We start from the raw sequence: 105035 nt of genomic DNA, 5'->3' as shown, positions 1-105035 counted from the left end.
GAGGAATGATGGATGCAGGAAGTGTGTGTGTGGGGGGGGTATAGTTTGCAGAACTTCCTGCAGCTGGGGGAGAAATCTCAGTATGGGTCTGAACCAGCCCCGAATACCGTGCAAGGGAAGAGGAAGTCCCGTCCTCCCTAGCCCAGCCAGGACTAGCAGCTGAGCCTGGTGCAGGGTAGGAGCCACCTGCCAGGTCTTCTCCAATTCTGCCCTCTACCCCACAGAGATTTAGCTCTCTGCTGGTTCCCTTGGGTGCCCAAAAAATACACTGGGGAAGGTCATGTGACTGCTCTTGTGGCTTCCCTATCAGAAAGTCATTTTTCTGCAAGGAAGCAAAGAAATTTGTGGGGACATAAATTCTGCACATGCGCAGTGGTGCAGAATTCCCCCAGGAGTAACGTTACACCAGTTTATACAGTACAGGCCTGTTAGTGTGGCCATAATAAATGACTACATTAATAAATATTGCTAGAACAGTGAGCTGCAACCTTTAATCTTGCTGTGCTTCAGACCTCTAGTGTAGGAGGGACCTGATACAGCATGGTTAAGGTTCTGTAATGTGGATAGGACCTTGACATGTTTTAACTGTGGCCCTGTACCATGTTACATCAATATAGAATAGTTATTGCAGTCAGTATAGGCATGCCCTAAATCATGTTAGTCAAAACCATGTTACAGATTTCCCTTGGTAAGGTTCAGACATGGTGCTAACTCGGTGTGTGGACACACACCATTCTGCCCACCTCCAAATCGTGGCAAGTTGCTTCAAAGTGTTAGCGTAGACAGGGCTTTTGTTCCCAAGGAAACATGGACTGCTGCCTTGTTAAAATTAGACTGCAAGTCTGACATTTAGTTGAATCATTGCACTCTTCCTTTAGTGAATAAAAAAGAGTCACTTTACTATTGCTTGAGGGAGTATAGTTCACTTTAGTGCAAACTGTTTCCGCCAACATATGGATTATAGCCATAACCCCAGGAACTTGGTACTCAGTGCAAGTTATTGTTTTCCTGAGGGCAAGGGAGGTAGGGGAGAATCCAGGTCCTGGTTAATAGAAGTGAATGCACCTTTGCTTGCAAGCTACTATTGTTATATATGCTATTAGAACGGAAAGCCGAATGCTTTCTTGTTAGAGTATGAGATCTTACCAGAACAATCTGCTTGGTTTGGTAATTAAAACTGTGCTTTCCTTGAATTAAAGCAATACTTTTGCCTAACTAAATCTTGTAGACAAGTTAGTATGGGATTAAAGAATTATGCCTAGATGCTTAAAGCATTGCTGTCTCCATGACACTCAGGATCTTACCCTGCAAGAGGCTGGGAAGCACCCTCAAATCCCATTGACTTCAGTAGGAACTTGGGTTGTGCAGCACCTCATGGGACTGGACTCAAACTTTGTGTTCATTAATAACCCAGTGTGGGTCTCTGGAGCCGTTTTCTAAAGTTGTTGTTTTGGAGGAATTTAAGGGATTCTAGGCAGCCTTGCCTCCTCAGGAGTAAATCCTTTCCCCTTCCTCCCCCCGATCACTTCAGAGAAGGGTCTCCCTAGAGCTTCTTCAGAGTAGCAGTGGGTGGAAGTGACTAGAGGCAATGAAGATCATGCAAAGAGAAGCCAGTTGTGAGGCAGGCAGGCAAGCAATCATTTAAAGCCCTTAATAGCCAGCCTCAGTGGGTGAGTCAAGGTCAAACACACCTTAGTCATGCAGTATTGGACAAGCCACACTCCCAAAGGGAGGAATATTTGGCTTCTCTGACTCCAGAAGAGAGAGGAACTGGCCTCTGACAGCCCTCTTTTCTCAGACAGGTCAAAATAGAGAGATAGAATAGCCAGCAGTGGCCCTGTCTACAGCTGGAATAAAGGAACTGAGAGATCAAAGCTCAGGTGGCCAGTTAGCAGCAGCGTATTATCGCCTAGGCCAACAAGGCCTAGGCCTGGGGCGGCAAACTTGAGCACCCACGGAGAAGCTCCCCTGCTCCAGCTCACCTCCTCTGCAAGCCTGCCACCACATCCTGTTTCTCTCCCCTCCCTCTCACTGCTTGCGCCGTGAAACAGCTGTTTGGTGGGGGAGGAGGGGGAACGCGGTGCGCTGGGGGAAGAGGTGGGGCCGGGGCGGGGATTTGGGGAAGGGATCCAATAGGGGCAGGGAGGGGGTGGAGTTGGGGCAGGACTTTGGGGAAGGGATTGGAATGAGGGCAGGGAAAGGGTGGAGTTGGGGCGGAGCGACAATTATTTCAGGGCCTAGGGGTGGCAAAATCATTAATCCGCCACTGCCAGTTAGTGCAGGTTTCTCAGTGAGTACTTGTCTCCAGTCCTGCCCAAGGTGGGTAGAAATCGAGGGGGCTGTTCCAGGCCTCTCCGTGGGTGTCTCCCCCTGCATTACTACAGGACTTTTTGGGTTCTTGAGTGTGTTCCCCCTTTCTTCCACATCTGGCTAACTGTTGGGGCAGGGAGACTCTGACACAGCTGTTGAATGTCTGGGATTCTTGCTGCTATGAGGAAGCCCTAAGGGCCTCTTTTAGAGATGACCATAGCAGAGAGTGCACTTTATCCCTGAGCGGAGAGGGCACTACCAGTCTCCTTGATCCCCCCTTTTAAAATAGAACCGTATTGGGCTTTGTAAAAAAGGGAGGATCAGGGCAAAAGTGACTTCAGCAAGACTGGGACTGAAAAACAGGAAAGATCCCAGCCCTTTACTTTGAGTATTTATTTGAGCCCCATGCCTCTGAAGGAGGCAGTTTCAGGCTCAGTTGCCCATGAGGAAAGCAATCAAAGATGCACAGTGTAAATGCAGATAGGTTTAGAAATTGCAGTAGCATACCTCTCCATGCAATGAAACATCCCTCCTCACAGTGAAAGTGTTAAAATACTTCTGTACACTTAGCCCCTTTCATCTTCACAGTGTTGCACACATATATACTAATAGGATGTGTTGATTATTCCAAAGAGGAGACCTGTTTTCTCTTCGTTGCTGGAGTGAGTCAGCGTTTATATTAATCACAATCACAATCACAGAATCATAGGACTGGAAGGGACCTCAGGAGGTCATCTAGTCTAGTGTCCAGCACTCATGGCAGGACTGAGTATTGTCAGACCATCCTTGACATGTTTTTGTCTAGTGTGCTCTTAAAAATCTCCAATGATGGAGATTCCACAACCTCCCTGGGCAATTTATTCCAGTGCTTAACCACCCTGACAGTTAGGAATTTTTTCCTACTGTCCAACCTAAATCTCCCTTGCTGCAATTTAAGCCCATTGCTTCTTGTCCTATCCTCAGAGGTTAAGAAGAACAATTTTTCTCCCTCCTCCTTGTAACAACCTTTTATGTACTTGAAAACTGTTATGTTCCCTCTCAGTCTTTTCTTCTCCAGAGTAAACAAATCAAGTTTTTTCAATCTTCCCTCATAGATCATGTTCTCTAGACCTTTAATCATTTTTGTTGCTCTTCTCTGGACTTTCTCCAATCTGTCCACCTTTTTCCTGAATTGTGGCACCCAGAACTGGACACAATACTCCAGTTAAGGCCTAATCAGTGCAGAGTAGAGCGGAAGTATTACTTCTCGTGTCTTGCTTACTCATATTTAGCTTGTGGTCCACTATGAGCCCCAGATCCCTTTCTGCAGTACTCTTTCCTAGGCAGTCATTTCCTATTTTGTATGTGTGCAACTGATTGTTCCTTCTTAAGTGGAATACTTTTGCATTTGTCCTTATTGAATTTCACGCTATTTACTTCAAAGATATTCATCCGATTTACTTTGCACTGCTATTGTACATTTTGTCCAAGAATTGTAAAGCACTTTACAAACATTATTAGCTTCATGAGCTTCAGAATGTACCTGTGAAGTAGGCAGGGAGATAGATATGAATCACTTCATCCACCACTAAATTGCATTCACTTCTGAGAGGGTGGAAGTGGGAAAAGAGCAGCAGCTGTGTAAAAACTCATTGCAGCACTACACAACATTTTAGGCCACACAGTAAGGTATACTGTACCCAGCTGGAATAGCAGTGGGAACAAGGGTAGGCAAGTGAATTAAAATTTGGCCAGGACTTCAGAGTTAATACCTGACTCTCATTAAAAGTGCTGCGGGGTCTCTCATAACCACCTGTGCTGGGGACCTTGGTTTTACATTTCACCCAAAAGACAGCATCTCCAGAAGTACAGTGGTCCTGATTTGGCCACTATGCAAAGTAAGATTCATGGGGCCCCCTCAAATACCCCTCTCCACCTGTGACCTTTTCAGGTGCCACACCCTCATGACCTCCCCTCAGCAATGAGTGAATGCACAGTCTATTAGAGTATGTACAAGCTACAAACACTGAGTTAAAAAGGAGGAAAAGATCTCTAGCACCACTCCTTTCAAGTACTAATGTCAGAGCATAAAAGGAAGAGAGGATGCGCATGGAGGAAAAGCTACAAAGCATTGAAAAAGCTGATGTTCCAGACTTGGTACAGTGCAATCAGAGCCCATGGACTCAAAGAGCTCTCTGTGACCTCATAAACTTAAGCCCACCACCACAAGGCCCCCAGTAATGTGCTAGGGGACATGTTTGGTAATGACGCAGGGGGAACAGTTACACAGATTGAATCATAGCACCACCTAGGTCTTCCTTGGAGCTCACCTAGCCAAGTACTGGCCCCTCCCAGCCCTGTTTAGCTTATGAGAGCTGACAGGAGCAGAGCACAAGGTGGTACAGCTGCAGGCCATAGTAAATGCACTTTATTAAGTACCGTGCTAATTTGCCTGAGTCAGGGCCTAATTGCAAGAATAATCTAGCTTTCTTTATTCATCCAATCATAATGAATATGGTGGCACTTTCATCTTAATTAAATTGTCCTTTTCATATGTTTCATTTCCCCTTTAAAAAGTCACAGCTATGGTGGTAACACACGATCCAGCCCACACATCTGCAGCCACAAACTGGCCCTCAATTAACACAGGTGATTCATTATGAATGCCCAAAATACAAAGGGTCATCGTGATCTCTGGGGAAACCCTACTAACTTAAATGATAAATATGGTCCATACTCTTTTTGAAAAGGCCTTTCTATATGTTTTGTGTAGTGCACACAAAATTTATTTAGAATAAAAGATCTTAAACAGCTGAGGCATGATGCTTAAATTTTAAAAAAAGAGCATGTGACAAATGTGACTCCCAAGAATCCGGGTCTTTTGAGGTGCAGACAGTTAATTTATACATATAAATTCCCCCATGTGGATCAAGAGATAAATAACCCTAATTAAGCCAGACTCACTGAAGTCCCATTAACATCTATTGGGTTGCACAAGAAAACAAGCTGCACAGAAATAGGTCCATAAGCATTATATTTAAAATTAACACGGGAAAGGAATAAAATAGCTTTAAAAATGTTCATTTGGAATCCTTGCTTTACTGTAGTGTTGCACTACATTAGGTATTGGTACTGTATTTATACATAATGCACATATGAACAACCCCAAAGACTGCACAAGGCTCTGGTTTTCAGCAGTGTGCACACATAGAGATAAATGGAGCTGCACTTTCTCATCGCAGCTCCGCATTTGGTCCATACAGCTTTGTTATAATTGTCATTCTTTTCTGAATTCCAGTGTTCTCTTTGACTTGTGGTGCTGTATATTTTATAAAACGTATGCACATTTATGTTATTCAATGAAATATAATGATGCTACACTGGATATATTGCTTTGTTAGGGCACACTTTTCCATGTCATCATTCAAATTAAAATAACTATGCTATTCAGCTTTCTTTTGCTATTTTTATAGTTCAGGGGTTATTTGCTGTCCTCCTCTGTAGGTTTGTTTCCACATGTAATAGCAGTGTACAGTTTGTATATGAATAAGCTTAAACTGTTACAGAATACAATAAGTGATTTTCTAGGTCCTGTTTTTCGTAACACCATTCTGCTCCAGCTAGTTCCTTATACCTTCAGTATTTTTCAAGCATCTGGAGATGAGTTAGGAACTCCACAAAACTAGTAAAGGCAGTGTTCCCACCCTGAAGAGCATGCAGACTAAATTCAGCATGACAAACCAAGGGCCTGATCAAAAGACCATCGAAAGACTCCCATGGACTTTAATATCTTTTGGATTAGGTCTCAAAGGAGGGAGAGGAAAGAAAAATAAATGTGAAATAAGCTCACACTGCTACTCCATAAGTCATATACAACACAGGTGCTGACTTTCCATTGTGCCGGGGGAGCAGTGCTCAACCTCAGCTCTGCCCCAGGCCCTGCCCCCACTCCACCCTCTCCCCGCCCCTTCACACCCTCACAAAATCCCTATCCTGCTTCTTCCCACCCTGTTCTGCCCCCTTCCCTGAGCGCAACATCCTTGCTCCTCCTCCCTCCCCCCCGCCAGCCTCCTGCATGCCGCAAAACAGCTGATTGTGGCAGGCGGGAGTGCAGGAAGGGAGGGGAAAGCTCTGATTGGCAGGGCCCGCCAGTGGGTAGGAGGCACTGGGAGAAGGGGAAGGTGCTGATGGGGCTGCCGGTGCATGCTCAGCACCCACCATTTTTTCCCCGTGGGTGCTCAGGGCTGGAGCACTCATCGACTCGGCACCTATGGTAGACACATCTCGATGGTTCTGCTCCTTTTTTTAATAAATGAAACAAAGTTTTGCACTGATCCCTCCCATTTCAATTCAAAGAAATGCCTACACTCTCTTGCTATGCATACTATTGTATTCAGTTGATTTTGAACCTAATAAAAGACAGTCTAAATTGCCTTTGCGTGCGATGCCCCAGGCTTTTTATCCTATTACAGCAGTTTTCTATTGGAATGAATTGTGTTTTGTAGAGATTGCACGCAGCCTTATCAAATATTTCTACAGGAGCAGTGAAATAAAGAAGACTTAAGAAGCTCAAGACATTTAGTTTATCCCAGAAAAAGTTAAGAGGTGACTTATTAAAGGTTTATAAGTACCCACATAGGGAGAAGATGTCTGACAACAGAGGGCTAGTTAATTTAGCAGACAAGGGCATAACAAAATCCAATGGCTGGAAACTGAAACTAGACAAATTCAGACTAGAAATAAGGTGTTAACCATTGGAATAATTTACCTTGGGAAGTGGTAGATTCTTCATCGCTTGAAATCTTTCAATTAAGATTAGATTTTTTTCTAAAAGATATGCTCTAACTCAACTAGATGTTATAGGCATGATGCAGAAATCACTTGGTGACATTCAATGGCTTGTATTATACAGGAGGTAAGACTAGATGATCACAGTGATCTCTTCTGGCCTTAAAATCTATTGACTCAATAGCAGTTTCTGATTTGCCAATCTAAAGAATTAAAGAGACCATCTCCCCCATAAAATTGGTAGAAAAAACGTGAGTCCAGTCATAGTGTGAGAGCGCTGTTAGATCAGGAAAGAGCAGGGAAAACATCTACTTGTCAAAGCACATCCTTTCCATCGTGCTCCCATGGACTGGGAGCAAACTGAAGGGATGCCTGGAGTTATTAGCCATTCACAGGTATTGGCATGGGTTCAGTTTGAATTTCCTCAAATGTTCAGTGCTTGTGAACTGTGTCAGTTTGACAGCACTTCAGACTTTATCCACAGAATATGTACAATATGGGCAGCAGAAGCGCAGAATTTCCTTAGTCAAACCCTGATGAAGCTGTGAAAAATTATACTACTACTTCCACTACACTGCTTTTCTATAGTGCTTTTCTTTTGAGAATCCCACAGACAGGGGTGGCTTCAGGCACCAGCGCAGCAAGCACGTGCCTGGGGCAGCAAGCCGCGGGGGCGGCAGGCCAGTTGCCATGACGGTGGGAATTAAGAGGCCTTTGATAGCATTTCTGCGGGAGGTCCGCCAGTTCCGCGAATTCGGTGGAGAGTGCGGAAGGAGCAGGACCATCAGATCACCCGCAGGAAATGCCGCCAAATCGGCATCACCTGTGGCCGTGTCACCAAAGACTGCCTGATTGCCGTGCTTGGGGCGGCAAAAAACAGAGCTGCCCCTGTATAGACTACACAGCTTTTAGCGACACCATCCTGTCACTAGAAGTCAGGCAGTGTAAATGCTGTTTGTCGGGACTTTTGCCAACAAAATACTTCCACCCCCTATGAGTGGGGTTCGCATTGTCGAGAGCGCTCCTGCCAATAACGAGCCGTTTACCACTTGCCCTGGCAAAACTATTGTCTTTCGTGGGTGGGAGTGGGGGCTTTTTTAAGCACCCGTGAACGACAAAAATTTTGTCATTCAATTGGCAGTGTAGACAAATCCTCAGTCACTACTAGACAATGGTTCCCACCCACATTTTACTACGGCTGATCCCGTTTCAGTGACCTCAGTGACAGACACAGATAAGACCTGATTAAAAATTACAACAGCGCCTGCAATCGTTAGATGAGAAAATAAGGGCAGTACACAGGTGGTGAAACAGCTACAGAAATGTGCAGAGGCAGATATGGTGATAAAAAACACATTGTAGCATTAGATGCACCAGCAGAAGGAATTTGTCCCCAACTCGCAACATGGCTTCATGGTGCTTAAAGTTGCACAACTATAATACTGTACTTTTGAGTCAGGAGATTCTAACATCAGGATGAGGACAGGGAGGGCTCCTTCCCTACACAGGACTTGCTGGATCCGTTCTGATCGTGTGAAGTTGAAAATAGCTCCAACTGCATTTTGTTGGACACTAGGATCATAGGAGTTGGCAAGTGCCAGCAAGGGTATAACTCCCGCTGAGCCGATGGCCTCTCGGTTGGACTCTCTAACTCCTGGGTGCAGGCGATGGGGCAACAGACAGACTGCGGTTCGCTGCAGGGCACGTGCCACAGCTCAAGCCCAGCCACACGAGGAGTGTGAGGCGAAGAGGGCCGGGCAGCAGTGGGAGAGGCGTGCACCACATGATCCCTCAACATCCACAAGTCATGCTCGTGCTAGTTCCTCCGGGAACCAGTGACCCAACCAATGGGAGCTGCACCTGTGGGTGGGAGGCAGGGCAGCATGCGGCCCCCCCAGGCTACCCCTAAGGCCAGGAGCCATACATGCCAGTTGCTTCCCATCCAGAGAACTGTGTGACGTGGTGCACCAGCACTGGGCAAATGGTTTATACATTTCTGCACAGGCTGAGGCAAACTAGGGAGGTGAAGGTATTTCAGTGCCTAAATGTATTCGCCCAGATCCTCAGAGGTATTTAGGTACCTTTGAGGATTTGGTCCATTATGTCTTCTTATACAATCAGGTGATTGCTAGCAGCATCAAGCATATAACAGGCTCTCTCTCTTCTATAATATATGGCTTGTTGCTTCCAGCTAGGAACTTGGATGCTAATAGTACTTGACTCAAGTATTAAGTACACTGAGGAAAGAGTAACAAAAGGTGTAACCCTTCCATATAGATGATGAAGGTTAACACAGACAAGACTACAAAAAAAATGTGTACAGAACTAACTAGCAAACACCAATTTTCTCAGGACTGGCAGCACTATTCTGATTAAATCTGAAAATCAGCTTTGGAACATGCTGTACCTGTTTGGATTTACTGAGTAGGAGGTGGGTGTGACATTAGTTGAAACCTACTAATTCACTTGTTGCATCTTGTCTGTAATTGCAAGATCTCCAGGGAGAGAACATGTCTTCCCGTCTGTTTGTACGAGCCCAGCACAATGTTGTCCCCAGTTCCTACTGAGGCCTTTGGGTGTTGTTGCAATACAAATCATAAATGGTAATAATAATAAATTACTGGAAAACCAGAAATTTTATTGACATTGTTACACAGATCTCAGGGGTGCTGGACCATTTTTTATAGGGAGAGTGCTGAGAGCCATTGAACCAAACTTTAAACCCTGTATATAATGGAAACCCCTTCAAGTCAGGGGTGCTGCAGCACCCCCTGCACCGCTAGCTCAGGACCTATGACAGATCAGTGTGAAATGATTATGTACTGCCTTTCCAGCTGTGGATGCAGATCTTCTTTAGCTGATTCCACTTTTGAAACTTCAGGGAAGCAGTTGTGGTTTTTGTGGGTACTGTAGACTCAGTTATGTATCTGTATAGACCAAGCCACAAGGGGGAAGGAAAGGAGATACACAGCCCAAGAGGCAGCACCTAGACACATTATGTCTTTGCAAAGTATAATGCTGCCTGGGCTCTGGAAGGAGCTTGCTGGGTGGTGGGACTTGTTAAATTTTTTCAACAAGGGTAGACAACTTTCCTCGCAGCATAGCTATGCCTGCACACAGTGGAGACTGGGCCCTGGTCCCACCCAGCACCGTAACAAAGGCGAAGCGAGTGAGGGACTTGCCTCAGGTGTGCAAAGTGGAGGGGCACAGCTTTACCGCAGTCGGCGGCGCTTCAGTGGCAGTTCTATCACCGACACTTCTTCAGCGGCAAATCCCTAAGTTCCTCTCGGCAGGAAGGACCTGCCATCAAATTGCCGCTGCCACTTCATTCATTCTCCGAGGGCAATTTGGCGGTGGGTCCTTCTCTCCGAGAGGGACTCAGAGACTTGCCGCCGAAGAATGAATGAAGCAGCAGTGGCAATGCGGCGGCAGGCCCTTCCCTCTGACAGGGACTCAGGGACCCGCCGCCGAAGAGCCTGGAGCCGGTCCTTGTCTCAGGTGCAAAAATTCCTTGTTACGGCTCTGGTCCCACCCCCTCTTTGGTCACACGAGTCCCCTCTGGGCCAGTAATACTGTTGATAAGATGGGGGGCTTGTACTTTAGCATTTATAAACAGCAATTCATCTTTTCACCAACAGATGGTGATGGTTAGTCAGGTTACCAAGCTTTTGGTTCATTTTGTTGTAGGGGTATCATTTATAAATGTTTGCACAAGACAGCAGTTGCTGTATGAACCATAAACTATGAGTGTCTGTGTGGATGTGTCTCACTCTCTGTTTATTCAGTCTGTTTCCTTAGAATCAGATTACAAACACATTAGCAGATTGGATACTCCTTCTTCCCAAACCGGGGATTACAACATGGATCAGGCCACTATGACCTCAACAGTTTGCACATGAGCTTGTTTCACCTATGCAAACAAAAGTATGTGGGCCAGTGAAATCAACAGGGTTACACTAAGAATTAATTTGGTAGCACATAATTTCAGCTACTTCGTTTCAGAAGATAGTGTTAAAACATATTGTTTGTATTAACATAGCATTGATCCATCTTGCACAGGGTTAAGATTAAAATATTAAAAAATGTAAAAAGTCTGTCCAAAGGAGTGTTTTTGAAACTATTTAGCAGTTTGTAATGTACAGCATATAATTTACACTAACTTGCAGATTTACAGAATAAATGCATTAGCAAGACACCTAATATAATTTATACAGAATTTTTCACCCTGAAGGGTCTCAAATCACTTTACAAATTTAGCAAACCAATATACAAAGTATACAACGGGCAGATTCTAGACTCAGCTAAAGTAAAAAAAAAATTCTAAATCATGGACAGGTTGGTTACTGGTGAGCAGATGGAGTCAAGTAATCCTCCTCAATTAAAATAGAGTCTAGTGCTGGCTATATCTAAACTCAGGCTGTTTTCCTGTAGGTTTGCTGCTCTTTTCAGGACATGCCTCTACTTGAAAAAAATGTCATAAAACATGCGGGACAAGATATGTACCCTGGGAAAATGGCTACTATGCATTTTGGATTGCAAAATGAGTCATGTTTTATTTGTAACGCTTGGATAGGATACTCTGAATCACTTATCTGTGTCTCTCACTGGCTAGCCTCTCGGTAAGCTGACTGCAGTCTTGTGATGCTCATGAATTGGCAAATTCAGACCATTCACCACGACGTCCATCTGAAAAATGTCCATCTGTGTCCCACAAAAGGAAGAAGCAGCATTTTAAATGCTCTAATTAATAAAAAAGATGTCCAAGCCTTAAAATATTATGAACTAATGAAATTCCACCATCAGTTCATGATAAACTCAGCACTTTTCTGCAGCTTCTAGGGAGGCAATGCTGGAAACACTTACACAGATGAGCAGATCCGTAAAGTCAATGAGACTACTCACATGCATAAATTTAAGCACATACAAAAGCTTTTGCAGCATCAGGGCTTACCATAACACTTTCAGGTCAGATAAAAACTCTTATGCTGTCACAATGAGAATAACTGAGATTGCGAAAAGAGACATAGGATCTGTTAAAGCAATGCTTACATTTTTAAGGAGGGATTTAATGATAACCTCCTAGTATTCAGGGTGACAAAGTGGGTGGGGTAATATCTTTTATTGGACCAAATTCTGTTGGTGAGTCAAGCTTTCAAGCTACACAGAGCTCTTCTTCAGTTGAGTCTAGGAGGGTACTCAGAGGGTATGTCTATACTGGGATAAAAGCCCTGTGGCACGGCTATGGCTGGCCCAGGTCAACTGACTCAGGCCAGCAGGGCTTCGGCTGTGGTGATAAAAATTGCTGTGTAGAAGTTTGAGCTTGGGCTGGAGCCAGCGTTCTGAGACCTTCCACCCTTGCAGGGTCCCAGAGTTCAGGCTCCAGCGAAAGCCTAAACATCTACACAGCTATTTCAGCTCTGGAGCCCCAGCCTCTGGAGTCCAAGTCAGCTGGCCTGGGGGCAGCTGTGAGTTTTTTCTCCCCTTATAAACATATCCCAGGCCTGCACAACATACGGATGTGGCCCACATGGGCTTGCTATGCAGCCTGCAGGGGAGGGGGTGTAGGCAAGCCAACAGCTGGCTGGCAGGTGGGTGAGGTGATGAGGGGGCCAGTGGTAGGGTGGAGAGTGAGGGAGACAGCGGCAGGAGGTGGGGGCAGCGGCAGAAGGTAAGAGGCCAGGCAAGTGAGCTGGCAGCAGTGGGGTGGGGGGGCTGAGGAGGCAAGCGGGTGCGCAGCGGCAGGGGGTGAGTAGTTGAGCTGGGGAGGGGGGAAGAGGAGGCGGGCAATGGTGGTGGGGCAATTGGCAGAGGGAAATGGCAGAATGCCCCCAACGGTCCCAAAAGTTCAAGTAACTGCCCCAGGGTGGTAAAGAAAACTGGGTCATTAAGGCTTGACAGTCTCTGGGGGGGAATCACTGCTAATCCCAGGACCAGACAGGCTGCTGTGTTTGTATCAGGGGTTCTTCAACTTTTTCATAGTGTGGAAAACTGGTTAATGCAGGGACTACCTCATGGGTTCATGTACCTGTCATCACTGCAGCAACTGCTTCCATGGAAAAGCCACCTTAGGAGGATGTTTAAATGTATATTTAGCTTCTTTCTATCTCGCAGTCAGAAGAAGATGGCCCCATGTGCACACATCCAGCTCTATGGACTCAATCCCACCACACTTTGGGAACCTGTGCAGCCAAGTCTGTCCCCAGCAGTGCAAAGACAAAGTGAGGACAGGATCAAATCAAATGTCCATCCCCGTGTTGGAGAAGAGAGAACTATGACATACTGCACATAATCCAAACCACTTCATTAGCTGAAGAATTAAGCTGTGTAAATTTTAGAGGAGCCCAGTTAAAAGCCCATCAACAAATCTCACTTACAAATACTTGACAGCTTCACTAAAAACTCAAAGGCAGGACAGCCTAGAAACGAACAGTTCAAGGATCCAACCCCACAGCCATATCATTCTTCCCCGTTCCTCACCACCCCACCTGCCCTGCCCCCAAGAATCCTAGTTCATCCCACCTGATCCAGGCCCCCACCTCTTCCTCTGCAGAGCAGCCCTTGCCACAGAGCCAGGACTCTGGAGGGCACTTTAAATAATTTACAGAGTCAATGTTATAAACATGACACAGGTCTTTGTGATTCCCCCAGCTCTCCCCCAGTAACACTCAGAAGCTCCCGTCCGACTCAGCCAGACACCTGGTGTTTGGGGCCAAGCGATTTTAGGGGTAGGAAGCTAGGAAAATGTTCAGAAAGGGAATGATGGATATTTGTGAAATATCTTAATTGCAAAACCCCTTTTCTGAAGGTTACTAAACTCCCAGACAAATCCCACTTGGCCTAGGAGATCTCAGAGGATCTGGTAATTTTTTGGAGAAGTTACACGGAAGTTAAAAATGGATCTTAGTTGTAGGTTAGGATCAGTCTGAACTATGGAGTGGCTACCACTGTCCCACTACATCGAGGTGAGCAAGCAGCACTGGGCCTGATCTGGTCTGGCTCCCATCCCCTCTTCAAGGGTTGCAGCTGTCTGGAGGTGCTTGCCTTCCTCATTCACACCTCATTCATTCAATGGGGCAATCGATTACAAAGTGGGGAAAGGTCTTATTCTACTTCTAACAAAAAGATATTTTTCTTTTACCTTAATTATACTACCTCAGGGGCCCGCTGTAACATATTACCAAGGTTCAATACAAAGTCATATAAAAGTAAAAATGCATAATGCAGAGATTTATCTACATGTAAGCGGGGGAATGGTCCCGCTATTGTGGGGAACTTTCCTGGCTTCTGCACTACCCCAGTGAAGTGGGCTGGCGAAAGGATCTGAGTTCTCGCTCCCACTTCCTTTACCTAGGGGCCTCCCTGCCCTTGAGGACTCCCCTTCCACTCTCCTGCCTGGCAGAGTCCTCGCAACCCCAGCAAGGCTGGGCCCAGGATTCTTGGGGGGCTCAACTCCCAACCCTGCTGTGGTCACCCAGGACAGGGGCTAGGGTGTCCCCACTCCGGGGTACTCTCTTTGCACTGCGCACCTCCCTGACCCACTGATCACATCATACAATTTAAAGCAAATACAAGTTATTTAATTAACAATTAATTTTAAAAAAGAATAAGGAAAAATGGAAAAGGTTAAAGGAAAACACATCTCCCTGCTCTGTGGCAGAGAACATTACAAACAGTCTCTCTGGAATGTCAGGGCAGTTCACAGTCTGTTCCTTGTAGGTCCCAGGCTTCCTTCTCAGGCCCTGGCTGTGCTGCAGGGATACTGCAGGTTGGATACTTGCTCTGGCACTGGCCACACACTCTCTCAGGCTCTCGGTGGCAGGACCCTTCTCCCCAGTGTCACCCCCGCTCTGCCAGGGTTATGATCCCCCTCCAAGTCTGGCCTGCAGAGCCTCTTGGCTGAGGCATCTCCCTGTGCTGAGCCCACTTCCCAGGGTCCCCCTCGCTCTCCCCAGCTGCTCACCGCACCCAGCTCCAGACTGCTCCAGCCCCAGCTCCACACTGCCTCAGCACGGCTGCTACTGCTGCTCTGCCTTCAGCTCTCTGGGCTGCTTCTCTGGCCTCCCTGGCTCCAGTTGCTACAGCTCTGCTCTGCAGGCTGCTTCTGTGACTCTCTCAGCTCTCACCTGCTTCCCGGGTTGTTTGTCTGGCCCCTCTGGCTCTGGTTGCTGCAGCTCCCCTCCCAGGGCAGGTCTCTCTCTCTCTGGGCTGTGCTCTGGCTTTTTGGGCTGCAGCTCTGCTCCTAGCAGCTTAGCTTGGGCCCCTACTCTCTCCTTAGCTCGGCCCCACTCCATCTGACTCAGACAATTCCAGCTCACAGGGAGGATGGGATCCCCTTGGTCTCCTGACTCCTTGATTAGCATGCTTGTCCTGTCATTCAGGCTGATCTGGAGCATTGGCCTCTCCACATTGGTCCTGGAGACTGTCAATCTCAGGCTCCCAGATTCCCATCGACCCCTCCCCTTTTAGTGCTGGGAGCTAGCAACCAAACACTCCCACTGAATGTTAGTAACGGGGCAACAGTCCCCTTACATACAACTGCATTGATTGACTGCTGTGTGCAGTAATATAGTGACCCCTGGGTCTCTGAGTGAGGCTTTATACTTGGGGGGGTGAAGGGGCAAGCGGCAAGTGGGAGATGAGCGGGTGGGCAAGGAGCAGGTGGGCAAAGAGGCAAGCAGTGAGCCAGCAGGGGTTCTAGGGGTGGGCATGGGGGTTTCTGGCAGGGGAGGGAGGAGGTGAAAGGAGGCGAGTCATGGGTGGGGGACTGACTAGGAGGGACGCAGCAAGCCATCGGTGGGGGTTAGAGGGTGAAGAGGGGTCTGATGATGGGGCTGAGCCAGGAGGGTGTGGGTCCTATTTTACTGCTGTGATCTGGTCATCCTATGCACTCCGTTTCTTTCTCCCTCTACACTACAGGCTTCCACACACTGTCAGTGCCTTCCTAGTGTGCAATACATACAATTGTTTGCTTTAATTGAAAAATTCTTAATAAAGTATCACCCCCCCAACCTTCCTTTTTGGCCCACAGCTGTTTTGGTGGGGCAGTGCTGGGGAAGGAGGGTTTGTTTCCATGGGGCGGGCGGCGCTGGGTGTGCGTGTGTGTTGTGTTTCAGGAGGTGGGGGGGTTGTGTTTTGGAGGTGCTGAGGTGTTTCAGCCCTCAGCTGTTTTCTTTGGAGTAATATGGCCCTCCCAGTTTTACGAGTTGTGCAGGCCTGACATATCCAGTGTCACAGCTAAATACAAGGTGCAACAGATTGTTTAGCATAAGTAGTTAACACATATTGTATGAGACCATTTACAGTGAAGTGGACCATTACCACCACTGTAGTCATAAATTAAAAAAAGGGGGTTACAGATTGTTGTAATAAACTTAAATCCAGGGTCTTTATTAAAATCATGATTTTTAGTGTCTAGCAGATATGAATTTAAGCTCTCACGTTCATCTTTTGAGTGTTGTACAGGTTTCTGTTGAGGACGAGGACTGAGAAGTTAGATTTAGAGTGACAGTATTCAGTTCATAAATTAAAGGCAAGTCTACACTACAAATTTGCAGCTGTTTGCAGAACTCTCCCGTTGGCTTACTTCCACAAAACGTGGCAGCTATGTTGGCAGCAGAAGCTCTCTCGTTGGCACACCGCTGCCTACATGGGGAGTTAACGTCGGTGTAACTATGTCACTCAGGAGTGTGGATTTTTCACACCCCTGAATGACAGTTATACCAAAGTATGTAGTATAGCCCAAGCCTACGTCTGGTCTCACAAATCAGGCAATCAGTACAGAGCAGCCCACAGTGCAACATTTGGATCCAAAGAACCCTAAAGCTCAGGGGGGATTAACTCTGAGATTTTGAGCTGGCCATTGCAGGGCCCAACCACAAGACTGGGATCTGCATTTACCCGCATCTCACGGGTGTCTGGGTTTATGGCTATGTTCCAGGCCCTCCCTTGGAAACTGCTTAACCTACCACAAAAGCTCTGCTCCTGCCACGGGGCTAAGAGGCATATTTTTAACAAGCTGCCACCATCCAAACCCCAGGGGATGTCAGGGACCCCGCTGTGGCAAGCGCAGCACCTAGAGTGACCAGATGTCCCGATTTTATAGGGACAGTCCTGATTTTTGGGACCTTTTTCTTATATAGGCTCCTATTACCCCCCGCCCCCCCCTCCTGATTTTTCATATTTGTCCTCTCAGCACCCTATCACCAGCTGGGCAAGCTCTCCTCCCCTCGCCTGCCAACAGGCCCGAGGCCTCTCCCTGGGTAGCCCCTGCCTCGCGCTGCGCGTGAGAGGCCCCGCAAGGTGATCAGCGGCCAGTCCCGCCTGGCCTGGGGCCCCGTCCCGCCTGGCCTGGGTCCCCACACCCCACTGCTCTACCAGGCCCCGGCTCCCGCCCCCCAGCAGCAGCACGCGCACGCGCGCCGGGTGATTGAGCAGCACTGGGCGGGGAGAGGCCGCGGCGCCGCGCCCGGAGGTGGCGTGACAGGCCGCGGCGCCTCCCCCAGCGCTGGAAAAGGCGGAGGCGCGGCCCGGCTCGGGAGTGGGAGGAGGAGCCGCGGCGGTTGCTGCGGAGGCAGGCAGAAGCCGAGACGCTGTCGCTTCCAGCCACTCGCAGGGAGCCTCGCGGCGCCCGGCACCGCCCAGCGCGGGGAGGAGCCGCCCGGCTGCCCTCTGACGAGCTCCGGGAGCAGCAGGCAGCAGCGGTCTCCGCGCCCCCAGGAGAGACGCCCCGCCGGGCCGGCATGAGGAGCGAGCAGCGCAGCCCCAGGTGGGGCCTCTGCAGCCTGAGCCTGCTCGCCTGGCTGCTGGTGCTGCCCCCGGTGCAGGTGAGCGAGGGGCCTCCCCGGCCGGGGCTGCTCCTTCCCGCTGGGGCGACCCCTTGGGCGGCGCGGCCCAGGGCTCCGGGTCCCCTCTGCGATGGGTCCCGTCCTCTGCTGTAGTCTAGCCGGCATCATACTCCGAGGCGGAGCCAGGGGCTGGGAAGGGCCCCAGGGTGGAAGCGGTTGGACCTGGGTAGGGTGACTAGACCATACATGTGAAAAATCGGGACAGGGGTTGGGGTAATAGGAACCTATATAAGAAAAAGACCCCAAAATCGGGACTGTCCCGATAACATTGGGACATCTGGTCACACTAGATGTGGGCCAGGTGGGGCTGTTGTGCCTCTGCTTTCGTGACACCCCCCGACACACACCCCATCGTCCCGTAACCAGCTGAGCCTGCGGTTGTGGTTCTCCTGGGTTTTCTGCTCCCACGTGCAGCTCTCTGCCCTGTGGAAATCCACATGGGCCCCGCTGGGTGGTAGAGAAGTGACAGTAATTGTTGTTCCTTGGACAACTACAGGGCTCCCCTGCAGTTTCAATGAGTGGTGCTGGGCCACATGTTGATGGAATGTGGCTCACGTTAGGCAGGAGACACGACTTCACTTGGGATGAGAGACTTTCATCTGAGCTCTTGTTGGAGCAAATTATTTCTTTTCTTCTCCCAGCCCCTCAAAAATCTGCATGTCTGCAAACGCAGATCTGATGACTGAACTAGTTTTTTGTAAAAAAATCATTTTTATTTAAAAGGCATTGCCAAATTAAAAGTTGACACTTTTGTTCCCCTGCTAATTTTTTGTGGTTTTATAGTCATGTTTTCCCTCCCTTGCTAAGAGTTTCTCTTGTTGCTGAGTGGAAGTCTCACAACAGGGGAAGCTGATTCTCCATACTAGGAGAACACCGAAACTGACTATGCTCCAAGCTTGCCCTGCAAACATTTATGCACTATTAGTCCTATTGATTTAATTGGACTTGACTGCTGCTTTAATGTTTTAGGCTCTTGTTCTGCAGAAACTTTATACCCACCCCCATCTGACTCCTCCCACTTTCTGCCTCTTGACTGCCACTCTCAGAACCTCTCACCCATCCAACCCCCCCTCATCCCCTGACCACCCCCTGGGATGCCACCCCCATCCAACCCGTCCCCTGACTGCCCTGACCCCTATCCACACCCCCACATCCTGACAGGCCCCCCGTGACCCCACCTCCATCCAACCCCCTGTCCCCCTTGAACCTTTGCCCCATCCAACTGCCCCCCGTCCCCTGACTGCCCCCCAGGACTCCTGGCCTCCTTATCATGCCGCTCAGAGTAGCATATCTGGAGCCGCGCCTCCCGGCCAGAGCCAAACACGCTGCTGCGCTGCCCAGAGAGTTGCCTGCGCGGCGGTGTGGCTGCAGGGGAGGGGCCGGGAACTAGCTGCCCAGCCAGGAGCTATGAGGCTGGGCAGGATGGTTCTGCGGGCTGTAGTTTGCTCTCCTCTGTACTAGCACTTAGTATATAATACAGGGGTTCTTAAACTTCATTGCACTGTGACTGCCTTCTGACAACAAAAATTACTATGTGGCTCCAGAAGGGAGGACTGAAGCCTGAGCCCTGCCACCCCAGGTTGGGGGTGAGGGCCAGGGAAAAGCCAAAGCCCAACCCCACCACTTCAGCCCAAGGCAGGGGGCTTGTAACCCAAGCTACACTGCCCCAGGCTGAAGCCAGCCCTGGTGACTCCCATTAAAACAGGGTCATGATCCTCTTTGGAGTCACAGCCCACAGTTTGAGAACCACTGTAATCATATATAATATCTAGCACTTCTCATAAGTAGATTTCAAAGTGCTTCACAGTTATTTATATATTTATCCTCAACATACCTGTGAGGTAGGGAAGTATCTTAATTTTTACTGAGGCACAGACAGGCTAAGTGACTTGCCTGAGGTCACACAAGAAGTATGTGGTGGAGCAGGGTATTGACCCTCTAGATCTTCTAGGTCCTAAGCTATTGCCCTAAACATTGGACCATCCTTTCTCTCTTGATGTATGTGGTTATATCAGTGGGTCTCAAACTGTTTTCTGGAGACCCCTTTCACATCACAAGCCTCTGAGTGCGACCCCCCACCAATAAATTAAACATACTTTTTCATATATTTAACACCATTATAAATGCGGGAGGCAAAGCAGGGTTTGGGATGGAGGTTGACAGCTCACGACCCCCCATGTAATGACCTCACGACCCCCTGAGGGGTCCCGACTCCCAGTTTGAGAACCTTTTGGTTTATATTTATCTCTTGATAATTCATTCTACCAATGTAAAACTTATATATGGGGGTCCACTGTGAACTTAAACTGAACAATCTCTTGGGCAGCCTGAGGCAAACCTGGGCAGGGGTACAGTGTAATTAAGTTCAGAATAATATCTCAGTGTAAATGGTGCATACAAATATACTGTTTTACAATTAAGGGCTCTTTCATTTTTATAATAAAAAAGGATATGATCATTCACATCTTGTAATGTGTCATGGTACAGATGTAGGTTAGAGATCCTCTATGAAACACAGCACAAATTCTGTAAGATGAAGCTTTAAACAATGCAAGAAAAAAATTTTTAATGGCCTCTGTAACCTAAGATTCTTGGGAGTCAAGCCATCACGACTGCGGGTTAATGGACCACGGGTTAAGAGGGCCGTGCTGAAATATCTTAAAATATCTATATTGTAGATACATGTATAATTATCTAGGATTACATATGTATTCATAGTGTCTCCCAAGTACTGCAGGCCTGTCTGCTAACAGCGCTTTGCAAGAATATAAATTCAAATGTGTAATCTAATAAAAACATGATCATTACTACACAGGGTGAAAGTAACTCAGGACATTTACTGGGACGGGGCGGCTTGGCCTCTGGAAGGGGCAGGGCCTCTGGCGGAAGTGGCAGGGCTAGTGGTCAGCATCCCCCAGCCAGCCCTTCCAGGCTGTCTGGTCTGCACTGCCCGGGGTTCCCATGGCAATTTAAAGGGCCTGGGAATTCTCCCCCTCCCCCCGCCCCCTTCTGCGGCGACAGCCCAGCGCTGCCATGGCAAACAACAATCCTTAAAGCGCTACCATGGCCCTACCCTTTTTGCCTCCCCTGTCAGTGGCCCTGCTGGTGTTTAACACTCAAGATTCATTAACACGCTTTACAGGCATTTGCTGTGTAGTGCTACAGATTTGCTCACTAACTCACTGACATTGAAATGAACACAAAGTGCAGAGCGGAAACGTGTTGTATGTCTTTACCGCTGATGAGGGGGTGGGGGGGAAGAGAAGGGGCAGCAACATTTAAGTGCTGTCATGGCAGCACTTTAAGGACAAGTCCTTTGCTATGGCAGCGCTTTGAGGATGCTTAAAGCGTTGCCACAGCAAAGGACCATCCTTAAAGTGCTGCCACAGCAGCGCTTTAACATTGCTACCCCTTCTCTTCCCCCCTTCTCTTCCCCCCCCCCCCATCAGCGGTAAAGACATACAACATGTTTCCGCTCTGCACTTTGTGTTGATTTCAATGTCAGTGAGTTAGTGAGCAAATCTGTAGCACTACACAGCAAATGCCTGTAAAGCGTGTTAATGAATCTTGAGTTAAATACGTAGCACTGGGAGGCATGGCGGTACTGCGTGTTAAGTGGGTTTGCGCATAAACGGGTCTGTAGTGTATATTATTTCACTTCTAAACTAACTTAGGGTAGGTCTTTAAAATGCTGCAGTGACACAGCTGCACCACTGAGGCACTTAAGTGAAGGCATTTCTATGCCAATGACAGGGAGAAGTTAAGCCACCTCCATGAGAAGTAGTACCTGTGTTGGGGGGAGAACCCCTCCCATTGACGCAGTGCTGTCTGCACGTGGGATAGATCGGTATAACTGTGTTGCTCGGGTGTGGATTTGGCTATCGTCCTTAAGCTAGGAGGTATTAGGAATGCTTTTTTTTTTTTTTCAAGCGTTGCCCAGCTCTAATGAAAGAGGAGATATGTTAATTGCAGGCTTTTCACTCAGTACTTGCTGCTTACAGTGAAAACTCTGCACTGTAACTGAGGTCTGGTGCAGATGATCTTATTTTTGTTTAGGAAAGAATGAACAACCTGGATGGATAGATGTGCTCTGTAATCAAGGTTGTTTGTTAGTATTGTATGCTTTCCTTTGGTTTTGTAAAAAAGTGTCTGTCTGTTTTGCCTTCCTTTTAGCAGATTGCAGCCGTCTTTAGTTGTGGTCTCTATATGAAGATATAAACTTAGTGCTTTTCAGGAAATGGTTTTTGAGGATGGTGGCAGTCCTTTCTGTATTAATGGTATATGGTTTTTACTTACATGGAAGTGTGAAGGGGAAGCAGTCAGAATAAATATTTAGCTCTTTGAATAGATGGTTTGCATTTCTGTCTTCCCAACACAATTATTTAATAAACATTTCTGTAACCTTGGGATCTATTGGTTTAGTGTTTCATATCACAACTGAGTCAAGAGACCTGTTTTCCAGTTCCTGCACAACCACAGACTTGCTTTGTTACCTTGGACAAGTCACTTAACCTCTTTACCTTAGTTTCACAATCTGTAAAATGGAGACATTACTTACCCCTCTTTGTAAAGTTATTTGAGATGCTTGGATGAAAAGCTCTATATAATGTGAAAGTAATTCCTAAAGTCGTTGTCAAAACATGTTGTTCAGAATGGGTGTAAAAACAAAGGGAGTCACTGAAGAGACAAATGTTTCCAGTACAAAACAGTAAAAACAGGTGGCTCCTTCTGTGTATTAAGGTTCTGATTTGGGTTTTGCAATGTTCTGATGGAAGGTGGAGGGAAGGGTTTTTATAAGGCAAGGGGCAATGTATAAATTGTTTGGGAAAGTTAATGCCTCATAAATATGGTTATAACCTGGCAAACTGCAATCTTTCCTACTCATCTCCTGAGAGTGTCCTTCATTCCTGTTGTGCAATAGCCCCACTACTCAAATGCAGGATATCTGAACAGGGACTGCCACTAGTATGGAATTGTTTGGTACTTTGGTGATTGTAGACAAATTTTACCTAGGAATTAGGTACTTCCCTTGATATGCATGCAGCATTCCCACTGCTAAAGTAATTTTTACTTGTGACCAAGTCAAATTGAAACCCCAGTCAAACAGTAACTCAGTGCATCTACTAGCCCGCCCACATTACTTTTAAAAAGTCTTCTTAACCTAACTTGAGTTACAGCTTTTGCCTGCTTTATTATTTGACCCTGAAAGGCCATGACGCTTATGCTTATCAGTTACACTTGGCGGTAATTTCCAGTCCTGTGGTCTGTGTTGGGAAACTTGATCTATTAATAGTGAATGAATTCCTGGTGAATAAATGTCCCGTTAGCTTGAAAAAAAATCTTCTAGTTTGGAGCAAATATGAATATTGGGAGGGGATGGTTTAATTAGAAATTCCAACAGAAGTACTGATTGTGCATTACAAGAGGTTAGGTACAGTACATATCTGGGTCTGTATGTGTATTGGGGGAGTGGAGGGGTAAGACAGCCCAGAAGGAGGGAAATACAGCTCTCTCTCACTGGTGCTGCCGTAATCTTACTCTCTGAATTTCTTTCAAATATTTTAGATTAGAAATGCAAGATAAGGAGGATAAGGAAAGCAGAATACGATCTTTGATAACCATCCAGTGTTTGGTGCAGGATGACAAATAATTCCTCCTTGTTATTCATACAATACAGTTATTGTTCTCTGTGTTTGCCTTGAAGTTCAGGGATCCATCATAGTTTTTGTTTTGTGGTGGTCAAGCCTGTCTGAGACATTAAAGAGGTTGGTCTCTGAGTTTGATATATAGGACACTCATTTAGTTCATGGGAGAAATGCTGACCTTATGTTGAAGTGCGGGTTGGGGGCTGGTGGGTGTATGTTTTGGAATTATGGATAGTGTGTATTAACTACAAGTTTCCTTACATGTGATGAATTCTTTTAGCACTTTATCTTGTATAAGTAAGAAGAAAACTGTTTAGGTCAACATGAGCTAAATATTAACCTGTTTTTTTGTGGTAACTATTTGCTGAAAGTGTAGTAAAGTCAATGATAACTGCATTGTGTTGCTGCTTCATGAAATAGATTTTCTTTAGCTTGAGCTATGTATGACCCAGTCAGCTCTCTCAGCCAAAACAGCTGAAGGAAGTAGTGATTTAGTAGGTGATATGCTTCTCTCTGTGATATTGGACCAAGGCCCCAGCATGGTGTAAGCTCTTCTTGTGGATATTCTATTTCAGATTAGATATAAAAGTGAAGTCCTGACCACGTGGTGGTATCAGACAGCTCAATGGCACTATTTCTAAAAGTAAGTAATTCCTGTAGTGCTCTGGCTGAACTTGGGGCTTGGCTACACTGGCACTTTACAGCGCTGCGACTTTTGCACTCAGGGGTGTGAAAAAGCACCCTCCTGAGTGCTGCAAGATACAGTGCTGTAAAGCCTCAGTGTAATCACTGCCGCAGTGCTGGGAGCACGGCTCCCAGCGCTGCAAGCTACACCCATAAGGGATGTGGTTTACGTGCAGCACTGGGAGAGCTCTCCAAGTGCTGGCGCTCCGACCACACTCACACTTCAAAGCACTGCCGTGCTTCCGCGGCAGCGCTTTGAAATTTCAAGTGTAGCCATACATCAGAGTATTCTGCAAACCTAACCCCTCCACCCCCTTTAGTTAATTGAATGAGTCTGACTTTTCCAGGATTAAAGGCACAGTGTGAACTTGAAATGTGGTCAGTTTCAAATAAGTTGTAAGCAGTACTACACCTACTTTTGACAATTAATGATTTTTTTATTATCACATTATTTTTTAAAGCTGTGTATGCCCCTTGCTATACACATACAGAAATCCTACTAATATCAGAGGATTAAATAAAACCTTTAGTTTGTATACCTGTAACAGAGACAAGAGTAAGAGACTTTATCTTTTTTTATAACTTTTCTTTTTTCAATACTTAAGATCCAGCCTCCCTTGATATGTGTGGAACTTACTTGAGAAATTCCCTGCAACATCTTGTCAATGAGAATGAAATAGTTACTTGTGTAAATCCCTTGAACGTTGATTGAGAATGGAGAGGAAATCAGCCCTCTTTACCATAATTGTAGCTAGATGGAATACTCATGATCAGTTTGCTAATCATTTGTTAATGATTGAACGTTTTAACAGTGGCTTCATGCTACTAACTTTGAAAAGGCTTGAGATTTTACTCTCAAATGGTTTTGCAAATTTCTTGTAAATGATAGCAGGAATTGACAAGACAAAAAAAAAAAAAAAAAAAAAGGCAGCTTTTTCTTTCCAGTTTCATTGGTTGGGATCTCTTTAATGCAGATTGTAGGTTAAATATACCCACTTTAAGGGATGGTCTATAATGACAAGTACATTGGCATAGCTTCATCTCTCTAGTGTGAAAAATCCACAGAGATGTAGTTGAGCCAACCTAACCCCGGCGTAGACTGTGCTAGGTAGATGGAAGACTTCTTCCGTCAATCAAGGTACAACCTGTTGGAGAGGTGGATTATTACAGAGACGGGAGAACCCCTTCCACCTCTGTATTGGGTGTCTACGCTGAAGCGCTACAGCTGCGCTGCTATATTGTCTTAAGGGTACACGTAGGCCTGGTATACATTAGGAAACTTACTTTGGTATAGCTGTGTCTCTCAGGGATGTGAAAAATCCAATGCTGATTTGATGGAAGAAGTCTTCTGTTGACCTAGCTTCCACTTCTTGGGGAGATGGATTACCTACACTGATGGGAGTATCCCTCCCATTAGACTATGTAGGGCAGTGGTCCCCAACCTTTTCTGTGGGGCGGGCGCCGGACGATTAGCCACCAAGGACTGTGGCTGCTGGAGAAGCAGCCACCGAAATTCCGCCTTGAAGGAACATCATCAAGAGGTGTCACTGCCAAAATCCTGCCGAATTTCGGTGGGATTTCGGTGGTAGCGCTTCTCGGCGGCATTTTGGCAGCTGCTTGTCCGGCGGCCAGTAGGCAGGTGCACATGGATACCCCAATGGGCGTCATGCTGCCTGCGGGCACCGCATTGGGGACCCCCTGATGTAGGGTATACACAGGAGTGCTACAGCTGGAGTGGTAGTGTTGCACTACTGTAGTGTTTTAGGTGACCTTGACCATGGCTTAAGTGTTCCACTCAAACTTGCTTGGGGTGAGAGAACAGGCTGTTTATGACTAATGTCGTAAAATAGTTACTGGGTTTTTCTGATCTTCGTGTAATTGTGCTTGATTCTTTAGTCGTGACAATGACCATTTAAGAGAGACAAGGTAGGTGAGGTCATGTCTTTTATTGGACCAACTTTTATTGGTAGAACAGACAATCTGTGGAGCTTCACAGAGGTCTTCCTCAGGTCTGGAGAAAGTAACCAGCTAAGACACTCTGGTTATTTTCTCCAGACCTGAGGAAGAGCTCTGTGAAGAGCTCTTCTGCCCATAGACGTTGATCCAATAAAAGATATTACCTGGTCTACTTTGTCTAATGTTCTGGGGCTAACATGACTCAACAACACTATAATCCATCATCTAAATGATGGATGAAAGTTGTTTTTATTGACTAGAAAAAATACAGCTACTAATTTCTGTATTTGATTCATAATTCTACTTATTAAGTTTTACATATATGTAACACTTGTTACTTTGTACCGTTTTCTGAAAATTGAGGTTCCCCTAGTCACACAATTAACTCCAAAATGAGCATAAATTAATATAATAAAAATCACACTGTTGGTATTTAAATTATCAAGCCAATCAGATGGCTTGTTTTCTTTACTGTATTTGTTTGCTAAATCTGCTTTGGTTCCATGGTCAGCGTGCACTTAGAAATTATGAGAAACATCATGCACAAATATGATGAGTGGGTAGAATTGAACTGTAAACTCTTTGCGCCAGATCATGCATTCTTTGTGCACCAAAGTTCCCATTAAATTGGAGCTTTTGGTGCGCAATGAATGGGCCTCTTATCATACATAAATCTCAACTCTGCTCTCTCCACTAAGCACACATTGTGTAGTTTGGCCTTGCCTTTATTTTACTATATTCCTATACTTGAATCTGGGACCTCCTATTGCAGTCTCCATGACATATTATGTATTTTAAGGCTTGTGAATTCACCCAGATAACTTTCCAGCTGAAGATGCATAATGCACATAGATGCTTGGTTCAATCATTTGTTGCCTACATACCATAAATGCACACAATCTAATTTATATTCATGAAAAAATGTCTTTTGTACTTAACTTTTCTAGTACTCTTCACTGTATACTTGTATAGAAGAAGTACAACTAATGAGATGTTGGAATATGAAGTCAGCAAAAAAATATTTGACACATGGAGGGAAACTTTTCTTTATGTCAACGGATAAAGGATGCAAAGATTTGTGAGGATGGAGGTTCTTCAGCTTGTGGGAATTTTTTCCCTTTTGGAAGGATGAAATCTGGATGGGTAGCCAGGTTCATGATCTAGCTGACCAAATTCTTCCAATAAACTCCAACCCCAAATCCGTTGAGCAGGACTTTAATTTTATTTGTATGTATTACTTCTCTCAAATGTGAGTTGGAATTCAGAAACTGATATATGGTTGGGAAAAAGAGATCAGAGTTTTGTTTGGCTCTCCATCCAATTAACAATGATAGTTAATTAGACTAGTAGCAAAAAGAAACTCAAATACTTCTCACAGCATCCAACTTTCATTCTGATACAGTTGAGAAAATCTCCCAGTGATTACTGCAGTATTAGTAATGTGGAACAAGTAGTAAAGAATATAATAAAAACATCAAGAATGAGTACCAGGATGGCAAAATTAAAAAGGTGGCAACACCATTTCTTTTTAAAGCACCACTGATAAGAAAATTTCTTTTATTGCATGGTGAAGTCAGTTCTGCAGAGCTGGTGATAGTCAGGCATCAAAGCATTTGTATAACTACCACATAATCTTGTGTCTACAGTGCAGCTTGAGAATGTAATTCCAAGATCAGGTACACATCCACACAGTAGCTCTGCTTGAGCAATGTGCTAGAAATAGTGTGGCCATGGTAGTAAGGTGGCTGGCTGCTTTGGCTGTTCAAGATCCTAGGTACGTATGTACTCGGGTGGCCAGGTCTGGATTTACACACAGACATGCACAGACTTCCCAACTCTGCACTGCCAAGCATACCCCACAACCCTCCCCAGAGGCCCACTCTCCCGTGCCCTGGCCGCACTCACTGGCCCTACTGGGAGGTGACTGTGTCCATTGGGCTGAGCTGGCAGTGTGGCTGGAGCTGGTCAGAGATCGCTGTGGCACATTGGGAGTGGCACAATCAGCCAGTCTGGAGCAGGAGTGGGGCCTGCCTTCCCAGGCCGGGCTCCCTCAGGACCCACTTGCCCGGCATGGCCCCCTGAGTTGGACTGCTGAGCTCTTCCCCTGCCACAATGAGGTGCTTTGCCTTCCCTGCTAGCAGGAGCGCATCAGCAGGGCTGTGTGGGGCTGTCTCCCCCTCAGCTGGCCCTGTCCCCTGCCAGGACCTGGGAGCAGCTTTGAATTTTTAGGTGCCCCTAGAACGCCAGCGCCCCTAGGCATGTGCCTACTGTGCCTAATTGGAAATCCAGCCCTGAAGGTGGCTAGCCCTATACAAAGCTTCAGAGTGTTTGTCCATGTATATATTCCACTGTTGGTGCGCATGTCCCCAATGTATTCGAGTCTAGATTATTTTGATGACTAATGTCTGTTGGGGCTATGCCTTACCCCTTCCATGTCCTTCTGCCTCTAATCAAGGGTGGAGCAACCCCAACTACCCCTCAATTCTTTCTCACCACTTATGTTTACCAGCCTCTTTGCACAGATTGTGGCCTGTTTACTGTGTAAATAGGTGTTTAATGAATACCTAATTAGTGATTAGGTTTAGTGTTAGTAATTTGCTAGTATTTCCTTTCTTCCCTTTCTGTAAGGAGACTGCTGCTCTGTTTGCATGTGAATTACCACTAGTACTGGGATCAATTTCTTAAGACTGAACACTAATCTCCACTCTTGAAAAAAAATTGCCTTTCATGTGAAGCTGTAATGCCTCTAAACGATGGGCATACCTGATGTTTATCATGTCTGGGAGAGGAACACATTAAAGTGATGGGCCATTTGTAAGTCATTTTTTAAGGCCTTGTCTACACTACACAGTTGTCCACCACATGGTCTGTTTGAATCTTGAGCATAGATTCCAAACATACTTGACTGTCTCCTGAATTTAAAGAACTCTGAACTTTCCATGAACTTGTTGAGGGTACATCTTGCAGCTCTCCACCTTCCAACACAGTTGGGCAGATGCAGACAAGATGTACCAGTGCCTTCTGGCCTTAAACTCTATGAATCTTACATTTAAAGGGTTTGACAGTTTACAAATCCACCCCCACCCTCTTTCCCCCTGGCATACAGTTATGGAATCTTTCTCCCTGGAATCTGAATATTGCCCTCAAGGGGTTAATAGGCCTATCTTTTGAACCTTTGACTACATGTCCCTGTTCCATCTTTCCATTAAAACAGTCTTCTTGGTCATAACAACATCAGCCAGAAGTGCAGAGGAGATGCAAACTTCAATCATAGGGCCTCAGTATATCACTTTTCATAAGGACAGGATGTCATTAAGACCTTACCCAAAATAGTCTTTCATTTATATCAGATTATCCACCTTTTTTTTTTTCTTTTTTTCAAAACCACATGCAGATTTCCTTAGAGTGCTTTCTTTCTGTATAAACAGAACTAAGCCATTTAGAGCATCCTTTAGATCAGCAGTGGGCAACCTGCGGCCCATCAGTGTAATCTGCTGGCAGGCCGCAAGACAGTTTGTTTAATTGATTGTCCTCAGGCATGGCTGCGGTTTGCTCTTCCTGGCCAATGGAAGCTGTAGGAAGCAGCATGGGCCACAGGAACATGTGGGCTGCCACTTCCCGCAGCTCCCATTGGCCGGGAACAGTGAACCATGGCCACTGGGAGCTGTGGGTGGCTGTGTCTGCGGATGGCCAGTGTAAACAAACTGTCTCCTGGCCTGCCAGCAGATTACTCTGACGGGCTGCAGGTTGCCCACCACTGCCCTAGGTCATAGAATCATAGACTATTAGGGTTGGAAGGGAACTCAGGAGGTTATCTAGTCCAGCCCCCTGCTCCAAGCAGGACCAGTCCCCAGATTTTTACCCCAGTTCCCTTAATGGCCCCCTCAGGGATTGAACTCACAACCCTGGGTTTAGTAGGCCACTGCTCAAACCCCTGAGCTATCCCTCCCCCCGACTAAATGCATCCAGTGAGGATGGGATTTGAACCCATGAATGCAGAGCACAATGGATTAGCAGTCCATCACCTTAACCACTGGGCCACCTCATCTGAGGTCATTCATAGCATGTGCATTAAAGTACAGGCTGTCTCAATACACTCTAACTGAATAATGGCTTGTATCAAATTTTATGAATTGACTGATTTTTAACCCCACCTGTAAGAGTCACAGCTTACTTGACTAGGGCACAAGCGATCTCTGTTGCTTCTTTCAGAAACGTTCCCATTCTGGGTGCTTGAAGAGTAGCTATGTGGTGTTAGGACGGGGTAGGCAACCTATGGCACGGGTGCCGAAAGCAGCACGTGAGCTGATTTTTAGTGGCACTTGCACTGCCCAGGTCCTGGCCACCAGTCCAGGGGGCTCTGCATTTTAATTTAATTTGAAATGAAGCTGCTTAAACATTCTGAAACCTCATTTACTTTACATACAACAATAGTTTAGTTATATATTATAGACTTATAGAAAGAGACCTTCTAAAAACGTTAATGTATTACTGGCACATGAAACCTTAAATTAGAGTGAATAAATGAAGACTCAGCACACCACTTCTGAACGGTTGCCAATCCCTGTGTTAGGATATGTGTTTGTACAGTGCTACTCAATTGTGGAAGCATCTTGATTAGACCCTAATTTTGGCAAGGCCATCCTACAATCACTCAAAAAAAAGAAGTTGATATTTAACCTACGGTAACTGTGGGTCTTTGAGACATAATATCTAGATAGATTCCATGATCAGCCCCCCTTCCCTGCTATTATGGAGTCTGATAACTATACAGAACCCAGATACTAAGGAACTGAGGGGAGGTTGGTGCTGCCTCACCCTTAATGCCCTTAGCTGGAGACTTGGAGACACTTGGTATGCAAATGCTGCCCCAAACAGACACTGCTGAGCAAAATAATCTAGACCTGATTGCATGCCAACAGTGAAATATATATGGATAACACATCTCAAAGAACCACAGTTACTGTAATGTAAGTACAGTTTCTTTCTTCCCCTGACAAATGACCCATCATTTTTTCCATCATCTTTTGGGTGTGTTTCTGTGTCTGTCATCCAGTACAGAAATGTTTAGTGTATTGGATGCTGTGGAATCATTTATTGTAATTCTTTGTAGTCCTTAGATTTTATGTTTTGAGACCATCAGGGGTCCCTTGGATTAGTGAACAAAGTTATTCATGATCAAGCACAAAACACAGGCGTTTGTCCTTGCAGTAGAAGCATGTGATGTTTGACAAACACTAGTAAAGGTTGTTTAGAAAACTTCTGCCCCATCTTTATCTGTAAAACTGTCCTATGCAACTTTCAGAATGGAAAAGCTTGCAGAAATATGTACTGACTGCGTGTTTGTGATGTCATTCAAGTGTTGCTTATATTATATATTTGCAGAAGTATTTTTGCAAAGGGTTAGAGACTGTTTAAAATACTGTTTTGGAATAACAGGATGATCTTGTACAGTACTGTACATTGATACATGTGTTGAAATTGCCAGAGTAGATGAACTTTGAATTGTCAATTTAGTTGTTTGATGGTGATAGTAGAGACCAGAAATTCTACAGTTTCAGTTACATATGGTAGAATCCAAAGGACTAGTAAAAAAATGTATTAATTCATGGGGGGGAAAAAAAAAGAAAAGGAGGAAGAAAGGCATACAGATGTGGTCTTCTGAGCATTTCAGACTGTTTTCCAAAAAGAGATCCCTTCAACTTTTCTATCCTTGGTATACTGCAGTGTAAATTTTGAACTAGTACCAAGTCAATTTTCTTCATTGCTAGCAGAAAACTTTCTTGCTAACAGTGCATTGCTGACAGTGACCTCAAATTCCTTTCTATAGCTAATTAAAAGCAGTACAGCTATAGAAATAGGGGAATGCTGCACTGCTCTTATGTTGGTGGCAAACAATCTGCTTAAGCTAGGACGGGGAGGGGTGTGCTGCTGATGGATAGCACAACTCCTTGAATTTTGCCGTGACCAGATGACTCTCATGTGATGAATGAGACATTCTTGAGAAACCTTTGCATTGCATAATCCTTGCTCTTTCTGTAATGTTTATGCTGCGTCTTCTCTGAATTTGTAATTATAGCAAATTACTGATGGCAAACTTGTATTTCAGCTTTCCCATCTTAGTAAATCAACTTGTCACATTAATTTGATGCATTTCTGCAGCATACAGATACATTACTGATTCAAAATATTCTCTAAAGGGTTTATAACAATAATAGTTACAAACTGCTCTGTCGTCTGTGAGCATTTTAACTCGTATGAGCAAGTGCTTTTTGCATATTACCCAGGATTTGATTGAAAAGTACTACCTGTGTGGGACAGGGAGTTCTCTAGAACCCTTGCATATTATAGCCCTGCCAATGTGGTTTCCCACACCTATCCTATCACTGTGTACCAACGGGGTAGTAAATGTGCTTTCCTTGGGAATACAAATGGGCAAGTGCGTGTGTTTGTGTATGTATTGCTGGAGGAGGAAACTGATGAGGTGTGTGTGAGAGAGAAATTTAACTGATTTTTATCTTGTCTGCTGATCTTGTTTTAGCTTTTTCCTTTGTGCTATTTAAAAGCTTGCACTGTCTAGTATCTACTGAACTGATAGGATTCTAGTTTGATAGTATTCTGCTTCTGTTACTATTAAAAGAAAAATGTCTAGATGGAGGCCTTTCTCCTAATATTTATTTTATATTTTCTGTATCCTTTACAATATTTAAAAATTCTCTGAAATTCCGTGATTTGAAACATTTGCCACTTTGGTACAAAGTCGCTTCATTTTAAATAGTTCTTTATCATGCAACTAACTAACACAACTTCCTCTATTTAGGTACTTTCACAATCATGTGTTTGGTATGGGGAGTGCGGAATGAATCCTGAAGGTAAAAGATATAACTGCAAATATACAGGACTACCAATACCATTACCAAAGGATGGATATGACTTAATGCAGGTATGTTTCTTTTGGACTGTTCTTTTAGAAACTAGAAAGTAAATAGAATATGGGCTGGGATGTGCATAATAAGACCTAAATATAATTTTCTACAATAATCTAAGTTCTTGGGCCTTAAAACATGAAATGGCTGCACGCATTATGGAACTGAATGCTGGTCCTAAGCAATAGCACCAGTTACTTCACATCTTTGTTTAATAGCGTTTAGGTGAGCCCCCTGATACTTATTACTCTGCATTATGCCTAAAAAAATTGGTGCACACTTTCAAGCATGTGTCACTGCCTTGTATGATTTAGGTCCTGCCAAATCCATGCCAGTACTTTGTATATCATTGAACTAACACTTCTGAGTTTCTGTTACAAATCTTCAGATTAAATTTTGTTCTCGGGTAGATTGTCTGTCTGTCTGCACAGTGACAAAAAAAACCCCCAAACCCAACCCACACCCCATGGCAATGAGTCTCAGAGGCTGATTCAGTTGACTTGGGCTCATAGGGCTAAAAATATCCATGTAGATGCTCAGATTAGGGTTGGAGCCTAGTTTTTTGAGACTGAGGGAGGGTCTGAGTACCTGGGGCCTGAGCCCAACTGCTATTTTTATCCCCACAGTCTGAGCCTGAGACAGATGATCCGGTGTCTGAGACTCGCTGCTGTGGGGTATTTTTGCTGTGTAGACGTAACCCAAGTGTTCAAAGTAGTCTGAACAAAATTGCTTTGTATATATATTTCATGTTTAATGGCTGATGGCAGTAGGCCCAGGACTGTTTCATAAATTTGCCTTTTGAAATCGCTTCTGAGATTTATCATCAAAGTACACTAACAAACTGCAGGAATAAATCATTCCAGTTGGGATGTGTACATGCCATCTTGTCTGCTCCTTCAGTACTCTTTTATACTATATTTACGTAGGGGTGAATTGGTGAGCTAGACGGTGTCCATGCAGGTCTAAAAAGACACACAGTCCCTTGCAGACAAGAAGAAATTTTTTTTCCCCTCTTCCATAACAAATCATGTTAAGTCAAGTTCAGTATCCTGACAGCTTTCTAATTAAGATGGTAATGTTATGAATTCTTTGTCACAGAATCAGAGTGACTAGTGTTCTCTTAAATTACTTTCTACTGACATCTGTGTATGAAGTTGTTGTTAAATGCCTTAATCCTCCTTTTTTTCCCCACTTGATTATAATTTGTGACCTTTTTTATTTAAGGAACTCTGCCCAGGTTTATTCTTTGGTAACATTAGTGTTTGTTGCGATGTTCAGCAGCTTCAGACTTTGAAAAATAACTTGCAGCTGCCTCTGCAGTTTCTCTCCAGGTATGCTGACAAACAGCTTGAAATGATTAGCACTCTGTAATGTGAATGAATAAAAGCACATTCTGTTAGCTGTTTTTATGATCTGACAAAAAGAAAATTGGTGTTACTGGGGAAAGCTTGTCAGGAAGAAAACTTCATGGGAAGGGTTGGGAGAAACTTGTATTCAGGGACAGTGGTTCTTTCTATTGTTCACCACGGGAATGTAGGCTCCCTTTTGTCGTGTCTGGGCCCCACCCAAAGAACAATCCAGACTTTGTTTTACTGTCTATTTAATTTAAACATCACCTTTACAGTTCCTGCCATTTTTGGTGGTAACAGGGCAACTCCCTAAGTTTGTTTCTGAGTCGGTTTTTACTCCTTTCTTCCATCCTCACAACACTGCTGAATTGCAGTTAGGAGAGAAGTTTTCTTAGGAGTGACATTTGATGAAGAAAATCTAGAATTATTATGTAATTAGTAGATGCAGCACTTAAGCGTAAGTCTTGATAGAGTAGTTTGCAAGACTGAATTACTCATTATTTTGAGTCCTCAGTAGTTTTAATTGTAAGAAACATTTACCTTTTCTGGTAAAATGTTTTTTTTCAGAGTGAATCTCTTTGTATTTGTGTGTGTATGTGTACATGTATGAATCAAATCTCATGTTTAACTGGCTTTTTTTTCTTCTGCAGATGTCCATCTTGTTTTTATAATTTAATTAACCTGTTCTGTGAGTTGACCTGCAGTCAACATCAAGTTGACTTTTTGAATGTTACAAATACTGTACCTTATTATGATCCTGTCACAAAAAGGAACAAAACCAGCATCACAGAACTACAGTATTATGTTGGAGAGAGTTTTGCCAATGGTAAGCAAACCCAGTTCAGTTACTATGCTACTTGGGTATGGTATGTTGTGAATGCCTCATACTCCATCCAGATTTTCAGATAAACACATTGTCTTTCTGACCATAGACTTCTTTCAGTAGAGGAACTGGGAGAGAGGGAGTGGAAATTATCGTTTTGATCATTTGACATTTGCTTGTAACTTACCTTAGAATCTCTTTCTTGGCCAAGGCAAATGCCTAAAACTATAGCAACGGACCCCTTAGAAAAGTGTTATAATAATAAGCTGCTTAAAATATTAACGTGAATGTATAATTTCAGTTCTAGAATGACCACCTGTGGTTTTGCTGAAGTGGTTTTGCATTATTATTGTAGTGCCTAAAGGCCCAATCAAGATTGGGTCCTCATTGTGTTAGACGCTGTACAACATGTAATAAGAAATAGGCCCTCTTATGAAAATCTTACAAGGTATTGTCATTCAAGTCTGAGAGAAACAATGAAGTCTTGCATGAACATATAGTGGCTTCAAGGTTTGGTGTAGGGCTTTCATTTTTGACAGTTGTAGAAAATTGCATTTTGTTTCAATGTGACAAATGAAGTCTAGAGACTGGTGCAGTAAAGTTGCTCCTGTTTTCATAAAGCACTGCTACTTTTTAAAAATACATGACAAAAGATTAGTCCTAGTGTTTTCCCAATATTTAGGAGTATACACAAGAAATTAAGACAAATATTATTCTTACAGAAGTGTAAAAATTTAAACAGTTAAATTCAGTCGACATTACAAATTTGAACCTTTATTGTAACTGGGTCTCCTGACCCAGTTGTAATTATAAGGTAGATTTGGCCTCTGTCACCTTCTTATTTTCATGCTATGTTTGAGATTATTTGGAATGAAAGGCTGAATAATAAAAATGTACTTCATGTGGTAGTTAAGAGGGCCTCCTGGAACATCCTCCTTCTTCTAGGTACTCAGGGTTGAGTATCCCTAGAAGTTCCTCCATTAAGCACATTAGGATTTGATAAAAGCAGTTTTCCATCAGTTCTCTCTTCTCCTCTCTTTCCACCCCCCCCCCCCCCGATGTAAATTCTGCATCTGCTGTTTAAAGCTTATGGCATCTTCTGTGAATTTAAAGAACTAAATTTGGACTAGTTTACTTCCAGAATTCAAAATGCAAAATAAACTTTCAAAATTGTATTGTTTTGTTTAATAGCATGGACTTATTATACTTTCCTAATATGTTTTCTAGCCATGTATAATGCCTGCAAAGATGTGGAAGCACCATCAAGTAATGATAAAGCATTGGGGCTACTATGTGGAAAAGATGCTAAAGACTGCAATGCTACCAATTGGATTGAGTACATGTTTAGTAAGAATAATGGACAGACTCCTTTCAGCATCATTCCTATTTTTTCAGGTAAGAAATGGAAATTTTTTTCTTCTGTGTAAGGCCCGTGTCCTAAAAGTAAGTGTTTACACTGTATACATTGTTGTGGGGTACAGGTGGTCGTAAAATCCAATAATGTACTAGAATAACATGAGAATAGTATATTACGCCAGTATGAACTGTGTAGTTTTTAATACTGAACTAGAGAGGATTTTAATTTGTTTTTGGCTTCTTGGTGATTGTTGCTGAATGTTAGTGTTGTTGAGAAGCACCACATTACACTGAAACAAGATAGCAAGGTAGATAATTATATCTTTCAATAGTGATTTAGAACAGCAGATTCTCTATCTTCTAACTGGATTCTTTTATTCAGTAGTAAGAGGTGAGCTGTTCAAAAGGCAAGCAGTTTAAAAATCTCTGCACTATTTCTTAATAGTTTAGATTTCTGAGAGTTTACTTGGAGTGAGAAAAGGAATTAAAGTTAGGCCATGGCTACACTTACAGTTCTGCAGCGCTGGTAGTTACAGCTGTGTTCGTACAGCTGTGTAGGGCCAGCGCTGCAGTGTGGCCACACTGACAGCTACCAGCTCTGCAGTGTGGCCACATTTGCAGCACTTGCAGCGCTGTTGGGAGTGGTGCATTGTGGGCAGCTATCCCACAGAGCACCTCGTCCCATTTTGGCGCTGTGGCTTGTGGGAAGGAGACGGAAGGGTGCGGGTCTTTCCGCTTCCTGTTCCAACGCCCCGTGGTGCTTTGCTACACATTCCGAGCAGTTTGGCGGCATTGTGAGTCTGCAGCGCGATTTCTGTTACAAATGGAGCCCGAGCTGCTGAGGACCTTGCTGATGAATGTTGCCAGCACATCACGCATGGCAGTGGAGCTATTCCTTCAGCTGCAAAGTGACAGTGAGGAGTCAGACGATGATATTGATTCGCCTGACGCTGAAGACAGTAAATTGCTTGTGGCAGTAACAGACGTGCTCAGCACCGTGGAACGGCGCCTTTGGGCTCGGGAAACGAGCACTGAGTGGTGGGATCACATCGTCCTGCAAGCCTGGGATGACGAGCGGTGGCTGCAGAACTTTCGGATGAGAAAAGCCACTTTCATGGGACTGTGTGCTGAGCTCGCCCCTACCCTGCGGTGTAGGGACACGAGATTAAGAGCTGCCCTGCCAGTGGAGAAGCGGGTGGCTATTGCAGTCTGGAAGCTGGCAACTCCAGACAGCTACCGATCGGTGGCGAACCAGTTTGGAGTGGGAAAGTCCACCGTTGGAATAGGGCTGATGCAAGTTTGCACAGCCATTAATCGCACCCTGCTAAGAAGAACCGTGACTCTGGGGAACGTGCAGGACATTGTGGATGGCTTTGCACAAATGAGTTTCCCTAACTGTGGAGGGGCAATAGATGGGACGCATATTCCTATTCTGTCACCACCCCATCTGGCATCAGAATACATTAATCGCAAGGGGTATTTCTCCGTGGTTCTCCAAGCGCTTGTGGATCACCGTGTACGTTTCACTGACATTTACTCAGGATGGCCTGGAAAGGTGCATGATGCACGCATCTTTCGGAACAGTGCCCTGTTCAGGAAGCTGATGGCCGGGACTTTTTTCCCAGACCGCAAGATCACAGTAGGGGACGACGAAATGCCCACTGTGATCCTTGGAGACCCCGCTTACCCCTTAATGCCATGGCTCATGAAACCGTATACAGGGAAGCTTGACTGGAGCAAGGACCGGTTCAACTACAGGCTGAGCCGGTGCAGAATGACTGTGGAGTGTGCTTTTGGCCGTTTGAAAGCCCGCTGGCGTTGTCTTTATGGGAAGCTAGATTTGGGGGAAAGTAGCATCTCCGCTGTTATATCCGCGTGCTGTACCCTCCATAATATTTGTGAAGGGAAGGGTGAAAGATTCAGTGAGGAATGGACCTCCGAGGTTCGACAACTAGAGGCTGAATTTGCACAGCCAGAGAGCAGGGCTACTAGAGAGGCCCAGCAAAGGGCTTCAAGGATTAGGGATGCCTTAAGGGAGCAATTTGATGCTGAGAGCCAACAGTAATGTTTGGTGCCTTTGCTGTGCTCGTTTTTCCCTTGGGGTACAGTATTTACCACTTTCTGCAATAATAAAAACTATTGTAAAAGCCATGAAATCCTTTATTCAAAATACAGTACATAAAAGGGCAGGGGGGTAGGGTGGTGGACTGTACATTCAGAGGTTTGAATATGTCCTGTTTGGATTGCTGTTCAATGTCTGCTGCACTTCAGGATTAATATGCTGCAGCGTCATGGGGGTGGAGTGCACAGGGTAAGGATTGTAGTTATCAGGGCTGGTAGGTGATCGTACAGGTGTTGGGGGCAGCTGGGGGTAGTAAGAAACAGGCTGCTGGAGAAGGATGTTTTGTGCAAATACTGGGGAACAAGAAAGAGAGCTTTGGGAGGGGTGTGGGTTACCACGGTACAGATCTGCCTGCATGGCTATGAGAGACTGGAAAGAGTAAGTTTGGCGAGCCCAGGAGGCTTATCAACTGCTTCGAGGTTTTTCTGATAGCCAATTCCTTTCTCCTGCTTTCTGTTTGCCTCCACTCATGCATTTTCTCTCTCCATTCCTGCGTCTTCCTACTTTCTCTGGCGTACTGATTCATAACTGCTTTGATCAATTCTTCTTTTGATTTTCGTGGATTTTTCCTCAAGTTCTGCAAGCGACGGGCAGGCGGTGATCCGGCTGCATTATTCAAGGTCACTTAAAAAAACATAGATAGAACCATGTAATACACAGAGGCTACATTGTTTATTATCACACAGTGAAGGAGTTTGTAGACTTTTTGTAGCATCATTCCCACATACCTAACATAGCACAGAGAGGCCACGGAAGCAAAGGCATGGCGAGCAATGGGGTGAGTGTTTCTGCCCCGACTTCACCTGGAAAGGGGAACTGCCTGATGGCTCACTGGGGTTTCTCTGCACTGGGTAGAGGAGGGAGCTGGGGGCCTGCACAGGGGACAGGAGGGAACAGGAAGCTGGCGACCTGCGGGGAGTGGGGGGAGTGGACCGCGAAGCTGCCGACCTGCGGGGGGCGGACAGACCGGGAAGCTGCCGACCTGCAAGCGGGGGGCCGGGAAGCTGGCGCCCTGCACTGAGCAGTATCCCTACATTCTCAACAGGGTTTCCTACTGCCAGATATATCACTGCTGCTTGTTACCTGGGAAGAGAGGGAGGGTCTTCTACAGCAATGTGGATTCCGCCCTGGTCCCTATGCAGCTTGCCTGTGTGCAGCAATGGTTCCCCCAACCCTCGCGGCACAGTGGTGCAGACGAGTTAGCCTGACCGGGACAAGAACCACGGTGGCGCTCTCTATAAACTTGCGCAAGCACATTGCCCACGCTCTGGCTGCAAGTTTTCAAGAGATTACCGAGGCCGATTACAGAGACGTGATAGAGCAAATCAATGGGCTATTCCACATTTAGGCATGCATGCAGGCAGGCAGCCATAACCCCAACCCTCCTCTCCCAAAACATAAAATCTGCTTACCCGAAACACGCTCCTCTGCTTCTTCTTCACCAGCAACTTCCCGCTGCTGCGACTGGCTAGCCTCCTCCTGGCTTGAGAAGAGCTCCTGGCTGCATGCCTCCTGGGACTCTGGGGTGTCTCCCTCCACCCCAGTAGCCTCACTCTCGGCTTCCTCTACACCCTCCCCCACTTCTCCCTGCTCTGAACTCTCCATTGTGCTCCTCAGATTGGCAGTGGGGTCACACCCAAGTATGGCATCCAGCTCCTTGTAAAAACGGCAGGTTGTGGGGGCAGCTCCTGAGCGGCAATTTCCCTCACGGGCTTTGCAATAGGCACTGCGCAGCGCCTTTATTTTTATCCTGCACTGCAACGCGTCCCGTTCATGGCCCCTTAGTAGCAAGGACTTTGATATCTGCCCATAGGTATCATAATTTCTCCGGCTGGAGCGCAGCTGTGATTGCACAGTTTCCTCACCCCAAACACTGATGAGGTCCTGCAGCTTGGAACTGTTCCATGCTGGGGCTCGTTTGGGGCGTGGAGGCATGGTTGCTGATTGATTGATTGCACTCCACACCTGGCTGAGCAAACAGGAAGGGTATTTTTAAAATTCCCGGAGCATTTAAAGGGGGGGGGGGGTTCAGGTGAGCCCAGGGCAGTGGAGTGTGAAACGATTACCAGAGTGTCTGAAAAGGTATGCTGGGATACCTCCTTATACCCTGGAGACCAATAAAAGCGCTGGTGGTGTCCACACTTGCTGACCAATGCTGCATCACCAGCGCTGGAATCGCTGCACCCGAGGCAGACCAGGTGTACAGCCAGCGCTGCAACCAGGGAGTTGCAGCACTGGCTGTGCTTTGTAAGTGTGGCCACATCCTGAGTTGCAGCGCTGTAACCCCCTCACCAGCGCTGCAACTCTCCAGTGTAGCCAAGCCCTTAGTTAACATTTTTAGTGAAGCTGGACCTAACTGTGACCCCCTCTCTCTAGTGTAGACAAGTACTAAAAGTGTGAGAGGGAGGGTTTTTCCCCTAGTTCATCAGAAACAGGTTGAGAACCACTGGCTTGTGCCAACTATTTACCATTGTGAGCCACATATGGAGCTCTCTGTATGCATATTGTCAAAGTTAGAATCAAGACTCACAATTTGTCAGACCACTCTGTTTATTAGCGCAGCGCTCCGCCAATAACATTCAGAATATGTGAGTGGCCATGCAAGGCCCAAACAGTCTTATTTATACAGATAAAAGAGCAGGAATTAGACAAAGGGACAAAGAAAGCAAAACAGGAAAATTCACCTGGGGCACAGCATGCATATCCTATTTCCTTACTAACTGTTATCGATCTAAGGCTAATGCTTCACCAATTGCCCTTAAACGGTGCAATTGTTCTATGTTAATGTCTGTATTCCTGACACCTGGTTGCAACATTCCAACAACTTTGCTTAAAGGTACAGACAACATTTCTTTAATCCTTTCTATTCTTACTATATAATTCATCCTACTTTCACAATATATATTACCTGTATGGCCCTGAGGATGTCACGTTGGCCAGAGCTGAGTGCTGATTGAGCCGCAAGTGGTCTGCTGGTTGAGAACTACTAGCGTAGTGTAAGCAGTCCTTCCCCTTTATATCAAAGTACAAATTTTTCCAAATATGTTGAGTTTGCACACTGTAAAATGTTACATGTGTTTTAAGTGTGATTTTGGTGCTAAGAGTGAAGAAAATTAATAGATTTTAATTCATATATATTTTTTAAAACCACTTCTTAACTGCTTGCTCTAGAACAGAGGTAGGCAACCTATGGCAGGTGTGCCGAAGGCGGCATGTGAGCTGATTTGTTTTCAGTAGCCCTCAAACTGCCCGGGTCCTGGCCACCAGTCCAAGGGGCTCTACATTTTAATTTTAAATGAAGCTTCTTAAACATTTTAAAACCCTTATTTACTTTACATACAACAATAGTTTAGTTATATATTATAGACTTGTAGAAAGAGACCTTCTAAAAACATTAATGTATTACTGGCACACAAAACCTTAGAGTGGATAAATGAAGACTCGGCACACCAGTTCTGAATGGTTGCCGACCTCTGCTCTAGAATCACCTCTATATTGCTAAAGTTAACAACTTTTATTGCTAGTTTTATGATGTTGGAGACTTTTCTTAAAGCCCCAGCTTCCTTGGTCCTGTGGTCATATGAGAATCTCAGGTTTCATATTTTTAAAAGTAAGTTTCTAGCCCTCATGGTTGTAGAGACAATTCTGAAAATGTGACGCAAGTGCATCCTGAAGGCTCAAAAATCAAATGGCAAATATCTAATGATTTTGGTGGGGCCTGACTTGTAAATTTTGAACATTTGGGGATTGCAATATCACTTTTTTAAAAACCAAAAAACACAGAAATGAAATGAGTTTGCTGCTTATAAATGTGAGTCCTGTGGCACCTTATCGACTAACAGACGTATTGGAGCATGAGCTTTCGTGGGTGAATACCCACTTCGTTGGATGTGGATCCGATGAAGTGGGTATTCACCCATGAAAGCTCATGCTACAATACATCTGTTAGTCGATAAGGTGCCACAGGACACTCTGCTGATTTTACAGATCCAGACTAACACGGCTACCCTTCTGATACTTGACACATTTATAACTAATTTCTCTGTTTTTTTTAGATATTTCTGTCCATGGAATGAGTCCTATGAACAATGCTACCAAAGGCTGTAATGAATCTACAGATAATGTTACAGGACCATGCAGCTGTCAGGACTGTTCCCTTGTTTGTGGTCCCAAGCCTCAGCCCCCTCCACCTCCTGCACCTTGGCTTTTGCTTGGTTTGGATGCTATGTATGTCATCATGTGGATCGCCTACATGGGATTTTTACTTGTATTTTTTGCAGTCATTTTTGGAGTCTGGTGTTACAGGTAAACAGGCAATTTAAAGTGCTCAATATTGATGCAAATAAACTCTTATTTTTTCTGTTAACAAGTTCAAAAATTATTTTGCACTCTGGGAAAGTAAGCAAAGTTTTGTGGTAAGAACAATAGTACTGTTTTCATGTACAGCGTGTAGAAATAGCGTATTAAATTGTTAACATTACCCATATAGGTATGTTTTTTTAAAAAAAACCTTACATTAGAAATGAAAAAGTCAAAGTTCTCAGTAACTTAGTCATATACAGTGTATATTTATATGCATTTGAGTATTTTCACAGTCACATTTGTATAACCTTGATCTCTTCTTTTCCTTACTTTGTGCATTTAAACTTATTAGTGTAGTCTATTGCATTTAGCTTTCTTCATTTTTAAGAGCACTGGGGAGAGAGGACATTCCTTGTATTCATTATCACTTTAAATGGCCCACCTGAATTAAGTTTGTAACCTGAAGTGAATGCAGAGAGATGAGTTCAGAGCTTTGCTGCTGTTTTGGCTGGGGACAGTTTTCAGCAAGGGTGGGTTAACAGAGCACCAGAACCCTAGATTTTGTTGGAGGCAGCATTGGGATGGATGCATACTTCTAACAGGAAAAATTGGGAACTGAATTCTTGGGGGTGGGGGGTGTAGTAAAATGTTCAGAAAATTGTGGAATTCTGATGCAGTTGTGGCAAAGAGGTGAAAATAGCAGGCTACACAAACTACTTTACTTTCATGTTCCTGTTTGTTTTTTGTTTTGTTTTGTTTTTTTTCACCTGTCCCTGCAAGGGAAAGATCAAAAGCAAGTGGAAGATCTTGTTGTGCATTTCATTAAGAGTCTTACAATCTAATGCATGTAGCAGCAGCTGTTGTGCCAGGTCAGGCCAGGCAGGGAGAATGTGCAGTTACCTAATCCTATATGTCTTATCCCAAAGGTCTCTGGTAGGCCTGCTGAAGTCCCACGAGATAGCTACTTTGCATGCTCACTAACTTGAATTTGAAAATTATGTACGCCATCAGTTTATTATCCTTTGCAGAGACTCTCTCATTGAGAACTAGCAAGATGTTAACTTCAGAATATTTTTCTTCAGTCTTTTGTTTTGGGGGGAGCTTAAATCTTAAAACTTTCAGCATAAAGTGTATATACTTTTCATTCTCCCATAATACAAAAATGGCTAAAGAAACTTAAACTCAGCCTTCTCTTACTGTCTACTGCTTCCTCTCAAGAAAATAAATAAATCACCTGTGGCCTGAGACAAAGCTTGGGAAACATTTCAAGCCCAAAGAGTAACTTTCTGAAAAGTTACAAGCAAATAAAAATAAACCTGTGTCCAAGGATTTTTCAAAAAACCTCCCACCGTTCTATCTAGACTATAGAGTAGCACTTCCACCATTGCTAACTATACTATACCAACAGTGGAAGTGAAAGTCTAAATGACATAGTGGGTACATCTACAGTGAAATAAAAAATCCCTGGCACAGCTGTGGCTCACCCAGTCAGCTGATGCAGGCTCTTGGAGCTCAGGCTGTGGGGCTAAAAACTGCAGTGTTTGTAGCTATTCAGACTTCTGCTGCAGCCTGAGCTCTGGGACCCTGCAAAGGGGGAGGGTCCCAGAGCTCGGCTCCAGCCTGAGCCCAAATGTTCCTCACAGCCTGAAGCTTGCAAGCCTGAGTTTGCAGATGCCCCATCTCAGCTGTTTGCTTGCTGTATAGACATACTCAGTGGAGAAAAAACTCTAGAGGCCTGTCTTCACCAGTTGGTTTACACCAGAGGTGGGCAGACTACGGCCCATGGGCCACATCTGGCCCATGGGACCCTCCTGCCCGGCCCCTGAGTTCCTGGCCCGAGAGGCTAGCCCCCAGCCCCTCCCCTGCTGTCCGCCTTTTCCTGCAGCCGTAGCTCTCTCCAGCGCAATGCTCTGGGTAACAGAGCTGCGAGCTCCTGGGGCAGCACAGCTGCAGATCCCAGCTTGACCGAGCACTCTGTGCAGCGTGGTAGCATGGCTGGCTCCAGGCGGGTAGCATGGCTGTAGCACCACCGTGCCACAGGTGCTCCAGGCAGCATGGTAAGGGAGGTGGGAGCAGGGGTTTGGATAGAGGGCAAGGGAGTTCAGTTGGATGGTGAGGGAGTGGATAGGAGTTGGGGCAGTCAGAAGGCGTGGAATGGAGGGTGTGAATGAGGGCAGGAGTCCTGTAGGGGGAGGGCAGTCAAGAAGAGGAGGGGGTTGGATGGGGTGGCGGGGGCCAGTCAGGAGACAGGGAGCGTGTGTGGGGGGGTGGATGGGGCAGAGGTCTTGGGGGGGTGTGTGGATGGGGGGGACCCCCTCTCCCCTCCCCTAACTGGCTCCATACAATTTCCAAACCTCGATGTGGCCCTTAAGCCAAAAAGTTTGTCCGCCCCTGGTTTACACAGTGCTGTGACAACAGCAGGAAACTTTTGTCTATGCTGGTTTTCCAAAGGCTCAGTAGTGGTAATAATAGAACTCCATGTATAACTTTTGACAAAAGCCCTTCCTGTAGCTGTGGGAGTATAAATATACAGACCAATAACAATGTGATACAGTGGGAAGTGTAATAAACAATAACTGCCTTGTGACAAATGGTCATGAGCGTTGATCTCATCCCTATTGAATTCTGAAAAAATACCCCCAAACACAACTGAAAACAAAAGCTGTTGAACTGATGGTAAACATGGCCCGCTTACTAAGCGTTCTCACAAATGGATTGTCTACCCTAGAGAACTGTAACATCTTAACAACAGTACAATCAAATCATTGAAATCTGTAGTGTGGTGTGGGCATGCTAGCCAGTCTGACAAGTGTAAACTTGCTAAGTACATTTACAGGCAGCTCTCTTTGCAAAGCTGGGGCTTGTGAAAGTAACCATCTGCAGCAGACAACCTGTCACCAAGAGGAGTGGTGATCCATTAGGTCTGCTGAAGTCTTGGCATGTATCTATGGAGTATGATAAGTAATCTTACAGGAACTTTGTATTCGGACAGATGTGTGTTACAGTGGAAGCAAGCGCTTGCAACACATCTAATGTAGACAAAACCACAAAATACATTAATGCTCGGATCTACACTGGCTACCAGTTGACTTCTGGGTTACAAAGCTCAAAGTATCTTGACTGACAGCTATGAAAGGATTAAGTGGGTTTTGCTGATTCGCTGAACGCAATTAGAGAATCAGCAGTTCACTAATGGATTTAACTGAAAGTGGATGGTGACTGTTCAGTAGTGGGTCAGTCCTTCACTCTGGAATTTACATCCTCCTGTGGTTTTTGTGAGCCTGGATTTTGGGACATGCTGCAATATTACATTTCCCCAGTTTGTGTGTGTATAGATTCTAGGACTGGAAGGGACCTCGAGAGGTCATCGAGTCCAGTCCCCTGCCCTCAGGCAGGACCAAATACTGTCTAATATAAGTGGAGTTCATTTTGGGGTTAGGAAGACTTTTCAAGGGAGAGCTTTATAACATTCATACTGTGCTAAGATGATACAAACCTAACTATATTATTTAAAATGAAGATCATGGAAATAGATGTGGTTCTTGGCCTGCAGAGGTTATCTAACAGGATGAACAACTTATGAAGGGTGGATGGCTAAGGTCACAAGGAAATATATACAATATTTTTATATACTGTACACTTGGCTATTTGTTTAGTTTCATATGTATAGACTTGGTGGTTTTTTTTGCAGGTGTCACATCAGAGTTGGCCCTTCAGAAAGGGGTTTAAAGAAGTTGTGACCATATGGGTCTTTTCAGGGAAGGCCTAAGTAGTAGTGTTTGGAAAGTAATGCAGATACGTTGGGGGGGGCAGGAGGGAGCGTCTGGTCTTTCAGTCTTTACACTTGCATTTAAAAAAAAAAAAAAAAAACTATTAGCGAACTTTTTAGTCTAAAACATTAAACCCTAAATTTCCAGAAATAGTTTCTTAATGATCTAAGTTTAAGGTGAGTTTAGATATCATTTTCCCTTCATTTCTAAAATATGACAAATGTAAGATGCATAAAGCTTATAGTGAAATACTGTTTGTGACGATATTGGTGAGAGATAGACCTAAAGTGGAATGCTTACCAATTCTGATCCAGACTTTGGATCGCCTGATTCACCTCTGTTACTGTATATATTGTAGTAGTACAGTGCTGGAAAACAGTTCTTTGATTTTTGCAAGAGAACCACAAACTGAATATATGATCTGTTTTTGTTCTGCTTTTTTTTAACAGAAAAAGGCATTTTGTCTCCGAGTACACTCCAATCGACAGCAATATAGCCTTCTCTGTTAATTCTCGCCATGACAATGGTATGTCTGGAATCATGATAGGGTTTGATTAGATATTATTATTTCCTTCTCTGAGATGTGAACTACAAGAGGCTGAGACATTTTAGGAACCCCAAAAGACCACCTAGTCCAACTTCCTGCCCTAGTTGGTTCATCTTAATTCAGTTTTTCTGCACTTTCTTCATACTGTCATTGTCTGTGCTGACTTTATATAGAATTTGGGAATAACATTTAAATGCAGTCCCAGCCAAACTACTTTTTGACATGATTTGGCTCATCATTGTGGATGGGGCCAAGTTGTGGGTCCACATACACTTGAAAATTTAGCCATGCCGATGTATAGTTTGACATTCTTTAGAATAATTTTTACTTTCTCTTGTGATTAGGACAGCATAATTATAGAGAATCAGGTCATGACCTAATGTGATTTTAATGTTCTACAAATGTCCTGTCCCATCCGCACTACAAATAAATGTTAAAGTCGTGATGCCTCTAATCCTACCAGTCATAAGTATGCTCAAGTGTGGGTGGTGGGACTACCTAGCATGCTGTTGTTTTTATAAACATGGCTCCATCTAATTGTGCCACACTGGCTTGCCACATTGTTAGAAACTACTGTAGCTAGAACAGTGTTTTAGCAGTTTGTTTTCTCTTGCTTGAGCCTCTTTGTTGATAAGACCTTTATCTTTGGTTTATGGTGGTAAAAAAAAAAATATCTAGAATCAATAAATGATCTTCTCTGTAAGGATGCCTGGAAGCATCTGATTGACCCAAAGAAATTACTGGATAAGAAAATAGTTCATTTTAATAGTTTGGATCTTGTATCTCCTCTTCCTACAGGTGAGGCTTCCTGTCGTGAAAGACTTGGTGAGAGGTTTGAGAACTGTTTACGGCTCACATTCATGTCCTGGGGGGCTTTCTGTGTTAGAAATCCACGGCCTGTTGTTCTCTTCTCTCTGGTCTTCATTGCCATGTGCTGTTCAGGCATGATGTATATGAAAATCACTACAAACCCTGTAGATCTTTGGTCATCCCCAAGCAGCCAAGCTCGCAAGGAGAAGCAGTACTTTGACACTCACTTTGGACCTTTCTTTCGTACTGAACAACTTATTATCCGAGCCCCACACAGTAAGCCACACATCTACTCACCATACCCATCAGGAGCTGATGTGCCTTTTGGGCCTCCGCTTGACAAAGACATCCTATACCAGGTAACCTGGGTTTTGCAGGCCTATCTATGTGGAAGAGCTGTGAATGCAATGCTTATGCTCAAATAAATTTGTTAATCTCTGAGATGCCACAAGTACTCTGTTGTTTTTGTGAATGCAATGTGTTTTGCAATACCTGTAGTATCCTAAAAGGGATTAATTATCAGTATGAAGCTGGGTTTTGTTTCCCCTATGTGGTTAGCATACAATGTGAATTTTCACCAAAAACTAATGTTATAAATATCTAAAATGTAGATTCCTCTAGAGTTAGCGAAGAGACTTGTGGCAAAGTTCCTCCTCTACCTTGGTGGATTTTGCTAGCCTCTGAGATCTTCCTGTGTTTGATCAGGAGTTGGGAGGTTTTGGGGGCGGGGGGGAGACCTGGGCCCACGCTCTGCTTTGGGTTCTAGCCCAGGGCCCTGTGGACTGCAGCTGTCTAGAGTGCCTTCTGGAACAGCTACATGACCGCTACAATTCCCTGGGCTATTTCCCCATGGCCTTCTCCCAACACCTTCTTTGTCCTCACCACAGGACCTTCCTCCTGATATCTGTTAACGCTTGTACTCCTCAGTCTTCTAGCAGCACGTCCTCTCACTTCCAGCTCCTTCTGCACACCTCACTAACTGGAGTGAGAGCCTTTTTATACCAGGTGTCATGATTAGCCTTAATTCTAGTAACTTCCCAATTGGCTACAGGTGTCCTAATTAGCCTGCCTGCCTTAATTAGCTCTAGAAATTTCCTGAGTGTTCTGGAATAGTCCCTGTTATCTTACTCAGGGAAAAGGGATCTGCTTAACCTGGAGCTAATGTATCTACCTTCAACTACTCTCTTGTAGCCATCTGGTCTGATCCAGTCACAGACTGTAAGAACTTCCAATCTGCCTTGCAGCAAAAGGCTAATCACCTTCCTCCCCTTTGCCTGCCCCTGTTTTAAGCTCCTGTACCTTCATTCTACCTGCTTTGAACCTCAATATGTATGAAAAATACTAGTACTTAGACTAAAAACCATGTTTTGCTTGATCATTTGCTGTGTGCTTATATTAAAAGCATGGTACCCAGCTCAGAAACAGCCAAAAATGCCCCATGACTTTTAAATGTATTTGATTTTACACCTAGAAGACAAATAGTCTTTCCGCTCCACAAATGCCTTCTGACGATGCTGTTTGAGTTATAGTGTTTTTTGTTTCAGGTGCTAGATTTGCAGAATGCTATTGAAAACATAACTGCTTCTTATGACAATGAGACTGTCATGCTGAAGGACATCTGCCTGGCTCCTCTTGCTCCCTACAATAACAACTGCACTATCCTGAGTGTGCTCAACTACTTTCAGAACAGTTACTCTGTTCTAAACCATTCAGTTGGGGATGAGTTCTTTGTCTACGCCGATTACCACACTCACTTCTTGTCCTGTGTCCGGTAAGCAAAACCTCTAAATACATGCTTTAAAAATATTTGTGTACTGATGGACTCTTAAAAACTGTTTTGGGGTTTGTTTATTTTTTCCATTTGACATGCTGTATCCAACGCCTCTGAATTTTTTTCCTGGTTTATTTGATAGAATGCCATCTGGGTGTGTACTTTTGATTGGTAGTATAGCATCTTTTTCCTGCATTTCCATGTCTACCAGCACTCCAGTGGGGTTTTTCCACAGTCATAGTGATGGATGCAGAACCAGAGACTCATAAAGAGGTTTGAGCAAACCCCACCTCCTGGAAAAAATGCAGGATGTTCTTCTGCTTCAAATCAGCAACATGAGGATTCCTGGCTTATTTCTTCAAGGCATTAAAGAGAGAAATGTTTTTTCTAAAGTAAAATACTTCTGTACTAGAAATTTTAAAAGGCTTCACCTGAGAAATCTAGTTGTGGTTTTTGAAGATTTTTTTCAGCTTGAAATATTTTTTTAAACCACAAGAAGTAATTTACAGATAAGCTTTCACCTTTCAGTTTACATCACAAAACAAGCAAATTGTTCAGTTTACAAACGTAGTTATTGCTCTATCATTCTAATACCCAGCATAATCGCTGTAACACTGTAAACAATATGCAAGTGTACAAATTTTCAATGCTGCTTTGTACCCCTAAATATCACAATTTATTGATTCTTTTTTTAAATAATCTGAATATATTTTGCAGGGCTCCAGCATCTCTAAATGATACAAGCGAGCTTCATGATCCCTGTTTGGGAACGTTTGGTGGACCTGTCTTTCCATGGCTAGTGTTGGGAGGATATGATGGTAGGTGTAATTGCAATAGAGCTGGAAATATTGTTCATGTACTTAAGGTTGATGCTTCTTAAATTAGATCACTATCTTTGTAGGTTTGTACAACTTGTACTGTGGTCCCTTTGTCTCTTCATCAGTGTGAATGCCTTCTATTTACTTGTAAAGTGCCTTGGACATCTTATGGTGCTGTATAAATGTACTCCAGAGAGTTGGGGTCTGGTAAATTGCCTGCTCGCAAGAAAGATTAGAGAGTCCTGTGAGGATATAATGACTTTCTCCTAGACTTGACCGAGGAGGGATGGAAACAAACTGTTTCAGAAAGGCCATTAATATTGTGGCATATTAAGAAAAAAAAAATTACAGTTCCTGCTAAATATTCAGAACAGAACATACTATGTCCCACGAGTTTCACCTGTCCTATGAAAGCTCTCCATGTTTGTGCGTGTTCGCTTATTGAAAATATTTAAAAGATTTAGAGGGAAGGAATGAAATAGACAAGAGTTTGAAGGATGGTTGGAGGTGCTCTGGCATTTTGAATCACTTAGAATAGAGCAGAGGAGATGGGGTAACAATGATGAAAAGTAATTATTTTAGGGAAGTCTTTAGCTACTCAGAACTGGGAGGAACAGGATTATTTTTAAAATGAACACTACGTAGTGCCTCCAAAGTAAAATTTGGCCCCATTGACCTTGACAATGTCCCTTTTGAATATTTAATGTGAGTGATAGGGTAGGGTCAAGGAGAATCTAATCTCAGTCATTTCAGTCAAGAACATGTTACATGTGATAAATGTGTACTCTGAGAAACTTTGTTTTTTTTCTAATTGCCCAATCTTGTTCCATTTAAATAAATGGTAACTCACTGGAACTTCAGTGCTAAGGGGTCAGAGTTTGTGTACAAATTAATGTTGTATTCTCTGTTACTTTGATTTCTGTTGTTTAATCGTGACATGATTTGAGTGGGGGTGAAGCAGGAGTGCTCATCACTTACACGCTAGATCAGGGGTGGGCAAACATTTTAGCCCAAGGACCACATCTGGGTATGGAAATTGTATGATGGGCCATGAGTGCCCACAAAATTGGGGGTTGGCGTATGGGAGGGGGTGTGGGCTCTGGGGTAGGGCCAGACATGAGGCTTCAGGATGTGGGAACGGGCTCCAGCTGGGGGTGTGAGCTCTAGGATGGGGCTGGGGATGAGGGATTGGGAGTGTGGGAGGGGACTCTGGCGAAGAATGAAAGGTTGGGGGTGCAGGAGGGTGCTCCAGGCTGGGATGATGGGGTTTGGAGGGTGGGAGGGGGATCAGGGTTGGGGCAGAGGGCTGGGGTGCAGGAGCGGGTCAGAGGTGCAGGCTCCGGGCAGCACTTACATCAAGCAGCAGCATGTCTCCCCTCTGGCTCCTACGCGGCAGCACACCCAGCCAGCCCTGTGCACTGCCCTGTCCACTGGCACCACCCCTGCAGCTCCCATTGGCCACGGTTCCTGGCCAATGGGAGCTGCGGGGGCAGCGTGCAGAGCCCCTGGCTGTCCCTGCACATAGGAGCCAAAGTGGGAACATGCCACGGCTCTGCATGGCTCCCAGAAGCAGTAGCATGCATGGAGTGGGGCAAGCCCCCGACCTCGCTTCCCAGTAGGAGTTTGAGGACTGGATTAAAATGTCTGAAGGGTTGGATGCAGCCCTCAGGCCTTGGTTTGCTCACCCCTGCACTAGATATATAGGCACAATATCTATATAAATTGCTTTATTTAGGTTATAAACTACTTCAGGATTACCTTTCTTAATACTTTACGATATCACACTTACCAAGAATGTTTCTCATGGATGAACTCCAATATTCTCATCAGCCCATGTGTCCCTACAGACAAAGTTTCTCTGTAATAGTTTATGGGTGCTCCTGACATCTGAGGAGTGGTTGCAGATTGGATTCAGTGGGACACCAGAGACAGGAAATGAGGTGCTTGAAACAACCCCCATTAAAATCAGAGAGAACTTTACAAAAAGCACCCTGCCTTCTTGACAAAAGATCTGTGTCATGTTTTCATAGTGGGTTTTAGTGTGTTCTCCCTCCAACCTCTTCCTTTTTTACATATAGATGAAAACTACAACAATGCTACAGCCCTCGTTATTACCTTCCCTGTTCAAAATTACTACAATGAGACACACAAGCTGATGAGAGCTCTGGCCTGGGAAAAAGAGTAAGTTTCTTGTAGTTGAGACTAACTGTGACAGTTGGAGTAAGTTTATTTTTCTCTGAGCTTAGCAGACTTCACAGCAAAGACAATGTTCTAAACATGCACTGAGAGTACAGAATGCTTCTGTAAATAAATGTGAAGTGTGACATGGATTTAGGATTGACTGTGCCAATGATCCTACAAAGCTGAATCAAAAGTGTAAACTTTCACTTTGTGTATAACTTTTTTTGTTTCTGATGAGAGCCTTGTTTGGCACATAAACCAAGACTTGTATCTCTATGCTCTTATCAACAAAATGCTATCAGGCAACTGAGATATCTTTGTGAAAATGTTTATGTAGGTCTCGCTGAAATAACTCTTTCAATTCAGTCTATTTCAGTTTCACAAGTAGATTTACTTCAGTAGTTGTAGCAGTTGATCTTGTGAACCTTTTTTCAGTTGCCAGTATTTGAAATTAAATTAGTTGTCTTTTCAGACTCTAGAAAACATTTGCTCTTCTGTTTGTTTGTAGAGACTCACTTTCTCCTTGAGTAATTGTCATTGTCACGTCAAGGGACTGAGATTGGGTTTACTAAAACAAGTACCAGTTCTGTATGGCAACTTACTGTGAGAGAGAATAAGCTATAAGAAAAGCATTCCTATATTTGTGGAAGATGAGACAGAGAGGGTGGTTGGGGTAGAGTGCATTGCTAATTAGTGTCTAATGGTTTAGCATCATAAACTCCTCTCAGCTGCAAGTTTCTGGGGCAGAGAGGAGAGCAAAGGGCTTGTCTAAACATAGGTTGTGCTCCTTTAACTAAAAGGAGTGGAACTTTGTGTAGGGGCACTCTTACATTGGTTTAAACCTGGCTTACAGGTGCAAGTCAAAGTGATATGAATGTCTCCACACAAAGTTATACCAGTTTTTTGATAAATTAGTTTAACATCACATCTTTATTTAAATTAATGCAACTCTGTGTATAGACCTGCCTGAAAGGTAGGTAGGTGGTGCTAGGAAACATTCCAAAGTTTTGGGATGCAGATCTGTCATATGCTTATTTAAGTCTTCCTCTCATTCCATAGCACCATCAGTTACATTGTAGGGGAGTGGGAAGTGTTTCAGATGTTCACCATGATAAAAGTGGAAGATCTAGAGCAGTGGTTCCTAAATTTAAACTTTAACAACCTCTGAACTCCTTTCACTAAAATGTCAAGTCTCACAAACTCTCTCTTAAAAATGAATATTTCCAGGGATTTTCTCCTTTACCTGAGTATAAATTATAAAAGCAGTGATCTTGGAAATATAAAATTTGTTTTTCTGACATGCTTATTACACACTATTGTTAATAATTATTTATTACAATATTTTAATTACATTATGAAAACAGCAACTCTTCCAAGGTCTCACTTTCGTAGCTTGTATCACTTTGAATAAGCCTGTTATAAGACAAGGCTCCTATCCTTCATCAAGGATTATCAGATGTGAAACAGCATGAAGGTATTTAAGGGGGGAGGGATAGCTCAGTGGTTTGAGCATTGGCCTGCTAAACCAAGGGTTGTGAGTTCAATCCTTGAGGGGTCCATTTAGGGAACTGGGGTAAAAATCTGTCTGGGGATTGGTCCTGCTTTGAGCAGCGGGTTGGACTAGATGACCTCCTGAGGTCCCTTCCAACTTTGATATTCTTTGATTCTAAGAAGCCAACTCAGAGTTCCACCTACACAAGCATTCAGGTCTTGAGCAGTCCAGGCAACCAACACACATTACAACAAAACTTAAACTTGTTCTTCATAATAATTTTAAAAACAATACTAGCTGCCTATTTAATTTTAAAAACAGCAAAAAATATCCACCTCCCTTTCCATTTCTGATAAGGAGTCTTGAAGTTTAAATCTCCTCAGTGTGATAGATATGCTTGCTTTGATTTGCTTAGCTCTTGGAAGTCCAGGGGCCTCCGGGCTGCTGGCCCTGTGCTGCCCGGGGTTCCTAGGGACAGCTCTGTCCGCCACTAGGATTTTTTTTCCCAAGAACCCTCTGTAACATTTTGCGAACCCCCAGGGGTTCACAAACCCCACTTTGGGAACCACTGATCTAGAGAAGTGTGGTCTTAACTACCATGCACTCTTGTGCAGAAGGGATTGATACGGCCTGCTTAACATTAAAGACTTACCTTGATGTTTTAAAACCTTTTCCTACCATCTCAACTCTGTCTTTTGAGGGATAGGTGTACTGTATGCTAGTTTGAAAAAGATGTGGCTCCTTTTTCTTAGCTTGGTGTTTTTAAGAAAACATTTGGTTTTCTTTTCAGGTTTATCAGCTTTGTGAAAAACTACAAGAATTCAAACTTAACCATTTCATTCTCTGCGGAACGGAGTATTGAAGATGAGATAAACCGTGAAAGTAACAGTGATATCAGTACTGTTTTAATTAGCTATGCAGTCATGTTTCTGTACATCTCAATAGCCCTGGGACACATCAAAAGCTGCGAAAGATTTCTGGTATGCTTAGTTTATGTTGAAAATAATATACATCATCATCATGACATCTTACTTTTTTTGTGTGTGTATATAGCACCTAGCGTTCAAAATAAGTTAAAACACTAATCTTTGTAACACCTGCAGTTTGGTAAATAGTCTAATTTTCATGACCAATATTTTTGTTAGCTAGTGGTATTAGCATTATTATAAAGCATCCCTAGTTTTTCATTATTTCTGTCTTACCAGAGTGGTGTGGGTTACAAATGGCTTCTCTTTTTCTAAGAGAATGAACTGGGAAATCCATGTCTCACTTGATTCCCTTTCCTTCCATCATCACATCCCCCTTTTAAAAAAAAACTTCTGTCATTAAATAACAAGGTATTTTTAGTCATTTCTGAACCAAGACATTTCAAATTAGGTGCAGCTTTACTCTTCAGTTTCAAATAACAGAATCCTGAATGTTTAAAAGGGGCTATGTGGTAGACAGCCTCAGTGTAATTAGTAAAACTACTTGATTTATCATACAAATCAAGACTTCACTCCTAGAATGGGAGATGTGTTCCAAAATGTTCTGGTTGGAATGGCTTTGACAGATGTATTTTCATTACAGTTAATATTGTGTATTTTTTTTGTTCTGTTCCTTTGTCAGGTGGATTCAAAAATCTCTCTGGGCATTGCAGGCATCCTGATCGTATTGAGTTCAGTAGCATGTTCTCTGGGTATCTTCAGCTATTTTGGAATCCCACTAACACTGATTGTTATTGAAGTCATTCCATTTTTGGTGCTAGCTGTTGGGGTAGATAACATCTTCATTATAGTTCAGACATTTCAGGTATTATAACGATCTCTTGTGTTTTTAATGTGTGCGTACTATATTAGCTCCTACTTTAGGGCCTCCATCCTGTAAGGTGCTGAATACCCTTCACTTCTACTAAACGCAGTAGAAGGTGTCTGGTCCCTCGCAGGATGAGGTTTGTCCTGAGAGTTGATTTGGGGGACAAGAGCCAGGATGATACTCAGGATTGATATTTAGTGACTTGCAGTTTCTCAGTGTGAAGAATGTTGCTGATGCAGCTCTTTACGTTTAGTATTACAATTATTTTTGGCCTCTGGACTGTAAATTATAGGCAGATAGAGTTCATGGCCTCATAGCAATCAGCAGTGAATAATTTCACTATCGTCTCACACTTTTTACCATCATCTTGGTAGACTGTATGTGAGCTGGATTATGGGGCTGAAATACTGTCTGTTTTATATAATATTGAGCACAAGGACGGTGCTTTTCTGCAATGTGGTGGTTAATCCATTTTCTAGCTGACAGTTGTCTCCAAAACCCACCAGAAATAACTGGCACCCTTGTGGCATCTCCGCAAAGACCAAACATTTGCATGGGAGACTGAATTACCCTTTGAACCTGTAAACGGGCGTGACTCACCCCTGCGGCTCCTCCTGCTGGTTGTCCTGGGAATTAGCTCAAATTCCGGCTCGGAGCGCCCTCTGCAGGCCGGTCATCTGCCTTTCGGCCACTGGCCCTGTGTCCCTCCCTGGACCACAGTACCCCTTTTATGTGTGGTTCTGCCCCCTAGCAGTAACTCCTTCCTCTTTCTTAGGGGTTTCCCCTCCCTGGGAACGCCCCACCCTCTGTCCCCACTTTGCCTCAGTGTAGGCTACTGCCAGTCATTGTCTAGCGCCACGCCCTGCGGCAGACTGCAGTATCAGCCACTCATCATCAGCAAAGAGGTTTGGACCTGCTGCCTTGGCCTACCCCTGGGTTGCACCCTACCACCCCAGTACCTCCTGGCCTAATTCTAGGCCGCAGCCTGGGGCTTTCCAGGCAGGAGCTCCCCAGCTTCTCTGCCTTTCCCCAGCATTGCTTTACCCTAGGTACCTGCTCTGGTTCTCAGCAGCCAGGCCCTTCTCCCTCTACAAGCAGAGGAAGACTGTCTGCCCTTGGCTTCCCTGGCCGCCTTATTAGGCCCTGTCGCTCAGTTTGGGGTGTGGCCCCCAGCTGCAGCCACTTCCCCAATCAGCCCTGCCTAAAAGGCTGCTGTCTCCAGCCCCCAGCCCTTATCCAGGGCTGTTTTAACCCCTTCAGGGCCGGAGCAGGGATCCACCCTCCTACAGAACCCCATGGGCTTTCTAGGTTTGGGTTGAAATGCGTTGCCTGGGCAGTATAGGGAAGCTCATGCTGTGGCTGCTCAGGCTTTGTAGCTACTCGGTAGGTAAAGAGCTTCTGTCTCCCTGGCTGTAACTCTGGCACACTTTAGTAGCACTGATTGCTATAAATACTTGACATGCCTTTTGTTTCATTCTCTTAAGATGTTCCTCTGAAGCATACTACTGTAATCCCTAACAAGTGAATTACATTTCCTTAAAACAGAGAGATGAGCGTCTTCCAGGTGAAACTCTGGATAAGCAGATCGGCAGAATCCTAGGAGACGTGGCTCCTAGTATATTGCTCTCGTCTTTTTCAGAGACCGTAGCATTTTTCTTAGGTAAAAATGTAGTCTGTCTTCCCCCCTGTGCTTGGAGATTTTGTAGTAGTTGCTGTGTATATTATTTATTTGCTTTCATCACCCTCTTTGTATAATGCTTAGCCAAGAAAGAATGTTCACTGTACTGCCTAAAAAAGTACAACCAAGGAACTATGAGATCTCTACTAACAGTGAAATGAATCTAACTCTACCTCTGTGAGGTAGGCATTAGCCCCAATTTGCATAAAGAGAAACTGTGGTGCACATGATTCCAAGTGACTTGCCCATGGTTGCACTTACAAAACGCAGTAGATTTAGAAATAGAAGCCACAAAATCTCCCTCTGATTAGAGAAACTGGTTAGATGTATAGTTTGATGGGAGAGTGAGAAGATAGGAATAAGGAGTCTAGGAATCTCAGTCTTAAAGAACTTAAATATTCCCCCTCATCATAAAACCCACATAGTCTGGCATAATTTTATAGCCTTCTCCAGCACTATAACAGGAATGTCTTGGCTGGCATAATGGGATATTTCAGCTCCTGTTTTAGGTGCAGCCACAAGATTGTATTGTGAAATTTCCAGTGACTGCATGCAATATGTCTGATTCCCACTAGTGCTTTGCTTTCATCAGCATAAATAATATGTTAATATAATAGAACAGGCATTCTATAGTGTCTTACGTTGACTGCTGAGAGGGGAGACAAGGAATATCTTAGTCATGTTGAGGGTATTCTGAACTAGTTTTAATCCATGGTTACTTGCTGAATAATTACATCTGCCTGTATGATACTGGAGTGGATTTTAACAAGAAGGTGTTTTTGAAATCGCCTTTTATATGCAGAACCCAAAGTGTTATTCTGGCATCCAGGGATCAGTTGGATTGAAAGACAAGCAAGCTTTGCCCCATTTCTTTTCCCACAGCAAATGTGGGTTGGACAGGCGGGGGTGGCCTTCGCAGTTCCTGTGCCACTTGATTTATCTCCCTGTTCTGGGAAAATCATCCAATGGCATTAGGTAGCCTTGCACTGGCAACTAAGCTCCAAGACTGCTCCAACATACTGGTGAATAAGGCCCTGTCTGTATGTTTGTGCATATCATTTGGAAATTGGGCCAGGCCTAATGATCTGACCCTCCTTTTCTCTCCCCCGGCTCCTCCTCCCAGGGACTTTGTCTACCATGCCAGCTGTCCGCACTTTCTCCCTTTTTGCTGGAATGGCTGTGTTCATAGACTTCCTTCTTCAAATAACCTGCTTTATAAGTCTCTTGGGATTGGACATTAAGCGACAAGAGGTGAGTCCACTCTAATTCCAGTCCTATATACTGCAACTTCTGTACGCTATTGGGTGGTGACTGCATTAATTCTAATATGTTTCCGTTTTATTTTCTAGAGAAATCAAATGGATATTCTGTGTTGTATCAAAGGCGGGGAAGAAGAAAGTGGAGTCCAGCACTCCGAGAGCATCTTGTTGCTGTTTTTCAAAGACTTATATTCTCCATGTCTGCTTAAAGACTGGCTGCGACCAGTTGTGGTATGTACACTTTCACTTATAGTGAGACTTGACCAAGAAAATCTTTTTGAACCAAATACAAATCATTCAAGAAAACTCAGAACTGTCTTAAAGACAGAACTAGTGTTTAATTTCCATAGCATTACATACTTTTCTCAAAAATAATTGTTGCACTTAAATTACTTGTTTAAATATTTAGCAATTGATATTGGATGCATTTTTAGTAGGGCTGTCGATTAATTGCCATTAACTCACATGTTTAATTCAAAGATTAATCGCGATTAAAAAAATTAATGGCACTGTTCAACAATAGAATACCAGCTGACATGTATTAAGTATTTTGGATGTTTTCAAACATTTTCAAATATTTTGATTTCAAATACAACACAAATACAGTAATATAAAGTGTAGAGTGCTCACTTTATTTTTAGTACAAATATTTGCACTGTAAAAATGATTGATAAAAGAAATAGTATTTTTCAGTTCACCTCATACGAGTACTGTAGTGCAAACTCTTTATCGTGAAAGCGCAACTTACAAATGTAGATGTGTATTTATTTATTTATTTTTGGTTTTTGGTTTTTGAGTGCAGTTATATAACAATGTAAAACCACTCAGTCCTACTTCTTGTTCAGCCAATCGCTAAGAAAAACAAGTTTGTTTACATTTATGGGAGATAATGCTGCCCACTTCTAATTTACAATGTCACCTGAAAGTAAGAACAGACATTTGCATGGCACTTTTGTAGCTGGCATTGCAAGGTATTTATGTGACAGATATGCTAAACATTTGTATGCCCCTTCATGCTTTGGCCACCATGTTATACCAATTATATTAGACCAGTAAAAACCATCAGGATCTTATTAAAGGGGACAAGACAAAGATGCCACATTTATTATGATAACAATTTGATTTATGACTAACAACTAATATCTTAATTGTTACACACACACACACACACACACACACACACACACACACACACACACACACACACACACACACACACACACACACACACACACACACACACACACACACCAGATAGTTACCAGTCCTGAAGATACAGCAGAATGTTACCCAGAGTCTCTCATCTCACCCTTCTTTTTTATAGGCTTTTAGTTTGGATTCAAAGTCTATAGGTCTTGCTGTGTCACGCTGCCTCTGGGTTTAGATTGATCACCCATCAATTGCAGGCGTGACTTTCAGCCTTGAACCTGGCTTTGATCTTCCTTCTGTTGTTCTGTTGTCCTTTTCTTTTTAGGGTGGATGCTTCTTACTTTGTTTAGGGCTGTTGTCTAGGTCTTCAGCCATTGGTATTTGAACTTTATCTCATCAGGACAGGCTGGGGCTGGAGGTTGATTCCGTCATTCATACATACCTCATTCACACATCTAAACTAAACTAATAAGATTACAGCAGGGTTTGCAAAAATGAAGGTTGGAGGAAGCTTTTACAAAATGGAGTTTGAATTACAATATGGAACAGAAGTTACAGTGTAGGCAAGTGTAGTGAATGGTGAACAGAAGTTACATTAATAAAGTGAACAATTAAAAACAATTTCATTTATCAGTTCTACAACCATTCCAGAGGATATGCTTCCATGCTGATGACGCTCATAAAAAAATAATGCGTTAATTAAATTTGTGACTGAACTCCTTGGGGGAGAATTGTATGTCTCCTGCCCTATGTTTTACCTGCATTCTGCCATGTATTTCGTGTTAAAGCAGTCTTGGATGATGACCCAACATGTTGTTCGTTTTTAAGAACACTTTCACTGCAGATTTGACAAAACGCAAAGAAGGTACCACTGTAAGATTTCTAAAGATAGCTACAGCACTCAAGCCAAGATTTAAGAATCTGAAGTGCCTTTTAAAATCGAGAGGGACGGGGTGTGGAGCATGCTTTCAGAAGTCTTAAGAAAGCAACACTTTGATGCGGAAACTACAGAACCCAAACCACCAAAAAAGAAAATCAACCTCCTGCTGGTGGTATCTGACTCAGATGATGAAAATGAACATGCATCGGTCTGCACTGCTTTGGATTGTTATCGAGCGGAACCCATCATCAGCAGGGAATCTGAATCTTTAGCGCATCTGGCATGTAAATATCTTGCAACACCGGCTACAACATTGCCATGTGAACACCTGTTCTCACTTTCAGGTGACATTGTAAACAAGAAGTGGGCAGCATTATTTTCTGCAAATATAAACAAACTTGTTTGAGCTATTGGCTGAACAAGAAATAGGACTGAGTGGACTTGTAGGCTCTAAAGCTTTACATTGTTTTATTTTTTAATGCAGTTATTTTTTGTACATAAATCTACATTTGTAAATTCAGCTTTCATGATAGAGATTGCACTACAGTACTTGTATTAAGTCAGGGGTTCTCAAACTGTTAGCCTCCATCCCAAACCCCACTTTGCATCCAGCATTTATAATGGTGTTACATTAAAAACACTTTTTAAAAAATATTTATAAAGGGGGTCTCACTCAGAGGCTTGTTATGTGAAAGGGGTCACCAGTACAAAAGTCTGAGAACCCCTGTATTAAGTGAATGGAAAAATACTATTTTATTTTTACAGCGCAAGTATTTATAATAAAAAAGAAATATAAAGTCAGCACTAGACCAGAGGTCGGCAAGCTTTCAGAAGTGGTGTGCCGAGTCTTCATTTGTTCACTCTGATTTAAGGTTTTGCATGCCAGTAATACGTTTTAATGTTTTTAGAAGGTCTCTTTCTATAAGTCTATAATATATAACTAAACTATTGTTGTATGTAAAGTAAATAAGGTTTTTAAAATGCTTAAGAAGCTTCATTCAAAATTAAATTAAAGTGCAGAGCCCTTCAGAGCAGGGGCCAGGACCTGGGCAGTGTGAATGCCACTGAAAATCAGCTGGTGTGCCGCCTTCGGCACACGTGCTAGAGGTTGTCTACCCCTGCACTAGACACTTGTCTGTGTTGTAATTGAAACCAATATATTTGAAAATGTGGAAAACATCCAATATTTATATAAATGGTATTCTATCATTGTTTAGCAGCATGATTAATTGTGATTGATTTTTTTTTTTTTTTAATCGCTTGGCAGCCCTAAGTTTTAGCAACCAGAAGTAAAATAAATGTGTTTTCTTTTGGATTTGATACTTGAGCCAACTTTCATTTAAATGCAATGGGAAGACTCCCCGTTGACTTGAATAGGAGTTGGATTAGACCCTTAGTTCCCAACTTCATTTGCTACTGATTGGTTCTGTGATATGGTTAACTCTGCTAGTAGCTGGCATTCTTGAGTCAGTAATATGGTACTGTATTTCATTTGGGTTTTGATTGTACCTTCCCTCTGACGTGAAAGTAGTTCTTCTTTGTGCTTCTGTCATCACCATACCAGTCCAACCTGGTATACTTATTCTGGAACTTTACTGCCTGGTAGAAATATAAAGGATGATTGATTTCCTAAAATGAGGAGTATTAACACATGGAGTCAGTGTAGGTCTGAAGAAGTCTTTAAAATGGTTCTCGTCTGTCATTTCTTACAGATATCCTTGTTCGTGGGCCTTTTGTCATTCAGTATAGCAGTTGCTCACAAAGTAGAGATTGGCTTGGATCAGTCTCTGTCAATGCCAGATGTAAGTGTTTTGTTTTAAAAAATTGTGGGGTTTTTTGGTTTTTTTGCAGAAGGAAATGATTTAATCAGTACCAAATAATTGAAACATGTCACCTATCTCTGACTAGACAAAAGTTGTCATGTTACAATTCCTCAGCATTAACACAGTACAATACAGACCCATTTACATGCGGATGTCGGGAGTCAAGCTGTCCCAATCACATGTTAACGGACCATGGGTTAAGAGGGCCATGCTGAAATATCTTAAGATATCTATATATACATATTCAAAGTGTCCCAAATACTACAGGCCTATCTGTTAACGGCGCTTTGCAAGAATATACATTCAAATGTGTAATCTAATAAAAACATTATTACTACACAGGGGTGAAAGTAACTCAGGACACTTACTGATAAGGGGCGGTGCCTTGGGCAGAAGGGGTGGGGCTAGGGGTCAGCATCCCCCAGCCAGCCCTTCCAGGCAGCCTGGTCTGCGCTGCCTGGGGTTCCCATGGCGATTTAAAGAGCCCGGGACTCCAGATGCCACTGCTGCTCCGGCCCTGGGGCAGCGCTTTAAGGTCCCTGCCCCTTCCTCCCTCTTCTCCCCCCCCCCCCCCGGGCACGCATTGGCGGCTGGTTGGGGAGGAGGGGCAGGGACCTTAAAGCGCTGCAGGGTCCTTGGCAGCGCTTTAGCGTTGCTGCCTCTTCTCCCCCCTCCCCACCCGTCAGCAGTAAAGATGTGCAAAACGTTTCTGCTCTGCATTTCCCATCGATTTCTATGTCAGTGAGCAAATTTGTAGTGTTACATAGCAAGTTCCTGTACCGTGTGTTAACGAGTCTCGCGTGTTAAATAGGTAACACTGGGAGGCATGGTGCTACCGTGCGTAGATGGGTCTGGACTGTACAGATTAGAAACAGACTGAGCTGTTTGAGATTTAACTCGTTTTCTTTTTTAAGGACTCCTATGTAATGGATTACTTACATTATCTCAGCAAATACCTGCATGCCGGTCCTCCGGTGTATTTTGTCCTAGAAGAAGGGCACAACTACACCTCTTTGGAGGGACAGAACATGGTGTGTGGTGGAGTGGGATGTAATAACAATTCACTTGTGCAGCAAGTCTTCACTGCAGCAGAAATTGACAGCTAGTAAGTGCAGCATTTTTCTCCTACTGATCTCTAGAGTAAGTAGTATAGCTAAAATTGCACAGCATGTCTGTGACAGGTTCAGTCACAGAGACCCCTTTGGGACTGTCACCTGACATGCTGAATTTACCTCTGAGCCCGTTTTCCCTGCCAGCCTGGGACTCCAGAGCCCTGCCTTGTTGAGCCAGACATGCTAGCCTGCTGCAGCACAGATCCAGGTCTGGCCCATGGCCCTAAAGCTGCAGACTTTAACCAAAAACTGCTCAGCAGGTCACCTGTCTCCAGCACCCAGACACCCAGCTCCCAATGGGATCCAAACCTCAAATAAATCCGTTTTACAGGGAAAACTCATAAATTGTGTGTGCTCTATAACTCTGATAGAGAGATGCACAGCTGTTTGCTCCCCCAGGTATTAATCACTTACTCTGGGTTTAATAAAAGTGATTTTATTAAGTGTAAAAAGTAGGATTTAAGTGGTTTCACGTAACAACAGACAGAACAAAGTAAGTCATAAAGCAAAACATGCAAGTCTAAGCCTAACACATTAAGAAACTGTTTACAGGTAAAATCTCATCCTCAGATGTTCAGACAAGTTTTTCACAGACTAGACTCCTTCATAGTCTGGGCCCAATCCTTTCCCTTGGTACAGTTCTGGTTAGTTCCAGCAGAAATCTTAGGTGGAAAATGGGTGTTCATATGACTGGAAACCTCCTTTGTTCTCTTCCACCCCCTTTTATAGCTTTGGCACAAGGTGGGAATCTTTTCTCTCTGGGTCCCCACCCCTCCTTCTAAATGGAAAAATACCAGATTTAAGATGGATTTCATTACCAGGTGACATGGTCACATGTCACTGTAAGACCTCAGTCTTCATTACCCACGGGCTGGCCCCCAGACACGCAGGAAGACTTGTAGGTAAATAAACCATCCACAATTAATTGTCCTAGTCAATGGGAGCCATCAGGATTCTGAACCACTATTAATGGCCCACACTTTGCATAATTACAATAGGACTGCAGCGTTATACTTTATATTTCTAGCTTCAGATACAAGAATGACACATTCATACAAACAGGATGACCACATTCAGTAGATTATAAGCTTTGTAATGATACCTTACGAGAGACCTTTTGCATGAATCATATTCCAGTTACATTATATTCACGCTCATAAGCATAAAACATGGAGTGCAACGTCACAATGTCTTGTTACAAGGAACAACACCTGTTTCAGTTGCTTATAAGTTTGCCAAATGCTTGGGCTGAAATTTTCCTGCTGCCTTGTACTGAGCTTCTTGGAAAGCTTTAGCAAAAATGGTTCAGCAGTTTTCCAGAACAAGATTTGGGGAAAATACTTCGTTTTACATGTGTTTTTTAAAAAAACGCTACAATTATAATGCTTCCATTCTTTGGATCAGGGACTTGAAATTTTATGAGAGATTTTCTTTGGTATCAGGGATGTGCTCTCCTGCTGTTCCTATGAAAAAACTACCCACATTTGGCCAAGTTATAAAAATTTGAAAAATCTTAGTTAAGATGTGCTCAGTTAGACTTGTTAGAGCTTGACAGCTTAAATTCTCCAAAGATTCCATCTGTACTTAGCATGCTCCAGGTTGTGACTGCAGGGGCTGAGCAGGACTTTCCCTGTAATGTGATGCTGGGCTCAGGAGCTCTGAGAGAGAAATTTTTCTCCTGTGCTCTAGATGATTCATCTGCTGGTGCCTAGGCAGTGTGGAGGAGGAAGTGGTCTGACTCAAATGCAGAGTGGACAAGAGACAGTGGTTGTCAACCTTTCCAGTTACTGTACCCCTTTCAGGAGTCTGAAGCCTGAGCCCTGCTGCCTGGGGCTGAAGCATGTAACTTAGCTTTGCGGGGCCCCATGCCCCCTGCACTTGCAACCCCTTCCCCAGACCTGTTCTGTGGCCCCCTGGGGTTAAGAAACACTGATCTAGATGAATTGAAATACCCCCTGGAAGATCTCTGTGTATCCCCATGGGTATGTACCCCTGGTGGAGAACCACTGATTTGGCATGTGCTGGAGGGAGTTGATTGGGACTGGGAGCTTGTGGGCAGGGGAGAGACAGGACTGGCTGGGGAAAGAAACTGGTACTTTGGGGGAGAGACTGAGATCAGATGAGGAGTCCAGCAGAGGTGGGGAGACTGGGATGAGGAGACTGGGGTTTGGACAGGGAGCCTTGAACCAGGGAACTGGGATGAGGAGTCTGGAGTGGGTGAGACAGGGACTGGCATGAGGAGCTAGAGTGGGGGGGGGGGGCGAGGAGAGAGCACAGGGACAGGGGCAGAGCACACTAGGTACCCCTAGAACACATTCCCCTCCCAGAGCCTGAAATGGGACCCAAGATTCCTGTATTTCACGTTCATCTGCTGTCAGCAAAGATCTGTGAAACCCACCAGCAAAATTTCTCATTCCCCCTCTAGTGCTGGTCCACATAAGAGAGCCCACTACACCCATTGGCTCAAGTGGCAGAAGTCAGTGCTGTGGATCTAAAGTGCCAATCTTGATGTTGAACCCTGTGTGTGTCGATGTCAGAATGATGGAATTTTTTTCGTTCAGTTTGTTTTTTTAAAACCTAGTTTGTATGTAATTTCCTATGTGAAAAGAACACTAAGTGGTGAAGTTGAAGGTTTTTTAGGAAATACCATAATTAAGGTTGTGCGTCTCTTGAACCATCTATTGGTATCTTTTTTTAATGTTTCAGCACAAGAATAGGCTTTCCCCCTTCTTCATGGATTGATGATTATTTTGATTGGGTTAAACCACAGTCATCCTGCTGCAGAGTCTACAACACTACTAGACAATTCTGCAATGCTTCAGGTACTCCGCATTTTCTTTTTCAGGTTTCCAGTGTTGCTTTAATCATATTTTAAAAAGCTTTTCAAATACATTTTCTTCTAAATAAGGACTTAAATCTACACTCTTCTTTTTGTGTGTGTGTGTGTGTGTGTGTGTGTGTGTGTGTGTTTGAAATTGGCTGAGATGTACTTCTTTAAAATACTTTCCCATTCTGGAATTATTGCCATTTCTGGAAGGAGACTAAATTTAATGCAGTTTAAATGTTAAAATGCTGCATTCTTTGAAGATGCCCTTTTGGATAATACTGTTCCCAAAATAACTAATTGGCTTATGGACCACTTTGATCTTTATGAGCTCTAGATCAGTGCTTCTCAAAGCCGGATCACCACTTGTTCAGGGAAAGCTCCTGGCCGTCTGGGCCGATTGTTTACCTGCCACGTCCGCAGGTGCAGCTGATTGCGACTCCCGCTGGCCGCAGTTTGCCACGCCAGGCCAATGGGGGCTGCAGGAAGTGGCGCAGGCCAAGGGATGCGCTTTCCCTGAACAAGCGGCGGACCGGCTTTGAGAAGCATTGCTCCAGATAACGCAATCAGCAGTTTATTGCCCTCATGTCTTGAAAATTGCTTGCACTGTGCCTTGTGTATTGGGATCTGTTGTACAGTACTGAATACAGAACACAGAGGTTGGTAACACTATTTGTTAGTCTTTGTATTGGACTTGCCTTATCTAATGTAACAGCAATCCCAAGCACGAAGAAATGGGTGTATTTGATGCAGAAAATATAGGACTTAGCTCTGTATTTTGGGTTTTCTCTCTGGATAGAGCGATCCCCATATCTCTCTGTAGAGAGATATATAAATGTTAAAGAGCTACCTTCTCTAGCAGTGAAAGAAGTAGTTCTTTTAGGGTTGGATGAGCCCTTCGGGTCACTGAGGTGAAACTGAGTATAGTACAACGTCCTATAGATGTACCCTTGGTGTCTGGCGGACATTGAGTACTTTTTATTTTTTTCTGCTTTTTGTTTTTTCCAGTTGTTGATGTATCGTGCATGCGTTGCCGTCCACTGACTGAAGAAGGCAAGCAGAGGCCTCAGGGTGGAGACTTCATGAAATTTTTGCCAATGTTCTTGTCCGATAATCCTAATCCTAAATGTGGAAAAGGGTAAGTGCCTATAGACTGAATCAGTTTAATCTCTGTTGAAAATTAGCAGGTGAAATAGGAACCAGCAGTGACACTTGTTTATGAAATGTATACCCATCATCCAAGCCTCTGTGGACACACTTGCACTTTAATTTAAAAACATACTGAAATATAGACCACTTTAAAACCAGCAAATCCTGTTGTGCTCCTATAATGCAAAGTTGTAAGTATCAGATTTTCTTTTGTCCTAGTTATCTTGTCTGGAACATCCTACATAAGTGATCAACAACGTAAGTCATCTTTTGTGGGGGTGCTATTTTGTACTTTCAGAATATCTTCAGATAACGCTGTAGAACCTGTGTTTTGCATCGTAAGAATTTGCAGATAGTTGGATTCCTCTGCTATTTGTCTTTACATTGAGAAATCCTGATTCTTGGCATCAAAATGAGAGTGGTTGATCTTGTTGCTTGACCATGAAGTAATACAGTTTCACTTCATTTACAGAGGCCATGCTGCATATAGCTCTGCTGTCAACTTCATAAACAATAACTCTGATGTTGGAGCTACTTACTTTATGACTTACCATACAGTACTAAAAACCTCAGCTGACTTCATTGATGCTATGAAAAAAGCACGGATCATAGCAGATAACATTACTGAAACCATAGGCATCAAAGAAAATAATTACCGTGTGTTCCCTTACAGGTAGGTGTGGATTTTTTGCCCTAGGAATGTGTGTATTGTAACTTTGGGCAGGAGTCGTGGGTTCTGGAGAAAGTGCATGTTGGCTGGATGTATGTATGAAGAGCTGAAGAAGGATCTTAAAGTATTTTAGTTGCTTTTTACTATGGTTTAGCAGCTGGAAGTAAGGAAAGCCAGCATCATGTGACCACCAACATATGTCTCTCTAGGTCCCAGTTTGAGAACCTCTGTGTTAAGGGTTCTACCAAAACAATTAATACATTGTTATTGGAAACCAGCCCTTTCCAATGTACTCCTGCCTGCGATTCTTCCACTCTACCCCACAATAAAGACAGTGTTGGTCTTCTCCAGTCTGCAGAAGTTGTGTGTGTCTACTTCTTGCACCATTATCTTTTCTGAGCCACGTGTCCTCTGCTTTTCTTTTTCCTATCTGTATATGTGGACGGCTGAACAGCCATTCAGGAACCTGTGCAGGTCTTAAGGGTTTTCCTTAGATGCCACTATTCCTTCATTTTACCTGCTGGTATTCCTCATCCTTTAAAACTCCTTGGTGTCTTATGCTTTAGTATACTGAACTTTTGAAAAGTTCAGGCGATTCAGTGCTCTAAATTCCTGCTGCTAATTGTTGCTGTCCACTTTCCTGACCCTCTTCTCTGATGCTTTTTCTAAACTGTGAGGAATCTTCCCTCGTTCTAAAATCCCTGTGTTTGTAAACAAACAAAAAGCCAATGTTTAAATGCCCAGAAGAGAAATGTCTTGCTCCTCAGACCTCTTGAAAACAGCTGATGAAACTAAATTAGAATCAATATCTTGCAGTAAAACGTATTCCTTTGACTTTCTCCACCTTAAAAAACTTTAAAGAATATGAATGTCCTTGAAATATTAACGTTTCATGAAATCCAGGTTTTTTAAGGTTTAGCCTATTATCTGTATTTGAGATCATCTTTGTTACTGCCCTGTTCTTAATTAAAAAAAAACACTTAAGAAAATAGTTCCCCAGGATTAAAAACCTTTTTTTTCCCCCTCCCAAGTCTGGTTCCTCTGGTTACTCTATGGCTGTTTTCACTTAATGCTACCGTGCTTCAGTGCAGGCACTTAGTACAGCGATGGAAGAGGTTCTTTTGTGGCTACAGCTAATCCAGCTCCCTGAGAGGCAGTAGCTAGGTTGATGGAAGAATTCTTCTGTTGACCTACTGCTGTCTACACCCAGGGTTAGGTCAGCTTAACTATCTCTGAGTGTGGATTGTTATGCACCTGAGAGAGTGAGTTATGCTGATGTAACTTTTTTTCGAGGTAGAACAGCCCTTAGTCAAGAAAAAGGATAGATAGGGGTTTTCTACAAACCTCAGTGACTCAAACACTTAGACCTATTTGGGAGATGATTCTTGGTGACCTAACCAAATGGATGGCTAACGACTGTCTCTCTTTTTTCCACAGTGTGTTTTACGTCTTCTATGAACAATATCTGACAATTGTGCATGACACCATCTTTAACCTCTGCGTGTCCCTGGGATCAATATTCTTGGTGACAACTGTGCTGCTTGGTTTTGAAGTGTGGGCTGCTGCGATGGTATCCATTACTATTGCTATGATACTAGTCAACATGTTTGGAATAATGTGGCTTTGGAGCATAAGCCTGAATGCTGTTTCACTGGTTAACCTTGTTATGGTAAGGGGTATGTGTGTTTGTGTGTGTGTTTAAAGGGGCTCTAATGTTCTCAGTGCAAAAGCAATGTACATAACTCCAGTCACAGATTTCAGTACATGCTATCTTGTATATCCTGACAATTGTAACTTAATATCTCTTCTGTACAGAAAACTTGCTAAGGGCATGGCTATGCTAGAGGGTTTACAGTGGTGCAACACTATAAACTCTCTAATGTATCCGCTATAAGCTGGCAGGAGAGCTCTCCTGTTGGCTTACCCATAGGCGCTGACTCCGTGGATGCTCCAGAGTTGGAGCACCCACGGAAAAAAATTAGCGGGTGCTTAGCACCCACTAGCAGCCAACTTTCTCCCTTGCCTCCAGTGCTTCCCGTCCGCTGTGGATCAAAATGTCAAGGTTTGTTACATAAGAGAATGTTTGTACAGCAAGACCAGTTGTGTGTGGCTTTACTCTCCGCAGTACAGTCAGTGATCCAGTCAGTAGCCAGTTTCCTAAGGGTCAGTACACTGGTGCTTTACATATTAACTGCTTTAATAAATTATATTTAATTCAGCCACTGAGCTCTGTGCTCATGGTTTTGTCACCAGAACCCCCTCTCAAAATTTGCCTTGAAATTTCCGTGATCCCAGCTTTTTTAAAAAAAGAATGACAAATTGTATGTTTTGACTCTTATATATTTAGACTGGTGTTGTGGATAGTAATTTATAGCCTCTTTGGTGCTTAATACATGGGGGCTGAAGTGAAAGCTTGGTGCCAAGAAATTTACTGACCTGTTCTTACTTTCAGAGCTGTGGTATCTCGGTGGAGTTCTGCAGTCACATCACAAGAGCATTCACTGTTAGTATGAAGGGTAGCAGAGTAGAGCGTGCAGAAGCAGCACTCTCCCGCATGGGCAGCTCTGTAAGTGTCTGTTCCTTTGTAGTAATATGTTCCTTTTGTCTGTGTAGGCAGAATGACTTAAACTCAAGTTCAGTCTATCCTATCATCACTTAAATCAAGTAATACCTTGCTACTTACTACATGCTTATGTTGTAGGATCAGCTTTGCCTGTCCTATATTGGGTGTCATTCTGCAATGGTTAACCTGCTGTTATAATGGCATCAGTCACAATTCCCCAGATGAGTCTAGATTTCTGTTATAGGCCTGAAAATAAGGTTTATAACTTCTGATTGGTTTGATTTGATTGTAAATTGTTGATGCTTAAAATTGATTATAAAACTTTCTAAAATTCATTTTTAAATCTGATGATTCAGTGCTAGGGCATAGCCTGTAATTTAAAAAACGCTTGTGTAAATTTATTGGCTCAGGTGTTCAGCAGGCATTATAGAACTCCAAATTTCACACAGTTTCAGCTTTTACTTCTTAAACTCTCTTTAATGTAGTTAACCTTTGGTGCTTTCAACCAAAATTAGTTGGGGTATAGGCTAAAGCCTGAGTGAAGCTTGCACGGGCTAGTTATGTTAGCTAACACATGGTATAAACATACTTTTTTTGGGGGTCTCTGTAGTTACTTGGGTGATCAGCCACACTGCACAGCAATACCCGAGTTTCCTCGCTGGTGTTGCATTCCCCCATGTGTGTCACTAGGACTTGTGGGAGCATGGTTCTTAGTGCTGCAGTAAGCTGAGCTGCTGTGACTTTGCCAATGAATTGTGTTAGAAATCTTCTGTCCTTCTGGGCACGCAAAGGGATTTGTCCTCTGATGCCTTCCCCATGGCACTAGAATGGTTTATCCTGTGTCGTCACTACAAGACGGGCAGGTTACCAGCCTGACTGCAAGCTTCTCTTGGGCTTGAGAGAGACAGCTAGCCTGGGTTGGAAACATCAGTGAAATTGGGTCAGATGTCTGTGCGTGGATGGGAGCAGCATCTAAGAAAGAACCTGTAGTGAAGTAATCCCCACAGAATAACACATGTTCAAATCTCAGTGAAGACAAGGCCATTTTCAGTTTTTCCACCTATTAGGATCCCCCTCTGGTTTATCTTGACTTGCTTTTTTTCTAAGGAAGATGCTCCCTGAATGGGAGCAGGGGCCTGTAGAGGCTTAAATATAATTCAAGCACATGATGCTCAAAATTAGATTAAAATCAGCTGGCCATGTCATGGTGTGATCACCACAATAAGGTTCTATTTAATCATGTCACATTGAAAGGGGAAATGGTTGTCAGAAAACCTTTTAGCCAAGTCAAAATTCCCTCTTCTAGTTTTTTGTTTTTGTGACATCTAAATATAAAGTGAAATTACTAAGGCAGTGAGATGTGTAATGTTACAGAGGATTCTTTAGCAAGTGAGACACCTAGCAGACTGACTTGATCTCATTGCCTTTTTTGATTATATGCTACCCTCTTTTGAATTATACTTATTTTAGCTATATTCCTACTACCCTTCCTCTAGTGCAGGGGTGGGCAAACTTTTTGGCCTGAGGGCCACAGCTGGGTATGGAAACTGTATGGTGGGCCATGAGTGCTCACGAAATTGGGATACGGGCTCTGGGGTTGGTTCAGAAATGAGTTCAGGGTGAGGGAGGGGGCTCCAGACTGGGGCAGGAGGTTGGTGGGGCTGTGGATAGGGGTTTGGGGGGGCTCTGGGCTGGAACTGAGTTGTTTTGGAGGGGGATCAGGGTGGGGGTTGCAGCATGTGGGGGGGCTTAGGGTGCAGACTGTGGGTGGTGCTTACCTCAATCAGCTCCCAGAAGCTGTGGCATATCCCCCCTCCATGTGGAGGTGCGGCCAGGCAACTCTGCATGCTGTCCTGTCTGAGGCACTGCCCTTTCCCACCCCCATCGCTCCCATTGGCCATGTTCCTGGGCAATGGGAGCTGCAGAGCTTGGGGGTGGGGCACTGTGTGGAGACTCCTATGCATAGGAGCTGGAGGGGGGACATACTCGCTGCTTCCCGGGAGCTGTGTGGAGCAGGGCAAGCTCCTGCTCCCTGACAGGAGCTTGAGGGCTGGATTAAAAGGTCAAACAGTCCGGATGTGGCCTGTAGTTTGCCTACCTCTGCTCTATTGAGTAAAATTTAACCTTGCTCTATGCATATAAGAGATGATGGTACTTTCAAGGAATATTGCAATATTTAAACTTGCAGAATGCGGGACGTATGTATTCTCAGCGCTTTGCTATTGAATAAGCGAGTCACAGAACACCATGTCAGTTTGTAGGAAATCACTTATTTTTAACCTCTTCTATTACCAGGTTTTCAGTGGCATCACTCTGACAAAATTTGGAGGAGTTGTAGTGTTGTTCTTCTCCAAATCCCAAATCTTTCAGATCTTCTACTTCAGGATGTATCTAGCCATGGTGGTGCTTGGAGCTACCCATGGATTAATATTTCTTCCTGTTATGCTTAGTTATATAGGTAAGAATACACTTGACTGCTAAAGATGGATTTTAAAATTAGTGTCTCCTTCAAATTATCCCTTTCATTCAGGATAGGAGTCAGCAACTGTATGCCTATATAAACTGTCTTTAAAAACTGCTAGGGATAACTGGCATAGTTACTTCAGATACATTGGGTCACCTGTTGTGACCCACTTAGTTTAATTTGTAGTAATTTGGTCCTGTTAAAGTAGAGCTGTTTGCATCAGACTTTCCATCCCTTTTCAGTAGTCTATAGTTGCACACCTTGTTGGTAGCATTCCTGGAGTGCTACCAATTTCAATGATTTGTCTTCCTGAGTCTCCCTTCTCAAGCCCTCAGTACAGTATCCTTTCCATCTTTGAGTCTCCTACTGCGCTGTGAGTAGAGAAATGTTCACTGAAAGAGCTGTGTCATAAGTTAACAGCTGTTAAATGAAAAATGCTTAATTCTGCTTCCCCCTTTCACCCATTTAGAAAGGGAAACCTCTCCACTGCGTGCTTTTCTACATCACTTGTATTATGAAAGTATATTACCTGGTAGCGGGTCATTAGCAGCTGTGCTGTATACAAAATAATTTAATCCTCAAAGTTTGTGTTTTGACATATTGATTTTAGTGGTAAGATCTCCTCACTTAAACATTGGTTCTTAACTACTTAAAGGAATACTTTTCAGGAAAGCCGTGTTTCCTTTAGAGGAAACATTTGCTAGAAAGTAGATAATGCACCAGTTCTGCTTCGACTGACAATATTGCCCACATTACTGAAGGAGGATTTCAGAATATAACTTTTTTTTCCTTTACTCAGGCCCATCAGTAAATAAAGCTAAAACTCGTGCCGCACAAGAAAGATACAAAGGTACAGAACGAGAGAGACTCCTCTACTTCTAGCCCTTTTAACAGTGTTCAGTGGACTTCATGAACTGTGGCTTAAGGCCTATTCAGCATAAGACTGAACTGCAGCAATGTTCTATGACTATCACACTGTAACCACTGCTTTAAACTTGTGCACCAATCCATCTACAGGCAAACAGCAGCTTTGGACATATAAAGCTTTCAGTCTCAGGAAATGCTATATGTGACTCATGGACTAGTATTACTAAAAGATGATCCTGTTAATCTAGTTTTTCTTTGAAAAATATAACAAGTTGAAAACTTTTTCCAGCAAGGTGACGTGTGTATGAGAATTGACTGCCAAACCACTGATGCTACTTTTAAATGCAACTCAATGCAACTTTTTGGCACTATTTTTAGGGAAAAACAAGCCATCACTCTAGAGGTTGTGTAATATTTTTAGTAATAATTACCACAATGGTCTGTGTATACTTTATTATAAAATTTGTAGTTCAAAATCTCATTACTTTACTGTTTTCATACAAAATGTATAATTTATTGCATTTCACTTTCAGAAAGTAGTAGGCTTCATAAGAGCCTGTTCTCCAAAAATCTGCTTGAAGAAGGTGACATGTTCTTCACAATGTTCTCCTGCAAGACAGGACAAAAGGTTTAGGGACAATGTAATAGGATTTTGTGCTAAGACAGTTGGGGTAACATTCAAATTCAGAACAAAATAAACTGCACCAATAGTAGTGTTTAGCTTTTTCCTACATGGAAGTGGTTTTTGCTTTACTTATGTTTTTAGCTTTTTTTCATTAGAAGCAGCTACGATTTTTAGAGTGAACCTCCATTTTAAGGCCTGTCAGCTGAATAGCCTTAAGTGGACATTTGCGTCAGCTTCTTCTGTTTTTAATGGTGCTTTCACCTTGGTGAGACTGTAAAATCTGCAAGATTTGGGTATAGTTCTGGTAGGCTAGAAGCACATGCAGCACGCATTTTGCAATAACTGGGAAGGGAAGTATTAAAGCAGTTAAACGGAAACAGATAGTCCTTTGTTACATTTTTTTTTTTGGGTTTAGGTTGAGCGTGTTACCTTGAGTCCAAAATTGTTATTCACTAATCCATAATTCTATCTCCATGTTCAAGTGACTTCACACAAGAGGAATGAGACAGCAGGGATGGTGTAAGTCAATTTTTTTATGCAGTGGAGTTAAATTTCAAATAGCTTTAGGTTGATGAATGTTCACTTAACTAATTATTTTGAAAACTTCTGTATGCACACTTTTGTAAACTTGATACTGGGGGAAGGGCACTGAAGAGCCTAACTTAAATGTTTCTAATAAACTTAGAGGCTGTTTGTTTATGTTGATGCGTAACTTGACTGTGTGGGCTGACAAAGAAAGCAACACATGAACGGGATACAGAGAATGTTTTGCTGAAGGTCTAAGCAGTAGCTGCTGTCTTAAGAGATGTCAAACAGCTGGAGCATCACCACTGCTCAAGCTGCAGTACAGAGTACAAGTGTGCCTGAGGCCCTGAGTCTGTACTTGGATGGTGAGCTGATGTGGCAGTGTACCCCTGCCTACCTTTAGTCCAGTGCTCTACTAGGGTTAAGAAGCACCCACTAAGCTGCAGTGTAGCCATAGTGGATAAAACAGCATGTTAAACACTGTCCTTTTTATAAATTAACTCATTTCTTTGACTTATTGGGACACCCATTTATGACTTGACTCCTGCCACGGATTCAAATTACAAAATTATCTGCTAAATTACAAGTAGTGAATAGAAGTCATGACATCTGTCTTTTCAGGCCTCTTCATTCTTTGTCCCAAGGTAAGTGTCACTGGTTTTAAACACCTGATGAAAGGCTGGTGTGAATCAGTCTCATGGTAACCTAAATCCTGCCAGTGTTAGGAGCCAACTAGCATGCACAGGAATGTGTGCACTATGAACGTTTTCTCCTCCTCCCCCCAAGTAACTTTACTGTAGTCTTGGCAAGTGGGAGTTCTAGCACTCACTGGTGGTCAAGCTAAATAGGTCCACATCAGCAAGGTAATGAAATCTTTAGCACATTTTCCTAGTGTAGTAGACAAGACCTAGAGCCTAGTCAGGCCCAACTGCTTAACAGGAATTAGCTAACATACTCAAGAGCGCTAGTGAACGCACACAGCTGTGATCCTAATCAAGATATTACTCTTCCAGTACTAGTCTTTAGTTTCAATGTGGAAGGCAAACAGCTTTACCTCATGTTAGAAATTAATCTTCAGGGTTAATACAGTGCTTGTTACTAGAGCTTAGACACTTCATCTATAACTGGAATCATTTTATACATGATGCAGGTAAGGCAGACCACCACTACTAACTGGAGTATCTGTACATGCTGCAAGCTAGAACTATGGCCCAGCATCTCTCCCCTTGAGAGCTTTCAATAGCTTCTATAGCCAACATGCCCTTAGTTAACAGGGTCAATGCCATTTCCCGCCCTCTTCAGTCAAACCAGGAGATGTTAGCACAAACATTATAGTTCTCTTCCCTCCTTGAGCCAGTGAGGGTAATCTTCAGTAACTAGGACCCAACCAGCAGCCACTGCTAAGTAGACCACAGAGGTACATTAAAGAAAGTCAGACATATTTTATATCATCCTTTTACCTGGGGTGAAGTTAGGGTTCCCTCGTAGCCTCTGATTTCTTTGTTCAAAGAACCTGAATATGGTATAAAAAAGCATGTTGTCATCTGCCTGCTTTGCTGCATCAAGGAACTTGCGGGCAGAAACACTGTCATGTCCTCCAACGCCCCTGATGAATCGCAAGGCAGTCAGCACCTGGTGCTTGGACAATAGAACCTCTACTATTTCATCGTTTGCTGTCGAAAGTCTCTGCAAAGCCAAGTAACAAGACAAAATTAAAGCAATTATATTAATACTGCAGAAAATCATAAATATTGTAATACAGCCACCTCTCCTATATACTGTCTGATCAGGTAAAATACAGTAAGGTTTTCATGCCTGCTATCTACTTGTGACATGCTTGAAGCTTATTTGTTTACACACTGATTCTTACCTTTAACATGTCCAGAGACAACTGATGTGCAGGGGGATAAATGCTCTCGAGAGACAACAGCAGACAGGCCTGAAACAGTAACAGACCAACTTTAATACTGTTTAAAAAGTTAAGTATTACCCTTAATCTTAAAACAGCTGTCATGGAATCCATATTAACATACATACCAATGGCTTTGAGTCACTTAGCACATGGTACTGCAGGAACTGATGAAGCATGTAGAACAGGTTGTGCTGAACAAGTGTTTTAATGACCAGTTCATATAGATAATGCTGAGGATGCAAGAGACAGGGAAAGAAACTCTAAAGCAGTTTGACTCAATATCAAGTCTTCAGTTGTTTGGTGGGTTTCAAGATCTTCTAGAAGGTGGAACTGAATAAGATTTTAGTTAGAAGCATACATAAGACTTCCAGTTTCAGTACTAGCTTTTCTCTATTCCCAGTTAAATGTAAGCAGTGTAGCTCAATGAAGTTTCTTCCATTTTTTATTCTGTTGCTCAAATAATTAGATTAAGGTTGCCAGCTTTAGTAGCCAATAGAGATGGTTCATTTCTCTTTCACAGCAGGCTTCTGGTTGGTATGTAGGTGCTGAAATTGTACCGAAAGCAACCTTAGAAGCACAGTGATGTAAGTTTCAGGTAGCCCGTTAGAGACTGGACCCTTCACCTTAAGGCCAAGCTGCTGCTAAGGCTTGCTGACTCTTCCTTTCCTGCTTTTTGAAAATCTGGACTGTATTTTGAACTGATAGCTAGAAGCCAGAGATACTGCTCATCTCCCACCTCTACTATTGTAACAAGGCCCATAGTATCCCCCTCCCATTCTCCAGGAAACAGGATTTAAAAGCATAAGCACGCACTGCCCCTTGTTGCTGTTTGAGGAACTTTACCTGAACTGCAATCTGGAACTGGTTAAGAGAGCGAATGTATTCCATCAAGACTGCTATAGTGAACTTGTGAGGCGCTTCCTATGCAGCAAGCAGAAAAATTATGGTAGTTAACATCCTGAAGTGGCAACCTGTATACTGATTAATGGCTTAGATTAGCACCAGATTCTCATGTCAAGTACTGGCAGAAGCTACTGAATTTTGATATTCAGCTTGTCTGTTACCAAAGAGAGCTTGTGTTCTTCGGAAGAATTGTAGTGAGTATCACCAGTCTCTGTAGTTCCACGTACCCAACCCTCCTCTTAGGAAAATTTCCCTGTCTAGTACTATCAGTTTTTTGCACTTGATTCACTCACCTTTTTTTCAGTAAACACTGACAAAACATGCGTGTACATGTCAGACTGGTCAATAACTGCTTGGGTACGGACTGGTTGTTTCAGAAGGGGATTGCCTCGGCTCTGGCCTGTTTCTACCACCTACAACAAGGCAGAAGGAAGATGAATAGTCTCATTAACAGGAAGCTATTCTGTACTGAGTAGGCTTTATGTACACAGGGCTAAGTAATCTACTATACGTTAGCCTTAGATCAGACCACTAACTTTGCTTGAAAGGGAACATACTGTTTAACTTTGACATATATTCTTGATCCAACTCTTACTGTAAAATGAAAAATCTTCAGCTTTATTCAGTAAGTCAAGTTTTGGTAGGGCTTAGTTCTATACAAGCTAGCCCATAATATATATTAAATACAATGTAGAATGGTGCTTCATTGCAGTGTATGTTATTCCCAGTGGTAGCTGGCTACTCAATAGTGCCACCAGAAATACTCAAGCTAGGTGCAACCTAAAAAACTGATTGGCTGAAATATTTAGAACACAAGTCAGAAAATTCAAATTCATGGTTCTGCAGAAGAACAGCTATGATGCTGTGAAGTTGAAGTTCTGTACACATGCAAGGAGGGAGGTGCACTTGCTACGGCTAACTAACTTCAGTTTTCATCTCTGTGATGAAAACCATAAGGGTTAGTATTTTTTGAAATTCATTGTCTAAATAGCCACTGATGCAGATTACTTACCATGGTATAACTCTGCTCTGCTTCCAAGTACTTTTTATACTCGTGATTGAGTTTGTCAAAAACAGTGGCAATCACAGCCAACATTCCCCTGTCTGGTTCACTTAACACTGAAAGACAACAGCCATAAAAGACAAGATACTGATAAAACAGTCTCTCCCTTGCTAGTGGAGTATATACTCCAGTAATGTTTTACCACAGACTCTTCACAAGGTGTTACATTCAGGAAATGCTCTTAACCACAGCAGAGTAGGTCAACTGACCCATGAACATCCTAAATTCCACTTTCCCTTTACACTAAGGGTATGTCTGCTCTATGGGCAGTACAGCACAGATACTTTCCATATCAACAAGATGTTTTTCTGTATGTGTAACCATGTCTACACTGGAGGTTAACTATGGTGTTCAGGTGTGTCAACATGGCTAGATATAAATGTTAAGTGTAGACTATGGTAAGTGCTATGCTTAATTGGAATGCAAATGCATTTTGCTAGGACCTGAAGTTTCACTTGGTGAAATCGAGAATTGGTTCAAAGGAGGAACCAGACTCATCTTACAATTTCAAGCACGTGCACACACAATAGCCCTCAGAAATGATTTTCTGGGAGATATTCAAAAGCAACATGGCTTAGATATTGTTGGCAGCATAAGCAACATCACTGATGAGAATGCTCCCCTATTTTAGTCTCTGGTAGTTCACAAAATAAGAGACTGAGCTCAAGGCAACGGAGAACTAGCCTTGAATGAGGACAGTGTAGGAAGACACCTAAAATGCTTCCAAGAATAAGACGGAGACATGCAATCAGTAAGAACAAGACTTACTCTGAGAACACACAGATAGGATAACCATTTTGCATTCCTTCCTCTGGAGAAGAAAATCCATTAGCTTTCCTTTATCTGACAAGAGGTTAATTACAGGCTCAAGTTTCACTTCGAGATTCCAGAGATACCCTAGATTTGAGAGAGCCAACCATCAAGCCTTATTAAAAATATTAACTAAAACAAAACTATTTACACAACTAGTGAGGGCCACCTACGTTTTTACTTAACATATGAAAAATCATAAGATGACAATCTTCCATACCCATACAAGTTATTTTACACTTAAGCCTCATCTACACTACAAAGTTTCATCAGCAAAAGTTATGCCACTTTAATTAAATCACTTCAATTAAAAATCGCTGTTGCATGTCCACACTAGCAGCTGTTGCATTGACACAGAGAGCAGTGCACTCTGGTAGCGATCCCGCTGTGCAACTGGCCGCAGGGTGCTTTGGGAAGGGTTTGCAATGGTTCATGGGGCAGGTACAGTGTCACATGATGCAGATTTCTCAGTCCTACCATTCCATGGGAATCCTAGTAGATTATCAGCTGCTCTTCAACTAAAAGGGGGTGGAGGGGAAGGAGGAGAGTGGTGTGTCTGGGGTGCTGGACACCATCAGCCCCTGGCTCTGCTCGGCACAGCAGTCTCTCCCGGAGCAGCCTGCTCTGCCTGCCTATGGTTCTGTGATTCCCTCCAAGTTCTTCCTGAGCTGCTGGGAGCAGCATCCTGAGCAGCGCTGTGAGCTCTCTGTGCCGAGGAATGTCAAAACAGCAGTCCTGTCTCCTTTCCCTCCTTCTCGCTCTCTGCAGACTCAGGGCTGTGTTCCTAGTGCAGGGCAGAACAGGAACATTCCTCCTTAATGGTTAGTTCCCAGAGCAGCATGGTCAGCTGGGAGGGGCACATGCCTGCAGGGCAGCAGAGATCAAAACAGTGAGCACAGCAGCCACAGCAGGCATTGTGGGATACTGGTGGAAGCCACTTAGGTAGACAAAACAAACAGCCACTCTGACACTTTGTCAGAAAAAGCTCTATGCCTCTCAATGAAGTGGTTTGGTTTTGTCAGCAAAACAGCAGTTTTGCTGCCAAAAATAGCTTTGTAGTATGTACACCTCCTGTTTTGTTGGCAGCTTTTGCCAACAAAACTTTGTAGTGTAGACGAGGCCTTAGTTTCTCCCATTCTGCCTCTTTTGTTAAGAGGTATCCAAAATAGTTTCATTACTTAAGTGACAAGCATGTAATCACCTTCAGTTATGCTTCATTAACCCTGATGTCCATTAGTGAGATTCACATTGGTTACTTCCATTTAGACCGATGGTTCCCAAAGTGGGATCCCTGAACTTGTGGAGTTCCACCATGGATCCATCCCTTGAGCCAGCATACTGCAGCAGGTACTTTTGCCACATGGAGGATGTCATTTTGTTCTTGCATGCACAGTGCTTGAGAGGTCATCGGGGTGGGGGCATTCTTACTTTGATACAGTTTAATGGTTGTAATAAATAAATAACCTCTAATAATTGCAGACTGTTTACTTTTGGTTCCATTGAGTCTTATTTTAATTGCAAAAATATATTTTTAAATAAACATAGGCAATAGAACAACAACATGAAACTTCTATATCACAAATGAAAGGGGTTCAGAAAATTTAGGCAGATGCCAAAAGGGTCCTTGGTGGAAAAAAGTCTGGGAACCACTGATTCAGACTATTAAAAAGCTAATGGGACTGGAATTAGAAGGATAAAGGTGCTGTACTTAAATCTAAAAATTAATGGGAAACTTATCACATCCAATTTACCTTCACTTGCGCTGATTATAATATCAGGCTGAAAGACAATCCAGGAGGAGGAATCTAAATGTTAAAGAAAATTCTTAAGAAATAAAACACCAGCCCTACTTTTGATACTAGCATATCTGTTTATAAAACCACTTATCTCATAATAGCATTAGCTTAAATAAATAAGCCCCCAGAAGTTGCTGATTAGGACCAAATTCAAGCAGCCTCATTCAGATCTCCAACACTGTTGTTTATCATCCCCGATGAACCAGTCACAAGATGATTTCCTCATTTCCCTATGACATTTCAGCTGAATACATTAAAGTAATTTCATTCCTAGACCTCTTAACATTAACACATATTTTGATTCTGTATTGCAGCTTTAGCACACTTTTGCTTTCAAAAGCTTTATTCCACCATTTAATTCTCACAGAAGCCTTATCTGAAATGAGAGACTATGAACCCCACAATGCTATCTTAGTCACATTAGAGTGGAACTACACTTCAAATATTTTGTTCTAATATTCCATTCTTTCATCAAAAAGCTATTAACAAACTTGTCTAACAGGCAAGAAAGAACAAATATTTGATTCACCCTTTTCACTTTATTTCTAATAGCAGAAATGCTCTAAATTGGCAGGTGCATAGAGAAACTATTACATCTGGACAAAGTTCCAGAATAAAACAGAACCAAAGGATACAGAGTTTACATGGAACAGGAGACTGATTAGTCACGGAGGCTGGACCTGCACATGGAGGGAAAAGTTAACATCTGAAACAAAGAAAAACAAGTTCCAGGCCAGACGGATTTCTCTAGCTGCCATGAGTAGATAAGGTTTATTAGCAGATTAGTGTACACATTCTTTGTTATGCATCTGTTTTCCCTGTCAAGATGCGGTATCTCAGTTTTTGGTAAAATGTGTCACAATTCAAACTTGCTTTTGTCACCCTGTGTTGTGTTGAAATCATAACTTGCCACTTAGTGTTGCAAAAAGTCTTTTAACCATATACACTTAAGTAGCTTGTTGCTCTGAGGTAGCTGTATGAACAAGAAGCTACGTATTACTGTTAACTGACTGCAAAATTTGTTGCCTCTTGAGAGGCTCTGTGCTCCTTCTGCCTCCCCACTCATTAGTGTGGGTGTTATGATTTCAACACAACACACAAGTATTCCACAACTCAGTTAAAAACAAACAAAACATGCCATAACTCATCCTAACAATAAAAATAATGCTGCTCAGTTTGCTAGATACTGCATGCAAACACATTACTGTATTTTTTAGTTCCGCAAAACACTGGACAGTGGTTTTTGCATTCTGAAATTAAGCAATCCTGTTTGTTACACAACATTATTTGTGAAGTAGTTACATATATACCCACAAAACACATACACCAGTTGACAAATCACATCTTCCAGAATCACTATTTCCATTGTGACTTCAGAGAAAAGAACAGGCCAGAATTAAACTCTTTGAAGAGGAAGATCCCATCTCAGGCAAAATATATGCAAGAGCCTCTAGTCCAGTCTAACATAGCCACTGTGCGCTAGCTACACTGCTTGTAGAATCGTAACTCTGGTGCTACTCTATCTGACACAGGGGTGAGCATCCCAGTGCAGGAAGGATCTTCAGGTGGTGCAGAGTTTGTGCAAGTAGATGTTTCTATTCCACCCATGGCTAGTGTAAGGGGCCTGGATATTGCTATGCTGTGTTGATCCTCTGCCATGGTTTCAGCACCTGGGGGCTGTTGGCAACTACAGTATTTACATTAACCCTCAGGTTGCTCTAATGTATGCCTAGGGACCACCCCTGCTACACACAGCAGCTCCAGAATTGGGGGAGTGCAAAGGTGTGCTTTACACCACCATAGCGGTATGGTAGGAGACACACTGTTAAAGTAACAAGTCAGTACTTTAATTTTATATACATGAACATTTCACTGGCACTGAACACAACTCCCACACCCCACTTAAATTTTACCTCAAGGTATGATGGTAGGTGAATAAGTATCTATTTTAAGGAGTAACGGTTACTTTTGTGCATTTTAAATCACAGCGTAAGCATAAGAGGAGAGAAGGGTGATCCAGTGATTAGGACGTTCAGCTGGGGCTCAGAAGACGGAGTTCAAGTCCTTGCATTGCCATAGACGTCCTGAGTGACTCTGGACAAATCACTTACCCTCTGTGCCTTGTACCCCGCCGCCACCTACTAAGATGGGGAATAATAGCACTTCCCTACCTCACAGGTGTTGTGAGGAAAAATACATTGAAGACTATGAGGCACTTAGATACTATGCTGATTGGGGTTGTATATGTACCTAGGATTGAAAAACATGTTCACTGTGTTTAAGTGCCATGTAATAAATTTTACCTGCCACAGGGATCTGATAAGGCTGTATTGATCGAGCTGGAAGAACAAGCTGATGAAGGGTAACGGTCCCATCAAATTCTCCTTTTAGTTTGATATCAAATATTACAGATGTCTAAAATTGAAAAGACAGTGCCCCTCATTTTTCATGTCCATGAGAAGATATTCACCAATTACAAGAGCACATCTAGTTATTCATGTTCAAATGCTTTTGCATTTATTTCATCCTCTGCTCTTATAATAATTAAATCATGTTACTTCACTTGGTTTATAGGTTTTTCAAAATTATCAGAAGTATATTTTCCTCAAAATTATTACAGACTCATGTAATGTCTCAAGACTTCCACAAACTTTAAAGCCAGGTTTGAAAGTTGTTAATATTAGCTAAAAAACACAGATGGTGTGATTTTACCACAAGTACAGTGTCTTCTCTGTGGGAGACCTATATTAGAGAGATCTCACACTTTGCATTACAGGGACTCCATAGCAACTTTAAAATCAATGGCATGTAACCTATTCACATTGTGCATTGTCTTCTGCATGTGTACACCAGCACTTGCTGCTTGACCCAGTTAGTACTGGAGAATAAACATATCTTACAAAATGTTAAATTAACATACAGCACTAAAACTACAATTAAAAACTCTGCTCTGCAACATCTACTAATGGGGCACATTATTCAAACTCTTTTAAGCTGCCTGGAAGGAGTTCATTTAGGAGACAAAAGCCTTTTGTGCAAGTAAAGATCTAGCCACCATCTATGCAGTCCTTCATCACAGACAGATTAACTACTGAGGCGCCAATCTTGCAAGACCTCTGCTTTCAATGGGACTACTATGTGCATAAGATTAAACATTTGCCTAGGAGTTTTTGCAGGACTGGGGCATATCTTATTAAAAGTTAGCCTCAATGCAACATTAAGGTTGGGAAGTCAGACACTCAAGTGCCAGGAAGTTCCCAGTGTTAAGAATTTAATGTTCAACCTTAACTCAGGCCCCTTTTGCAGATGCCTTAAAACAGCAGTTTTCAAACTTTTTTTCTGAGGACCCAGTTGAAGAAAATTGTTGATGCCTGCAACCTATTGGAGCTGGGGATGAGGGGGTTGGGGTGTGGGAAGGGACTCTGGGCTGGGGCAGGAGGTTGGGTGCAGAAGGGGGTCAGGGCTCTGGGGGTGCAGGATCTGGGGTGGGGCTGGGGAGGAGGGGTTTGGGGTGCAGGAAGGGGTTCTGGGCTGGGGGGGAGGGCTCAGAGCTGGGGCAGGGGATTGGGACACGGGCTTACCTCCGGCAGCTCCTGGTCAGTGGCACAGCCGGGGTGCAGAGGCAGGATTTCCGTCTGTCCTGGCACCGCAGACCACGCTGTGCCCCAGAAGCAGCCAGCAGCAGGTCTGGCTCATAGGTGGAGGAGTGCAAGTGGCTCCAAGCAGCACTCGCCTGCAGGCACCACCCCACCAGCCAATGGGAATGTGCAGCCAGTGCTCAAGCAGTGCGCGGAGCCCCATGGCCCCCATGCCTAGAAGCTGGACCTGCTGCTGGCCCCTTCCAGGACACAGCATGGTGTCAGAACAGGTAGGCACTAGCCTGCCTTAGCTGGGCAGCAACGCCGACGGGACTTTTAACCTCCCAGTCAGCGGTACTGACCAGAGCTGCTAGCGTCCATGGGTGCTGAGCAAAACAACCCAGTGCCTTACATGCCGCGACCCAGTACTGGGTCGCGACCTAAACTTTTAAAAACACTGCCTTAAAAGACTAATTCTCTCTACTTCAGTCAAATACTATGAAGTAATTAAAAAACCTACATTAGTATCAATGTCTTTTGGTTTATTTTAGGATCACAAAGCTAATGCTCAAAAAATTCAAGGAGCAGTTAAGGCTCCAACGTTAAGCATATTGCACATCCTGTATATTTTATAGCATGTATTTTATGCTAAACAGTACTGAAACTGTGTTTCAATGAGACATTTACAACTTCGCATGTAAATTGTTCCAGCAACTGTCAGAGCAGCAGCAGCCTGGTCAAGCTTCCAGATCTTGTCAGTGAGAATGTACAGTGATGATGAAGGCAGGGGCAGGATTTTATTAGGCTTTGGGGCAAGTATATCACTTTGCTTCTCATCACAAGCAACCTTCAATTGTTTTTCCTCCCAAAACCAAGCAAGGTGTGTAATGAGGACTATGGGAGAGATTTTCAAGGCACAAAGGGCAGTTTGGCACCAACTCCTGTTCAGTGGGAGGTGGCCATCTAATTGCCCTTTGATAATCTTCTCCTGTACATCCATGGGGAGTTTTAAACCTCAGCAATTTTTGCTACAGCTTTGTAGAAAAGGTGTGTTTTTAATCAAACACAACAGGGAAGTAGTTTTGCCATCCTTCTATAACTCAAAAATATACGGAAAGATTTTGCTCAAATTTTCCTCAAAAATAAGCATGACTTTTGAAGCAAGAGGTAGGAAAACTGCCTCCAAAAAGGTGAACCTTTTGGAGAGTTAAGACCATGAAAATGACAGGGTTCTAAAATAGTAGGCATTACTTTACATCCACTATACTACAAAATAAAATTTGTTATACTGGCTTAGTTGCATCCTATAAACACATGCCCCTGGCCCAAAACAGAGAGATGGAAAAGTTCTTTTGTACACATTTTACCCAAAAAAAAAAAAAAAAAAAAAAAAAAAAAAAAATTAGTTTGTACTATTATTTTCTCCCCATACGTGGCTTTTTAAAATCTGTTTGAGACTTAAAAATCAACATCAGTTTCTAGCTGCAACCATTTGAGTTATTAGAATACAAAGTTTCTAATCATTAGAGGGAGACAGGGCTTTCAATGGCTGAACCAGCTTTGCTCCAGCTGTAGATATAGAAACCTTTAGGCTGAGAGAAGCAGATAGTTTCATGCCCCCTAACATTTTTTATTTTTATTTTTTTTGGAGAGAGAGAAAAAGAGAGAGAGAAATGAGAAACTGAAAAGAAGATAGATCTGAATTATGATTTTCATTCTAACGCATTACAATTAGGAGTGGGATTTTTCCCCTGTAAATTACAAATTTGGACCCTGATCCTGAAAACACTGACACACATCCTTAGCTTTACTTGGAAAGACTAAGCACATGCAAAAGTATTTGAAGGAACAGACCCATTGCCTCCAGAAAATCTAGCACAAACTTTAAAGACAAGGTATAAATAATTGTAGGCAGATCATACCTCAGTGTCCTGATGATGAACTACCACCAAGTTATCTACAACATTCAATGCAAACTTCCCTGTCCTGTTCAACTTTAATATATGCATCTTCTTACAAGAGCTTTCCCTATGAAAACATGAACATCAGAGATAAGAGGCATTGATCAGCAAGGTCATTTATATCTAAAAATAAAAACCAAAATACAATTTACCTTGGTAAATGATAAAGGACAACTTCTGCTCCGGCACTATTGGAAGTCCTTGAATGATGCCTCAGATAGAGAACATAAAGCTGCCCATATCTAACAAAACAACATGATTAAAATGTTATTCTTCAAATAAATGAATATACTACCAGAAAAATTGCACCTAGGAGACCCTTTCTGCAATGAAGACAGCAAGTTATCCTCTTACTGCAGTGTCTGACCAGTCTGCCATGGTCACATTGCCTCCCTCTCACATACAAATAAGTAGGTTGCTTACAGAATCTAAATTAGGTGACAAATATCTATCATTCAGGCCAGCTCTGTCCATACAAGATTATTCTCTATTGTACATTTACCAGCCTTTTGTAATGTTTAGTTTTACATCTCTCAAGTGACAGAGACTCATCCACTTCCTAATCAGTTAAATCCTTTTATAAGATTTCTTTATGCTCCTTTACATTCAGTCCAGTACCAAGCACTTTAACAATACTTTATTATAAGATAAAAAGCAGACAAGCCATTTTACCATGACTGGACTGTACTCTCCTCTCTGGACCTCCACTACAAAAGCTGTCAATACCCTTTAAATGAAGGAAAAGACTGATTATTCAGTGGTACGTACATTGTAGCCATAGCAATATCTCTTTCAGAAAGGCTGAGTTTGGAGGACTTGGGTGCTGCAGGCAACTCAATTTCAAACTTTGATAATTTTGACATTGTTCCTCCCTGTTTTAAAAAAAAAAAGTTTCAGCCTGTCAGGTCTAATTTAGAAAAAAAATTTCTTCTTCCCTTTCTATGAAGGCCTGTGATATGAATGGCACCCACTAGTTGTGAAAAGGGGCAATACCGTTCCAAAAAGAAGAGAAGGCTTTTGAACAATCAACTCATTTATTTACTACTATTTGTAGTGTAGCCCCATCCCTGTTTTGGTAGGCACTGTATGAACAGCAGAGTTATTACTTTAACATTCTACTGCGCCAGTTTCAGTGAATGAGATCTCAGGCTTCCCTTTCAGATTAATTAAACTAATACAAGAATCTACAGTCAAACCCATTTACAGTTGAGTCTGGAATTCGAGACCAGAATGGCCTGATTTTCAGAGGAGCTGACCACCCAGTAGGCACTCAGCCTCTTTGGGGTGGGGGTAGAAGCCTTACATCGATCATGGAAACTTTTTTTTTTTTTTTTTTTAAAACAACTGATCTCTCCTGAAAAATTTATTTCAAATTTTGTATCTTCAAAGGTCTCTTGAGGAAGTTATAACAATATTAACATTTTAACTGAAAAAGTTGAAAAAATTCAGTGGGTACCTATTAGCCACCAAGCTCCTTGGCAAGACCCTGATCAGAAGCCCATGCCTTCACCCCACAATCTGCTGGGAAGATGTCAAGACTCTTGGCACAATTCAGAAACTGAAGGCTTAAGTTACTACAAGTTGCTACTGGGGTTGGATTTTAGAGTTGTGTTTAAATGTATTTTACTGAAAGCGTAATTTCTGGAAAGATAATTCTTTTGCCAAGTCACTCGGCCACCAAAATGTATGTATCATGGATTTTGCTTTTGCTGCATTACTCCTCTAATGTCAGCTATCCAGCATCATCTTGACTCACCTCCCCATGAAAGCAGATCTATCTAGTGTTAGAGTGTCTCCCAAGGATTTACAAACAGAAAACTTTTCCTTCTCTACTCATAGAGAGAAAGACTGGCATGTAGGTTTTCATTTTGTCTGCTTTTTTGTTTGTATGAACAATGAGGGACCCATTACACATCTAGGAGGAAACTACAAATAGAAAAGACCAATGGGGGATGAAGGGGAAGGAAAGAGGGAGCAGACAGTCACCTGAAAAACCCAATGTATCAAACAAAACTTAAGATTGGGAATGTGTCCCTTACCTTGAAATAGAATGGCTGAAGGACATTGCCAAGGACTGTAGTCGAAAGCAGAATGACAGAACTCTCCGGGCAATACATGTACCAGTTTACATTGATATTCTGATTTTTCACCAGTTTCAAACTTCGCTTCTCTGGTAATACCTGGAGACATAAGGTAATAGCACCTTTACTATTCCAGTAGCGGCTAGCAGCCACACCGTGCTAGGTGCCCTACCAGGATGGATAAATATAGATGATTTTTTAAATAAAAATAGATTTAAATACATTTTTCTTTTTGAAAATAAATCTTGTTCAATTTTAAATTATGATACCCTATGTTAAAGCCTAAGCTTATTATCTATTAAAAAAATTTATTTAAATAAATATGCAGTATCAAATGAGCCCTCCTCAAATTTTAAGGCATTAAAGGGTGATGTTTATTCAGTTATATACAGCATCAGGCGGAAAGTATCTTAACCTTTTCAGGTCACCTCAACATTTACAAATGTGACAATGTCACATACTGCATTAAGTAAGTATCTATATTATTTTCAGTCTTTAAAATGCAGCAAATACTAATGTTTACATTTTTCCTAATGCAAATACTTTCAGTTTCTGTTGCGCAAAAAGCTTTTGTCTTAATTTCTTTTGGTTTCAGTTTAGTCAGCAAGTGCAGAGAAACTATCTTCATTTGGACTAGTTCAAAGTTCAGAAACTGGGAGTTGGAAAAAAGCAGAAAAGCTTATCCATATCTAAGCTATGGATAAAAAATACAGTTGGGAGAGGATGAGACATACCTGTTCTAAACACTTTTAAGGACCTCAGTGTGGCCAGATGTTCAAACACCTTTAAGCCCCTAACGATTCGGATAGGAGCCTAGTGGAATTTTCAGAAGTGCCTAAGCAGGTTAGGTGCCTATCTCCCATGGTGTTCAGGTGCTTTGGAAAAACCCATTAAGCACATATCTGTATCTTTAGGCTCCTAAATACTTTGAAAATCTGTCCCATGATGACTAGAAACAATCTGTCAATTCACTAACTTAAGTTAGTGCTTTATTTGTTTAATAAATCAGTTTTCAATGCAAAACGCGTTTTGATAAGCTTATTTTTCTTATGTATCTAGCACATTTAAGGTAGTTTTATTTAATAAAAGCAAATTTTACAATATTGCTTTTGTGCATTTTTAATGTAATTCAAATTTCCATCCAAATACAGCTTAACACAAATGAGTGAAAAAACTAGCGTATCATTTGCTATTTTTTAACATAAAAGATGTAAAAAGTATGAATCAGAATAAAATGTATGTTAAGCTATATAATTATTTAAATAAATGCCTACACATATAGTATATGCTCCTGGTTACCAAATACCACCAGCCAATTTAGTGGAAAGACTATAGTTAGTAGCAAATCAATAGTTTTAACGGTTATACCAATCAATGAGAATGAACCTCTCTTTAGGAAAATAACTAAGTAGTATAAATACAAAATAAGAGTAAAATCAATTATTTAAATCAAGATTCCCTGCTTGCGGATTTAAATCATTAATATCACTGATTTTAATCAATCCACCTCATGTGGTACATACAGAAGTCAGTCCCTACTCCAAAATTCTTATGATAGTGGGCTGTGATCCTACAGCTTGCTTCACTTGGGTAGACTCGTGGTACATGTGGGACCTCACTGAAGTCAAGTGAGAAACAACAGATGATTTAGTTCTGCAGTCCAATGTGCACAAGTTTATGGTATGGGTTTTTGATTTTTTTTTTTTTTTTAAATTCAACCACTGCCTTATCACTTGCTCCACATGATCAACATACTCCAGTAGTATTTTCAGAAAACATTCACCTAATCACCAGCAAGAGGAATGTTTATCCAGTAGCTCACTCCAACAGCACACCAGTTAAATACAAAAGCCTGAGGAGAACTCAGCAGTTAAGGAATTAGGACAAGATGGGAGGGAGATGGTATATGGAACATGTTAGGGATAGGCAGGTGTGACATGGTCTTTGCAGATGGGCATTAACTCTGTTAAACTTAGTACTGAATTCATGACTCAAAAATATTGCAGCTTTATTTTGCACGAAGTAAATAAATATTTCAAATTTGTTAATATTTATATTAATTTTACTAGAATTAAAGATGTTTAGCAAGAGTTGCTAAACAGATTAATTAAATCCATCTCACTCGAGTACATTTTCCAGTAATAGCATGAATAGGTTGTTGTGATAGTAAAACTATAACATATACAATGTCCAAAAAAAATTGCATTTAACTCTCTAAAAGCAAAATCATCAAAAAATTCTCCAGGATAAAACATTAACTTTTTCCTTATCTGTAGCTGTCAATTTCCTTGTATAATCATACTAAGCAGTTCAAGGCTAGAACTAAGAAGTTCAGAGCCAGGGACTGCAAGATAATTAAGAGATTTGACCTCTAAGCAACAATAAAATGTAACTCTGAAATTTCCAAATATACACATTTTTACAAGACAATTATTTGGATTACCTGATAGAATTCAATTCCTTGATCTGTTATGAAGACAATTTCTGTAGAACTTGTCCAGCAAAATCCTAAAATGTTGGCATTCTTGGTCTTTTATTAAAAGAAGATATAAACAGATTTTAGTAGAAAATTATTAACTATCTGTATAAACAAGTAAAATTTTAGTGAAGAATCTGGGAACTTGCATCTACCTTAGTATATTTCAGCTTTGGTTTGCCAGGTAGACCCATTATTGGTATAACTGCAAGAAGTACTGCCATGCAGGGTACCAAATCATAACAATATGTCTTTATTTTATGACCTTCAGTCTGGGACCTTTCACAAGTACTACCTGAAATATTTCTTCAGCCTATCTGTTGGTATTTGCACCCATTCTCTTGCACAGTCACAGAATAATACATGCATTATTATTATTATAACTATCCACTGACATGTCATGCTGAGCCATTCTTTCATTGTTATTATTGGAAAGCTATTGTGAAGAGATGGTCTTACATTTATAAAAGGTACTAAAATCCTCTTTTTGGTTAAAAAAAAAAATCCATAAAATGGATTTAAAAAAAAAAAAAAAAAAAAAGCATGCTTATGCTGTCCTCTTTCCTCACAACCCTGACTGCGGGACAAACTGTAGGAGAGCATGCAATTCAGCTTCCATGTCCAATAGAGCCAAACATAGTAGTGGTCTGGGTAATATGGATAACAGTTCCTAAAAGCCCAGATTGAGACACCCACCCTAACTCCCCCTTCATTTCACATTAATTATTTGATTACAGTGCTAAAGTAGTCTGGATTCATTAGCGACTTAGCATTACCAATACCCGAGCAATTTCCCGTTTCCAGTTCCCTGAGCTTGGCTCCAAAAAGGGCTGGAAATACAACTCTACCTCGATATAATGCTGTCCTTGGGAGCTAAAAAAATCTTACCATGTTATAGGTGAAACCGTGTTATGATCCGCCAGAGTGCGCAGCCTGCCCCCCCTGGAGCACTGCTTTATCGCGTTATATCCGAATTTGTGTTATATCGGGTGGCGTTATATCGAGGTAGAGGTGTATTGTGGAAGAAGCACATGTCGCCGCTCAGGGGACAACTAGTGCAAGTTCTGAAACAACTGCTTGTAAGAGCTAACATATTCAACCATAATAATTATAAAATGTTACCAGTTTGAGTCATATTTTCACAGCCATTAACTATTCTACCAAAAGCTATCAAATACTTCCATTAGAATCAAAGTGCAGAGGGAAGCACTAAATAGAAAGAGAAATTGTATTTTGGGGCAGTCAAACAGGAAATGCGGATCCAACTCTGCCAGGTGCTGAGCATCCTCTATTCCCACTGATGTCAAAGCTAAGGGGCAGTACACGGTCCTGTGGAGTAACCCACCCTAGGGAAGTATAGTCCTTTCATTTCCTCTAGCAGCTGGTTCACAAAGTTTACGGCTTTTTGTTGCTTTCTGCTAAGGGATCTAGGGCCTGCTCCAATGTTCACTGAAGTCAATGGGAGTCTCTCTCATTAGTCCTGTAGATCAAGCAATAGAGGGTTCATGCTTTTGGCGCTGAAGGTCTCCAAGTCATGCTCACTGGCAGCCCACACAAGGTTTCGTTACATATGCAGATAAAATGTACTAGGGAACTAACTTCTGTATCTCAGATGCTACTGATAACAGAATCCGGGAGCACACTTCACTCATGTCACTATTCATGTGCATCAGTGGTCCAGAGAATCTATACAAAACAGCCAGCTTCGTATTAGCACTTCACTTAAACTGAAGAAGTGAATTCACAACATACCTTGCATTCCTGTGTATATTCTAGTTGAGGGCTGTCTGGAATAAAGTTCAAAAAGTCCTGAAATAAGTAACATTAGAACATTAGCAACTATGAAGCACTGAATTTGATGAGCACAAAACAGGAGATGAGTAAATTTACCATCTCTGCCTATTTTGGATTAGATATACTAGTGAAAAACATTACAATGCTTCTTTTCCACTTGGAGAAATAATCCTGTCTCCTAGCTAATTTTTCATGGGAAGAAATCAATTTTCACTAAGAGTTTACACTTTTAAGACTAAATCATTCCTTCAACAGGAGAAAAAAAAAAGTCTGAGAAGAGCTAGGAAATAAATTTCAATTCAGAATGGTCAGACACTCATCCTGAAGGGGTTGTACCTCACAGATTGGACAGCAAGAGCGACTATTTGGATTCACAGATGTCATCAGGTCTTCAGAAAAAAGAACAGCTTTTTGTGCATCAGAGAGTGAGGATGATGACCTCTCCTGGCTCAGTCACAGAAGGGATCAGCAAAGTATTACTTTGGTTGTCAGACAGAGGAACTCTTTTAGCTTGTATGGCAGAGACCTGTGTTTTGGGACCTGAAGGGCCTGAGTTCTAGTTCCAGCTTTCTGTGTTTATAGCAAAATTTCTTACCACACTCTTTGAGGTTCTCTGAACAGCCAATATCTTGTTCCCCAAGGAAAACTTGATGCATTTCACTTCCCCTTTGTCTTCCATTCTACACATACAAAAATCAATAGAAGTATATTTCTATCATGTAATCATTTATTACAGAATTTTAACAGCTGCTATTTCTCAAAAAAGAGAACAGATAGGCAAAATGTAAGGCAGACATTTTTGTGTACAACTTACAAGAGTTGCCAGACAAATACAAGGTCCAACACCAATGCATCAAGATACAACAGGCAGTATATTCCTGAAGAATTACTGAATGGATCAAGTCTATTATGGAGTTACAAATGATTATAGCAACGCACAAGATCCAATAGCTTCCAAGAAATGCTTTGCCTTGACTGTCTTATTGCTACTATGAAATGGAATTAAAGGAAGAATTATGAACTTTGCTCATATTCTAATTTTAACTGAATGCATGACAGAAAACTATTGCCCAATATAACGTAAAAAACAGAATGCTCACTTTGTGCCTAATTGTGCAAAGGTGCTGAATACTCTCAATGTCAGTGACACTGCAGGACTAGTAACTTTGCCTCTGTGTTCTAAAACTATTTACTAATTGGCAAGATAGATTGCTAAGCACTTGCAGACCTGCACTCAGATACTTGTGGATCCTGAAATTAGTGTAAAAGGGCACAGCCACACTTGGGGGGGGGGGGAGAGAGAGAGATATTTTTATCACGTTAACTAACAAGCAGAAAAATCTTAGTGGGGACAAAGCCCTTGTAATTTTAACATGTGTCAGCAAGTCAAGGTAAACACTAGGGGAGAGACAGTCAACTGAGAGAGATAGATTGTGGTTCCAATCTACAATGCACTGAGGACTTCCTGGAATTTGCCGCACACCTGTAAATCCCATTGATGTCAGAACTGAAGGCACTCATGGCATTGAAAGATAGTGCCCCCGTGTACTAGTGCTTACCCTGATCTGCTAACATGTGTTAGATGTACAATTATCTTGTTCACACTAGGATTTTATCATAGAATCACAGAACTGTAGGACTGCAAGGGATCTCAATAGGTCATCTAGTCCAGTTCCCTGCACTCAAGGCGGGACTAACTAATAACTAGACTATTCCTGACAAGTATAACTTATTTCCAAAAAACATCCAATGACAGAGATTCCACAACCTCCCTAGGCAATTTGTTCCAGTTCTTAACTACCCTGAGAGTTAGAAGTTTTTCCTAACGACCAACCTAAACCTCTCTTGCTGCAATTTAAGCCCACTGCTTCTTGTCCTAGCCTCAGATATGAAGAAGAACAATTTTTCATTCTCCTTCTTTATATACTTAAAAGTCTGTCCCCCTTCAGTTTCCTCCTCGCCACATTAAACAAACCCAGTTTTTTCAATCTTTCTCCATGGGTCATGTCTTCTAGACCTTTAATCACTTTTACGCTCTCTGGACTTTCTCCAATTTGTCCACATCTTTCCTGAAATGCAGCACCCAGAATTGGACGCAATACTCCACTTGAGGCCTTATCAGTGTGGAGTAGAGTGGAAGAATTACTTCTTGTGTCTTTCTTACAACACTCCTGTTGATGTTTGCTTTTTTTTTTTTTTTTTTTAAACAACACTGTGAGACCGTTGAGTCATATTTAGCTTGTGATCCACTATCCACTGATCCACTTCCACAGTACTCTTTCCAGTCATTTCCCATTTTGTATGTGTGCAACTGATTGTTCCTTCCTAAGTGGAGTACTTGGCATTACCCTTATTGAATTTCATCCTATTTACTTCAGACCATTTCTTCAGTTTGTCCAGATCATTTTGAATTTCAATCCTATCCTCCAAGCACTTGCAACCCCTCTCAGCTTGGTATCATCTACAAACTTTATACATTTACTTTTAATGCCATAATTTTAATAATTTATGATGTGTTAATAAAAATATACATTTTTTCCTAATGAATAGGAGGCCAAAAAAGGACAGAGCTTTAATCAGAGATTTTTACAGGTGTTCTTCCACTGATACAGAACAGATAAGTAGTTTCTTTGGGGTACTGTTGCCACACAGGCACATGGACATTTGTGATTCATGGAAGTTTAGAGCACGTTAACAAAAGATGCCATCTATTTTACAGAAATATGAGTTAGATTAGACAAGATACATTAAAATGCAATATCTACATTAAGGAAATATTATGGCTTGAGAATTTAAATGCACAAGTAGGTAAATTCAAAATTATTGTTCCCACACCTGCCATAAATTGGCCCTCATATGTTTTAAGTGCATATGACTGCTAATGTCCAATAATGCCAAATTGTAACTTATGCTAAGTCACACTGTTTGTTTGTTTTAAACTCTTGAGTTCTGGGTTTGTTTGAACTTTCAACCATAATGTAGTATTAACAATTTTCTTCAATGGGGTTTTTTGTTTTTTAAAAAAAACTTCACCACACACGGTAATAAGTATACATAGTTATTATTGAATGAAAATACGTTCTTAAAACAAAGCAACAGTACTTTATGGATGTTGCACCAATATGACAAACTAGAGCACAACCAAGAGACATATACAGTAAAAGATAGCTGCAAAATCACAAATGGTATCCTACAGCAGTACAGAATACAGATGAAAATATCTTGCTGATCATACCTGAATGAAATGGGATTTTTGTCCTCCAAGCCTTTAACAACCACCCCAGTGGCTCCACCAGATCGAACAGCAAAAACCTAAGAGTTAAAATTGCATATTTTTTTTAAAAATGCAATTGAAGACAGCTTCATAGCTACCTCAAATCATATCATGGTCCCAGCAAGCCTTATTTCTGTAAAACTATGCATATGGTTTTCTACCCAAATATAAGGGATGAGCTCTAAAAAGAAAAGCAATTAAAAAAAATTCATCTTATACAGACTAGATAACAGCAGCAATTCTACACTGATTGTGACCATATAGTATAGGGTGTTAGTGCATTTTTGCTTTGGAGACTTAAAATTCATATTTTGATTAGGACACATATCAAAAACTCTAAGTGTAGCTAAATGGCCCAATGCAATTCTTGGATGAACAAACAAGGAAACAGGTATTTGGTATTACCTCTGCCTACAATTTTGGTGAGATCATTACTGGAATATGGTGTCCAGTTCCAGTCTCCACACTGGAAAATGGACGTTGACAAGTGGAGAGGATTCAGAAGAAAGCTACAACAATAATTTGAGATCTAGAAATAAGGAATGCTGGTTTATATATACACTTGCACTGAAAAAGCAAAACATATGATTAAAACAGGTTTGTTATTTTGGTGCAAGTCTGTGTGTGGACAAGTGTAATAAAAAGCTAAATCAACTTTAGCCTCTTTTTCAAAAAATCATACAAACTTTCACCAAAATAAAAAAACACATTTTAATTTATATTTGTGTTTCAGTCCAAGTCTGAGCTCCTTACATCTACTTAGGATGGCCTAAAAATTTCTTTATCTTATCCAACAGAAGACAGAGCGGCAACTCGATCAGGTTGTAGTGTTATCCACTACTTCTGGGTCATTCTGCCCTACAAATAGCTCCAGTGCCTGCCCCTGTTAATGGTCAAAATTTTACTTTACTACTAGAAAAGCTACAACTCCTCATTTTCACATCTGCAGCATGTGCTGAATTGCAGCAACCACATTTAATAACTTCTGCAAACGTGACTTTGCTAAGGCTAAGAAAAGCTAGGCAGAGCAGAGGTGCTAGAGCTGTCCGTCACAGACAAGTACATATGTTCACATTCGGAAGGCTCTCTTTACAATCATAAGGGCAAGCAAGACAGCATAGTGTCCAAGAGAAGTCATATTTGGAAGTAAAGAGTAACCTTAAAAATTACAACTAAAGAAGAATTATATTTTGTTCAACACTCCAGTAAGAGAGACACCAATTAGCATTCAAAGTGATCTTAAGCAACAAGAGGCATTTACTCATAGCATTCCAAGAGATTTAGGTATTTTAAGCACGATATACACGGATATGGAAAAAGGGTAATATAGTCACCGAGAATCTATCTAGGTTCCAAAGAATTCTTGAAAAGTTGTGTCTGTCAAATGGAAAGGAAATCAAATAAGCCCCTATTAAGGTAATAATTAGGGCCCTTCATTTTCTGTTTTTATTTTATTTAGTTTTTCCCAGGAATTTATCAGTGTTTATTACCACAACAACAAAAACAGGTGAAAATCAGTGGAAAAAACAATCATTTTTTCTGGGAAAATATCAGGGTTTATTTTGGTGGATAGAAGGACAGGGGGGAGGGGGAAGGAAGTATTCAGTAGATTAATCCTCAGATTAATGGACGTCAATGTTGTTTACTGCAGAACTAAAACAGAACTCAAAACACAATGCCACATCTGAGGTAACAAAACAATACATCTCTAATCCCCAAATAAAATTTTTCATTTTAACAAAGAGCTTACTGTTGTAGACTTAGAACTATTAGCCTATAAATATTTACATTTAATAATTGGACAACACCATTTGCAGCACATACACTCAACTTCATCTTTTTCGTCTTTTTTTTTTTAAACTTTTGAATACTTCCTTGTGCTCCAAAATGTATTCTTATACAGATTTTCGTTTTCTTCCCATTTTATTGTGTTAGACCTTTAAACCACTATGTGCTAGCAGCTTGAAATGTGTACATGGTAGGCGTCAGATTAATCAGTACATTCAGATGTGCACGGACTTAAAGGCTTGCGTGTGTGCCTGTTTATTTATTGTGTATATCTTCTAGATTAATACGCAGCCTTAATTCAATAGGCAGCTTTGCATATACACACACACTAATGTATTATCGTAATATATTAATGTACTAATGTAGTATCGTAATATATATATCATGCAATGTATTTTGCTAATAAAACAAGTTATTTTTTAATATATTTGAATGATACAAAAGCAGGGTGAAAATCAGAAAAAAAGGAATTAATACTTTTTGTAAAACCCAAGATTTTTTTTTAAATCAGTTTAAACTGAAAAAGGGCTTAGTAATAATGCAGAGATCAAAAACTGTGAAAACTGGAGCACACAATGGAGAACTGTGCATCATCCCAAAGTTTCTTGTACAATTTTTTTTTTTTAAAGTCAGACAATAAGAAGGCTTAATACCTCAAGTACAAGGCCTGAAACAATAAAAAGAGTCACAGCTGAGAAAAAGGAGCCTAACAGTTAACATGTTAACAATAGCACAGGGCTTTGGAGCGGAGCCCGAAGCTGGAGCGCAGAGCAGTAGGTTTGTGCCCGGAGCTGGAGCGGAGCAATTGAAAAATTTGATTGCTCCAAATCCCTGACAACAAATGCTTTACTGATATAGTTATACTGAGAGAACCCACCAGTGTGGATGCACTTTATGCTGATAGAAGGCAGAGTTATGTCAACAGAAAAACTCCATCTCCCATGACATTAGCTACTTAGACAGAAGCACTCTTATCAGCATAGCTGCATTTACACTTAGGGCTTATCTGTACTTGAAATGCTACAGTAGACACTGCAGCACTTCAGTGCAGACACTCATTGCAGCGAGCAGGGGGGTTCTCCTATCAGTGTAGTTAATCAATCTCCCTGAGACACGGCAGGTAGGTTGACCTAGCACTGCCTACACCAGATGTTAAGTTTGCTTAACTATGTCACTCAAGGGTGTGGATTTTTTACACCCTTGAGCAACATAGCAGGGTTGACTTTACTTCTGAGTGTAGATACGGTCTGAGGGGTTTGCTGACAGTTATGTCATCTGGGGGCATGGTTTTCTCACACCCCTGACCAACATAATTATGCTGACTAAACTTGGTCTGACGAAGTGAATATTCACCCATGAAAGCTTATGCTCCAATACGTCTGTTAGTCTATAAGGTGCCACAGGACTCTGTTGCTTTTTACAGATCCAGACTAACACGGCTACCCCTCTGAAACTTGGTAGTGTAAACCCTGGCCATACAGGTAACGTCTAAAGCAGGGGTCAGCAACCTTCCAGAAGTGTGCCAAGTCTTCATTTATTCATTCCAATTTAAAGGTTTTGTGTGCCAGTAATACATTTTAATGTTTTTAGAAGGTCTCTTTCTATAAGTCTGTAATATAGAACTAAATTATTGTAAGTAAAGTAAATAAGGTTTTTAAATGTTTATGAAGCTTCATTTAAAATTAAATTAAAATGCAGAGCCCCCCAGACCGGTGGCCAGGACCTGGGCAGTGTGAGTGCCACTGAAAATCAGCTGGTGTGCCGCCTTCAGCACGTGCCATAGGTTGCCTACCCCTGCTCTAAAGCCTTGGCCACACTTAAAAGTTTTGTTGTGTTAACTAAGCCACCATAACTAAAGCAACAAAATGTCCTAGCATAGATGCAGTTATATCAGTATAAAAGCACTTAGACCAGTGGTTCCCAACCTTTTCGTCTGGCGGGCACCAGACGAAGGACCACTGCGGCGGTGGAGCACCTGCCAAACGGCGGTGACGCCTCTTGAAGACGCCACTTGCCATCGACAAATGATGTCATCGAGAGGCGTCTCTGCCGAAATTCGGGAGCAATGCCTCTCAATGACATCACTTGTTGGCGACAAGCATCGTCATCGAGAGGCGTCCCCACCGAAATGCCACTGAAATTCGACAACATTTCGGCAGGTGCTCTCCCAGGGGCCAGAACGCGGGCACATTAAGATGGTGCCCACGGGCACTGTGTTGGGGACCACTGACTTAGACCTATATAATTTATTCTGGTTCAGCAAAGCAAACTAAGCTATAAAGTGACTTCTATTGGTATAACTGTGTCTAAGATTTTCTACTGGCATATATATATATATATATATATATATATATATTAAAAAAAAACAGTCCACAAACGTTAAAACATAGTTCCTGTTTCTTATAATATTCAGTCTGTAAGTTGCAATTAACTGCTACTGTCATATTTTACCCTATCTAGCAAGACTACTAAATACATTTTATCTAAGGTAATACATTTAACTTTTGATTTTTTCCTTATTGTCAAAAACTAGTTTAAGATTTTTTTTTAAACTAGTCTGATATTAGGATAACCTTTTGTGGCTCTTACCAAAGAAGAGGATGAAGAACTTCTCGCTAGAGATCAAAAGTGAGGTAAAAAAGTACCTGGGACAGAGCACTCACTAAGGAGGATGGGGCACAGGATAGTCATATCGAAAGGTGGATACAAAAATGCTGGTTGCAGTCAGAGGCATATGGAAAATTTAGTGACCACAAAGAGTGGCAGAAACTGGAGACTGAACTTCACCGCTAGAAATTTCTCTTTTAAGTGAAAGCTTAAATTATGTAAAAACTGATCATCTAGATCATCACAGAAACCAGGTGGATGAGGTAATATCTTTTATCTTTTATCAGACCAACTTCTGTTAGTGAGAGAGACAAGCTTTTGAGCTAACACAGAGCTCTTCTTCAAAAACCTTGTCTCTCTAACAAGTTGATCCGATAAAAGATATTACCTCACCGAACATGTCTCTCCAATATCCTAGGACCAACCCGGCTACAACTACACTGCATATCGTAATACCATCCTTATTCACTGGGATAAACTGCCTAGTCACCACAGGGGAGTGAGCTTCTCCACGCAGGGGCCATTGTTACTAAGCCTTTACTCTGAAGTTAGCCCTCAAATTATAAATCAAGGGGCGTGATGGAGGAGCAGCAGCGGCCCCAGAACTCTGAGCCCAGAGCACCAGTTAGATCTCCCGGGCGTGACTCCGCATCTGCCGCCACCTAGGGCTGTCCTGTCTCCAGTGCCACAGCGGAGGGGGCAGCTCTCTATTTCCAGCAGAAGAACAGTTCGGGGAAGATTAGCACCAAGGCCACCACCTGGGCGCCAGGTGAGAAATCCAACGCGCCGCTTCGCTGAGGGCGGGCGTGGAGATCTCGAGGAGGAGGAGGAGGAGGGACCCCACGCTCGCTTCGCCACAAGCCCCCCCTCAGTACGAGCTGTGCCCAGGCAGCGCTGACTCGGGCCTTGCCGTGACGGGTTTGCAAGGCGGGGGCTGCAGCCGGCGCTTTCCCGACCCCGCTCACAGGAGCGGGCAGGATTTTTCAGCCGTCTCTCCACAGCGGCGATGGCGGGCGAAGCACCCGCGGCCCAACCAGCCTCGCACCGGACAAGCCCAGGCACCACCCCCGCCGCAATGGCCACAGGGCCGGGGAGGTGCGAGGGCGGTGCCGCCTGCCTTGGCGAGGGCAGAGGAGCGGGCCCCGGCGGGCTAGTCCCACAGGCGGGTCTTTGCCCCGGCGGGGTGGGGGGAGGGCCCCCCGGTCTCGCACCTGCTTATTGGCCTCATCGAAGAAGACGCAGTTGACGGGATTCGCCTTCTCGAACTGCACGGGCCGCGCGCACAGCGCCAGGTAGCAGCCGCGGCTCATGGCGGCGCGAGCAGCCCGACCGGCGGCCTCCGCGGATCCGAGTTCGGCCGCGCGCCCGCTTCCTGCTCACTCTCCCCCTGCGCGTGACCCGGGAACTGCTGGCCCCGAAAGGCGGGGGAGACCGGGAGCGCGGGGAGGAGCCTGGGTCCGAATGGGCCCCGCCCGCTGTGGGGTGGGGCCGGATGCAAAGGTTCCCGTGAGCGGCCTCTGCCTGCTGGGGTCCTTCGCGGCCGCGGCGCCACTCAGCGCCCGTTCGCTCCACAGCTGCTGCAAGTCCTTGTCCTGCCCGAGCCTTGTCACCTCCCCCCCGCGCGCATCCCACCACCACTGCCTCGCCCCACTCTGCTATTCCGAACTGAGCCCCCACCACGCGGCTGCCCACCTCGCCTTCGCCATCCCTAGTCCCTGCTGACCTCATTGCTTCGCGGCTGCCATCTCTCGTCCCCTGCTTGCATTGGTGGCCCCGGCTCGTTTGTCCACATTTAAGCCTCGCTTTAAACCCCAGAGCTGGATAGTTTATCAACAATCCAACTTCTGTCTCAAAGGCCAGGTCCACACTACAGCGTTAAATCGATTTAAACAGCGTTAAATCGATTTAACGCTGTACCCGTCCACACTACAAGGCACTTAAAATCGATTTTAAGGGGTCTTAAAATCGATTTCTGTACTCCAGCTAAACGAAAGGAGTAACCCTAAAATCGATATTACTAAATCGATTTAGGGTTAGTGTGGACGGAAATCGAAGTTATTGGTCCCATTCTTTTACTGAGCTACCCAGAGTGCACCGCTCTGGAAATCGATGACAGCCTGGGACCATGGACGCACACCACCGAAGTAATGTGCCCTAGTGTGGACGCGTAAAATCGATTTTATAAAATCTGTTTTATAAAATCGATTTTATTAATTTCGATTTTACTCTGTAGTGTGGACGTGGCCAAAGCCAGGGGTGAAAGTAAGCCGGCAGGGGCCGGTGCAGTGTACCAGTAAAAAGCGGCCGCTGGTAGCGGCCTGTACACAGCCAGCGTTACAGTGCTGCGGTGCAAAGGATCCTGCTTAAAGCACTTGAATGTCGGCAGTGGGAGCTACCTCTTTACCTCTTCCCCCCAACTGCCGACAGGAGGCGCTGCCAATGATTTAAAAGGGCCCAGGACTCTGGCCGCAACTACCGCAGCAGCAGTGGCCAGAGCTCCAGGCCTTTTAAATTGGTGCTGGAGCCGAGGGCGGCAGGAGCCAGCCACTGCGGATAGGCTGGCTGTGGGTCGCTGACCACTTGCCCCACCCCGTCCCCCCAAGGCCAGCTCCCATACTGCTACGTGGTGAATGTTACTTTCACCCCTGCTCCAAGCCAAACTGTGTGCAAGTACTATTAGGCAGCGGAGTTGCTGTCAGTTCCCTCATGCCATTTTTCATCATCTGGACAAAACATGGAATTTTATTTCTCACACTTAAGTCAAATGAAACTAGTCAAGTCAAAGCAAGGCTGAGATATTACAATATATACAAGTATCAGAGGGGTAGCCGTGTTAGTCTGGATTTGTAAAAGCAGCAAAGAATCCTGTGGCACCTTATAGACTAACAGACGTTTTGGAGCATGAGCTTTTGTGGGTGAATACCCACTGCGTCAGATGCATGTAGTGGAAACTTCCAGGGACAGATATATATATGCAAGCCAGCTAGAGATAACGCGGTTAGTTCAATCAGGGAGGATGAGGCCCTCTTCTAGCAGTTGAGGTGTGAAAACCAAGGGAGGAGAAACTGGTTTTGTAGTTGGCAAGCCATTCACAGTCTTTGTTTAATCCTGAGCTGATGGTGTCAAATTTGCAGATG

General features: G+C 42.9%; 2 protein-coding genes and 1 non-coding gene across 4 annotated transcripts; 1 reads left to right on the top strand and 2 right to left on the bottom strand.

Moving 5' to 3' along the window:
- Positions 1–17723: 17723 nt before the first annotated feature.
- NPC1 (NPC intracellular cholesterol transporter 1) lies at positions 17724–76029 on the top strand. Its single transcript, XM_050941931.1, has 25 exons — positions 17724–17900; positions 33027–33149; positions 34357–34463; positions 35132–35307; positions 36532–36699; positions 42838–43087; positions 47304–47380; positions 48200–48570; positions 49756–49982; positions 50700–50800; positions 52879–52981; positions 55264–55453; positions 56082–56264; positions 57813–57927; positions 59069–59196; positions 59295–59435; positions 62946–63035; positions 63971–64161; positions 66875–66990; positions 68001–68130; positions 68614–68814; positions 70249–70480; positions 71264–71377; positions 73670–73832; positions 74638–76029. Exons 1-25 carry the CDS (start codon positions 17817–17819, stop codon positions 74718–74720), a joined length of 3864 nt encoding a protein of 1287 aa, XP_050797888.1. The 5' UTR covers positions 17724–17816; the 3' UTR covers positions 74721–76029.
- On the bottom strand, positions 30167–30254 carry TRNAS-GCU (transfer RNA serine (anticodon GCU)). The gene has a single exon. It is a non-coding gene; the product is annotated as a tRNA-Ser (tRNA).
- RMC1 (regulator of MON1-CCZ1) lies at positions 75144–103286 on the bottom strand. 2 transcript variants are annotated; one of them, XM_050941987.1, is made up of 20 exons: positions 103110–103276; positions 97465–97541; positions 94825–94909; positions 94188–94244; positions 92403–92489; positions 89918–90058; positions 88647–88750; positions 88031–88120; positions 87840–87945; positions 84643–84754; positions 82975–83019; positions 82295–82348; positions 80502–80630; positions 79683–79789; positions 78964–79083; positions 78611–78688; positions 77893–77997; positions 77726–77794; positions 77316–77541; positions 75144–75314 (listed from the first exon to the last, which is right to left on the bottom strand). In XM_050941987.1, the coding sequence occupies exons 1-20, from the start codon at positions 103206–103208 to the stop codon at positions 75235–75237; spliced, it is 1971 nt and encodes a 656-aa protein (XP_050797944.1). In that variant the 5' UTR covers positions 103209–103276; the 3' UTR covers positions 75144–75234. The 2 variants fall into 2 exon arrangements, with proteins under 2 accessions (XP_050797944.1, XP_050797945.1); XM_050941988.1 differs by lacking the exons at positions 75144–75314; positions 77316–77541; positions 77726–77794 and having other exon boundaries at positions 77899–78097; positions 103110–103286.
- Between the last annotated feature and the right edge of the window lie 1749 nt (positions 103287–105035).

This window comes from Gopherus flavomarginatus, chromosome 2 (assembly GCF_025201925.1).
Source record: "Gopherus flavomarginatus isolate rGopFla2 chromosome 2, rGopFla2.mat.asm, whole genome shotgun sequence".
NCBI lineage: Eukaryota > Metazoa > Chordata > Testudines > Testudinidae > Gopherus > Gopherus flavomarginatus.
This window is presented reverse-complemented; position numbering and strand designations above follow the sequence as displayed.

Coding starts and splice junctions, on each gene's coding strand:
- NPC1 (XM_050941931.1), top strand. CDS start 17,817: ATGAGGAGCGAGCAGCGCAGCCCCAGGTGGGGCCTCTGCAGCCTGAGC. Junction 66,991..68,000: donor ACAATTCTGCAATGCTTCAG/GTACTCCGCATT, acceptor TGTTTTTTCCAG/TTGTTGATGTATCGTGCATG. Junction 68,815..70,248: donor TACCGTGTGTTCCCTTACAG/GTAGGTGTGGAT, acceptor TTTTTTCCACAG/TGTGTTTTACGTCTTCTATG.
- RMC1 (XM_050941987.1), bottom strand. CDS start 103,208: ATGAGCCGCGGCTGCTACCTGGCGCTGTGCGCGCGGCCCGTGCAGTTC. Junction 78,689..78,963: donor CAGTGTTTACTGAAAAAAAG/GTGAGTGAATCA, acceptor CTTGCTGCATAG/GAAGCGCCTCACAAGTTCAC. Junction 77,542..77,725: donor TGTCTCTGGACATGTTAAAG/GTAAGAATCAGT, acceptor TTGGCTTTGCAG/AGACTTTCGACAGCAAACGA.